The 144,179-nt window shown below is 38.4% G+C and overlaps 2 protein-coding genes across 2 annotated transcripts; both read left to right on the top strand.

Annotated features, from left to right (window-relative positions):
- Window positions 1-66,729: 66,729 nt before the first annotated feature.
- On the top strand, window positions 66,730-124,417 carry LOC123249300 (ectonucleotide pyrophosphatase/phosphodiesterase family member 7-like). Its single transcript, XM_044678295.1, has 7 exons — window positions 66,730-66,979; window positions 95,244-95,389; window positions 101,981-102,607; window positions 108,089-108,326; window positions 109,093-109,228; window positions 123,541-123,875; window positions 124,326-124,417. The coding sequence occupies exons 1-7, from the start codon at window positions 66,730-66,732 to the stop codon at window positions 124,415-124,417; spliced, it is 1,824 nt and encodes a 607-aa protein (XP_044534230.1).
- A 68-nt stretch (window positions 124,418-124,485) lies between these two features.
- Window positions 124,486-135,260, top strand: LOC123231085 (protein-lysine N-methyltransferase EEF2KMT-like). Its single transcript, XM_044657306.1, has 8 exons — window positions 124,486-124,563; window positions 126,950-127,012; window positions 130,165-130,245; window positions 130,650-130,751; window positions 131,407-131,540; window positions 131,636-131,928; window positions 133,470-133,619; window positions 134,982-135,260. The coding sequence occupies exons 1-8, from the start codon at window positions 124,486-124,488 to the stop codon at window positions 135,080-135,082; spliced, it is 1,002 nt and encodes a 333-aa protein (XP_044513241.1). The 3' UTR covers window positions 135,083-135,260.
- The last annotated feature ends 8,919 nt before the right edge of the window (window positions 135,261-144,179 follow it).

Here is a 144,179-nt window from a genome sequence, read left to right as displayed (position 1 = left end):
GCACAGAAATTATCTCCATAAATGCAAATCAGTGACTTCTGCAACTTTTAGTCTTACAGAGTTAGAAACAAGTTCTGAAAAGTGACTTGCCTGTAGTCACCTGAAGAGCCCCTAGAAGAGGCAAGTCTTAAATCCAGATCTTTCTGGCCCCAAGACTACATCCCTTACTTCTGCACTCCACTGCCTTTCGTCAAATACATTATTTTTTAAAACACCCTTATCTTCTTCTTAGTATCAGTTCTAAGACATAAGAGTGGCAAGGGTTAGGGAATTGGGGTTAAATGACCTGCCCAAGGTCAAACATCTAGGAAATGTCTAAGGCCATATTTGAGCCCAGGTCCTCCTGACTCCAGGCTTGGCTCTCTGTCCACTCTGCCACCTAGCTACCCCTCAAATACATTATTTACGTATCTGTCTGTTAATCCCCCAAAAGGCCCTGTGAGGTAGCCGAGTAAGGATTATTATCTCTGTTTAGCAGATGAGAAATCTGAGGATTAAAGAACTGAAGTGACTAACTCAAGGTCACACAGCTTGATAGCAAATTTCTCATACCCAGACAAGTATTCCATCCTCTACAACCACACTACCTCATAACATAGAAGTAACCATGGTCCCTTCACCAAAAAAGGATAGATTTTTTGCCATAAGAATAAACCAGTGGTAGCTAGGTGGCTGAATGGATAGAGAACCAGACCTGGAGATGGGAGAGCCTGTGTTCAAATCTGACCTCAGACACTTCTTAGTTGTATGACTGTGGGCAAGTCCCCTAACTCCCATTGCCTAGTAATTTTTCACTCTTCTGCCTTGGAACCAGTACACAGTATTGATTCTAAGACAGAAGGGAGAAGAGAAAGGAAGGAAGGAAGGAAGGAAGGAAGGAAGGAAGGAAGGAAGGAAGGAAAGAAGGAGAAAAAGAGGGAGGGAGAGAGGAAAAAAGAAAGAAGTGAATCATTTTAAAAATCAACAAAAGAAAAGCTAAAGACATTGAAGAGACACATTCTAAATCTGAATTGGGGAAAAAATCAGATGTGTATATGTGTGTATAGTAGAAGAGAAAAGCAAATGTATATAATGAGTTCACAGATTCAAATATAATGCCCATTTGGGGGTTTTATTTTTGTATGTCCTACTTTATATCTATTTTATTGTTCTGCTTTATTGATATCTAATGAAGCCATAATTTTTAAAAAGTTTTTTTTAATGAAAGAAACAAAAAGGCTCTAATTCCTGTTGTCTTCCTGAGGAAAAACAGTCCTACCCCTAACCACTGGGGCCACTCAGAAACAATCTGCAATTCTCAATAGAGATAGTTTCTTGGAATTGCCATGTTTTCTGCTTTGTCCCAGATATCCAGGCAACAGATGAGATGTTGGTAGCATAACTATCCTTCTATAATATTTTCACAACTGTTACTCTGTATACTCTCTATAAACCCAGTAGTAGTAAGGAAAAGGCTATAACTATAAGTATGTCATATGATGTGTTAGGGGAATGATGGCAGGAAAGAGAAGTAAAGACTATGAGTTCCTAGGAGCTTTTTCCTCTTAAATTACTTAGTCTTGGGTCTCCTTCCCCTTATATTGTTTTTGCTGTAGTGTCTGTTTCTTAAGGTCTACAACAAGAATAGACTATGACCCAATAAGTAAGATGAATTGCTGAATAAAATTCACTTGACTACTCTTCAGGTACTCTTTCTACCAAAGTATAGAATATGGAAACCTAGGGATGGTTGAGTTCCCTTCTGCCCCATTTCCTCTTCCCATGCAGCCCATTTCGCTCAATTAGGCTCTTCATAAAGGAAGAGAAGCCTAATTCCAATGAATACCTCAGAAATCTTGGAGGATGAGCACACAACAGTGGAAAGTGCTATGGCTCTTGAGTCATAAAATGTGAAGATATTGGTTCAAATCCTGTGTCCGATAGTTAAGATCTGTATGTCCTTCAGTCATTTCCCCTCCCTAGACTTCAAATTCTTCATTTGTAAATAAGGGGGTTGGACTAGTTGGTCTCCTTCCCAGTTCTACAACCTGTGATTCTAGGATTTTGCTTCTTTATTCAAAGTCTCATTGAATGAGTTTCACAGAACAGTTTCTTGAAAATTAGCTCCAAGGAGCAGCTGGATCACTAAGTGGATACAGAGCCAGGCCTAGAGATGGGAGGTCCTGGGTTCAAATATCTCCTCAGACACTTCCTAACTGTGTGATCCTGGGCAAGTCACTTAACACCCAATTCCTAGCCCTTACTGCTCTTCTGCCCTAGAACCAATACACAGTATTGATTCTAAGATGGAAGGTAGGGATTTTTTAAAAAAAAAAAGAAGAAAAGAAAATTAGCTCCAGCTGCTGCTACTCCAATAGAATGGCATATCCTGCATTCTAGGACCTTTACTTTCTTCCCTGTATCTTCTTGCCTCAACTTTGCAAAATCCATGCAAATTAAACCTGTCCTACCCAATCAGATCTTGCTTGGGTAATTTTCAGGTAGGATTAGGAAGTATTCAGGTATGAGAGGGGAAAAAAACTAATAGAATTTATCTTTAAGTTAAAATACTATGTCTGAATGAGTTGGTTTCTTTTCTGGGGCTCAGGTTCCCTAGTTCCCTCCCCTAAATTTTTTTTAAAACCCTTACCTTCTATCTTAGAATCAATACTGTAAATTGATTTTAAGACAGAAGAGCAGTAAGGGCTACGTAATGGGGATAAAGTGACTTGCCCAGGATAACACAGCTAGGAAGTATCTGAAGACAGATTTGAATCTAGGACCTCCTGTCTCTAGGTCTATCTCTCAATCCACTGAGCCACCTCGCTGTGCCCCTCCTTGCTCCAATGCAGTCCTGCCCCAGGCTCATCTCCAGTGACTCAGTTCCAGAGTCCACTCCCCAGGCATTAATCCTTAAGTTCAGAAATCTAGGCCTGCCAGCTGGGGACTACAAAACACAGTTTCCTAAAATACTACCTGGAGCTAAAGGAAATACAGATTATGAGACCAGGCAACTCTGGAACAAGACACTTTCCTGCTTCTTTACCACATTTAAAGCTCTCTGTGCCAAGCTGCCTTTTTGGCTCTCATATGTACCCTGCCTAGCCTTTCTCTGTAATCTTGCAGGCTTCTGAGCTTTGATCAACTCCCAACACCTAACCTGTGACTGGTTACTTGGAAAGGATGGTTGGGAGACCATACAAACATAGAGAAACAAGAGATGAACAAGCCAGCTTTCTGACTCAGATTTCCCTGCCTACTGCTCTAGTGAGCAGAGCCTCCCAGCAGAGAGACAGACTGGAGACAATGGGACTATTCCCAGGAGGAATATTGGCACTGCAAATGAACAGAAGCACAGATCTAAGACTTAGCTTTTATACTCTGAGCCAGTCCTGTTGTCTAATTCTGGACACAAGTTTGGGATGACATTTTGTGAAAATAGCATTCTCTCTAACCCATGGAAAGAGAACAAAGGTTTGAATCCTGGACTTAAGAGAAAAAACAGGGCATGAGCCTGAATGTACCACCAACCCAGCTGGTATGGTAGGCAAGGAGAAGAACAATGGATTTCTCCTACCCTGTAATCCCTTCATCACTACTTCAACATCTGCTCTAACTTTAATTAGTTGTGTTCTATTTCTCTGCTTTAATTTTCCCTGAGACCACAAGTACTTCTAAATCAATGGATCCATGATGAATATAAATTACTTTCATAAGCAACAAACAAACAGACCTGGTGGCAAGCTTACAAAGGTGGCATCATGGCAGCATCCTGCTTCTGTCTCCCACTGTGCTTTCCAAATTAATCCAACAAACACACAAGTGCCCACTGTGTAATTAATACTATCCTATGTGCTAGGGAAGATACAAAGTTTAGATGGTATAGTCCCTGCCCTGAAAGAGCTTAAAGTCTGATAGAGACATAGGACAAGTAGCACAAAATAACATGTAACGAATGCATAAGTGAGATGGAAAGTGTTATGTAAGGTCCAAGGAAGGAAAGATCATTCATTAACTGGGAAAATCAAGGAAGGTATCACAGGGAAGATAGAATTGAGATAGTATGATGGCAGAGTGGATAGTGCTAGACTTGGTATTAGAAAGAAAGAGATGGAATGAAATCTAGCTTCTGAAACCTATGAACTATGGGACCAAGACCATTAATTTATATTTCTATGCCTATTTCTGTAAAAACTGAGACAGTGATACATATGTGTTACTCACAGTATTATTTTGAGATTCAAATGTAACCACATGGGTTTTTTAACTTTGCAAATTCAAAAACATTATGTAAATGTTTATTATTATTATAATACAATCTCGCCAGCATGGGCATTCCACTCAATAGCACAAATCATTAAAATGTCTGACTATCCTTTATGACTCTTGCCCATGTCTTCTACAAAATTCACCACAAAGTCCACCTCAGATGCTTTGGGACTTCTTTTCCATCATACAATGTTGAAAAGATATCAAAGAAATACAAGAGATGTCCATTAGTTAAGACTCACTTTGATACATGAACATCTCATTTTTTAATCTGGTCATACATTTTTCTCTCTTCCTTTATGTCTTCTCCCTTCTAATTCCTCTATTGTGTCATTCATGCCTAGCACATGCCTCTCCTTTGCAATTCGAATGACATTTATTTTGAGTCTTTTGGAGACTATAATATTCTATAATTCATAGCCAAACCAAATCACCTGTCTTTAAAAAATGAGGTTTCATTTCAAGGAGAAATGTGAAGTTATTAAAAGATTATCTTTCCCAAAGGAAAATCCAGCCCATTCTCCTGCTCCCACTCAAGTCTAAGCTCAGCTCACATGCTCACCCATTATTAGACATTAGAGAACCATGAGCTATGTCATTGTTTGTAGATAGTCTTAAAAGAGTGATTCTTTGCACCTTCAGCTACTTTTTCCACCATTCTACCACTACCAGTGAAGAAGGAGAAGGGGGCTGTGCAAGAGAGGATCAAACTCCATTTTGTTTCATAGGCTTCCATCACCAGATTTCATGGCCAAGTGAATAACCTGCCACTGATGAACCTCTCCATACTTATCTAGGCTGGACCTCAGAAAGCAGACCCAATCTGTTTTCAAAACAATCCTGAAAGTCTTCCTAGCACCATAAGAAATGATGAGCAAATTAATTTCAAAAAACATAGTAAGACCCATATGAAATTATGAAAAGCAAAATAAATAGAACCTAAAGAACATTATATGCAGCTACAGAATTAATGTTTAAGAATGTCTTGTGAATGTCCTCCTCCAGAGAAAGCACTGATAGATAGAAACATAAGAGATAGTTTATATATACACCTTTTTGTCAAGCAATGCCTCTAGTTTGGAGAAGGGAGAGAAGGTAACACCCAAGAATCCTGATATAACTAACAAACAAATTAATTTTTAAGTTACTTTTTTTTAAACCCTTGTACTTCGGTGTATTGTCTCATAGGTGGAAGAGTGGTAAGGGTGGGCAATGGGGGTCAAGTGACCTGCCCAGGGTCACACAGCTGGGAAGTGGCTGAGGCCAGATTTGAACCTAGGACCTCCTGTTTCTAGGCCTGACTCTCACTCCACTGAGCTACCCAGCTGCCCTCTTAAGTTACTTTTTTAAAAAAGTCTTCCTAGTAATGACAGAATCTGCCAGAATTTGTACTAGGCTGTCATGATCCTTGTGAAACCATGTCATTAATGTTCCATGATGGAGGAGCCTTCCAGGTTAAGATGGCAGCAGAGTAAAAAGCAGCTGCTTAACCTCTCCTAACTGAAATATATCGAACTCCTCAAGGGGACATAAAAACAAATCCAGACGAACAAAGGGACCCCACAACAGGGCTCAGCATTGAAGATACATGGGACCAGGGCATTTCCATGCTTTTATAAAGGGGTGAAACAGCTCTCACTAAAACGCAAGCTGAGCAACCCCCTCCCACCCTCAAACCCCTCCAACACCACCTACAGTGCCAAAGCCAGTGCATAAGAGCTAGAGCAAGTTTGGGGCACCCATTAAGTCACTGACAGCTACCTGGGGTCACCAGGGCCTGTTCCTGAGAGCAGCAAGACTTAAGACCCCAAGAGGCCAAAGAATGCTCGGACTTTGAACACAGACACTGAGTGCAGGCGTGGTTGCAGCTGCAGACACAGATCCCGAGCTCAGGCATGAACCTTGAGTGGAGACCCAGCACAGAGGGGTGCACAACTGTGGAAGCAGCACCTTGAGACTGTTAAAGGAGCTTTGGGCAGAGGAACAAGCAAGGGGACCACCAGGAGGCCTGACCCTGAGAACAACTAGACCTGAGACCTCAGGAGCCCAAAGAGCACAGACAGACCCTGGGCATGAGGATAAAGCTGAGAGAGTGCTGGGCTCACAATGGCAAGCTAGAGACAAGAACCCCAGAAGAGAAAGATCAAGAAGAAATCTTTAAAACTCAACAACTTTTACACAGAAAAAATCCAGACATCAGAGCAAACAGCAGAGGAGAACAAACAAGTAATCATATCCAAACCTTCCCAAAAAGATGAAAACTGGTCACAAGCTATTGAAGAGTTCAAATCTGAGATTATTAAAAAGATGGTACAGAACTGGCAAGAAAATAACAGTTTAAAAGGCAGAATTTCGCAATTAGAAAGTGAGGCTCAGAAATCAAATGAATTGATAAGCAAATTGAAGACCAGAAGTGACCAGCTAGAAGCCTTGAAGAACCAAACAGACCAGATTCAATAGGAAAACCAAAAGATTATAGCCAAAAACCAGTCTCTATAGGCTAGAATTGGGCAATTAGAAAAAGATGCCCCCAAATCAAAAGAATTAATAAGCAAATTGGAGACCAAAATCAAACAGCTGGAAAACAGGATAGACCAAATCAAAAAGGAAAATCAAAAGAATATAGCAGAAAACCAGTCTCTAAAGACAAGAATTGGGCAAGTAGAAGCCAATGATCTCTCAAGACAACAAGAACAAATAAAGCAAAGTCAAAAGACTGATAAAATAGAAGGAAACATGAAATATCTCACTGAGAAACTGACAGATCAAGAAAATGGGTCTAGAAGAGATAATATGAGAATCGTTGGTCTTCCTGAAAAAGCAGAAATTAATAGAAACTTGGACTCCATACTAAAGGAAATTATTCAGCAAAATTGCCCTGAAGTTCTACATGAGGGCAATATAGACATTGAAAGGATACATTGATCGCCCTTTACACTAAACCCTGAAAAGACAACCCCAGGAATACAATAGTCAAATTCAAGAGCTTCCAAGTAAAAGAAAAAATTTTACAAGAAGCCAGAAAGAGACAATTCAGATATCAAGGAGCACCAACCAGGATCACACAGGATCTGGCAGCCTCCACACTACAAGACCACAAGGCTTGGAATATGATATTCAGAAAAGCAAGAGAACTGGGTCTACAACCAAGGATCACCTACCCATCAAAACTGACTATATACTTCCAGGGGAAAGTATGGGCATTCAACAAGATAGAAGATTTCCAAGTATTTGCACAGAAAAGACCAGGACTAAATGGAAAGTTCAATATCCAACCACAAAAACCAAGAGAAACATGAAAAGGTAAATAAGAAACAGAGGGGAAAGAAAGAAAACTCTTATTTTTAAATTTTCCTCTTTAAGGGCTTCAATAAGATCTAATTATTTGTATTCCTATATAGAGAAATGTTATGTGTAATTCTCTGTAGTGAACTCTATTCACTATGATAGTATCCACTATTATAGTAATTAGAAGAATTATTCACACGAGGGGTTGGAGTACTAAATGGTCTAAGATGATAAGGGGGTGGGTGGGAAAGAGGGGGGTGAATAGTTGAGGACACCAAGAGAAACATGAATGAATAAAAAATAGGATATTCTCTTACACACAAAGAGGCCATGGGAAGGGGAGGGAATGAATACTATTATAAGAAGGAGAGGAAAAGAGCATTAAGAGGTAATATTTAAACCTTACTCTCAGTGGAATTAACCCTGAGAGAGAAGAGTAGCTATATCCATTGAGATATAGAACTCTATCTAACCCTACTGAGAAAGTCAGAATGGATAAACCAAGGGGAGCAGAGGAGTAAGGAGGTCAAAAAAGAAAGGGAAGGAGAAGGGAGAGGGAATTCATGAGGACTTAAAAATAAAAATATGGGAACAACAAGGGAGGGGGTAGAAAGGGTAGTAAATCAAGGGAGGGGACAGGGGTTACTAGTTTAAAACAAATCACTGGTTTAAACGGAAATAGCCTAACAAGAAGGGGTAGAACTAAGAGAGGATACCAAAATTTTGGGTAATACACAACTGATAATTATAACTCTGAATATGAATTGGGGAGGTCAAAAAATGGAGGGGAGGAGAAGGGAGAGGGAATTCATTAGGCCTTAAAAATAAAAATAGGGGAATAATAAGGGATGGGGTAGAAAGGGTAGTAAATAAAGGGAGGGGACAAGGGTTAACTGGTTTAAAACAAATCACTGGTTTAAAAGGAAATAGCCTAAGAAGAAGGGGTTATAACTCTGAATGTGAATGGGATGATTGATTATACTAAATTAAAAAGCTTTTGTACAAACAAAAGCAATGCAACCAAAATCAGAAGGGAAACAACAAATTGGGAAAAAATCTTTATAACAAAAACTCTGACAGGGTTCTAATTACTCAAATATACAAGGAGTTAAATCAATTGTATTAAAAAATCAAGCTATTCCCCAATCGATAAATGGGCAAGGGACATGAATAGGCAATTTTCAAACAAAGAAATCAAAACTATCAATAAACACACAAGAAAGTGCTCTAAATCTCTAATGATTAGAGAAATGCAAATCAAAACAATGCTGAGCTATCACCTCACACCTAGCAGATTGGATAAAATGATAGTAAGGGAGAGTAAGGAATGTTGGAGGGGATGTGGCCAAATTGAGACATTAATGCATTGCTGGTGGAGTTGTGAACTGATCCAACCATTCTGGATGGCAATTTGGAACTACGCTCAAAGGGCTATAAAAGATTGCCTGCTCTTTGATCCAGGCATACCATTGTTGGGTTGTATCCCAAAGAGATCATAGATAAACAGACTTGTATGAAAATATTTATAGCCATGATTTTTGTGGTGGCAAAAAAACTGGAAAACGAGGGTATGCCCTTCAATTGGGGAATGGCTGAAGAAACTGTGGAATATGCTGGTAATGGAATATTATTGCGCTAAAGGGAATAATAAACTGGAGGAATTCCATGTGAACTGGAAAGACCTCCAGGAACTGATGCCGAGTGAAAGGAGCAGAGCCAGGAGAACATTGTACACAGAGACCAAAACACTGTGGTAAAATAGAATGTAATGGACTTCTGTACTAGCAGCAATGCCATGATCCATAACAATTCTGAGGGACTTATGGAAAAGAACCCTACCCACATTCAGAGGAAGAACTACAGGAGAGGAAACACAGAAGAAAAGCAACTGCTTGAACACATGGGTTGAGGTGGACATGATTGGGGATGTAGACTCGAAACTACCACACTAATGCAACTATCAACAATTTGGAAATAAGTCTTGATCAATGACACATGTTAAAACCAGGGAAAATGTGCATTGGCTATGGAGGGGGAGGGGTCAGGGGGTGAAGGAGAAAGTAAGAACATGAATCATGTAACCATGATAACTTTTCTAAAAAATAACAATTATTTTTAAAAAATGTTCCATGAAGAGGTATCCAAGTAGAATTTTGTGGGAGATCTGCTCTTAAGAACACAAAACTGGACCAGACTTATAATTTATCAAACTCAGTATTCAAGTTCTAAACAGGGATGGATTGTGGAGTATGAAAGCTCACCCTCAAAAGTTTAAGGATCTTAACTATCTTTTTGCTACCTTATTGATAAACAATAATAATTATTATAACTGGTACTCCTGCCTTGCCATCTTACATTTTTCAATTATTGTTTTTCCATGAAGTGATGATGCCTGCCCAATCTCATTTGTTATTTTCTCATGAGATCATGATGATCTTACCATCTTCCAAGGTGATGATGATTCAGAAAAAGAGGAACTGGAAAGAAAGCGTCTGGGTATCCTAGTACCACTAAGAGTGATTATCCATTCCCCCCTCTAGGGACCTTCCCAAGAATGAGCCTGCAACAGAAAGACATGCTATAATAGAATAAAGAGATATGATGTCTGCATACTTCTAATCTAGGGTTAGTTTCCTCATTTCCTTCCACTTAATTTGGAATGAGACTTCTGATCATTATGAAGACAATGAGGGAAAGTATCCACCACCATTAGATTGATATACTGGATTTCTATGAAGGAAGAATATGGAAATGGTCAGGACTGTGGCCATAAGGATGCTGCTGCAACTGCCACCACTGCTGCTGTGGCCAGAGGAATGAGTGAAATTATCAGAGACCAAAGCTGAAGAAGAGATTCTGATCCTGGAGCAGAAATAGAGATTGAAGCTTTGAGGAAAGAGACTCCCAAGTTTCTAAGTCTGCCAGATGTTGTGAATCCCTTTGGTCTGGTGAACTAGAAGAGACTAAATCTCTCTACAAGCTCCTCTCATTCTTCATTTCTAGTTCCTTATCTTGAGACAGAAGCATACATCCGTTTATCCTCAACTTTTTCCATAAACTGCAGTTGGAGGGGGCTTGGGAATCCCACTGGTTGCTCCCTAAAGTTCTAGAAGAGTAAGAATAAAGAGGCTTAGAAGATGGCTAGACAGATGTCACTATATAGGAGCACTTGATCTATTTCCTATTGTTTTACACTTTGTACAATGAACTAGGTGATCACAGAATGTGAAGTCTGAATTTGTGAATAAGGGAGGTCAAAAAAGGGAACAAGAAGAAATCAAACAGCTGATAAGCTGTGTATAGACTCTTAATTTTGTATTTTTAATATTTTAAATAATATTCTAGTTAAGTAACATTCCATTCTAGTCCCAATCTCTAGATTTGAATTAAAATACGTGGTACCCACATTGAAGTTATGAGTTTGGCAATGAAGGAAGTAAGCTAAGCATTCTGTCAGACAGTAGGGATATTCTGACCTTTTCAAACCCATATTCTTGGGCCAGAGAGAAACTAAGGAAAATGCTAAGCAGTGGCTCAAGCAGAGTGACACCTCAGTTTTTTGCACTCCTTTACTGAATAATTAATACTGTGATACTGTGTCTTCTTGTAGTTTTAAGAAAATCACAACTCAAACCACAATTAAGATTTGACCTGCTCACAGTGCACAAGAGCTGCAGGTAACACATAACAATTTCTTAGTTTCCTACTTATATCAAATGAAATAATACATGTAAATATTTCATAAACAAAGTGCTATATGAATATCTATTATTAGTAGTAACTAAACTTTGATTTATGAACTCTATCAATGGAGATTCATAATAATGGTTCACATTAATAGGGTCACATGGAGTTTATCAACCAATGGAAACTAAGAAATATGAAAATAAGTCTTCTACCTGACAAGAAGGGGGTTGATCAAGTCAAGAAAGGGATCAACTGAAAGACACGCATCTATGCAAACTCTGAGTGAGCCAAATTAAATTCAAGCTTTTTATCTATATCAACCTCCTGTTATTATCTGTCACTTAACTCAAAGTTTGAAGCCAACCCTCATCTGCACCTTCTTTTCAGACCTTGTTGCACAATGCTGGTTTTCTGATGTTAGTCCTTTTTTTCACCTGTGTTGCCACTTCTGGCTCTTTTGTCTCAAAGTATTCATCAGTGTGTCTACATATCTCCTGAAGGCTTATGGTATCACTCTCAAGACTTCCTCTTTGCAGGGCTTTTTTTGCTAGGATTTTCCCACTACCCTGCTCCTACACACGTACACACACCTACACACCACTACAACCATCAACACCAACTTACTACAGAAGAAGATTCCATTGTTACTAGCTCTAATCTTCCTGCCCAAGTACCTGGCCATATGGGTCAAAAATTTACATACCTCATCTCATTTTACCATAAATCCAGTGTGCATAAACATATCTAGACCTTTCTTGAACATATTTGTTTAATCCTTTCCTTCTGCCTTCTATCAACATTTAGTGTCAGATTCTAAGGCAGAAGAGCAATAAGATTTAGGCAATTGGGGTTAAGTGACTTACCCAGGGTCACACAATTAGGAAGTATCTAATGCCAGATTTGAATCTGGGTCCTCCTGACTCAAGGCCTGATACTCTATCCACTGTGCTACCTAGTTGTCCTTCTTGAACCTATTTATGTTCTCAGCCTTGGGGCAAGGAATTTGATCATTCAATTTCATTTCTTTTTTTTCTAATCCTTACCCTCTACCTTAGAATCAATACGGTGTATTGGTTCCAAGACAGAAGAGTGGTAAGGGCTAGGCAATGGGGATCAAGTGACTTGTCCAGGATCACACAGCTAGGTCTTGGCTCTCAATCCACTGAGTCATGTAACTCAATTCAATTTCATTTCAAAAGTCACATTGAGCACCCCTATCATTCTTTGCCAACTTACATTTTCCCACTACCCTGCTTCTACATACACACCTACACACCACCACTACTATCACCACCATCTTATTACAGAAGAAGGTTCTGTTGGTACTAGCTCTAGTCTTCCTCAGACCCTGTTCCAGGTCCTGCCTAATTACTGTGGATATGGGCAAAAAATTTACATACCTTATCTCATTTTATTGTGAATCTAGTATCCATAAACATATCTAGACTTTTCTTGAATATACTTTTTAACCCTTACCTTCTGCCTTAGAATCAGCTATTGTCACCTTCAAGATACTGGGTTAGATAGCATTTCAAGATAGCATTTCAAGATAAGGATGTTGGGAGAGTAATAAAAACAAACAAGACATGATCTCTACCCTCAGAAAGGTTACAATAGACTTAAGAAAGCTTAAAATCTAACAGTAAGTCTACAATACAACCCACTAGACAAAATAATTTTTTCTACTATTTGTTCTAAATTTATCTCTTTAAAGCTTCAAGGGTCACTTGTAAATTCCAATAATCCAGCATTTAGTAAATAGGGTTTTATTTGATCTCTTTTTATGCCCTTCACAGTTTCACAGACTCAATTTGGCCTTTATCTTTCCAGATTGAAAGTGTTTATTTTTGAGCCTGTTCTCAGGTGGCAGACCCTCCATCACCCTGTTGTTGTTTTTTTCCAGTTTCTCTTCCCTACAGCTTCTCCAGCTCAGTTAAATCTTTCTTGGGGGCAGCTGGGTAGCTCAGTGGATTGAGAGCCGGGTCTAGAGACGGGAGGTCCTAGGTTCAAATCCGGCCTCAGACACTTCCCAGCTGTGTGGCCCTGGGCAGGTCACTTGACCCCCATTGCCTACCCTTACCACTCTTCCACCTATAAGTCAATACACAGAAGTTAAGGGTTTAAAAATAAATAAATAAATAAATAAATAAATAAATAAATCTTTCTTAAATTGCAATGATCAAAAATACAGGTAATAATAATATGGCTTGTTGCAAGATAAGGAGTGCCAGATTTTTTTATAAAAGGAAGATAATTTCCTCTATCTGTTTCAAGTACCTATTCTGACTATGCTGAAAATTGTGTTGACTTTTCTAAGCAAAGAAGCACTTTGTGTTGTCTTTAGAAAACACTCCCTCCAACCAATCAAGTTTCCATGTTCTGGCCATACCTATTTCATGGATTAATTCAAGATTCTCCTAGAAGAACTTTCCAAATGCCCTATGCCCCCATATCCAGAGCCTACTCCAAGAAATTCAGAGGCTAGTGGAATGAGGCCAAATTGACTCCAACCCCACAATCCTAGAACCTGCACATAACATATTCTTTCTCCCTATACCTTCCACACCCGACATCAAATCCTTGAACTGTCCTCTTTCTACCTTTCATAGAAAACGTCTTTAATTACACATCCTTTAGAACTCTTATTCCACAATAGATTTTAATCTGATCTATACCAAACAATTAACCTACCTCTAGGATGCTGGAGCCAGAGCTCTATTATATGTGTAATCAGAGTACAAGAAATGCCTCCATGCCTACTGGATATTTGTTGAACCAATTCAAATAACTGAGATTATTAACTTGCTTTTAAATAGTATAAATTAATGTTGGAATTGCAATCAAGATTTCAGGCTAGTCTTGATCATAGTTCTGGATTAATATCAAATTCAGCCTCTGGCACTGAGAAGGCACTTGTCCTCTAAATACCTGTGGTAACTAAGTCCATTCATCTGCATTGATAGAGGGAGTTCCCCTACCAGTATTCCATACTGAAAAAAAAAAGATAGGTCCTCCATATATTGTGTATAATATTACCAAGTCATATCTCAGGCCCTGGCACCCAGTCTGTGATCAATAAAGGATGAGCACTGATCAGGGAAAAGATATCACCACTCTAGGGCTCCTCCAGAAACTGATGATGCAGAGTGGGAAGGAGAAGTGAGGATACACCCACGATCCTATCAAGAAAAAGTATGCTGGCCCTCTGAAAAACAGTAAATCCAGGAAAAGAAGTTAAAGAGAAAATTTGACAAGAGTTTATGAAGTCACACACAGAGCAACAGGAAGACCTAAGCAAGAGGAAGAAAAGGAACTCTTCTTATAAATTACAGTGTGGGATTTTAAACCTAAGTGAAGAAAGAGGGATTTTCTTCTCCCAGTAAAGCAATCTCTCTTCTGGGAGAAACAGCAATGGGAGAGGCAAAGTATATTTTCTCAGTATGTTTCCTTATTCATAGAAACAGCACAGTGCTGAGTATCTCACCTGGTGAAGCCACCCTCCTTCTCTGACTTAATGAATTCATTTGTCAACCGACCAGACTAGACTAGTTTTACTTCACCTAAAAGGTCAGAACACTCAAGGGGGTCAGAGGAGAATTCTAAGAAGGACTGAATTTCAGAACTCTGAACATCTTTTAGGTAATAATAAAAATAATAGTAATATATAACTTAATAAAAAGTAAAATTTTTAAAGGTAAAAATATTAGGAAATAATCTTTTAGGTAAAAATAAAACGTCATGATTACTTATGATGCCCCAAAAGTCTTGGTGCAGTTTTAACCTACTGAAGTTTTGGGGATATGCCATCTAGTACATGAAGGATTGCAAAGGACTTTCCTCCCAATGACCTCCTGGGCAATTGCTATTTTCCCCATTTTATAGATAAAGAAACTGAAGCTCAGAAAGTACAAGTGACACCCCCAAGCTTATTCAGTTTTTTCTGACTCTTTATGACCCCATTTGGAGTTTCCTTGGCAAAGATAATGGCATTTCCTTCTCCAGTTTTTTTTCACAGAAGAGGAAACTGAGGCAAACAAGGTTAAGTGACTGGGTACACAATACCACGCTCCCCTAGCACATGTGCTGCTACCAACAGTTGAAGTCTTTGTCTAGATATCTGGTTTATGTTTAAAGGAAGACCTGTGGGCAGGTAAGAGACACTCAGGAAAACAACCCTTTAATGAGATCAGATGCTAAAAATAATGTGTAAAAGAATAGGATTCAATGCAAAGCTTTATGGGCAAGCAGTGGGGAAGAGGGGGAAAGAGAAAGGGAGACAGTAATTCAGTATACTACTCAGACACACATAATAATGGAGTATCCACATGAAGGTGGAGCTGCGATGGGGAGGACAGAGATACTGGTACATTCAGCTGGCAGGGCATCCTCCAAGGTACCCTTCTGAGAGTGGGATACTTAAAACCTGACTATGGTGGCTACCTAGTGCTGGCCATTTGGCATGTTAGGGTTCGGGGAACTTGGAATTTGAGGGGTCTGGAGATGCAGGAGGAAAATCAAACTAACCATTAGAAATATATTATTTTTAGATACACAACTGCATTAATGCAGGAGACAGGTAGGTGGCTCAGTGGATTGAGAGCCAAGCCTAGGGACAAGAGTCCTGATTTCATATCTTCTTGTCACTTCCTAGCTGTATGACCCTGGGCTAGTCACTTAACCTATTGCCTAGCCCTTACCACTCTTCTGCCTTGGAACCAATACATATATTGATTCAAAATCAGAAGATAAGGGTGTTTTAATGTTATTATTAGTATTTTCCATTTTTAATTGAAATTTGTTTATTTGTTTCATTGAAGTACCCATGTAATTCCCTTCCTCCCTCTCCTCTGCCCATTAGAGAAGGCATCATTTGACAAAAAAATTATATGTATATAAGAAACTATGTCTCCCTTATTTCTATTTATCAGTTCTTCCTCTGGAGATGGACATATACAAGTCATTCTTCAAACAATATTTCTATTGCTGCATATTATGTTCTCTTGGTTCTGCTCATTTCACTCTTTGTAACTTCATGTAGATCTTTCCATTTTTTTAATTAACTCATTCAGCATTTCTTATGGCGCAGTAGTATTCCATCACAATCATATACCACAACTTGTTTAGCCATTCCCCAATTATTGTGCATCTCTTCAATTTCCAGTTCTTTGCTACAACAAGGAGAACTGCTATAAACATTTTAGAATATATTTTTTCTTCTTTCCAGATCACCTAATTACAATTGGTATTACTAATACTATTGGTATTACTGGGTCAAAAGCTATACACAGTTTTAAAGCTCTTCGGGCATACTTCCAGATTGTTCTCCAAAATAAATCTGTTCATAGTTCCACCTTGAGTGTATTAGTGTCCCCATTTTTTCACACCCCCAACATTTGTCATTTTTATTATTTTAGCCAATTTGATAGTGTGAGATGATATCTCAGAGCTGTTCGATTTGCATATCTCTAACCAAAAATGATTTAGAGCATTTTTCATATACATATATATGTATGTATGTGCATATACATATACTTTGACTTCTTCATCTAAAAACTCTCTGTTCATATCTTTTGCCCATTTATTAATTGTGGAATGACTCATATTCTTATAAATTTAACAGAGTTTTCTATAAGCTTTAGATATGAGACCTCTGAGAAACTGTCCATAAAAAATGTTTTCCAATTCTCTGCTTTCCTTCTAATTTTGACTACATTCATTTTATTTGTACAAAATCTTTTTAATTTAATGTATTCAAAATTATCCATATCTTGCAATACTTTCTATCTCTTGTTTATTCATAAATTCTCTTTCTTCTTGATAGGTAATATGTCCCCTCCTTCTAATTTGCTTATGACATCTCCCTTTATGCTTAGTTTTTCTATGTATTTATATTATTTTTATATGCTAGTGTTTTCCCCTGAATAGATTCTATAAGCTACAGCCTCCCTTAAGGGGAAACTGCCATGGTGGTCTCAAGTCCCCTAAAGCTAATCTTATAGCAGATACTTAGCTCAGTGCCACCACCTACACAAAGTCTGTTCTAGTCTTTCTGATTTTTTTTAATGTTCCCCAACCTCCCCCAAATCATTGTATATTTAATTTGCATTTACTTATCTGTGAATATAGTTTCTCCTTCAATAGAATTCAAGATCCTGGAGGGCAGGAATCAGTTTTTTAGGATTTTGTTTTGTTTTGTTGTCTGTCTTTGGATCCCTAGTTGTGTTAGGACCTAACATGGTACCGCTACACATATTTTGGCATCAAGTCCTGTAAATTTGTTGCCATAAGGAGCTCTTAGTGAAAAAACTCCCTCTACTAATGTAGCTAACACACAACTATTGTGAGACATATAGTTTTGGAGAGTTGCTAGGGCACCGAGAGATTAAGAGATTTACCTACAATCAAAAATAGCATATATCAAAAATGGGATTTGAACCAGAGTCTCCATGGCCCTGACTAGATCTCTACCCACTCCATCATTCTGGCTCTTTATTTTCACCTGATAGATACATAATGATATTTGTTGAATAGAATAGAAATTAATTATTTAAACATATGACTATGTAACAGTGACGGAGCATGTACCCTAGCATCTTTCAGTGGATCTCATGAAAAAATTTATTCACAACCAGAGGTATTAAGTTCATTCTAATATATACCCCTCTTCCCTGTGTTGAGGGGTTATGTCAAAGAAAATTGGTCACCAAACAAGAAGTACCTACAACTCAGTAGACTTTAAAGTGAAAGACAACTTCCACTCTTACTAAGAACCAAACTTAATGGATACCAATTTTTTTTTAATCCTTGATCTTTAGAGCAAGAATGTGAGGTATTATGTGTAAAAGAAACTACTTCCCTCCCATGCAACTTCTGAACATACGACTTGTGACTCTTAACAACTCTCTCATGGACTTCCCACAGATGGGGAATGGGATTTCTCTCCTTGCATATGCAAGGCTAGGTCTGGACCCAAGGCTCTGAGTACCTCTCCTGTTTTCTTTCCCTTGAGTATTGGTGATGGGACAGAGAACCCAATAGGGATGCTCTTAGTTTTGCCAGCAACCTAATGAATGCAAGAAGGTGGATCCAGGTGCTAGTTGCCTAGCAGGAGGTAACCTCTGAAACAGCTTCTCAAAGAAGATGACCACAGCCAGGATGATAAGCCTAAGCCAAGCCCTAACTTGCCAGAAAATAGGGATCTTGAGCGAATTGCTTAGACAGTACAGAGCCAAGGAGAAGGCAAAATGCCTGTTCAAAAGTCCCATAAAGGGATTTATGCTCTAATGTTTTAAGCATAATCTTCCTAGGAGAATATCAAGTATAATGTATATACTGTATTATATTAAGTATTTCCCAAAATGTGCTTATGAGTCCTTTTGTGCTTTAAGCATTTCATAATGTGGTAGGGGAATTAAATGATTTTCATATACCTAATATATTGTGTATATTTAGTATCATTCTAGAAGGGGATCCTGTTTATCCCTTTTAAAGGAGACTCTAGACTTTAAGAGTTTTTCTTTGGCGCTCTGGGCTAAAGGTATAATGAACAGGAATATATGAGAAGAGACTGACTCCCCTCTTTGGGACCAGGACCTAGCCTAGGTAGGCTATTCCTTAGAGGGTTTCCATAAGAAAAAGTTAGAGAACCCCAGCATGAGAACTCTCACTTGGTTCCCCCACTTTTAACAACTATAACCATGGCTCCATAAATTGAGCATCAGTAGACAGCAATCCTTTAGCAAGTTTGAAATCTTCTGTTGGTGTATTTTTCTCAGGCATGTCAGTAAACTGTCAAATTTTCCCCAAAGATATTCCTGAGTTAGTATGGACTTAAACAATATTTCTTTTCCAGCCAGCCTGGTACTTCACCTCCAGCTATCTCTGGGAATAAAATCTGACTCCTTCTTAGAAAAATGCCATGTCTGTCCCTTGCACCAGAAGGAGTATTGCTTAACACAAGTCATCATATTTCCCTAAACCTGAGAAAGAAAAATATCTCCCTTTTGCCCTATGACCCACCAAGAAAATAAAACATGGGTCCTTGCCATTCAGAGGAGGTTGGATTGTACTTGGCATTCTCATCTCTGGGGCCATATTGATTGCTTCTAGCCAAAAAAAGAGTTCCATTTCTAATATATGGATACACTGCATCAGATTTATATACTTGAATTTGAAGGAAGCCAAGTAAAGAAGTTATCTATTCTTGTCACACCTGATTAACCTCAGTACACAAATCCTCCAAATCAATAGTTAATTAAAAAAATGTGGCAGCATCTATGTAGTTAGGTTACCTCATCCCTCTGCAACCACCACTCCACCCCACGTGTCATTAAACTGAAAGCTAGGAGAAATGCCTTCTGGTGGCAACCAACAATTGCCCAGAGAAATGGATGAGCATTACAGAAATATATAGGAGAATGGTCCTAATAGCCTGTGGCTTCCTTTAGAATCCACATAGCTTGGTTCATTCATTCATTCATTCAACAAATGTTTTACCAAGTGCCTACTAGATGTGCCAGGGACTTTGTAGACTCTAGAGATATAAAGACCAAAAACAAAATTTAGCCTGCCCACAAAGAGTTTACATTTGGCCTGGGAGAGAGAGAGAGGGTCAGACAGACAGACAGACAGACAGACAGACAGAGAAAGAGAGAGAAAGATAAAGACAGAGAGACAGACAGAGACAGAAAGACAGAGAGGGAGGAACACTGAAAGTAAATACAAAATAGATATTAAGTAATTTCAAAGGATGGAGGTGATTAGTAACTTAGGAAGTAACATTTGAATTAAGCTTTGAAAGGATTTGGTTCATAAAGGTCCCCAACAGTATTTCCCCATTTGTCCATGTTTCCTGGTTCTACTGTAATAATATGTTCAGGGTTTGGGGGAGAGAGGGAGAAGGAGATAGATGAGAGGAAGATGAGCAGAGGAAGAGAAAAGAGAGCAAGAATGGGAGAGATTAAAGAAGATGGAGGAAAGAGGAAAGTGGGGAAATAGAGAGGAAGATGGGGAGTTGGAAAGAAGAGGGAAATGGAGAAGGAAATGGATATAGAGATGGGTAAAGAGGGAGAAGGGAGAGGGGTAAAGAGGGAAAAAAGAGGGAGCAGAGAGGTAAAGGAGAGAGTGAAAGGGAAGAGAAAAAGGAGAATTTAAAAAGACATTAGATTCTTCCAGAACATCCAAATATATCCATACCTTTCCTCCTGTGTTATGGCCAGACTGACAGTCTAGGGGACTATACAACTGAAGTCTGCCCAGAAAATTCATTTACAAGGGCAAATGAGAGATCTCCAGGTGAAAGAACCCCAGTCTGGAGTTAATCAAGGGTGTTAAATAACAAATTCAAGAGAGAATTTTTTTTTTGCAGGGATTCAGTCTATACAGCATTGGAAGGGGAGATCAGGGAGAGAAATAAAGGTGTGACCTAGTGAGAGAATCAAACTAGAATCATTTATAGCACTGGAGTCTAGGACAAATCTGATCATATCACTCCACTACCACTCCCATTCAATAAACTACAATGGCTCCCTATTATCTCCAAAATCAAATTTAAATTTTCTGGCTTTCTAAAATCCTTTATAACATGCATCCCCTCTTACCTTTCTAGTCTTCCTGTAACTTACTCCTCTCCAAATACACTATGATCTAATAACACCGGCTAACTTGCTACTACACACACACACACACACACACACACACACACACACACACACTCCTATCTCCCAATTCTGCATGGTTTCATTGGAATCCTCCGTGTCTAGAATTCTCTCCCTTTTCATCTCCTTCTCCCAGCTCTCCTGACTTTAGATCCAGCTAAAATTCCACCTTCTGCAAGGAACCTTTCTTGGTCCTTGGTCCTTTGTATTAGTGTCTTCCCTCTGAGAGTCTTTCCAGTTTATCCTATCTATATTTAATTGTATATAGTTGTTTGCTTTAGATTGTGAGCTCCTTGAGAGAAGAGACTGGGTCATTTTGTTAGTTCATTTTGTATTTCTTTCTATCCCTAGCACCTAGAACAGTGCCTGGCACATAGCACATGCATGTGTAGGGGCAGGTAAGTGGTTCAGTGGGTAGAGCACCAGGTCTGGAGACAGGAGATCCTGGACTCAAATCTGGCATCAAACATTTTCTAGCTGTGTGACCCTGGGCGAGTTACCCAATTACCTAGACCTTACCACTCTTATGCTTTATTGTCACTCTTATTATGCCAATACTTAGTATCAATTTCAAGGCAGAAAGTAAGAGTTTTTTTAGGAAATAAATACATACAAAAGAATCATATCAAGTCTGTGAAGCAACGGACATAATTCTTATAAACAATAATTTGATGGTGATCCTCTTATTTCATGCCCACTCACTCATGTAGAACTAAATCTCAGCTCATACTGATACCTTGCTTGCGTTTTCAACCAAGTCTTTGATTTTAAAAGGACGGAGTTGGTTATTGCAGGGGGTGGGGGTAGTCTAGACCTATGATTCCAACTATGTAGGGAACTCCTGATATAGAATCTCTCCCCATTCCTGCAGATCAGCACCTCTTGGGCAGCTTATAATCTTAGAAAGTTGCCTGAATTGCTGAGAGATGAAATGACTTACCCAAGGTCACATAGCTGTTGTTTTTCTCAAAGCTGCATTCTCAAAGCTGACCAATGATGTCACAGGGCAATGTCTTGACTTATGAACAAATTAGGTTTAAATGAAGCAGAATTGCACAAAGTCATCAGCCTTAATCTCCCTTCTAGAGTCACTGAAGTCCAGTAGCAAGACCAGTCAGGATGACTGGAAATGGTCCTAGATGATCTTAGCATCTTTGATATCTGATTAAGCTCTAAGAACTCTGAAGTACCCGCTTCATCTTCCTTCATGACCATTGAAAATGTTCTCCTCCCTTCATTCTGCCAGGGATAGTATGTGCTACAGGCTTGACTTGGAAGTCTAATTTTTTTCCATCTTGTATGTAAATGTGGATATATCATGTATTTGTCTTTATTTATTATGTATATATTTTATGTATATTTATTGTGTATATATGTATATATATTTAGATGGATAGATTTATTAAGCAATGCATGATAATAATCCAACAAATCAGAACCAGTCACCTTCCTCAGCTTTGGCACTGGACCCCAGATACAGGGAAGGCTAGATTTTTTTAAACATTAAAAACCATCAAATATTGAAGATTTAATCCTAGACAAGAAGACATTCTTCCTCTCTCTAAGGCAAGCCCTCTATCCACTACACCATGGTGCCTTTCACAACCAGAAAAAAAAATAGCAAAAAAGGATTTGTTTCTTCTGATCTTCAGATTATTGAGTGATATTTTTTCCCTTTGGGTCAATTATCCCTGCAATAAAACGATGCGGTGATATTTTCTTAGCCTCCGCCACCACCCATGAAGGAATGCTGTTAGTGTATCCAGTAGTTCAGCCTTTGCTGAATTCAGTGTTCCACAACACTAAAAGGCAGACAGTCTCTGATTCATCACAAAAGCCAACCTCAGACCTCAAGAAGAGATGACAAAATCCTCCTCCCTTCTCTTGGTATGGAGTTGGGGCCCACATGCACTAAATATTACATATTCAGTGACAGTCAGGTTTGTTTAACTGTTTTTCTTTGTTAAAGAGAAGATTCAGTGACTGAGTAAAGAGAATAGAGGGAAGATATAGAATATGAGTATGGTTATTAAAGCAAAAGGAATCAAGCACCTTTTTTTAAAAAATCAAACAACATGTAATGACATGGAAATAAGTCTCAATCAATGACACATATAAAACCCAGTGGAATTGCTCGTTGGCTACAGGAGAGAGGTAGGGGGAGAGGAGGGAAAGAACATGAATCATCTAACCATGAGAAAATTAACTAATTAATTTTCTGAATTCATTTTATTAATAAATAATTGTATTAATAAGTAATTTTATTAATAAATAAATCTGAATTCATCAAATCAATTAAATTAATTAATTAGCCTTAGCTGCTTTTCTGAATTAATTAATTAATTTAACTTAATTTAAAGAGTAAAATAAAAACAAGAACCCAAAATTTAAAAAAAAATCAAATAATATGAAAAATGTTTTAGGCCAGGAGTGTGACAGAGGAGACCTGCTCTGGGCTAAAAAGAACTTCAAAGGCAATCCTTTCGTTTTTTTGTAAGTGGGGAAGCTGAGATCCATGGAAGATAAGTGACTTGTCCAGGATCACAGGTATTAACAGAGTCAGAATTTGAACTTTATTTTTTTTTTTTGCCAAATCCAGTACTTTTTTCAAACATAGCTCCCTGGAGCCATGTAGGGGTTTCCATCTAAACTGACAGCCCTCCGTTTCTCACAGGTCGAACAGAGGCTACAAGTCATTCTTTTGAATCTTCCCATTTCAGCTCTATGCCTGTCACAAAAATGAAAAGCTAGACTTTGCAAGCTGGGAACAGAGAGTCGCTCTCAGAGAGCTATAAATGTCCCCTGAAGCAAGGCCCACAGATGAGATGGACACAGGCCCAAATCAGAGAGTGCACAGTAGCTAATGGCCAATGAAATGAGAATTTGCAGAACTGAAAGGAAATGAGGGAGGCCAGGCCTTCTGCCCTGCCAAACCCCATAAATGGCAAATGCCATCCATCCGTGTCAATAAACCTAGGTTTTAAAAGCCATGAGTGAATTAGGATTGAGTCCAAAAGCAGTGATGTAATCTAAGCATGTCCAAGAAGAGCCCTCCTCCTCCTTGGCAGAGACTCACTGCTTGTGCAAATCTGAGCACTTGCTGGTGGACTTGGGACCTCACCTCCTCAACAGAACCAAGGGTCACAGAACAGGGCAGCCACCCCAGGAAAGGAGATCAAAAGGAAAAAGAAAAGAAAGCATCTCTGTTCTTTTCTAGGGGAGTGGAAGTTAACCAGGAGGTGAGCCTGCCCATTTTCTCATTCTCCCCAGTGATTACTCCCAGGAGAACATTAAAGATGTTTTGGTTTTGTGTGTTTGTTTGTTTTTAAGTGAACGGCCAGGGAGTTATCAAATAAGGAGGGCTCAGCAACTAGATTAAAAATAAGACTGGAATCCTTTGGGTATATTGTTGGTGGACAGCCCATAAAATTAAGGGCAGAAAAGTGCAAAATAATGATTTATGAAATGAAAGTAAAAGGCCTGACAGTGGAGCCTATCCTATATGTAAAGGTCAAGCCCAAGGAGATTTGGGAAAAATATTCACAGGAATGAAATTTTCCTGAAACCTGATTTTTATGCAAAGGAGGCATAAATCATCCAACATCAGCCATTCAGCAGTCCAAGACTCATAATAATAACAATAAGTATCACTTACATAAAACTTTAAGGTTGACAAAGGGATTTATAAATATTATTTCATTTTATTCTTTACAATAACCCTGAAAGGTAGATGCTATTATCCCCGTTTTCACAAATAAGGAAACTGAGGGAGATACAGGTTAAATGCTTTGTCCAGCGTCATACAAATAGCAAATGTTTGAGTTTCAAATTTGAACTCAGGTCTTCCTGGCTTCTGGTTCAGCACTCTATTCACTATACTGCCTGGCTAAACAATGAACATGATACTGAAAAGGCTGACATTTATGTACAGCATCTCTTCTGGACCTTATAACAACCCTTTTGAGGTACTGTAATTCTGACAGGTTTCATTATCTCCATTTACAGATTATAAAACTGAAGCTAAGAAGAATCAAGTGATTTGCCTGGGATCACACAATTTAGGAAATGTTTGAGGCAGTATTCAAACCCAGGTCTTTCTGATTCTGAGACCAACACAACCATTATCTCTCTCTCTCTCTCTCTCTCTCTCTCTCTCTCTCTCTCTCTCTCTCTCTCTCTCTCTCTCAAAAAAAGGGAAAAAAGACTCAAATTGTGACTTTACCTTCATTTAGAGGCCCTAATAAACAGAGTTTTGCTCTCAAAGGCTGCCACTGTGCAGGACATAGCAGCAATAACATTTGCAGCCAGTCACTCCTTGGTGGGTTGAGCTCTTTTTCAAAATAACCTTACACAGCCATGCAAAGCCAACCCAACTCAGCACCCAGCAGCGCCATAACTCAGCCTGTCAGTATTCCCCTACAAACCCCTACCATAAGCACTTTTAATCAATGCAACAGGAATAAACATTTGCCTCGGAGTGGGAATGTGCTGTGCAGCCTGGAAGTGAGTAATTTGGTACAACTTTGGCTCAAAAAAATCTTTTGGACTGTTTGTAGCTTCAGAAGAAGACTGAGTGGCAGACCTCTCCTCCTGTTTTCAGGTGCCCTCTGTATTCATCCCTTAAGGATAAGTTGCTTCCTCAAAAATTCTTCTATATTCCAAGTGCCACCTATCTAGGGTCTGATTCTGAATTCACTTTGTCAGAGAATCCCAGGTATAAAGCTAGAAGAGATCTCAAAGGCTAAGTAGTTCGACCACCTCATTTTACAGATGAGGAAACTGAGGCCAAAGGGGGTTAAGTGATTTGTCCAACATCACACAGAGAGTAAGTGTGGGATTTGTGTACCCTCCACTTTTCATGGGATTGTAGCTGGTCTCAGAAGCCATCTAGTCCAACCTTATCATTTTATTAATAAGGAAAATGAGGCACAAGAAGTTCAAGGGATCTACTCAATGTCATTAAGTGATAAGCTGCAGGGATGTGATTTGAACCAGGTCTTCTGACTCAAGAGTCAGTGTTCTATTGAACCCCAGTGCCTCTTCTCAACTTCTCAAAGAGTCTCTGCTCTTTAAATGATCCCTAGATATTCCCCAGACAAGATTTTAAGAGCCTATAATATCATGAATATCATGAAGAATGAATACAAGATGGGCAACTAGGTGGCTCAGTGGATAGAAAACCAGGTTTGGAGGCAGGAGGACCTAGATTCAAATCTAGTCTCAGACACTCTAACTATGTGATCTTAGAAAGTCACTTAACCACAACTGCCTAGCCCTTAATGCTCCTCTGCCTTAGAACCAATAACTGGTATAAACTCTAAGACAGAAGACAAGGGTTTTAAAAAATAAACATTTTAAATAAAGAATGAATATAGGATTACACACACTGTGGACTCCAATGAGTATTGTATAAAAAATACTCACAAAAACAGAAAAACAAAAAAAGGAGAAGCACTAGACTTTGCTCCCACAACTAGGAGAAGGAAGAAAAGGCAACAAAATAAATAAATGAATGAATGAATAAATTAATGAATGAATAGATCAAGTGAGATAGTAGAAATGAGCAGAGGCAAGAACAGGAGGATATGTGACATCTGTTTTGCATATGTGAGACCTTCTTGACAAGGAAAAACATATATGGGCTGAAGTCCAAAAGTTCATGCCAAAGAATGACTCCAACACGAGTATCAAAGCAAATAAGAAGCCAGGACATTCCTTAGTTGTTGTTAAGTCATTTTTCAGTTGTGTCTGATGGTTTATGATCCCACTTGGGATTTTCTGGAGTGATTTTCCATTTCGTTCTCCAGCTCACTTTACAGATGAAAAAACTAAGGCAATTAGGGTTATGTGACTTGTCCAAGGGCATAGAACTAGTAAATGTCTGAATCTGAACCCATGAAAATTAGTCTTCCTGACTCTAAGTCCAGTATTATATCCACAGCACCACCTAGTTGCCCATTGGGAATTCCTTAAATGGCTGCCATTCCCCCAATAGCACTCAGTATGAGACATTGAAAAATACTGTGGGCCAGAGTTTAAGAAAATGGAGGGTAAAAAATAGTGTGAGAAAGAAGTAGAGAAGGGAGTCCAAGTATCTCCCTGCCAGCCTTGCAACCTGAGAGGTGTTAGTCAAAGGATGAAAACCTCTTAATCCTCTCTGGGACCATTCATTCCACAGGGTGGCATCCTCTGTTGGCAAGGATACATCCCTCGGCACCAAGGCAATTCGCTCAAGTGTTTCCTTTGTCCATCTACTTTCCTTTATAAAGAGTTGGCGGGAGTGAAGGCATCTGAGTGAATAATGTTAAGGGTTTCGGTTCTGTTTAATTTTTCTATTTGTTTGGTTTTCCATCAATTTATTTTTTCCCCTTTAGCTTCCAATGAAACCACTGGTTGCACATTACCCCGATGCCTGTGGTCAAACTATCAGGAAGGTCTCAATTAAAATCTCTCAGCACCACTCAGAGAGTTGAGACGTTGCACGCTCCAGGGCAATTTTCCACCATGTGTCTACCAAATGAGCCTCCCGGTCCAGGCAGTGTCACTATCAAGTGTGAGAATCCAATTCAATTTCCCATAATAGGTCTCTGCCAGGTACAAGGGCCTAATCCAGTTGCAGTGATTTTCTATTGATTAACAAGCTGGAGACACACGGGTTGCTTTTTGTAGCCCTTCTCTATGTCTGGAGGCTCCCTATGAGTATTTCTTAATAAGTTAAAATGCTCCCAGCTGGCAGAACCAGAAGTGACATTCAACCCCAGAGGAACCAGATTATAGTTCAATCACCTTGATTTCATTTTTAATGGTGACAAGGCATTAATGCTACCAAATAAGCAAATTTGTTTGCATAACCAGATTTTTATAGGCTACTAGAAAAAAAGGTTTTTTACTAAGTGGATGATTTGTACAATGATAGCCTTTAGGTCTCTGATGGAACAGCTCTGATGAGGAAATGTTTCTTTAATTATGTGGAAGGCCAATTACCACATTACAGCCACATTGTTTTGCAGATTGCATATAATTTTGCCATTTCCATAGCTTCAGCACTATAATTCTAGGGAAAATGCAGGCACCAAGCAGACACTCGAGGCACATTACGCAGGAGATGAAGATGTTTTAGCGAATTCAATTTAAGCTACAACATTAAAGTTATTTTGTTGAATAAAACATTACGCAATAATGAGCCTGTGTATGTCAACTCTATCGTGGAGGTAATAATAGCTGCAGAGTGAGATTCCCCTCCCCTTTCTTTTCATGCTCATTAGGATAATAGATAATGCTACAGAGAGAACCTTTCTCTAATATGTACTTCATTTCTGGTTAAGTATATTTCCTGCAGTTGTACTTTAGGAAGAAAAGCATGTTAGGGGGACTAATTTGGGAACCATTCTCAGAAGTGATATTGCTTGATATCCTTCTACGGAGACCTCAGACACCCAATGCCCCAAGCCAGAAAATCACTTCTTTAGAACTCTAATGAGCCAATACCCAATCGGGTCTATGATCTAACATGGGTCGAACATCTCTTCAGTGTTGGTATGGCCTCCAACAATATGGCTGACAATACACCCATGCCTGCTCATCCTATGTGACCACTGTGAATGTCCTCCCCTAAATTCGACATAGGGGGTTCCATCTACCCACCGTGGTAGAGGCAATCTCTGAATCATCTTGACTCCGTAAGGAAAGCATGTGGACTGTTCATTGGTTTATCCATTGGTCTCACAAGTGACCAACTTATCAAAACACTCAAAATTAATCTGTCTTTCTGTACTTAGTAGTAATGAGTGACTTTTGAAGCATTGAAGATTTAATTAGAAAGATGGGAGGAGAGAAAGGAAATAATGGGGGAAAGGCAAAGCTACTATAGAGTAGAAACTTCCTTCGACCTCCAAATCATCCTCTCAGATTAATAATTTCAGCTTTCCATTTTCCCTTTTGACTGTGTCACTCTGGAAAACAATGATACCTAATGGTTTGCTTTTTCCACAACTATTCTTACCAAGATGTGTTCACTGAAGGAGGAATGCCTTCCTACTATATGTTATTCCAGTTGAGAGATTCTTTTCCCTTCAAGGGAAAAGAAGCCAGTTTGAAGCATGTGTGTTACAGAGATGGACCCACACTTGGGTTATATCTTCATGGTACCAAAGCTCCAATTGAAAGCAGAAAGTCATTTAAGACATCTAAATATATGAATTTTGTACATTATATAGAAATAGTAAGAGATTGAAAGGAAAATGTATGATGATGTGAGATGAAGGCGTAAGAGTCAGTGGATAAGACCAGATGCAGGGTCAAAAAGACTTGGGTTCAAGTCTTGCTTCCGACACATACTGGCTATGTGATCCAGGGCAAATCATTTACCTCTTAGTGTAGAAGATGTCCTTCTAAGGACACAATAGTTACACAATAGTTGCTGATCTACATTAATAAAGGGAATTTCCACGTTGGGAATTTTCTATGACAATTAAATCTTGGGTCTCAACACATACCTACACCAACTTAAAAACAAACAAACAAAGATGTGAATGATAAATTATGTATGAGTAATAATACCTATATGTGAAGGTTGGACTACATTGTAGGAGAGAGCTGAGAGGAGAATGGAGGGAGGCAACTGAGTCACTGGCTTCTAATTTCTCCCTGAGTTTTGTCACATATATTAATTCATACAAGTTTATTTAATGCATACCCACCATAAGCCGTACTGTTATAGTGGCCATAACAACTGTAGAAGATAAATCATCCCTACGGGATGTTACGATTTAATTGAGAAGAGAGAATTCACATGTGCAAGTAGGTAGCATAATAGCTAGAGTACAGTCCTGGGAGACAGGAATGCCTAAATTCAAATCCTGCCTCAAATATTTATTTAACTGTGTGTCCCTGGAAAAGCCATTTAACCTGTCTTACCTTCAAATCCCTCATCTGCAAAATGGGGATAAAAGCATTTACTTCACAGGGTTATTAGGAGGCTCAAATAAGAAAATGTATGCAAAGCACTTTATAAACCTTAAAGCTCTGGATAAGTCCTAGCAATTATCATTATTCTTTTTTTTCCAAAATAACATGAGAATGATTACAGAGTTACAGAAGAGTAAATTTAAAAAATGACATACAGTAGTGTTGATTGCTACAGAAACACAGGCATGACCAGGGTACATACAGCAAGGTGTTTATCTGGATGGAGCTATAATAATCTTCACATTTATTCAGTGCTTTAAGGTTTGCAGAGTGCTTTTTACATAAATATATGCATATGTGTATATGCATATGTGTGTACATACATGTGTGCTATTATTGTTCATCACTGTTGGGTCATTTAGAGTCATGTCTGACTCCTTCATAACCTCATTTGGGGTTTTCTTGGCAATGATTCTACAGTGTTTTCCCATTTCCTTCTCCAGCTCATTTTACAGATGAGAAAACTGAGACAAACAGGATTAAGTACTTTCCTCCAAGTCATACAGCTAGTAAACCTCTGAGGCTGGATTTGAACTCAGGCCTCTCTGATCCCAGACCCAGTTCTCTATCCACTGCACCACAGGGCTTGGAATTAAGAATACTCATTTTCCGGGGTTCAATTCTGACCTCAGACATTTAAAAATTGTGTGACCCTGGGCAAGTCATTTAACTTGTTTGTCTCAGTTTCCTCACTTGCAAAATGAGCCGGAAACGATAAATCACTCCAGGATCTTTGCCAAGAAAACTCCAAATGGGATTGCGAAAAGTCAGACATGACAGAAATGACTGATCATAAGCATGTGTGGAAATATATGTATATATGTGTGTATATGACACACATGAACATATGTGTTGTATATTTATATATGAGAAGCATGTATACATCTAAAACAACTAATTTTATTTTATAAAATAATCTTTATTAATATTACATAATACAGTGTGTATAATAATTACAATTTCCGTTTTACAGATAAGGAAACTTTGGTTGGCAGAGGTGAGGTAACTTGTCCAGGACAGCACAGCTCACCCTAAGTCCAGCACTCTGCCCACTGTCCCATACTGCCTATGTGTCCACTCAGATCCACGGTGGGGTAGGCAGGATGTACCTAATGTGTGTGTGTATATAACCTTGACGAAAACATCCTCCATTTCACCTACATTTTACAAACATGATTTAAAGGCAGTATTTGTCCTTAAGTTCCTCTAAAACCTCCAAAGTCGTGACTTACTGTACATTAGTGCTGGCTCAGATTCCATAAATTCAAGCCTGGGATCGTTAGCATTAAGAGAAAAGCACCATTTGTGCATCATGGTCAGGGACTGTACCTTGAGGGAACTTTACAATCGGAAACTGACTCATCCACGATCAGGACGCTGTCTGCATCTCAATCGTGGAGAACCCTCTTTTAAGAACATTCACTGCTTTACTCATTCCTCTGACAACCATTTATTAAATACTTCCTACGTGCAAATGGTCCCTGACTCCACGCAGCAGCATACAATGGAATGGGGAATTGAATGCACGCCGAAGTCGACAGCACCACCCAGATATAACTTTCTTCTCGTGCTCTCCCTTCCCACCTCACTAGATCTTGCGCCTGACATTCCATCGCCCACTTTCGTGCCTTTGCACAAACAGTTCCCCATGCCTGGAATTTGCTACCTCCTCATCTCTCTCTTGGAATCCCTCGTTTCCTTCACATCGCAACTTGGGGGACTCCTTTTCCAGTTCTCCCCTACCAACCCAGTTATTAGCATGGCATTCTTTGAAAATACTTTAGATCATGTACATGGTGTAATGGTGTGTCCCTCTCCCCCCTCCAAGCAGGATGCTAGCTCCTTTGAAGGAAAGATCTATCTTTGTATCCTCAAGTTCTAACGCAGCACTTGGCACATAGTAGGAATTTGATAAAATGTGTTTTCAATCTATAATATGATAAAAGCATAAAACAAGTACAAAGTTCGATTCAAAGTTTAAAGAAAGAAAGATAATTTCTGACTGTTAAGGGGATAAGGGAGGGTGTGGATATGGGCTGGTTTCATGGAGGACATGTTGTTTGAGCAGGTCCTCAAGACATACAGTAGGATTTCAACAGATGAAAATGAGAGTGATAGCATTCCAGGTCTGATGTATCATCGCTATAACCAGGGATATCATATCAAGAACTTTGGGAGGGCAGGGCTTGGGAGATAAGATACACACCATTTCCTATACTTTGGGGTGTATCCAGGGAGTAGCCTGGAGCAGAAACAATAAATAGATTCGATTTTCTCATCTGTAAAATGAAACAAGGAGAATGGGATGGCTTCTAAATTCACTTCTACCATTAAGTGCTATAGGATATGACTTCCTAGTGAAAGATCCCATATTAGGAACTTTCTTTATCCCAGAGGTCTTGTTGAAGCATGACTGTCCTCTTTCTGAGATTTGAGTTAAATCAGGCTCATCCATGAAATTTGTGACCTTTCAGATGATACCCAATCATGGAGGCAGAAGTTAAAAGCTATTTCAAAGCTCAAGAATATAGATCAGGTAAAAATTAAATGTAGGTATCAGTTTCTGAGCTATAATTGAAGAGAGCAAGGCAGATGAGACTAATGTTACTCTCCACAGTAACCATGAAGAGTATGGGGAAGAGAAGAAGCTGAGAAATCGTTGAGTTGTTTAGGTTCTCCTCTAGAGAGCAGTATCCCAGGATTTCTGTATCTGTGATTCCTGGACCAGAGTCCTTCCTGAGCTCAAGCCGATTTAGCTGGAATCGCTAGCATGGGTTGGCTCTGTACAGCTGACAGATCCAGAGCCTTGCTCAAAATGACATTCAATTTGACTTTGAAATGCCTGAGAGGGGAGGTGGAAGAACACTAGCACGTACCAGCCCTTGCAACTGCAGGAGAGCAAGGGACCCGGTCACGGTTCCAAGGCGGAAAAGCCTGCTTGTGGTTGCTCAAAGACCAGAGCACAAACCAGGAGAGCATTAAATACACCTCTCTTTAGATCATACCGTCATGGAAGAACTGAAAACTTAGAGATTCCCAAAGCTAGCTTGGAAGGCAGCTGCACAAAGATCCTGAAGCTTGGACCAGTTGTCCCTTCACCACAGAAATGGAGCCCAACTTTTAACAGTTTTTGTTAAGTTAATAGTAAAGAAAAAGATTGGAAAATAAGCAAACACACACACACACACACACACACACACACACACACAACCCTCAACATAGACAGTTATTTTGGTGACAGGGAAGACCAAAACACAATCTTAGAAGAAAACAACAAAGTCAATACAACTGCATCCAAAACCTCCAAGAAAAATATGAATTGGTCTTAAACCCCAAAAAGAAGTCATGAGGGAGCTCAAAAAGGAATTTTAAGATCAAATAAGAGAAGCAAAAGAAAAATTGGGAAAAGAAAAGTGATACAAGAAAATTATGAAAAAAGAAACAACACCTTGATAAAGGAGACACACACACACACAAAATACGGAAGAAAATAATACCTTTTAAAAATCAGTGAAAGATAGAAAGACAACCTAAGTATGAATGAGGACTATGTGTTAAAACTTAAAACCCTTTGAGAATTGGATTTAGAAGGAGAGACCCTTAGTTCAAATGCCAGATTCCCTAATTACCAACATGAACTTGTATAGATCACTTCACCTCCTTGAACCTCAATTTGCTCAGGTGCAAAATGAAGAGGTTGGTCTAAGTGAGTGATTTCCAAAGTGGGTGCTATCGCCCCCTGGTGGGTGCTGCAGCGATCCAGGGAGGCGGCGATGGCCACAGGTGCATTTATCTTTCCTATTAATTGCTCTTAAAATTTTTTTTAATTAATTTCCAAGGGGCTAAGTAATATTTTTTCTGGAAAGGGGGCAGTAGGCCAAAAAAGTTTGGGAGCCATTAGTCTAAGTGATCTTTAATGTCTCTTACAGTTCTGAAGCTTATGAAGTCAAGATTTACCAGAGCAGATTCACATTATCCTCCTCTTCCTATATCTCAAAGCTCATATTATGTATCTAGAAGTCTCAAATTAATCACTAATAAACCTGATATTTTAAGCTCTGAGGTCTGCCTTTATATGTATCTATAAACTACATGCATTATATTACTAAAGATGTTTCATATACACCAATAACACTTTATAATTTTTATAATACTTTAATCCTTTTTCCATACAAGTCTACATTATATCACTGGGTATATATATATGGAGGAAGGTTACCTAGCAGCTCCAAAAATGACTTCCCAGATTTTCCCTTTTGAATGAGAGAAGTATCATCTCTGATTTGTGTCAGTTTTCCTTTCCTCCTAAGGGTTCCAGGACAGACTGGTAGGGAAGCAATGTGAGGGGATGCAATAGAGTAGAGTGGAAAGAGCCCTGGCTCAGGAGTCAGGGAACCTGGGTCTAAATCACATCTCTGAAGCCTATTGCTTAATGACCTTGGGCAAGTCACTTGCCCTGAGAGTATCCTTTTTGATAAAATGAAAAGATTTTATTTGCTGGCCTCTTTAGGCCCTTAGATCTAAGATCTGTTCAACCGCACTTCCATAAATTTTAGCATTATCATTGGTTAAGGGAGAAGAAAAAGGATGAAAGGAAGATGAGAAAGAGCATAACTCATCAAGTTACTTCTCTCTCTATGCTTTGGAAACTTTTAGAGAACTGCCAACTATACTGGTAAAAGGAGTCCCATCACTGGAGAATTTTCTGTTCCTACTATCTTTAAAATTTTTGGTCTTGTCTCCACTTTATACTCTTAAAAATTGTTGAGTATTCCAAAGAGTTTTGTCTATATTGGTTATATCCACTGATAGTTACCATATTAGAAATGAAAACTGATCATTTTTAATATTTAATTATTAGAATTCATTCACTCATTAGCAAACATATTACATGAGCATAAATAAAATACTTATGAAAATAAACATTCTCAAAAAAATAATAAGAATAGCATTGTTTTCCATATTTTTGCAAAATGCTTTAATGTCTGACTCAATAGAAGACAACTAGATTCTCATATCTGCTCCCAAATTCAATGTGTTGCCACATGTGTTTTGGTTGAAGTAAATAAAGAAAATCCAGCTTCACACTGGATATGTAGTTGGGAAAAGGAGGCATATTTAATAGGCAAACATAAGTATTCTTATGGAAATAGTTTTGACTTCACAAACCCCTTAAAAGAGTCCCAGGGTCCGTTAGGAGTCTGAAGCTACACGTTGAAAACTGCTACTCTACATCAGTAAAAATCACAGTAGCTGTCTAGTCCCTCTCCCTTCAGAGAGACAGGAGCTTTGGGTCTCATGGCCATCCCCAGACCCTAAAAAATATTCCCAAAGACAAGGGTGTCACGCCTCTGAACAGGCAACTATGAAATCATAATATGCTGCATGCAGAAAACAAAGGAGAAAAGTTCCCAAGTCCGTCCATGGAGTGAAATTTCTTAATTTCTGACTTGGTGTAGTGATATAAGAATTATTATTCCCATTTTACAGATGAGGAGAGAGGCTCAGAACTTGCCTTTGACCTCACAGCTAGTAATATATTGTATCCAAGATTAAATCCAAGTGTCTCGACTCCAAGGCCAATGATTTTTCCACTAATAGACTCAAAGTAGGGAGGTAAAGATAGAAATCACGCAAAGGAAAACAAAAACAACTTGTCTTCATGTTTCCCTTTGGCAGGAAACTTGAGGTCTTTATTCATTTTAATTTAATTCAATACCAGGCACTTTGTGAGATGCTCAGAATATGAAGACAAGGAACTCCCTTCCCTAAAAGATCTTACAGTCTTTATTTGTTCACTCATTCCTTTAGTCATTAAGTGCCTGCTAAATGAAAAACACTGGGAAGCACTGGGAAGATATAAAGACAATTCATGCTTCCTGCTCTCCTGGAATCAATGCCACATGACAAGAAACATAAGACATATACAAACATGATGGCACTAGTGACAAATAGAATGAGAACATGAAATAAACTATTCTCTAAATTTCAGATCTATAAATGTAATCCCAGGCCCCAAAGCCCATTGGTATTAGATGCTCTCCTTGTTGATAGAGATCAATGTCTCTTTCCTGTATGAGGGTCAGGGCAGAGTTGGCCAGAAAGTTCAAGTCTTCCTTGAAAGTCCTCAGTCTTCCTAGAGTTTTCTTCAAGTTATTTTGGGCACTGATGGCACTGAAGGCCCTTCTGGATTTGATTTCAAGACATAAGATGGACAATGCCAAAGCAACTGCTGATTGCTAAAGGAAACGACTCTGGGAAGAAGTCAAGAGAGAGTCTTCATCATGGTCCTCTCTCCAGCTTGCTGCACTAGAGACTTTGGGGAGCTTCCCCTTGGGTGAGAATGGGACTCTCTCTCTTTGTTGAGATGAGTTACCTTGCTGTATTGTCTGGTATGTATTCTCCAGTGTATACTTCCTCTGGTTTCTGTATTGCAATTTGGATAAATGGGTTTCTTTGCTAAAAGAAAAAAAAGAGGCAAGATCAAATTTTACTCTGAAGTGAATATATACAAACTTTAGCTGACATATGTGAGGTGGGGGTGGACCAGATGATCTCTTTCTCTTGGCTCTAAGACTCTGCAATACAAGAGAAAATCTATTGACTTCTTCTACAGGGGAAAGCAACAAGTATGGAGACATATAGAAAGGCCCTGTGGATTCAGACAACATAGGAAAAGTTACCCTGCAGAGATTGTTCCAGGATTTCATAGATGACCTTCATGAATCTAATGTCATCAGAGCAATGCAGACATGGAAGCCATTGCTAACAACGTCCAAGTTGAGACAAGGACTCCTGAGCTTCAAGGATCAATATAATCCCTACAGCTCAGCCTCAGCAAGCTCCAGACCTTGTCAAGCAGAGGCCACAGGGGCAAAGCAGGACAACAGTACCACCACTGCTGAGACAAGGAGTAGAAATGGAAGAGTCCTCCTCTCCTTGGAGGGACAGAGGACCAAGGGAATGGACAGCAGGAAAGCCTCATGTAAGAATGCGACCAGGTAATCATCAGAGTAACAGATCATCCTTTAGTTATAATTATGGATTAGATGGCTGTGCTTATGATGGGGGTACGAGCAAAGAGAATGCAGCATTGGTCATAACAAATTTAAAATCATCTGATACAGCTTTGGGAAACTGGAGTGAGGCCAGGGAAGCGGGTCACCCTGAACCCCAAGGACAGTCACACTGACTTCATCATGAATTCCTTATGCATCTAGTCCACTTATATTCATAAGATCTCATGCAGGCTCAGAATATTCATCTCCATCAGTGATGAGAAAGTCCCACATCAATGAGCTTTGGGGTTGGGGTTACATAAATGACACTAAGTACAATTCTCTGTCTATTCAGAGAATGCCACAAATCCCCATAAAGTTACTGTGCCTGTTTCTTTTCAGTCAGGACCTGGGATTTCATTAGGGTAAGGAAACTCCTTTTACATTCTCTTCTTAGAGAGTTGCCTGAGGCACTAAAAGGTTAAGTGACTTGCTCAGAGTCACACACTCAACTATAACCCCCCCTAATATAAGGGAGCAAGTCAATCAATAAACATTTATTAAGTATCCACTTTGTGCTAGGCATCTGCTAAGTGCTGGGAATTCAAAGAAAGGCAAAAGACAGTCCCTACTCTCAAGGAGCTCACAATGTAATGAGAGAGACAATGTGCAAACACTTAGGTATAAACAAGCTATATCCAGGATAAATAGACCATAATTAATAGAGGGAATGCACTAGAATTAAGAGGAATTAGAAAAGGTTTCCTGCGGAAGGCGGGATTTTAATTGGAACTTGAAGAAAACTCGAGAAACTAGAGACAGACAAGGAAGGAGAGCATTCTAGGCATGGTAGACACAGCCAGTGAAAACAATGGGAGTAGGGAGCAGCTAGGTGGTCCAGTGAATAGAGCACCAGAACTAGAGTCAGGAGGAACCCATTTGCCTAGGTCTTGCCCTTCTGTCTTAGAGTTGTTACGAGGAAGGAAGGAAGGAAGGAAGGAAGGAAGGAAGGAAGGAAGGAAAATATGGGGAATCAAGAGATGGACTTGCTCTAAAATAAGCAAGGAGGCCAAATGTTATACATGGGCTAGGGGTAGAGGGTCGCTCGAGTGGAATAAAATATAAGCATCTCCACCACTTATTCTCCTATTCAATACTCAGTCAAGAAGAGTATCAGGACATCCTCCTCCTTATGTAACCCTGCTGAACCCTGACAATGGAGTCTCTGACCTTACTCAGATATCTGCTATATGGGAGATGTTTTTCTGGATGTCTTTGTCTTGCATTCTGTTCCAAGACTACTAGATATCTGACCCTCCAACCCTGTACCTCATCAAATTCCATGCCCTTCCCCCATGTCTATAACACTTAAATCCATCATAAATTTAATTCTGAAGTAAAGCTGTCTAAAGCTACCATTTCTATCCTCCAACAATTCACAAAGTGAATTTCAGATAGATCCCTTCTAAATTCCTGCCCACATACACATTGGAGGTAATGTGAGGATAAGACTACATATGTCTGAGGCTCATGATCCTCAAAAACACTAAGGAGGAGGGGGATCAAGGTGCATGAATATTGAGGAATTATCATATACAACATCTCAGGAGAATCAGAAATTACCTGTAATGCTGTACCCACAGAAATGCAGGCTAATGAAAAACAAATCCTTGCACCCAATGACACAGATGGTAGAGGGAAAAAAACACTCCCATTCATGTCTCCAATCTCCCAAAGAAGCTATTGCCCAATGATAAGTCTTTGTTATTACTCATAAAGGTGGTGTGAAAATTCGATAAGACAAGATATCAAAGTTCTAGTGTTGTTTCAGTGAAATTACTTGCTTGCTGATAATGTGCAGATATGGCAGGTCAAAAAGTATTTCTTTATTGCTTGAGGGTGCTCACTTAGTACCACAGTTCGAAAGCAACTGGCTGAGTCAGCCCATTTGTAACCATTCAACCTTCCACATAATATCATCTCAGTCAATCTGCACTGCAGTGCTGATTTCTGAGATTATCCTCTGGGTAAAAGAGAATTGAGGGGGAAAAAATCACTGTCCCCACAATAACCATACTTAGGTTGGCAATACAGGCAGCAGCAAGGGTCCTAGTCCTCTCCTCAGAAAAGGGAGTCAGCTTCCTTCTAGAGAATCCTGAGCCTTTGGAATTTAGGGTCATGTATCATAACCTCAGAAAATAACTAATACAATCCCCATCTCTTAGAGGTGAGAATAATGATAGGCCATTCAGTGACTTGCCCATTGAGTTGCTTCCCTATGTTTACCCAGCTGGTAAATGTCAAAGGTGGTAGTTAAACCCAGGTCCCCTCAACTCCAGAGCTAGTATCCTTTCCATGATTCCACAATACCACATTGATGGAAGTTACATGGAAGGAATCCACTTTCAGATCAACTCTGGCATGAGAGTATTATTAGCAGATGCCACACTCAACACTCATTTCCACTGGGGAAATTTCCTTTCCAAATATCTTTCCCCCTTTGCTTAAGACCTATCATTTCCTTGGTACGCAGAACTCCAGTAATGAGACTTCCTCTAGCTTTGTAAGCACTCTGCACTTTTAATTCTTTGAGAGTTATCTATGGCACTGAGAGATTGGATGATTCATCCAGGATCACACACAAGACAAGTCTTGAATCCAGGTCTACCCAGCTCTGAGGCTAACCCTTTATCCATTAAGCCACACTGGCTCTCTGCCCTACAGAAGTTTTTAAATACTATTGCTTTCATCCCCATGATGTACACCATGACAAGTAGCTGGGATGTCTAAACATAAACATTTTCTTAGAACAGATAATTAAAAGGTTATAAATTGTGAACCGCAAGTAGAGAGGACTGTGTAGCTATTCAAAATTATGAGAACTGGGAAATGACAAGAAACAGAAGGTGGGACAAGCTATATTCCCTCTTACTTGTATCTCCACAACAACCATCCAAGGTCTTATCAAACAAATGAGATAATATTTGTTTTAAAGAATATACAACAATATTTGATGCACAGTAGGTTCTTAATAAAGGTTTGTTCCCCTCTGCCTCATTTGATGTCCCCCAGGCAATTAAAAACAACAGCTGTGCAGCTATCCACACATACATACACACACACATATACATTTTTGGATTTCACCAAAGCTTCTATGTCCCAATACAAAAGTCAATGACTTTGAAGCTTTCCAGATTCCTCAAATGACACTTAGTCGCCTGCCAAGCAAACCATGTCACCAAAGAGCTGTCAATAAAGAAAAGTAAGGCAGGCACAGTAAGAACTAATGTCCACCAATTAATGAGCTTTCTAAATTGCCTAAGTCAAAACGATCCTAATCATTAATGTGACTCTAAAACTCTTTAATCCCTCCTCCTAAAAAGTCAGAGCAGAAACACTTGACTTCCCAACACTTTGGGTCTGATGAAGGGGAGAAGGGTTCGGTGTTGGAGACAAGAGGCCAGTTGGGGAAGGATAGGACTATATCTGTGATTTTTTTGATGTAGAGAACTCCAAAAGAGGAAAGTCCCTCTGCCAATGTACATGAGATCCCCATCTCCTGGCCTTCAAGTCCCAGCTAAAACCCTACCTTCTACAAGAAAACCTTTCCTGATGTCCTTTCATGTCAGTACCTTCCTTCTCTTGATTATCTTCAATTAATCCCATAGACATCTTGTTTACATATAGTTGTTTACATGTTTTCTTTCATGAGATTGTCAGTTCTTTAAGGGAAGGGGAAGTTTTAGCCTTCTTGCGCATCTCCAGCACATGCCTACAAACAGCAGACATTTAATAAATGTTTGCTGATTGACTGATCCTCAACTTATGGTCTTAGAAAGCTGTTTAGATCCCAGATACGTCAAGTGACTTGTCCAGTTGTTCAGTCAGTATGTGTCAGAGGTCTTCCTGAGTCTCTCTCAACTATACAAAACTTCCTGTCATTAGTTTTATTACTACTAAAAATGATGTTTAGTGTTTTATGCCTCAAAAATGTTTTACATACATTATCTTTAGGGTAACCCTTAAAAAGCTGTATGCTTCATAGGGCAGAACATATTCTTCCTGCTTAGTGTAGAATCAGAGCTGGCTCCCAGATCATTCTCAGGGCCTTGACTTCTCTGGCTATTGGTTATGTCTGCATTTTGAAAGCCATTTTACAAACACAAGAATTATATGAACACACTTACAAAAACACTTTCCACACAAATGAAACTAGATCTAAACAAATGGAAAAACATTGATTGCTCATGGGTAGGACAAGCTAACATAATAAAAATTACAATCTTACCTTAATTAATTTACTTATTCAGTGCCATACCTATCAAACTGCCAAAAAACTATTTTCTAGAACTAGAAAAAATATAAGAAAATTCATAGAACAAAAGATCAAGAATATCAAGGGAATTAATTAAAAAATGTGAACGATGGGGGCCTAGAAGTATCAGATCTTAAAATGAACTATAAAGCAGTGATCATCAAAACAATCTGGTACTGGCTAAGAGATAGAAGGGTGAATCAATGGAATAGACATGGGGCAAATGACCTCAGCAATACAGTGTTACATAAACCCAAAGATGTCAACTTTTGGGATAAGAACCCACTATTTGACAAAAACTGCTGAAATACTGGAAAATAGTATGACAAAAATTAGGTTTAAATTAATATCTCACACCCTATACCAAGATAAGTTCAAAATGGATATGTAATTTAAACATAAAGGGTGATATTATAAGTAAATTAGGTGAACATGGAATAGTATACCTGTCAGATCTATGGGTAAGGAAAGAATTTAAGACCAAACAAGAGGGAGAGAACATTACAAGATGTAAAATAAATAATTTTAATTATAGTAAATTTAAAAGGTTTTGTACAAACAAAATTTAAAGGGTTTTGTACAAACAAAACCAATGTAACCAAGATTAGAAGGGAAGCAACAAACTGGGGAAAATATTTTATAACAAAATTCTATTAAAAAAAGGTCTTATTTCTCAATATATAAAGAACTAAGCCAAATTTATAAAGAAATCAAATCATTCCCCAATTGACAAATGGTCAAGGGATATGAATAGGCAGTTTTCAGATGAAGAAATTAAAACTATAAATAATCATATTTTAAAATGTTCTAAATCCCTCCTGATTAGAGAAATTCGAATCAAAACAAATTTAAGGCACCACTTCACACCTAGCAGAGTGGTCAATATGACAGTAAAGAAAAATAATAAATGTTGGAGAGGATGTAGCAAAATTGGGACCCTGATGCATTGTTGGTAGAGTTGCAAATTAATCCAACCATTATGAAAGGCAATTTGGAATTATGCCCAAAGGGCTTTAAAAGAATGCATATCCTTTAATCCAGCAATACCACTACTGGGTTTGTGTCCCAAAGTTTTTTTTTTAAAAAAAGGAAAGGTTATTTTTGTGCAAAAATATTCATAGCTGTGCTTTTTGTAGTGGCAAAAAATTGGAAAATGAGGGGGTGTCCCTAAATTGAGGAATGGCTGAACAAATTGTGGTATGTGATGGTGATGGAATACTATCATGCTAGAAGGAATGATGAACTGCTTGATTTCTGTAAGAATTGGAAAAAGCTATATGAGCTGATGTGGAGTGAAATAAACAGAACCAAGAGAACAATATACACAGTAACTAAAACATTGTGTAATAATCAAATGTGATTGGATTTGCTACTAAAAGCAATACAATGATCCAGGATAACTCTGAGGGACTTATGAGAAAGAATGCTATCCACATCTAGAGAAAGAATTGTGAGAGTAGAAATCCAGAAGAAAATACATGATTTATCATTTGTTTAGATGGGTATATGATTTGAGCTTCGGCTTTAAAAGATTACTCTATTACAAAAATGAAGAATATGGAAATGGAATTTGAATGATTATGGATATATATTATATAAAACTCAGTGAAATTGCTTGTTAACTCTGGGAGGGTGGGAGGAAAGAGGGGAGGGAAACAACAAGAATCATGTAACCATGGAAAAACATTAAAATATTTTTTAAAAAACAAAGCAAAAAGAGCATAACCAGGAGAACATTGTACACAGTTAACAGCAATAATGTACAATGATCAACTGTGAATGACAATTATTATCAGCAATGCAAGGATACAAGGCAACTCCAAGAGACTCATGATGAAGAGGCTCTCCACCACCATAGAATAAACTGATGGAATCCAAATACAGACTGAGGCATACCATTCTTCACTTTATTTCTACCATGAATTTTTCTCTAATGTGAGCAATATGTATCTTCTTTCATAGCATGATGAACATGGAATTATGTATTACATGAGAGCACATGTACAATCTATATCACATTATCTGCTCTCTTGAGGGGGGGCAGAAGTCAAGGAGAGAAAAATTATTTCATATTGTTAGATCATGGTTAATAAAAATTGTATCTATGTGAAAACTATTTTATATCTTACAACTGTCCCAGCCATAATGCTAAAGGCACGGTCCCTGCCCAGATGAATGTGGGTCAGACAAGTAATAGCCACCACCCCACATCTCAGGTAAAGAAAGAAAGCTTGTGTCTCCTTACAATAATAGGCTATTTAGGGCTAACAACTAAATGGTTCAGAGGATGGAGCACTGGGCTCTGAATCAGGATGTCTCAGCTTCGTGAGTTCGCAACCAGCTTCAGATACTTATTAGCTATATTATCTTGAGCAAATCACTTTACCTGGTTTGCCTCAGTTTCCTCATATGAAAAAATGAGCTGGAGAAGGAAATGACAAACCACTCCAGTATCTTTACCAAGAAAACTCAAAAATGGGATCATGAAGAGTTAGACTCTACTGAAAGTTCAGCTCCTTTTGCTTTTTATTTAATTTTCATCTTTTGGTTTTATATCCAATTTAATTCCAAATTATCCTTCCACTTTCCCGCCCTTTTGCTTTCCTTGAAGCAAAATATTTTAACATGAAAAAGGAAAGGTATGTATTTCAGCAAAGCTAGCCCATATATCACCTAAGTCAGACAGTATATGGGACATTCCATATCCACAGTCCCCTTCCTCTGAAAAGAAGGAAGGGGCTGTTTTTTTTAAAACCCTTAACTTCTGTGTATTGACTCATAGGTGGAAGAGTGGAAAGGGTAGGCAATGGGGGTCAAGTGACTTACCCAGGGTCACACAGCTGGGAAGTGTCTGAGGCTGGGAAGGGGCTGTTTTAGTACCTTCTTCAGGCCCAACACTCACCATTACAATTACATAATGTTGTTTCATTTTCACTGTTGTCAATTTGGAAATAGGTCTGGATCAATGACACATGTTAAAACCAGTGGAAATGCGCATCGGCTGGGGGGGGAAGGGGGAGTTCAGGAGGTGAAGGGGAAAGAAAGTAAGAGCATGAATCATGTAATCATGTTAACTTTTCTAAAAAATAAATATTATTAATTGTTAAAAAAAGCATTTCCACTGTTGTCTTCATTTATAATGATGAGGTCATTGTGCATGTTCTTTTCCTGGTTCTACTCACTTCGCTTTGTATCACTTCATACAAGTCTTCCTATGCCTTCCAGTATTCTTCATCATCCTTATTTCTTACAGCTCAATGCTATCCCATTACACTCTTGTAGCACTGTTTGTTGAGCCGTTCTCCATTTAATAAAATTCCCTCATTTTCTAGGGGAAGAAATTGAGGCTGAGAGTGAGATGAAGTGTTCTGCCCAACATCAGGAATGTAATTAATTGCAGAGACAGCACTATATCTTTGTTCCCCTTTACTCCTAGAACACAAGTCTTCCAATACTACAGCATTTGCTGTTGAATTTATACAGCTTGTCCCTAAATATGTATAAAAACTTGACAGGAATCATGAAGCCTGTTGCCTTTATGGAGACCAGGCAGTATATGAAGAATCATCAAACAGCAATCACTTTTACAGTGAGCAAGTCATCAAGCTAGGGGACTAGCCAGCTTCTAGTATTCCACCATCACACATGAGAGCTTGGCAGAATAGAAGGAATTTTTAAAGACTGATTACACATTCTTTTTCATTGGTGCCTTGTTTGTAGTATTTGTTTGTCCCAATCGGGTGCCAAAGTAGGCGATATAAAAAGATGTATGAATAATGTAAAGGACAGCTCCAGAGTCATCAAAGAGAGTCTCCTTGCCTGTGACGCAGAAACCACAGAGGGCAGAGAGAATAGATTAGAGGGAATGGTTTTAGAAATGCATATCCTCACTCAGTTTTCCTTCATTATAGACTAAAGGCATCAGTGGGTTTAAAGGGGAAAGGACAAGTGCAGTTGTCATAGAGAAATGGAGATGGTCCCCACACAAGAATCAAATGGAAAAGCCTATGCCCAATAATAGGTGACTGATAAGGAAAAAACTTTGGTATATTTATGTAGTAAGGACTAAGCTATATGAGAAATACCAAGAAATGTGGAAACCCTTTGATGAAATAATACAAAGAGCAAAAAAGCAAAATCTGAAGAAAAGAGTATATATTCACTATAACAATTGACGATCATGAAAATGAACAAGAATGAGTGGACAGGGAATCCTGATGAGCTCTTAGGAGAAGTGTCCAAAAATTTGTTATGATGCCCTATGTGTTCAAATCAATTCATTTAAGTAGAAATGGTTACTTTTTGTTTAAAAAAAAAAAGATTTCATTTAAGAGGTCATCTATTCCCAAACATCCCTATTTATCAGATAAGGAAACTGAGTCCCAAAGAGATTAAAGATCAGATGTGTGTTATTTGCCCCCAAATCATACAAAAGCAGAGACAATATTCAAATCAAGTCCTATGATTCAGAGTTCAACTTTCTTCCCATTGCCTCCTTATGTTGATCTTTTAAAAAAACATTAAAAAGCAAGGAGAAAAGAAGAGAAAGAAAGAAGGGGAAAAAGCCAAATTTTATATCAGGCTTGAAGGAGTTTATTGGGCAAAAGAGTCACCATTAAAGGGCAAAAAATCACCATTAAAGGTCCTTCAGTTCTTTTCACCATATTAGTAAGCCCTGTCCATCTCAATTTTGAATGAGTTCCCAGAATTAAAGTTGTTTGACCTTACTTCTTCTTACCTATGTGAGATATGAGGGGGAAGGGTACTTCCAACTAAGGAAGTCTGAAAAGTCTTCCTGAAGGAGATGGTATTGATGTGGACTTTAAAATTTTGGTAAGAATTCAAGAGGGAATCTTCTAAATTCAATTAATAAGCAGCAAAAGGAGTAAGAACTTAATGATACTAAGAAAGCTATTTCAATTCTTTAGAAGTCAATAAGCTTATTCCTTTTTTTAAAAAAGTCTACTCTTGACAGAATGGCCTGAGGGTATGAGTACAAGATTAAAACATGAAAACACAATCTAGAAGCAAATGGAAAGGCAGCAAGATCACAGGTTAAAAATCAATATGAAAACCTTATGATGCCACTGTGACCCAAAGACTGGCAAACTGAGAATTTACTCAAACCTATAGGCAAGAATCTCCACAAGAAAAAGGTCAATACAGGTCATAGGCAGAAGCCTTCAAGCTAAATATGCTGTTCTCAGCCAGAGTTGATGACAAAGGAAAGTGTGGAAGACAGCTCTTAAGATAGCACAAGAACCATCACCACTGTCAGTTTCTGAGACTGAAGTTGTTCAATTATTTCAGTCGTGTTTGACACTTCATGACCCCATTTGGGACTTTCTTGGCAAAGATATTGGAGTGGTTTGCCATTTCCTTTTCTAGTTTCTTTTATAGATGAAGAAACTGAGGCAAATAGGGTGAAGTGACTTGCCCAGGATCATACAGCTAGTATCTGAGGCCAGGTCTGAACTGAAGAAGATAAGTCTTTCTGACTAGCTGCTGCTCTACTGGATGGTAAATTCCTTGTGAGCAAGAGCCATATTTTGTATCTCTCCTCATCACCTAGGACAGAACCCTGTACTTACTCCACACAACTCCAAAGTAATTTTTCCTCCTCCATGAAATCTATGATCCCAACCATACTGGCTTTCTTGCTGCTCCACATACATTATTCTCCAACTCCTGTCTCCATACTTTGGTGCTGGCTGTTCCCCAGACCTGAAATATTGCTTGCCTCCCCCTTTGGGGATCCCTGGTTTCCTTCAACACTAGATTCAAGTAATCCCTCCTATATCAAGTCTTTTCTGATCCCTCAGTTAGTGTCTTCCTTCCCAAAACTTCCATTTTGGATATATTCCATATATATTTATATATGTGCATATTATCTCCTTAGTTAGAATGTAAGCTCTTTGAAGACAGGGATCATCTACATTTTATCTTCATATCTCCTGTTTCAAGTATTTCCACCACTTCCTCCACTTGTTCTCAAACTGCTCCCCTTAAATAAAATATTGTTCCACATAGATGCTTCTGCTCATGCGCCTTTACTCACACTATGCCCTCGAATGCTCTCCCCCCATCTCCTCCTCAACAACTGTTGAATCTCTATTTTCCCTTTAAAATTCAATTGAATCCATTAAGTCATCCCTGAATGCTAGTAGGAATCCCATCTCACCTAAACCCCTCTCCGCTGGAGGCCTCCTAGGGCACAGTTGTCTTCATTCATCTGAGGGGCTAGAAATAGTAAAGCACTTTGTCAAACTTAAATCAATATGTATGTATATATTTGTGTACATACTCACATACATATTTATGTAGGTATATATAGATATACAGTATATCCCAAAAGTCTCAGTGCTGTCTTAAGCTTTAATAGAGCAAGAGTTGGGGGATATCCACTCTCTCATTAGGCGTGCCCTCTTTGAGATCATATATTCATCAAAGGTATAAAGCAATATTTGTTATCATGATTGTTATAAGTTGTCATAGATCACTAAGGGAACAGCCTTAATGGATACTTAACATTTCCTAAAGGAGGGTCACTATCCTTAAACCTTTCTGATTGATGTCACATCCTTCAAAAAGTCTCCCTGCTAAGAAATCAAAAACTGAGGTAGATAAACTCTGGACTCAGTCTAATTTGGCAAGTCATGGGTTAAGAACAGACATTCACCTTATGCCCTTCACCTGGCATTCCAAGCCCTCCACAACTTGGCCTCCGCCCAACTTTGCAGCCTAAATTTCTATTTTTTCCCTGCAAGATTCCTCCACTCCCATCAAACTGGATTATTTGCTGTCTTTTAACCCTATCCAAAAACTTCCCATTTCCACATCTTTGCTTATTGCATTCCCTCAGACTGCAATGCCTTCATTTTCTATCTCTGCCTTTCAAATTTTGACTATCCTCTATCAGCAATGAAAGGATCCAGGACAACTCCAAGGGACTCATAGCAAAAAAAGGTTCTCCACCACCATAGAAGGAACTGATGGAGTCTGAATGAAGACTAAAGCTTACCATTCTTCATTTTATTTCCTCCGTGAATTTTTCTCTAGTATAAGCAATATGTCTTCTTACATAATATGAGGACCGCAGAAACACATACTGTATTATAGCACATGTATGATCTCTATCATATTACCTACTATCTTGGGAAGGGGAGAGAGCTGAGAGGGATGGAGAGAACACAGATAATAAAATGTCAGAAAATGATTATTAAAAATCATTTTGCCATGTAATCTGGAAAAAAATTTTAATGTGGTTAAATTTTGACTATCCTTTAAATCTCAGCTCTAACCTTATCTCTTCTATGAAACTTATCCTGACAACTAAAGGCAGCATTCAATTCAATTCAACAAACCTTCAGTAAGCACAGTGCCCAGCATATAGTAGGTGCTTAATAAATTCTAGCTAACTAATTTTTTATATGCCAGATTCCAGTCACCGGGTTTTAAAAGATTTTTTGAAAGTTGGAAGAGTTTACAATGACCTGGGGCAATGGTATGTTAGTGCTGGCTCACACTGAATTGGAAGAGACAACTGTTAAATTTTCAGTGGGAGTATTTACACCTCAGGAAATCAACAAATGCTATAAATCAGGACTTTTATTATTTGTTGGTTGTCTAGAATTAAGCTAGTGATGGAGAAAATGTCAATAACAGATTGAACTTAAAAGTAAGTCTTGAGGGGGCAGCTGGGTAGCTCAGTGGAGTGAGAGTCAGGCTAGAGACAGGAGGTCCTAGGTTCAAATCCGGCCTCAGATACTTCCCAGCTGTGTGACCCTGGGCAAGTCACTTGACCCCCATTGCCTACCCTTACCAATCTTCCACCTATAAGTCAATACACAGAAGTTAAGGGTTTAAAAAATTTTAAAAACAAAACAAAACAAAAACAAAAAAACAAAAAGTAAGTCTTGAGGGGGCAGCTAGTTGACTCAGTGGATAGAGAGCTAGACCTAGGGTTCAAAGCTGGCCTCAGACACTTCCTAGCTGTGTGACCCAGAGCAAGTCACTTAACACCCCCATTACCTAGCCCTTACCACTCTTCTGTCTTGGAACCAATGCACAGTATTGAATCTAAGAGAGAAGGGAAGGGTGTTTTTTTTAAGTGAGTCCTGTGTATAATTTTTTCCAGAGGTTCAATTGTTAAATATTTACCAGTATTTACCAGTATACAACATGTAGTCCTTTCCTCATCTAAACTCTGAAACACTTATCTGTACCATTGGATGAGTTTTTGCCTTATCTTGCCAGAAAATAGGACTCTACACCGCTTTCTAATTATTTCTGTCCCAGGTTGCCTTCCCTCTAGCCATCAACTCTACCACCCCCTTGGAACTTTGGACCCCATAGTCCTGGAAAACATCCTGGGCTCTATCAGATGATCTTTTGGAACCAGATCTTGCTGCCTCTTCCTAGACAGCTAATACTTTCTTTTAATTTTTTTATTTTTATTCAATTACATGTAAACATTTTAACACTAGTTTCTTTTCATTTTTGAGTTCCAAATTCTTTGTGTCCCTCCACTTTCTCCTACCCTGAGACAGCATGAAATTTTATATTTTATATTTACTCAAATAAAACATATTTCCATATTTATCATGTTGTGAAAGAAAACAGAAACCAAAAAAAAGAAAGTTTTATTTTTAAAATATGCTTTGATCTGCATTCAGACTTCATCACTTCTTTTTATGGAAGTGGATAGTATTTTTCAACATGAGAACTTTGGAATTATCTTAGATCCTAGTATTGCTGACTGTCTTTCACCATTATTGATCATTGTACAATTTTGCGACAATGTTAGCACAAGTTAACACTGTAACTGTACTATTCAGTTTAATGTGTATAATATTCTCCTGGTTCTCACTTTTCTTAGCATCAATTCATGTAAGTCTTTCCAGGTTTTTCTGAAAGCAGCTGATCATCATCTCTTATAGATTTGTATTCCATCACAATCATATAACCCAACTTGTTCAGCCCTTCCCCAATTGATGGACATCCCCTTAATTTCCAATTCTTTGCTATCACAAAAAGAGCTGAAATAAATATTTTGGTACCTGTAGGTCCTTTTTTTTTTCATCCATTTTGGGATACAGACCTAGTAGTGCTATTGTTAGGTAAAAGAGTATGCACAGTTTTATAGCCTTTGGGGCAGAGTTCCAAATTGCTCTCCAAAATGGTTAAATCAGTTCTCAACTCTACCAATAGTGTCAGTGTCACAATTTTCCTACATCCCCATCAATAATTGTCATTTTTGTTTTCTATTATATTAGCCAGTCTGAAAGGGGATATCTCAGTTATTTTAATTTATATTTCTCTAATCAATAGTGACTTAGAACATTTTATATGACTACAGATAGCTTTGATTTCTTCATCTAAAACTACATTTTCATATCTTTTGACCATTTATCGAGTGGAAAATGATTCATAACCTTATAAATTTGACTCAATTCTCTACATGTTTGAGAAATGAGGCCTTTGTAGAGAAAAGTTTTTCCAGTTTTCTGCTTTCCTTCTAATCTTGGCTGCGTCTATTTTGTCTGTTTGAAACCTTTTTAATTTAATGTAATCTAAATTATCCATTTTACTTTTCATAATGCTCTCTATCTCTTGTTTGGTCATAAGTTTTTCCCTTCTCCATTGATCTGACAGGAAAATTATTCCATATTTCTCTAATTTATTTATAGTATCACTCTTTATTTCTAAGTCATATTTTTATCTTATCTTGATATAGGGTGAATGATATTGGTTTATACCTAGATTCTGCCACATTTTACACTTTACAGCTGGCCTTACTTCTCTTCCCAGTTTTCCAACTCCACTTTTTGTCTTATCTTCCCCCATTAGAAGGTAAATTCCTTAAGGGAAGTCACTGTCTTGCTTACTTGTTGTCTGGTACCTAACATCATCCATGGCACAAAGTGAGTGCTTAATAAATGCTTAATCTACAGCTCACTTAGCTTTAATCAATCACACATTTCTTTATACTAGTTACAATCAACTTCGGTTATCCATTATTTGTCATCATTTTCAAGTAAATATATTGATGTCTCTTTAAACATGGTAACTACCTGCTATCTTGCCTTTATCAGCCATATTTTTATACACATAGGTCCTTTTTTTTCATCTCTTTGGGAAACAGGATTAGTAGTGCTATTGCTAAATTAAATAGTATGCATGGTTTTATAGCCTTTGGGGCATAGTTCCACTAATATATGATATAGAGGCAGTTAAGTGGCTCAGTGTATAGAAAGCCAGTCCTAGAGACAGGAGATCCTGGGTTCATATTTGATCTCAGATACTTCCTAGCTATGTGACCCTAAACAAGTCATTTAATCCCATTTGCCTATCCCTTATTGTTCTTCTGCCTTGAAACTGATACTTAGAATTGATTCTAAGATAGAAAGTAAAGATTTTTTTAAAAGAAAAAGCAATACTTAATCCTGGGACTCCCCAGAAAGAGCATCTTGAAGTCTGGGAGCTTACAGAAATCCTGTAAGGAATAATGACATAAAGGTCTACATGAGAATCCTGCTCCCTTACCTTTGCTCCCAAAGCACTGACATCGATTGCTCTCCCTTCTGCTACTAGACGAGGAACTTGGTGAATTCTTTCCTGTGTATCTACCTCATAGATATTACATGTATCTGCCTTGTGTTTACCTTTCACGTGTATACCAATTAGATTGCTTTTGAAACAATCTAATTTATACATTTTTCTGCAAACACTGCAGCACTTAACCCAGAGCTTTGCCACTGCAAATGCTTCTGGACTGAAGTACCATGTTCTCCCGTACCATTGTATCTCCTTCCTCTCCCCTATCTCCTTGCTTACTCTCTTCCCAGGCTTCTGTGAAGAACCCCTAGCAATCTTCTTAGCTCTCCCTGATATCTGTCATTTTTCCCCTTCCTGATTTTCCTTAACCCTAATCTTTCCCTGCCTTGTGCTCCCGCTTCCACCAGCAGTATCATTGATATTTGGTCAGGAAATATGGAAAAAGGAGATGACACGCAAGGAATTGTTTCAAACTCAGTAGGTTTTCTGAATCTGCCTGAACAATGACCCTCAGATCATGTGAACTCTAGAGATTCTGTAGGATACTGATGCAGTCAAGGTCAACACATTACTTCTACCTGACAGAGAAAAGGTCTTCTTTGGTTCAACTTCCCCAAACTATGATACTTTGAAATTTTGCCTAGAAAATTGGAATCATCTAAGCACTCAGCTCAGGGTATTTCCTCTGGCTTCCCCTAATGCCAGAATGCTCCCCTCACCCCTCATCTCTGCCTCCTGGTGGCCCTGACATCCTTCCAGTCCCAGCTAAAATCCCACCTCCTATTGAAAACCTTTCCCAATCACTCATAATTTTAGTGCCTTCTCTCTATTTCTATTTAATCTGCATATTGCTTGTTACATATTATTGTGTGCATGTTGTCTCTCCCTTTAGACAGTAACTGTCTCTTGCTTTACTTTGTGCCCTCAGTGCTATGGCGCATGGCAGAGCTTAATAAATGTTTCCTGGCTAAGCTACATCACATTAACCTGCTTCATATACACTGCAGCCTTCCACTATTAGATAAATAAATAAATAAAAGAAACTCTCCGTATGATGAATAACCAACCCTGTTTGTAGTGACAACCTTCACCTTACTGAAGATGCTTCTTGATGCTAAACTGATCCTTGGCCCCCAAATGCAAAAGCTGATGAAGGACTAAATGTCTTAATGAAGAAGTAAAAGGATAAAAATTTTTAATAAAAAAAAAAGAACAGGGACTCTGCTGAGAGGAAAGCAAACATGTTTATTCGAGAAAGAAAAAGGGGGGAAGGGGACTTTGCTCCAAACCAACTCAAGAAATTATCAAAAAATAATTCATATGCCCCCCTGCCTGAAAAATTCAACTCTTGAGAATTTGCCAAGGTTAATGAGGCCTGTGGTTATCTGCTGAGTAAGTGCTGGTCATGCAAGTTAAAGCTGCCTGGAGGCAGATTCAATTTATAGGTCCAATTTTTCTAAGAGTCAAATGAAAGAAGAAAAAAGAAGAGAAAAATGTTTGCAAAAGAACAGAAATCAAACTGCAGCCTTAACCAAGAAGATGGAAGCCAAGTGGTACAATCTGGGCCAAGAGAATGAAGGGAGCATGAGGATTCTCTTGGTAGACTAACTTCTCTCTTAACTTCTCTCAGGCTCAGTTTCCTCATCTGCAAAATTGAGATAATGGTAAGAAACCACCTCTCAGAATTGTTGTGAGGAGAAAACAATATGTATAAAGTGCTCTACAAAATTGAAAGCACTATTTAAATTTTAGTCCTTTTTATAAAAGAAGCCTTTTCCAAAATATACCTTCCTCTGCTCCAGTCCTCTCTCCCTCCCCCACTAGCCCACATCAGAAATATCTCGTCACTACCTTCCCTAGTACTCAGTTCTCCACTAGTGATCCTGAGGCACAGAGAAGTCAGTATCCCCAAGTGCATAAGGATCTGAGCTGGGAAGGTTTTCTTTTGTGGTTACACAAGAGGCACCCCACTCACTCACATCACACAGATTTACAAATATATACACACTGGAGTGAGGTACTTTAAATAAAATATAGCAATGCCTCTAAATTGTCAAGAGTTGTTCGGCCCATTTTATTTCTTCTTCAGAATCAATACTGCCCATTCTCAGAGCATGCTCCTTGTCTCATTAAGTTTATCAACAACACTCAATGATACTCAGTCTTTTGCAGCTGTTTACTGACTGGATTTCAGTCCATCTTGTCCGTGGCCCATCAAACCTTTGGGCCACGACAGGAGACTATTTTTTATCAGCAAGGCTTTTGGAGATGCCTTGCTTTGGTTTAGTCATGACCAATATTATTCTAAACACATATCTCCCAAGGCTTACTACATCCCCTCCTCCTCTTCACACCCCTTCTCGCTTTTAGGATCAGTACATAAATTGTAAGAATCATTCATAATCCACACTGATGCTTCATCTTACTCTTTTTGTACCACATTTTTGTTGACAGAGACTGGTGTGTTCTCCATCCCTACTGACAGTGATGTATAAACAGCCCTATTTCCACTGAGGCTGAAGGGCTAATGCTGACAGGTATTGAAAACAATTTCAGAGTGCAGGATTGAGCCTCGTTTGGAGAGAACATAAGGAGGGTTTCAAGTCCTAACTGGACCTCTCTAGCACATTATCTGCAACTGCAGTTCTATTAGGGAAAGTCTGTAGAGGTCATTAATGGGGTCTACTGAAAGAGCTTCTGAGAGCACAGCTCCCAACCCACTGATGAAAAGTGACCTGGTTACTCCCCAAGGCTTTGTTGAAAAGGACCCAAAGACCGGCCTCAGAGAATTTTCCCACAGCTGACTTTGGCTTGTGATTTCAGAGAGAAAGAAAGAAAATGATCACCCTAGTGCAAATATTAATAATATGGAAATGGGTCTTGATCAATGACAAATGTAAAACCCAGGGGAATTGCTCATTGGCTATGGGAGGGGGTGGGAAGAGGGGAGGGAAAGAACATGAATCATACCACCATGGAAAAAATATTCTAAATTAATTAAATAAATAAATGAACTTTTAAAAAAGAAAGAAAAAAGATTATATGCCCTAATTAATAGAGAATGTTTTAGCTGGGATAGGTGGATAATTTGGTGCTCAGACATATATATTAGTCAGTCTGTTTAGTTTTTCTGCAGGATAAAGACATTTATTTTGCTTTAAAGAGCCTCGGCAACCTCTGGGCAAATTCAGAAAAAACATTCCTACTTACCAACTATTTTCTCTCCATGTTTTCTTTTACTTTGGGCTTGATTTTACATGTTTCCCAGGAAAATTCTGCATAAATATCTGGGATCCTTCTTCACTCTTCAGGTCTCCCTAGTGCAAATCTTCTTTTCTTTTCTTCTCTTCTTTTATTCTTCTATTCTTTTCCCTAAGAGTGATAACCAGGTAAGCCCAGCCATCTGGTAATAAGGAATCTTAGAGCTGCTGAAAGAGATCTCAGAGAACACTCAGTCCAACCAGCTTAGCTTACAGATGTGGAAACCAGGGACCAGAAAGGATAGTCTCCAAACAAGGCAGGTAGGACAAGGTAAGAGAAACAGAGGGCAAATCATTTTATCTAGGTGAGCCTCAGATCTCTTAAAAAAAAAAGATTCAATTTTTCCACCCTGCCTACCTCATAAATTTGTTGTGTACATCAAACCAAATTCTATAATGCATAACAATTTCTTTATAAAATATAAACTACTACATAAATGGTAGCAGTAATAGTAGTAATGGCATTAAATGTCTAGGAAAACTTAATAGGAAGAAGCTTTTGGCAAAACTATGGTTGTCAGAAAAATTAATTTTTGATGCCTTCTGATCGCCCTTTAGGGATCCTTCTCAGGTAACATCAATAATAGTAATAACAACTCACATTTATATAAAACTTTAAGTTTTGCAAAATATTTTACATATATAACACTTGATCTTCCCAATAATCCTGAGAAATAAAAAGTATTATTATCCTCATTTCACAGATAAGAAAAATGAGGCTGAGAAGTTAAGGAGATTACCCAAATCAGCCAGGCAGCATGTCAGAATTTGAACTCAGGTCTTCCTGATTCCATGCCCACTGCTCTCTATCTACTGTGTCACATAGGATTCAAAATGCTTTTACCAATCCCTCAAATAGATGAATTGCCTATCTACATAGGTTATCCTCCAGTTGTCTAACTACTGGCACTTACTCCAGTACCCTCAAAATGCTTAATACAATAAAAGTACTTCTTTTTATCTTCTAACAAAGCTCCCAATACCTCAATGACCATCTCAGCTAGACATCAGAGGAAAATCTGATTAAAATAATCCATGCTGAAGAAAAATGATCCAGATAGAGGTCTGATGGCTCTGAGTTCACCCTGAAGAACTTTTTTTATTTTTGAGGAGAGTTTTTTTTTTGTTTGGTTGGTTTTATTGTTTTTATTTTGAAATGTGGCTAATGGGGAAATATGTTTTGCATGACTTCATATGTATAATGGGTATTACATTTCTTGCCTTCTCAATGGGTAAGGAAAATATGGAGGGAGAGAATTTGGAACTGAAAATAAAATTTTAATCGATATTAAGATATAAATGATGGGAAATCTTTGTCTGGTCTTCATTTTAAAATTCAATGGTTTATTAGTCCAAATAAACTTCAGATGGGTGGGATTTCAGAGAGTATGACACATGTTCCCTTATTTGGGACAAGGAGACTTTTCTCCAGTCATCTGAAACAAAACAACATAGGGAGCTCCCTATTCTGCTGATACATACAATAACTCGAGTGTACAGTCCAGAGTTGGCTGAACAAAGGGAACTCTGGGTAAGCATATACAACAGTGAGCCTTTCAGATAAAGAGAAAGTGCTAACATTGACTAACCCCCCAAACAGCAGCGTCAGCTGCAAACTTAAAGAGGATACTTAGGCATGTCTTTTTTGCCACATCTACACACAAACACACACACACACACACACACACACACACACACACACACACACACTCAAAGAGCAGTGCTATCAATGCCCTATCATCTTTGAACTCAGAAAATAACAATATATTGCCTAGGTTATATTCATTTGTTTTATGATGTCTATGTATAGAAACGTCATGCAGTTAAATATCAGTCAACAAACAGCAAATTAGGAGATGGCACTTGGACTGATGTTTCCATCCTCAGTCTAATAGTTTATATGCTTACATAACAAAGTAAAATCTTTGTTCGAGCTCAGTTAAATGCCATTTTTGTCTTTATTTATCTAGTAGTGTGTCCATAACAGTAAGAGCAATAGAGTTGAAGTTGGACAGGACACAGGCTCAAAGCAAGTCGCAACTGCTTTGAAGCTCCGTGTGTATCTTTAGTCATAAAATGAGAATAACAATACCTGTAGTACCGACCTCACAGAATTTTCACAGGAGTTAAAGGAAATAATGCATACAGTGTCTTTTGACGGCTTAAAAGTACTGTGCAAATATTAATTATTATTTTGTTCCATAACAATTTTGGAAGATGTAAAATTTGATATGCTGCTAAAGGCTATTAAAGTGACATCATTAGTTTGATATGTCATTCATTCTGTCATCTTAAAACAAAATGGAACACGATAATTTTCAAATGAGCATAGTTTCAATGACTTTTAATGTATTTCAAAGATATCAAGTATATCAGTGAAGTTTACAATAACTATACCATGTAAGTTAATCTACAATTCCCAGAAGCCATTTGTTTAACTGTCCTAATTGTGACTTCTCCATAAAACAAAGGAGTATGATTTTAAAAGCATTAGCTTTGCAAATAAAGGAGTAAACCTACTACCTTGAATGGCAACAACCCCTAATGAAGACAACCACTCTAAGTCAAATAATGAGCCATTATGTTGAAAACAAAAATGCCAAAACAGATACAATCTACTATTTTAGAGATTGTTGATGGAAATTAGCCAAGTCATGGATATCATTATAATCTATTTTGTAACTTTTCATAATAATGTGCTAAAAACTATAAAGAAATAAAGAAAGTTGGTAAACATGGTATCTTTAAAGAATTTCATGTTTTCCAACTGAAAACACCAGAAAAGTGCCAGTTTATTTTCTCCAGTCTAGGCTGCTTCCTTCCACAAGTTATTCCCAAAGTCATTGTCAGTGGATAGGTGATAGCCCTAGCAGAATGAACTCCTCAAATTCTTGAGTCTCTCAGACCATGACCAAAAAGAGGTTCAATTCTTGTTCCAGCCACACATCTCCTTCTCTCATCTGGCACCTACTCTGAAATTCTCCTCTTTCTTCCCCCCCCCCCCCACTTCTTTAGAACAGACACTGAGAAATGGAATCTTCAACATACTTCCTTTTTTGCCTGTCTCTTTCAACTTAAAATGTTTGACTAGGAGGGAAATAGGAAAGCATTAAGTATCTGTTCCCCACCGCTAATTCCATCAAAGATTTCTCATTATTCATGGTTGGCAGTTTAATTTCTTCTTTCTCCTCTCCTGGAACAGCCGTATCCTTAATTATTGACCTTCTCATCTTCCTAACACCACTTTTTCCTGTATTAGCTCTTCTCAAGATCTGTATGCCATATTATCTATATAGTTGCTCACCTGGGAATAGAAAAACTCTCTTGAAGTTTTTTGTCCTCTAATACTTATCTGAAAAATCCTGTGCCTGAGATTTCTAGAGCTAAGGGACTCACCCATACAAAGAGCCTGAGGACAGCTTGAATCTTTGGGTACTGTGGGTATTGAATTCAAACTTGTTAAGTCATGTTTTCAATTACCTTTCCTTCTGGCCTTATGGCAGGGATGCTGGATCAAGGGCAGATTTAAGAACCTCCATGGATAGATACTGGACTAGAAGACAGGACCAATATGGAGAATTCAAAAGAATTGGAAAGCTTTGTGTTTTAAGGAGCATTTGACTCACACCAGTTCCTTGGTACTTGAGATTCAATGTTAGAACAAAATGAGACACTAGGAGATGATTCAAAAGTTAACAAAAAGAGATTTACTTGGCCAATGCAGAAGGATGACCAACAAGGACAGGCACTAAGGACACCATGAGATGATTCATCTGAGCAAAGCCCAATTGACTGAATTGTCCATAGATTTCCCCCAGTCAAGCATCAGAAAGCACCTGAAGCTTCTTATGTCTATTTGTATTTGAGTAACCAAGAAATAATGTCAACAGAATGAGCCACTAGTTCCCTAAACCAACCAATCAGGAGGATGGGCTCAGTGTTTTGTTTTGTTTTTTAACTAGCCTAACTTGCATAATGGTAGGATTTAAGATATTGCTCTAGGGGCAGCTGGGTAGCTCAGTGGATTAAGAGCCAGGCCTAGAGACAGGAGGTCCTGGGTTCAAATCTGACCTCAGCCACTTCCCAGCCATGTGACCCTGGGCAAGTCACTTGACCCCCATTGTCTACCCTTACTACTCTTCTGCCTTGGAGCCAATACGTAGTATTGACTCCAAGACGGAAGGTAAAGGTTTAAAAAAATAAAAATAAATTAAAAAAAAAGATATTGCTCTATCACAACTTGTACGAACTGACAGAGAAAATGTGAGCATAATTAGGAGAACAATGTTCACAATAATATAAAGAAAACTATATTGAAAGATGTGAACTCTGAACAATATAGTAACTTTGACAGTCTAATATGCTAAAGAATGCCTACCTACCCTTTCAGCAGAGGAATAGTGAGTTATAGATACAGAATGATTCGTATATTGCTAAATATAACCAATGTGTTAGGGTTTTTTGTTTACCTGAATTCTTCGTGGCAAAGAAGAATTCTATGCTAGAGGAGATAGACAAGGTACCTCCAAACTAGAGAACTCCATACTAAATAAAATTCTACCTACTGATCATCATAGTTAACACTTATATAGTATGTCTAAATTTTGCAATGTGCTTTATACATTATCTCATCTGATCCTCACTACAACCCCATGAGGTAGGTGTTATTACTATAACCATTTCACAGATGAGAAAACTGAGGTGGAGAGCAACCAAATGACTTGCCCGGGTCATGCTGCTTTCTGAGTGTCTAAAGGTCTTCCTAACTCCAAGACTAGCATATTCTAATCACCACATCATCTAGCTGCCCAATTAGAATTTGACTAGACTAATTAACTATTGGCTAATTGTCAGATGATGACAATGGTATTTTTATGGATCAACAAAGTTCTTTTTTATAAAAGACTTTCCATAAACCAAGCCCTCACAAGTGTCAATGAACTAGTGAGAATTTCTAAGGGAATAAGCCATTGTTGGTATCTTTCTCTAGTTCTAAAAGTGAAAAAGGTGGGCAGGGCATGTTACTACTGCAAGTAGCTCCACTGTTATCCTCTGGGTTAGTATCACCTTAGCAAAGAACCTAATTAGAAAAACCAATTAGATTTGTCTAAGTCATTGGACCTTAGACCAATATTTAACCTGAATCTAGCAAAATAAAACTATGTGAGCAACACCTTTGGTGAGAGGCATATTTGCACCTATTATTTTCAGGCCATTCCCTCTGAGTTATAAACTATCTAGAGCTAAGTCCCAAGCAGAAATCCCCTCACAATGAAGGCAATTTTTTAAACCTTCGAGACCTCTGGAATAAGATGTTCCCTTGAGAATTTTGAGATGCCAAACAAGACACATTCAGCTGAACTTGATTATTCCAGCAGAATTCATGGAGTTTAAATATGGGCGTAGGTATACAGTCAGGAGGTTCATCTGATGCCATTTGGAATATGAACTTGACATTCACCCATGATGGAGAAAGATAGCAGCTGTTGTGACTGACTCCTGATGGTGAATTTCTTTCTTTTTAAAAAAAAAAAAAACCCTTACCTTCCGTCTTAGAATCAATACTGTGTATTGGTTCTAAGGCAGAGGAATGGTAAGGGCTAGGCAATGGTGGTCAAGTGACTTACCCAGGGTCACACAGCTGAGAAGTGTCTGAGGCCAGATTTGAACCCAGGATCTCTCATCTCTGAGCCTGGCTCTCAATCCACTGAGCCACCCAGCTGCCCCATGACGCTAAATTTCAAAAGCACCACACAGCCTTCTTTTTTTAAAAGCCTTACTTTCTGTCTTTAAATCAATAATTTGTATGATTCCAAGGCAGAAGAGCATTAAGGGCTATGCATTGGGGGTGAAGTGACTTGCCTTAAGTCACACAGCTAGGAAATATCTGAGACCAGATTTGAACCCAGGACTTCCTGTCTCTAAGCCTGGTTCTCAATCCATTAAGCCAACTAGCTGCCCCCATAGCTTTCTAATGTTTTTAATCCTTGGGATGGCAACTTTGCCCAAAAAAAGCTCAGACTGGCTGAGGTTCAGAGACATGTAGCACCGGGTTGAGAAAGCAAACTAAGGCTATGGAACACGGGTTCCTCAGTGTCTTGCTAGTAGGAAGAATTGAGCTCACAGCAGGCATTTTTGCTGGAGAATTAGATGGCAAGTTATCCCAGTGTCTTTATCAAGAAAACTCCAAAATGGGGTCATTGAATCAGACACAACTGAAGTGATTGAACAACGCTAACAGACATTTCCACTAGATTGCATATAGAATCAACAACATTACCTGAGATTCTAGAAGGAAACAGAGCACCTATGACAGAGAGTTTCAAGAGAATGCAGTGATAATCTTATATACTCCTGGGCTATGCTTGATGTTTTCCCACAATGAATGATGGGAATGTGTACATTCCTCAACTACTCTTAGGATATTTGGGCTTCCAATGCAGCCCTTCTCTGTAACTTCTGCAAAGCACAGTGAATCTCCATCATTTATATTATTAACATTAGCATTAATAATAATCCTATAATTTTAAAACCTAGAACTAGAGCTAGAAGGGAAATCAGAGGCCACCTGGTCCAATTCCTTTATTTCATAAATGAGGAAACCAAGACCCAGGAAGGTAAGGGATTTATCCAAGGTCATGTAGGTAAGTAAATGAAAGAGGTAAGATTCAAGCACAGGTCCTCTAACTAAAGAGCCAACATTCTTTCCACTGGAACATTTCTGTCTTTTCTTCTGGTTATTCAGGTTTTTTTTTGTTCTATACAACTCTTTGGATCCCATTTGGGTTTTCTTTGCAGAGATACTGGAGCAGTTTATGATTTCCTTCAACAAGTTGTCTTACAGATGAGGAAACTGAATCAAACAGGGTTAAGTGACTTGCCCAGAGTCACACAGCTAATAAGTGTATGAAGCTGGATTTGAACTCAGGAAAATGAGTCTTCCTGACTCCAGACCTGGCACTCTGTCCACTGCTCCATCTAGTTTTTCCGCTATCTTCTTTAACATTTGCTTAAGGTTGCAAAGTGCTTTCTTTGACTTTAAAAACGTACAAAAAAGCTTTCTTCACAAAAACTCTATGCGATAAATAGTACAAGTATTAAACCCATTTTACAGATGAGGAAATTGAGGCTCGTAGAGGAAGATTACCTTGCCCACTGTCACAGCTAATAAGTGATAGAGTTAATATTCAAATCCTTATCTCTTCACTTCAAGACCAGCAAGCTGCCCTTAATGCACTCACATGTAACTGCCATTCTCCAGTCCTATTTCTCTCTGAAGAAACCCAAAATAAGTTACAGAGAGATTACAGAACAAACAAAAATTCTGGAGGGATCTCTTTGTGCATAATAAAACTTTAGATATTTGGCCATAGCTATCATTTCCCCTCTTGCTTGTCTCTTCTCTGCTAGATTCCACAGATTCTTTCAAACAGTTTCTCTGGTTGCCCTTCTCTGGATCCATCCAAGTCATCAAGGGTCACTCTTAAATGTGACATCCTGAATTGACATAAAACTCCAGATATAGTCTGACTAGCAAAAACAACAATAGGAAAATGTTTATTTGGCTAACAAAATAACTAACGAGTCAAGAAGCTCTGGGAATCCCAATCCAAGCAAAAAGATAGTCCCTACCCTCAAGGAGCTTACATTCTAACAGAGGGAGACAGCGCATATAAGGGAGCTGAAAGGAAGGGAAGAGATACATAGATACATGGGGCATGGCAGTGGAGTCCAAAAAAATAAAAGACAGTTGTTCTGGGTTCTTCCTCAAAATAGAGGTTGTAGACATAACTCAGCAAGGGGTATTGGGTCCCCAAAGGCAGACCGAGAAGGCAGCTAAGGCATCTGGAGAATTGAAAATGATTAGTGTGGGCTCTTCCTTAAAATGGAGGTTCCAAAATGAAAAATGGTAAAGTTTCATTTTTTTAACTCTTACCTTTTGTCTTAGTATCAGTTCTAAGATAGAAGAGAGACAAAGGCTAGGCAACTGGGGTTAAGTGACTTTCCCAGAGTCACATAGGTAGGAAATACCTGAGACCAAATTTGAACCCAGGTCCTCTCGACTCCAGACCTGGGCACTCTATCCACTGTCCTGCCTAACTGCCCAATAATAAAGTTTCCAACAATTTATTTAGCCGATAATGCAAACTGGTTACAGCAGGTCCTTTTCTTAGAAGAAGAGAGGGAATACGTAGATAATGGAAATTTCAATGAGAAATGAATATCCATGAGTACAGCCCCTGACTCCAAAGCAGCCCCTGTGTTTAGCCTTATCTGACCTACTCAGGATGGGTATATTCAAAGGTGCTTTGCAACACTCACTCTGGATGACCTTCTGGAAGAAGACGAGTTGCAAGTAACATCCTAAGAGTGGCTCCACATCTCAGGATACTCCTAGAAAATGTGTTATTGTGTCTTTCCATAATAGTAAGTCTTGAAGATTCCAGGAATGGCCACTTTATATAAAGTTTTATAAACTGTGATGCTTCTTTCAAATAGAAAAATTTTCATTTCTGTCTTTGGTAACCTCAGAACCTAACATGGCAGTACAAAGGCAATGTGGTATAGTGGATGGTGGGATGGCCTCAGAGTCAGGAAGACTTGTATTCAAGTCTTATCTTTAAGATATTCCAGCTGTATGACCCTGTACAAGTCACTGCACCTCTCTTCCCCCAAGCAACTCCCTATGACTATAAGGTGCACAACAAGTTGTTCATCTGTATTAGTGGAGGAAGTCTGTTCAATGGGAACACTTCTATAAACATTAAATCATATATCTGGATCAAAATATCAATTCCTTTTACATAGTATATACTTAACGGTTATTAAATTGAAATAGGTATTGTGGAAGGTTACAAGACCAGCAATGGTACTATTCCAATTTGGTAGGAAAGTTGTCATTCCCTCTAAACAATCTCCACTCTTGCTCATGGTATCATTCCTCTCCCACTATTTCCTCTGGGCAATGATTCTCTATAGCCAGTCCCTCAGCTCTTCCCCTAAATCATGGCTTGGTTTTTCTTTCAAGTCTGACTGAAGAAAAAAAAAACAAATAATAGGAAGAATAAGTGGCAAAAACTCACATCCCATACCACCCTGGTTCAGTGTAGCTGCCCCTAGCCAAAGCTGCTATCTATTTGACTAGAAAAGTCTGGGTTTAAGTCTCTCTATTTGTTCTAGGAAGTTGTAAAATTGAATCAATAATTCTCTTGGATACATGGAGCCCCCAGCCCAGAAAACTACTCTAATCAATAAATATTGTCATTATAACAGTTATTTCTCTAATCTCTTCCCAAGGCATCCCATTCCCATAATGCCTCTCTGCTACATTTGAATAACAAAACACTTAGATCATTAAGGCAATGGTTAACCACATTTCTCTTTGAAAACCAACTTTAAAGATAAGATGAAGAGAAAGACAAAAAAAAAATTAATGAAACAGAAGTAAGTTTTGGAAACAGACAAATGTTCTCCCAAGCAGGAAGCAGAAGGGGAAGAGACATGTAGAGTAAGAAACCATAAGCCTTGGGACTGTGTCTCCAAGTGACTCAGATAAAGAGGATTCTCCCAGACAGGCCTTATGGCCCTAGAGCTCTTTGGTCCCTCAGCGTACTCTCCCAGTATTCTGTTTCTCTGCTTGTCAGACCTCAGTCTCTAAATGGCTTCTTCTCTGCAGCTCCTCTTATGCCTATCTCTCACTCCTGGTAATACTCACTGAAGTGCTCCCAGGTCTCCTGCCCTCACTTGCCTTTAGGAGGGGTCTAGTTTGTTGGTCAGAGTCTAGCTCCAGTAAATCGCAGAAACAGGGCAGTTCCCCCAAGAGATCAAATAAGAGAACCCCTGGGGATTTTCCAAGAGTCCTGTAACAACACGAGAAATATAGAAGATATGCTCTGCATTCTAGTTGCCACCTTCCTAATAGGGACTACTCTATGCACACAAATGAAACAACTGAAGAATACTGATTTGTTCTCTCTCTCCTCCCTTCATCTTAGCTGGTTTCCAGCACTTTCTAGAGAGACAGGGACAGGTCACTATAATATGTCCAAGTAAAACTGCAAAGCGAAAACACATACTCATTATTTACTCCTCAAAGACATCATTATTGGTCTTCTGCACTAATGATTTAAAGGAGAAATCAGACAATGCAGGAGGAGAAGGGGTTTGGGGTGATTAGATATTTCTTCTTATTACCAGTAAGGCATAGTGGATGGCATTCCTGACTTGGAGTCAGGAAGACCTGAGTTGAAATCCTACCTCAAATCCTGGACAAGTCACTAAAGGTCTCTCAGCCTCAGTTTCTTCATTTGCAAAATGAGGATAATAAAAAGCACCTGCCTCACAAGGTTGTTGTGAGAATCAAATAAGACATAATATATGTAAAATGCTTCACAAACCTAAAAGCACTATATAAATGTCAGCTATCATTAATATTATAATGTATAAGTAGATTATTTTTATGATATAGTCATTGATGAAAAATGACATGTAAGAAACCAGAACAGGAAAGACACTTGTGAAAAAGGGGACAAAGATCAAATATTTTTTTATCAGCCTTACCCTTATCAACAGTTTTTTGAGTTTAACCTCTCAATTCCCCAAGAAATCCTCTAAGATTATAAATTATCCAGTAGATGCCAACATGGCAATACATGTAAAGGGATTTTCATCATAAGAAGTTCTCATGATCAGTGAAATCATAGGTTAAAACAAAAAAAATCAACTTCAGTCCAAACCCATGAATCATGAATTAGTGATGGAGCTGAAAAAGCTCATCCCACCACATCCCACCATATGCCCTTTCCCTGACTGTCTCTCATGACTGACATACTCTCCACCCTCCAGCCTCACTTCATTTGTTGTGTCTTTTTCAGTCATGTCTCATTCTTTGTGACCCTATTTGGGGTTTTCTTGACTAGTTTGTCATTTCCTTCTTCAGATCATTTCACAGATGAGGAAACCAAGGCAAACAGGGTTAAGTGACTTACCTAGCTAGTCACACAGCCAGGAAGTATCTGAGGCCAGATTTGAATTCATAAAGATGAGTCTTCTGACTCCAGGCATGGCACTCTATGCACTACCTAGTTGCCCAGCCTCACCTCTACCTTTTAGCATTTCTGCCTTCCCATAGTACTGAATACAAGTTTCACCACCTCTAGGAAGCCTTTCCTGATTCCCCCAGTTGTCAAGGTCTTCATCCTCTTCAAATGTCTTTGTAGCTCTGCCAAAGAGAAATAAGTCCTGATGTCCCCTAGTAATTTTTTCTGCCAAAGAGGAAGCCTCTTGGCTAGGGAATATCTCGAGTTACTTTCTCTTAACAGAGCTTGTTATCCAGTTGGTATTCAGGATAAAGCTTTATATTTATTTATCCATGTATATATTGTATCCTTAAGGAAAATATAAGTTCACTAGGGTCAGAGATTATTTCATTTTTTGTTCTTGTATTACTGGTTCCTAACACAGTTCCTTACACAGAGGAGGCACTTAATAAATATTTATTGAATTGAACTAGTGAGATATAAATTAGCAAAGGTTTATGGGATTTTCCTTTGACCTATAGCATAATCATGGAATCATTGATTCTTTTCCTAATGAGAACATTTTTAAATGTTTTGTTATTCCCTGGGTGTTTCTAATTCTAGTACAAAGCTAATACAGCATTATCAGCCTGGACTTTGTTCAACTTCAGATAAAAAACAGGGAAGATGAAAATATTAGTTCCAACGCTATCATTGTGCCTAAGTTCTCAAACCATGGAGGTTCACAGATGCCTTGCCTTCCTGCTTATCCTCCTGAACCATGCCACCTGCCATCCTGTCCCCGGAACAAAAGGAAATTTTAATAAGCTGCTAGTGATTTCCTTCGATGGGTTTCGCTGGAACTATGACCAGGATGTTGACACACCTAATATGGATCGCCTTGTAAGGGAGGGAGTGAAGGCCAAGTATCTCACTCCACCATTTGTCACCATGACATCTCCATCCCATTTTACCACCATCACTGGTAAGTTTTGATCCTTCAGCCCATTTGGGGTTTTTCTTGGCAAAGATTCTGGATTAGCTTGCAATTTCCTTCCTCAGATCATTTTCCAGATGAGGAAACTAAGGCAAAGAGAGTTAAGTGACTTGCTTAGGGTCGCACAACTAGTAAGTGTCTCAGGCCAAATGTGAACTCAAGAAGATAAGTCTTTCTTGACTCCATGCCATGCACTCTACTTACTGTGCCACCTACCTGTCCTCTCCTTCCTGATCCAATTCCCAAAAATCTATAGTGCTAGAGAACTATGGTAGGCTGCTATCTCAGGGGTATTGTTACAGCTTCATTGAGCATTTACCTTGGCAAGTATGAGATGGCATTGCTGATCCTAATGCTCAATTTGTATATGTCACTGTTGTGAGGAGCACATAGAAGAGAGATTGGAGTTCATAGAATCCTAGACTTAGAACAGGGGGGAGTCTTAGTAGCCAGTCCCCTTAATTTGCAGATGAGGAAACTGAGGACAAGAGAAGTTAGGTAAGTTACCCAAAGTCCCATAAGTAGTATCAGAGGTGACAATGGAACTCAAGATCTCTGATTTCTAGACCCAATGCCCTTTCCATGGTAGTATACAAATCCCTTAGATATCTACTGCCCTGCTGCTATTGAAATAGCCTTCGTCTCCACTCATCTGGCTAACACTCTAGTCAAGCCCTTATCGCCTCTCTTCTGGACTATGGTGATAGTCCTCTAACTGCTCTCTGTGCCTCTACTCCCACCTCCTCCAGTGGATCCTTCATGCAACTACCAAGACACAAGATCTGACCCTGTCACTCTCATGCTCAACAGTCTGGAGTGGCTCCTGGTTGTTTCTAGGGTAAAATACAGGTTCCTCAGCCTCAGATTCAAAGGCTTCCTTGAAGCCTTGAAGATATGGCTCCAACTTCCTCTTTCAAATTTCTCTCCGATGACTTCCAGGACTTCATTCACTCTATCCTCTAGCCGAACCAAATTGGTTCTAAACCCATCAATCTCCTGCCTCTATGGAGTCGCACAGTTTATCCTCCATACCTGTAATACATACTCTCTTCCAGTCACCTTCTCTCCTCACCTTTTCTTCAAGGCTCAGTTCAGGCGCCACCACCTCCCAGAAGGATTCCCTTATGCCTCCAGGAATTAACCTGCTCTCTTTGCTCAAATAATACAGTATGTATTCATATGTGTGCAAGTTAGATCACACATGCCCCTATCATCAAAAGGTAAGCTCCTTGAGGGCAGGGATAGCTTTGTTTACATCTTTGTGCCCCTTGCATCTAGCATTAGAGCTAATAACAGCAACCATTAATATAGTGATTACTATGTGCCAGACACTATACCAAGATATTATCTCATTTGATCCCCACAACAATGGGAGGTAAATGCTATTATCATCCCCATTTTACAGATGAGGAAATTGAGGTAAACTTGTCCAGTATCATACAACTGGTAAGTGTCTGAGGCCACTCAGGTCTTTCTGATTCTAGATCCAGCACTTCTCCACCTAGCAGCTAGCATAGTTCCTTATGCTTAACAAAGGTTTGTTAAAGTGAATTGAAGAAATCTTTGGGGAACATGAAGACTCACCCTGAGCCAAAAGAATAGGAGTCGAATCATGCACAATTCAATACAAGGCATTAATAAAGCTAAGGGTGCTGCTTTCATTACACCAGGGATTGCCTACCTCAGGCAAATGTACAGAACTCTAAGCTACTCTTTGAAGAAAAGAAAACAAATAAAAACTTTATCCCTGGATGAGCTATGTGACTGCAAAAATAGACCCAGAGGGCTCAGTAAGGCAATGTTATAAGAAGTCTTCCTCCAGGAATTAGAAAAGAATAACCAAAGGAGAGTTTATTGTCTGAAGAAGTCTGCAAGAACGCCATTTATAAAGCCAAGGAAATATTTGTTGAGTCGGAGTCTTATATAAGTAAAGTTTTCTAGGAAGAAAATGAAGTACTTTTCAGTGTTGCATCAAGTCTTTCAAGTTTTCAGGTGGCTATTTGGGACACCAAAGTAATAACTTACTAAAAAGCCCTTTCATGGAGAGAAAATTAATGCTATTTCCCAAAGGGTTGAACTTAGGCTTGGGTAGAAAATGACACCTGCTGAGAATTTGGATGTCTGGGAGGAAAGAATGTGCTGGGGACCAACATTAAAAAGTAAGCTTGCCTTTTGGTGCCATCCCCTGAAATTTTCCACTGGGAAGAAAAATAGCACATGGCAAAGAAAAATCAAGAATTTGCCCTAGTGGAAAAAAATGCCTGCTGTTCCTCTAACCCCAAACAGCCTTTGGTTTAAATGAAGGGAAGGCCTAAAGAAAAGCAGCAAGCTCTAGAGGATAAAGAATTTGCCTTGGCAGAAAGTCCTGAGGTTCAAGTCCTTTCTCTAAAGTAGTTTAAATGTTTGACCACTGGCAAGTCACTTTGCTTGTCAGTGCCCTCCAGCAGGCTAAGGACTGAAGCTGCTACTGAGGTGCACACCAGTGTTGTGGAAGAAACACATCCCAAGAATGGGAGACTCAAACTCTGTTCAATCCAGAAATAAGAAAAGAATTTTATTGGAAGTGGTTTTTGGTGGTATAATGGCTTAATAACTGGTGGAATTGTCTGGGGGCTAATTAGGTAGCCTTAGGATTGATGAACAAGCCCAGGGGCTAATAGAGTAGTCTCCCTAGAGCTGATGGAATAGCACATCTCCGGGTATGGAGGAGCGACTCCGAATATGGAGTATCAGCTCCGATGTATAGGGACAGCTTCCACTATAGAGTAGCAACTTCCACCATAGAGTGGCAACTTCATGTATGGAGTAGCAGCTTCCACTGTAGAGTGGCAGCTTCATTTATGGAGTAGCAGCTTCCACACTCTGTGGGTCAGGGTTGACATATTTATTAGGGTCTGGAAGCTTGTCATCTCCCATTCCAGAGAAATCTTTACCTTTCCTGAAAACCCTGGAAGGTGGACATGGCCAAATTCAAGTGGAGGGATGTTTGGGGGTTTGATGTCATAGGGAATAAGGAGCATGTGCAAATTTGGGGGGTTCTTCTGGAATGCCAGAGTCCCCAGTGTTCATGTCCTTCGTTCCCCATTGTCCACTTGGTCATCATTTGTCCATGTGAGAGAGTTCTCACTGCCCTTCTAGAATGAGAATATGGGTAGGTGGGATGCGCTATGTTGGAGCACCACTATAGATAATTAATTATGTCTTATATTTCAAATCCAAAGTAAATATAGAACAATATAAGTAATTAGTAAAAACAGATTAGGCACAAAGCTGATGTCCAATATAGAATATTACAAATCCAGTCCACTGAATGGATAAGTGATCAATCTGCAATTCATGCTTGACTGTTGCTAAAACTACAGGTTTGGCAGTTGACGTTTACCTAGTGCTAACTGGTGAGAAATACAAGATTTCAAAGTATGAGGGTCCCATTCCTATTACTACCCTTCACTGCCCACTGTCTGCCCCCCATCACCAGCATGGTCCCCATTTGTGGAGGGAGCTTCCACACTGGGCTCCATGTTGGTGTGAGTTCAGGGAGTTTCTTTGCTTTGAATTCCCCACACTGATAAAATTACAGGTCTTCCCCTCCCTCCACCTCCATTCTCAGATTCCTCCAGGGCTCCAAATCCCACAAGTGGATATTATTAATACATTCCAATAATGAAACTATGGCCATCCCAGCCTTATCAGAATTCACTGCTATTTGTCTTCATGAACAGAACTAAAGCCAACCTCTGTCTGACCCTAATGTGAAAAAGAATAATCTGTAATAGGAAAAATAATGGATAAAAATTGGCACTGTCAGTACCCTAAGACCTAGTCCGATGCCAGAGGATAGGTTTGACACAGACAATGATAAAACTGGCTCTCAGCTCTCAATTACTAATTAACCATTTTCCTTGCAAATACCTTCTGTCAGTTTTAAAGAGAAAAAAAAAGAAAGCTGATAAGGAAGAGAACTTCACCATATTGGTTCACATTTATCAGCATACATGAGATAAACAGCACTAATAAAAGACTTTTTCCAGTACATCAGAAGTCAAGTAGTCTAGCATCCAAATGATCCCTAAACCCCATTCCCCAAATATTCTAGGCTAGAAAATGAGAATGGGGTTAGGTTATCTTCCCAAAGGATAGTGGAGCCTTCTGAACAAGATTCTATACAGCCTTTTCTGTATCCTGGGTCCCTTAGGCAGTCTGGTCAAACCTGTGAGCCCCTTCCCAAAATGATGTTTTTAAATGCATAAAATAAAATGCACAGGATTACAAAGGAAGTCAATGGTTAGTGAAAATAAAGATGACATTTTTCCCATCCACATCCATGGGCCCCCCATGAAATTGACCCCAAGGGTCTGTGAACTCCAAGTTAAGAATTCCTGATCTAGCCAAACTAGGTGCATCTACAAAACCCGCCCTTCCTAAATCTAGTTCAGTTAAGCCGCAGCTGGAATCCAAACCCAGTTAAACACCTGCCAGAGGCCCAGGAATAGTTCAAAGGCTTCAGAGCAGGTCAAACCCAAACCTAAGGAGATAGTTCTCTTCTAACCCAAACCAGCTTTTGCTTTTATAACAACAAAGTTCACAAACCTTGCAGAGATTTAGGTCATAAATGGGCATGCGCCTGTTTTTCAGAACTTTTGTACTTGTTATTTTCTCATTTCAATTTTGCAGTGATCTTGCAGGAGAGGTAAAATAAGACTTTATTGTCTCCACTTACAAATAGGGAAACTGAGGCAGTGAAATGAAATACCTTGTCCACTGCTATGATTAATTAATGATAAGACTAAAGTTCAGGTCTCCTGATTTCTTAGCCAAAGTTCATCCCATTAGAGCAAAGTTTTGCTTTTTTTTTTTAAACACTTACTCTCTTAGTAACAACTTAAGACAGAAGAGTAAGTACTAGGCAATACGATTAAGTAACTTGCCCAGGGTCACATAGCTAGGAAGTGTTTAAAGCCAAATTTGAACCCAGGTCTCCTGGATTCCACTTTATCCATTGTGTCACCTAGCTGTCTCAAGAGCAAATGTTTGTAACCAGGCTTCTTAACAGATTGATAATTATATTTCAATATAACTGACTTTACTTGGAATCCCATGTATTTTATTTTATGCCTTAAAAAACGTTATTCTGAAAAGGGGCTGACAGGCTTCACCAAACTGCCCAAGTGGTCCATGGTATTAAGCAGCCTGAGTCCATTGACTAGAGCGTATTGTCTGAGATGGCAGACTATGTACCCTCCTCCAACATGACAGTTGAGAGGATTTTAACAATGCCTGAAGAAATGAGCTTTAAGCTCAGTGTCAAATTAAAACCCAGCAACCATTTCTTTCTATTCATTGGGAGATGGCTCAGAACCATATCCAAAGAGAGAAAGCTGTTATGCACAACAAATAGCAGGGGCAGCCAGGTGGCTCAGTGGATAGAGCACCAGCCTGGCATCAGGAGGACCTGGGTTCAAATCTGCCCTCAGACATTTCCTAGCCATGTGAGCCTGGACAAGTCATTTAATCCCATTTCCCTTAGCCCTTGCCCTTCTGTCTAAGAACTGCTACTAGGACAGAGAGTAAAGATTCTAAAAAATAAATAAGATAGTATCCTATCATATTCATACACCTTAATGTGAGAAGTAATAAAATGTAATAGGATAGGAGGGGAGGTGTAGTCAGATCTGCAAAATCATTGGAATGAATTATTTCCAGCGAGGAAATTCTCTGCCAACGTAAGTGGGCACCAACATTGAGGAGTGTGTGTGTGTGTATGTATATATAGTATATATGTCACATATTATATATTTAAGAGTTGCCCGGGAGCACTGAGAGGTTATGTAATTCAGTCAGTGACACACAGCCAGTATATGTCAGAAGTAACACTTAAAAACAATCCTTCCCAGCTACAAGGCTGGCTTTTATCCATTACCCTATTTGAAATAAAAATTGGTATTACTACAAAAGAATAACATATTAGATTCTTTTCAGTTGCTAATACCTGAGTGTGATTTGGTTTTTGATGTCCAATTGAAATAATGTCAAAGGGGAAATGAGACTCCTGATGGAGGAAGAAGGCAGGATACTGCTCACAGAGGGCAGTCTGAGCAGGACTCAGCAGCGAAAGAAAGGGGTCATCAGAGGACTCTGGGTAGGTATCCAGAAGTGAGGGAAAGGAGTAGCAGCAGGAGTGAGTGGAGGACATTTAAAAGGGGCTAAAGGTAATGAAAACTAACTTCACCGACTTCACACTTTTAACTGATTATCCCTGCCTTGCCGCCTTCGGTACAAGACTGAGCACAGCATTTATGATCTAAACTTCAGTGGCATGTTACTTGACCCCAAAAAACAGGAACTTGGTCCAATGGATATTTAACATTGACTGCCTATAGTGCCCAAGCCTCCACACAGGGCATACTTACCCAAACCCACCGGCTACCTTAAAGATAGGTCTAGGAAACTTGCCCTCTCTGCAACACTGGTCCCTCTAATCTTCTGGAGAGTTGTCTAAATTCCCCTCAGGTCTCTCTAGAGAGAGAAGCAATTCTCTGTGGGTTAGCAGCCCATTTTCCTAGCTTAATATCTCTCTGTTCTGTCTCTGCCTCCCTCCCTCTCTTTCCTGAAAGGCTGTAGTTACTGCTCCATCACGGGTAATGACAATGAACATTTTTGCAATCTCAGTTTTTATTATAAAGTGATTGAAGAGCAGTAAGGATAAGTTATGCCATTGAAACTAAGGAAATCCTGTCAAGCAAATGGTGTGTGGATAGAAAGTTTTATTGTAGCAGCCTGTATTTTTCTCCCTCAATGAATCAGTCAGAAATAAGAAGCTATCACCTCCCCATTTTGGACAAAAGCTATCAAAAGTATAGCCGATGATATTATAATTTTACCAGTGACAATTTCAGCTCCAACTGAATAGATGAGGTGCCCCAGAGGTGAAAAGGAGAATATTACATAACTAGTCAAGGGCCAAGAGCAATAAAAGTAAGATCCTCTCTATCCAGATTCAGCTTGTTTCAATTTCATATAATTTCAACTTGGTTGGGATGACACATCTGTAGGAAAAAAGTGGCTCCTAGTGGCCAGGTGTTAAGTCATTCCCAATTGCTCTGAGCCTTTCCCAAAACAAGGAAGGACAAAGACTTGGAATGAAGAAGGGTCTGACTCCTCTGATCTTTTCATATTTTTGGTCTGTATCTGTTTCGTATCTCTTTTCCTCTATCTGCTTCTCTTTAGAGAAGTGTTTTCCAGTAACACCATACTAACATATATCATTGGTTTATACAGTTTAGTGTTCTGACTCATATAGTTAGAAGCAGTTTCCCTCCATAATGTCAAGTTTTAAAAGACAGAGAGATCGCCAAAAAGATCAAAGAAAGAAAAAAAGCAGGTATAAATATGTATATAGTTGATCCTCATTGTTTGTAGGTTCTATATTTGCAAATTCATCTACTTGCTCAAATTTATTTGTAACCCCAGAATCAATACTCACAGCACTTCTGTGGTCATTTGTGAATATGCCAAGAGTTACAAAAAATTTGAGTTGCTAGACTTGCACGTTTCCATCAGAGGTCAAACAAAGCCATGCTCTTGCATTCTTATTTCACCTCTTATGTTGTAAACAAATGTCCTTTTAGCAGTCTTTTTAGTGCCACATTTTTTTACATTTCTGACCTTCTTATTAGTGATTTCTTTGCTTAAATGGCTCTCAAGAATATTGCTGAAGTGCTCTCTGGTGGTCCTATGTGCAAGAAGATGTGCCTTATAGAGAAAATGCATGTGTTAGGTTCTTCAGTGATAGTGTTATAGTGCCATTGGTCATGAGTCTAATGTTAATGAATCAACATAGTACATCCAAAAAAAGGAAGAGGAAATTTTCCAATCTGTCTGAGACACTCCAGAAAGTAATAAAGTAACTACTGTGACCAAAGTCTACCAGGAGGCTAACTTTGTGTTACCCCCTAGGAGCAATGGAATTGGCATTCCCTAATCCAGTGTTTACAATAACTTTATAGAACCTAACTACAACAAATGACAAGAATCAACTGTACCAAATATTTATAGCAACTCTTCATATAGTAGCAAAGAGCTGGGGACTGAAAGAGAACCTATCAACAAGGAAATGGCTGAAGAAAGTATAGTATATGAGTGTCATGAAATACAAGTGTACCACAAGAAGTGATGCTGGGCAACCCTGGGCAAGTCACTTAACCCATATTCCTAACCCTTATTGCCCTTCTGCCTTGAAAGCAATACTTAGTATTGATTCTAAGATAGAAGGCAAGGGTTTTTTTAAAAAGAAATGATGAAAGGACAGGTTTTAAGGAAAACTGGGACATTTTGGATGAACTGATACAGAACAAAGTTTATAGAACCAAGAGAACAATTTATTACATAATAACAATATTGCAAATACAAAAAATAAAAACTTTGAAAGACTTTAAAACTTTGATCATCATAATGACCAATCATGCATAGTTGAAGAAAACCAATGGTGAAACATAAGAGATGATGTAGTCAGGATACAAAATAAGTTTAGATAGATAGATAGATAGATAGATAGATAGATAGATAGATAGATAGATAGATAGAAAAATGGATAGATAGAAAAATGGATAGATAGATGGATAGAAAGATATTGGATATGGTCAATACAATGATTTGTTACTACTCTTAACTATCTATTTTTACTACAAAGGTTTTTCCTTTTTTCCTAGGGAGAAGGGAAGAGAAAGGTAGGAAAGAGAAAAAAATAAATGTGTGTTAATTCTTTTTAAAAACAAGAAAAATGGTTAGGGATTCATCCTGAGCATCCTACTGTGATGCTTTGTGATGGCATGGATGTGACTCTGAGTTCTCAAAAGCCATGCCAATAAAGCATAAACTTGGGCAGTTTCAACCATGCTGGAAAAACTCAGAATATGACCGTGACAATAATTGGACTATGCTTTCCAACTACTAGCCTAACTAAACAGAGAAAGACTCCTTACCAAAAGGCCCCTGGGTGATGAGGCAGCATAATACAGCAGAAGGAGCACTGTCCCCAATGTCAAAGGGGCTTAGTTCAAATTTCATGTCTCATTCTTCCTACTTTTGTGACCTTGGGAAAAATTCCTTAAATCATTTGGGCCTCAGTTTCCTCATCTTTAAAATGAAACATTTGGGTTAAAAGTCCCTGAGATCCTTTCCAACTTCATTTCTATGATTCTATGAATTCTTTGGCCATGGCAATCCATGAAACAAAATAGTCCTCAGTCCTGTGTGGCCTCCTTCCATTTCTGTGGGGAAGATGGAAAAGTAATGGGGTGGGGGCAGAGCAGGATGCAGTCAGGGGGTAGTAAGAATCAAACAGTCTTTAGACTATCAAAACTTTTCCCTGCTTGTTATTCGTCAAACTATGAGATCTTTGGCCAAAAACCAGTGAGTGGGTAAACACACTGCTGGAGGAATTGAAGAATATCAGTTTTGACATTCTTACTTTAAATAAAACCAGAAGAGAATATTGATATTAAAAAGATTGGCCATTGTTTCAAAAAGAAGCTCTGAGTCATTCAAGGATCTTTGCATTTTCAGAAAGGCCTTTGCAAGTGTGTTCTCCTGAAACTCCCTCACCTCTGCCTTCTCTGAAATTCACTTCCATGTAGATTGTATATACCTAGTGTGTACAGAGCTGTTTGCATGTCATCTTCCCATTAGAATGTGAGTTTCCTGAGGGCAAGAACTATTTCTGCCTTTGTATCCTCAACATTTAGCAGAATGCCAAGAACATCTGTGATGGTGGTTTTTGTTGTTGAGATTTTCTCATTCATTTCTGATTGCTCGTGACCCCATTTGGGGTTTTCTTGGCAAAGACACTGGAGTGGTTTGCCTCTTCCTTTTCTAGTTCATTTTACAGATGAGGAAACTGAGGCAAACAGGGTGAAGTGACTTGCCCAGGGTCACACATCTAGGAAGTGTCTGAGGCCAGATTTGAACTCAGGAAGATGAGCCTTTGTGACTCCAGACCTGGCACTCTAACTGCCTAAGTGTGCCTAGCACATAGTAGGTAATCAATAAATGCTTCCTGATCCACTGAACTATCAACTGTCCTCCTCGTGTTTAACTCTGGGCCTAACTCAGTTCATTTACAGTGTATGTCAGAGACAACTAGATCTACATACATACATACATACATACGGAATAAACTATATAGGTTGTCCATCTGACTGCAAGGAAACATTTTCTTTTAGCCTAAAGGATGTCATGAGCATCACATGGTCCTTCATTTCACTTCTTTCCATCTTCTCCAAATTCTATAAAATGCAATCAAGTCTATTACAAAATTCCATCCTTCAGCCTATGGTAAACAAGGGAAGGGAAGAAAATAAGCATTTATACAGCACTGCTCTGTGCCAGGCACTGTGCTAAGCCCTTTATAAATACTACCTCATTTGATCCTCACAACAACCCTGTGAGCTAGGTGCTCTCATTATCTCCATTTTACAGCTGAAGAAACTGAGGCAAATAGAAATTAAATTACTTAACTAGGGCCACACAGCTAGGAAATATTTGAGGCTATATTTGGTCTTAGGTCTTGCTGAATTGAGACCTGTCCTCTGTCCATTCTGCCACCCTGCTGCCTTAATAGATGAGTCAGAAAAGTTCCATAGGAGCTAAAAGGACAACAAGCCATAAATGCCACCACATACATCACAGGCAAAAACAAGGGAATCATACTCAGACTATCATCTTGGGTTACATATATGTCATATACATATATGTGTGTATAAAGTTGAAAAATCAAAAATTAAGTGAAGCATTAATTTTAAAATGGGATGGGAAGGGAGGAGGAGGAAGAAGAAGAGAGACAGAGACAGAGACAGAGAGACAAAAATAGAGACAAAAGCAGAGAGAGAGAATGAAGAGAAAATGGAGTCCCCAAAGGAAGGGTAGGAGAGAAAAAGATAAAAATAATTTAAATTAATTATCCTACCAATATGGTCTTAGGAGAAGCTGTTAGAAAACTATCTATACAAAGGTAGTAAAAAAAACTCAATAAGCCAACTACTCCAAAAATAGCTCCTCTATATTAAAAAAAAAATCCCAGGGGAAGCTATATGGCTCAGTGGATTGGAAGCCAGGATTAGACAGGCTATCCTGTGTTCAAATCTTGTCTCAGAAACTTCCTGCCTGTGTGACTGTGGACAAGTCACTTAATCTCCATTGCCTAGCCCTTACTGCTCTTCCACTCTAGAACAGATACACATTATTGATTCTAAGATGAAAGATAAGAGTTTTTTTTTAATTCCTGAAAGATTTCAGAACATGGGCAAATTGAGTAAAGAAAACCACAGTCTGTCAGAAGGAAAGAATCCCTTAAGAACCAACCATTTCTTTGAGGGGAAAAAAATGAACTATAAAAGAAAATAATGAAAAGATTGAGACTAGTAGCTATGAAAAAGTTAAGGAACACATTTTCCAACCTGGAAGAAAGTCTTAACAGCCTCAAGGCTCCGAAGAACTAGCAGATGATGAGCAACTGTCTTCCATCTCCACTGAGGCCAGAACAAGAGGAATAGGGCTAGCATTTGTAACAGGAAGCACTACTTCTATGGGTAAAAATGGGAGTGGGGATTAAAAGGAGAGGACGCTATGAGAGGATTCCATGAAATGAGACAAGAAGCTATTTCCAAAGTTTAGGAAGCACAGTGGAAAAAGGACTGTATTTGAAGTCCAAGGGCTAAGGGCTTAATTCTGCCTATACTACTTATTGTCTCTGAGCCCTAAGGTAAGTTTTAATCTTTGAGCCTCAGTTTCCTCACCCATAAAATGAGGGGCTAGGACTAAATGACCTATAAGATCCCTTCCAGCTCTCAGCCTATGTCAATTCTACTTCTGCATCAGCACCGAGCATATAGATACCAAACAGTAGGTTCTGTGGACCATCGATTAAAAAAAAAAGGGTCATTTCTGATCCACAGATTTGCCCTGGTAAATAAGAGAAAGTAAAGATCAAAGAGGACTAGAAGAAAAGGTGAAATCCAAAACATATAATCTCTATAATAGCTACAAAAGGTGTGTCAAATGTAAATCTGTATATTAGTAAAGTTTAAAAGTTTAAAAAGTTTTAAAAAGTTAAAAATTAGTAAAGTTAAAAATTCTTCTGCTACTGGCTATCAGGCATCATTTGTCTAAGTCCCATGAATAGATTGGAAAAAGAAGTGGGAAGAACACCATTGCCTCCTCTGCTGGGCACTAGCCAAAAGAATAGGGCTTTTTCAAGGACAATGTGATTTACTGGCTGTTATGATTACAAATGATTTCTATATTTTCTACTTTGGGTTTCAGATATGAACAGGAGCAATGAAGAACACTGGATGCCTTAAAATTTTATTTTCTCTGTTCAAAGAAGAGTTACCATTACAGGGTAGTAATACTCCTCTTGGACAAGCACCATTTATGATGGGAAGGGGATGGTGATAAAGTTTGGCTCAGCATGTTGGCACCCCTGGTTTTGGAACTCAACTGTTCGCACCCTTAACTCTGTTCTCAATTTGTGGATTCATGCAGGGAAGCAGTTTGAGTACATGGAATCATGACAAATAATGCTTTAGATAGGTGGCTTCCTAATAGATGCTCTATTCTCTTTGATGCTGTTGCTGATCCTGAATACACTTCCTTTCCATTTGGTTTTGGGTCCTTTGGTGAATTTAAAGAGGTTTGTCGATACTTAGCAAAAAGAAGATGCTGCTTTTGTTGAGGATATATGTTAGACTGATGAAACACTAGCCCATATTTCTCTTAATGATAATGAAGGTATCTTTTCATTTGTAGGTGGGACATTGGTCCAAAGCAATCTTTTATTCAATGAGATCAAATGATAGATATTTAAGGAGATGTGTTTTTTTTTACTTGTTTGGGGGTTTTTCCCCTTTTCTGACTGGCCTAGAATTTCATCAGTATAGGGAACTGTGGGTAAGGAATTTTATCTACCAAAAAAGGTTAACATCTATCTTCACTATAACTTAGCATTTTCTGAGGCACTGATAGGTTAAAAGATTTGCCCAGGGTCACACAGCCAGAATGAACTCAAGTCCTCCTCTTGTCTCCTAAGTCAGCTTTTTATCCACAACACATACTGCATCTCTGGCTGTTATGCTAAAGTAAAACTGTGGAGTAAAGTCCCTTTTAGTTTTAGATCCATTGACATCTGAATATGAAGGAACCAGGAATGGTGGTGGCAGTGATCTTGCCCCCTCAATTAAATTGGCCTCTGAACCTTTACCCCTTCTACTCGTATACATAGATGGTGGTATGGTCCAAGCTTGGACAAGTTCCAACCTCCCAGGGCCTCTGTTACCTCATCTGTAAAATGGAAGGCATTGGAGTAAATGGTCTCCAAGGTCCCTTCTAAAGCTAAATTTAGATCTATGCACAATCTAGAGAAACTTCAGATTAAAAAGAAAACTGGAAAACCCTGAGCCCCCAGAGATGTCTGGTGATTATTAAGCAAGCTGTTTACCTCGTTTATAACAATCTTCAGAAATGAAAATTGGGGAAATATATTGGATAGACACCACAAGCTAAGGTAAAGTCTCTAAATCAATAGGGGAATCGAGGAAGAGAAGGGGTTTGGGGGAAGAGTAGAAACTACTAAGCTTAAAGGGCATTAGCCAACTGGACAAATCTCACTTTTTGTCCTAAAGACCTTGATTCCCAAGGCTGAGAATATCCTGCTAGGGAGAAGAAAAATCCTCAGCTGTGTCTGTGAGGAATTAATACAATGGAGGTTTCTGCTTGGATCTATCATATCACCAAGCAGCATCCTGAGCAAAATAGTGCCTAATCCAACCAACAGATATTATGAGACTAGTGTGCCTAGCTGGAAACAGACCTATCTATTCACCTGGGAGGAGCAGTCCCAATTGGCAAACCACAAGATTAGTATCAACAGAAGAATGTGAAGACTTCCATATCATATCTTTCCCCTCCTGTTCTCTCCTGATGCTGTGTGCATCTCTGGGAGAGTGCATCCAGAGCATATGGGGCAATTGTTTTATAAATACTTTTTATCCTATGCCATTTCATTTAATGTTTTTGCTTTGAACTTTTTGTGTCCTTTGGCTATCAGTAGAAGCTCACAAGCTCTAGTTTTAGAGATGTGGGACTACAAAGTACCTTGAACCTGAGGTACCTATCCATTAGGAATTCCTCCCTGCAAATTGAGGAGACCCTAAGTTACCTTATTAGAAAACTGGCCCATTTGAAATTTAACTATTCCAAGTGGAAGAAACAGTATGAGCAAAGGTTTGTAGAGGCAGGAAAGCACAAGGCATGAGATAATGTTTGCAAAACTGAGTTTAAATCTGGATTCAGACACTTCATAGCTCTCTGACACTGGGCGAATGACTTAACTTCTACTTCTTTCAATTTCCTCTTTTTGGATTCAAAAATCCTCAAGTTCCTCTTCAATTTCCTCCCATTGTAAAATGAAAATAATAATAACACCTTCCCCAAAGGGTTGTTGAAGGAATCAAATGAGGTAGTATTTGTAAAAGATGCTTAGAGGTATTGGCAACACATACTAGGAGCTGTATAAGCATTTATTCTTTCCTTCTAGGAACAGAGTGATAAATCACTTTGGCTAGGCCATAGACTATGTAGGAGAATAGTGGAAGATAAAGTTAGAAAGATATGTTGAGGTCACTTTATGGAGTATCTTGAATGCTGGGCCAAAGAGTCTGAACAATTGGAAGTCCCTGAAGTGTTGTAAATACAGGAATAAGACAAACAGAGCTCCTTTGAGAGAGAGAGAGAGACAGAGAGACAGAGAGAGACACAGAGACAGAGAGACAGAGACAGAGAGAGACAGAGACAGAGAGAGAAGGGTGGTTAACCAATAACATGTTTTTGTTTTTTATTTAAATTTATTTGTTTGTTACATTAAAATACCCAGGTAACTACTCTCCTCCTTCACCTTCCCCCTTTAGAGAAAGCACCATTTGACAAAGAGGTCTCATAATCTGACCATTTTTAGATGAACCAGTTTCTCCAATGGACTTCTTTCCAGTTCCAGTGACACCTCTGCTAATCAAGCATGTTGGCTTGCCTTCCATTTGTGATCCCCTTTGAAATTTCCTTCTTTTTCTACTCTATTTACCCTGCTATTTCTCTGTCCCTCTTTCTGTGCCTCTGTTTCCCAGGAAGTAAGAAAGGAGATCCTAGACAAAAAAATACTAGCATGGAAAAATCCTCATCCCTGATATAGACTAGCAACTAGTCTAATCTACATAAAGGTACAGGGGCACTGAAAGATTAAGTGATTTGCCCATAGCCACATAACTCGTATGTATTAGAAGTAAATCTAAAACTCAGTTCTAATTCTAATTCTAAAACTGGTCCTCTCTCTGCTGAACCAGACTGTCTCTCTTCTATTCTATTAAGGCCACTTGATCATTCCCTACATCTTGTGCCTGTGTAGTTTTTCTCTCCCCGACACCCCAGGGACTTATTACCTTGCAATTATTCCTGAAAAACTATCTCCTATTTCTGATGGAACATTTATCTAATTTTTCAAGGTCACTGAATCCTCTCCTGGATCCAAGCTGTCCAAGATGATGTCATTCATACTTTAATGGGCATCATCCAAGTCATTGATAAAAGCATGTTTTGGGATAAGTAGTCAGATGTTCTTACTGACTCACCTTGAAGGACAAAAAAGCACCCACATCCTTTGCCTAACTGCTGGAGAGATCTGGATCATTCATAGCACCCCAAAAGAATTTCAGCAGTTATTGGCAGCCTTAGTAGTAGTAGTAGTAGTAGTAGTAGTAGTAGTAGTAGTAGTAGTAGTAGTAGTAGTAGTAGTAGTAGTAGTAGTGGTAGTGGTAGTAGTAGTAGTAGTAATGGTGGTGATAGTGGTGGTGGAGTAATAGTAGTGATAGTAATAGTTGTTATTATATCTGTCTGACTCAGCAGTCACTTCATTCCTCATAATCTTAAAGACTTTAGCATTAAATACCTTAATATTAATTTCATTCCAAATCTAATGACTTTGAACAGTACTGGCCCCATCTCTGGGGCTTACTGCCTATGTGACCTTGGGTAAATCATGTGTATTCCCCTTGGCCTTGATTTCTTCATATTTTAAATGGGGATAATGGGGATAGAGAGACCTCTCAGCCCCAAGTCAATGATTCTATTGGCCCATCTTCAAGCATGTGCCATTAGAGTAGTTTGGAACATCAAAACCACAAAATAAAAAGATTTAAGGAAAAAAACAATGGTCATACACAAGTTAAGTCAGCAACTCAGTTGCAGAGTAGGTATTATACAGGATGACACACCCTACCCATGATGAGAGCTAGTGGATTTTACCCACTCTGAAAACTTGGGTTCAATGCAGATTCTTAAAGTACTATTTGACCCTATTGGCTCCTACTGAGAAGCAGCTATGAATGCCAAGAACTAAAACTTCTGTGCATTTGTATTGTTTGGGGGAGACAGGGGTATTATTTTGAGCTCCTATCAACAGCTAGATTTCTACCTGCATTTTGCCATGATTGGCCCTTTATATGGCACTCCATATAGCATACCTTGACAATAGTTTTTTCAAGTCTTCTATTTGTTTCAGTTTCCTCAACTGTAAAATGAGAATAATAATAACACCTACCTCAAAGAGTTGTTGCGAGAATCAAATGAGGTAATATTTGTAAAAGGTGGTTAGTGTGAAGACTTGGAATTTCATTCATTAGGAGTGATCAATCTCATTCCTGTTTAACTTAGGCAATTCCCTATGTTGCCAGATATTAACAAAGGAAATGATCATTTGAAATAAGTGGAAAGTTATTCATTATATTGTCATTGGAACTATTTGTTCTACAAACAATTGTGCCTAAAAACATAGATATCTTTTCCATATTATGGGAGTTAGGGGCATGGTATCCCCACAATCTGAAAAATCCCTATGAGATTTTCTGGCTTTTGCATTCTTTTTGCAAACTTTAACTTATTACTTATTTTAACTTTTAAAAAGAAATGTTTTATATATATATATATACATGGAGCTAAAAGATAAATATTTTCTGCATTTATGAGTTTCTAAATTTTTTCTCTGTCATCTGCTGATGTTCATACATTATCTGAAGCTTCTTGCAAAACTCTCCCAAAATGCCCATTTAATTTCTTATGCCAACCCACAATATAATAGCAAAACAGCAATGGGGAAAGTCATGATGTGGAAGGGATACCTATAGTATAGGCAAGTCCCCTCCCCTTTTTGTTCCTACACTGGAAACTGCTGTCTATTCTAAAATAATCTCCATTAAAATGCTGTTCCTGCTCCCTGCCAGTTGTCATTTTTTAGTTTCTTCTCTTTTCTATCTCTTTTTATCTTCCAGTCATAACCGCCCCATGTTCTATGTACTACAAACTGAAATATGGAATGGTTGGGGGCGGGGGGAGAATGGTCCAGAGTCTGCCCCTCTCGATAAAAAAAAGTAAAAAGTTCCCTCTGACTTGTGTGGAAGTAGAACCAGCAGAGGTAGACTCAGTAAAACTGGAATCAAGAGTCCTCCATGGTACAAGCTGAGATCCTAATGCTATTCAGGGTTCTGTGACAAAAAAAAAAAAGAGTTTCTGAAGCAACACCTCCTCAGGCAAGGAGTGCCCAAAAACAAGAGGTGGGTCATTTTAGCCAAAGGGGTCAGTTATCAGTGTAATTAACAAGGTAATAAACAAGCTGGAGCCAGAAGCAGAAGATGGGTCCAAGATCTGAAAGTGTAGCTCTGCAATGTGACCAAGTTAGGATCCAAGTGGCAAAATGGAATATATGGCCTAAGGTCAGGCAAGAGTCCAAGAAACCAGATGTCCAAGCAGGTTTGAGCTCCTATAAAAAGGCACACTTCCAACTGGACTCATCCAATACAGTAACTTTGCCAGCATCTTTTTGCATCTGCTTGTCCCACCTCTCTTATTCTTCTAAACAAGTTCAGGCCGTGGACAGTTCCCAGTCACTACTAGGTTATCATGAGTAAGGTGGCAGGTTTCTTTACTCAGAAAGAAAGGGATGAGAAGAGAAAGAGACCTTGGCCAATTTAGGAGAATGCTACTTTCTGCATACAGAACTCAACTGTTGATCAAACTTGAGCAGCACAGTGTGGTACATCGCTGAAGCTCATTCAGAAGACGAAGGAACATATGGATAGCCCCAACAAGAAGAATATCAGCAAAGTCACCAAAGTGAATGAGTAAATTAGAAAATATACTTCTTAATGAACTCAAATCTATGTAGACACATAACTGTTAAGGTTCTTGCCTGATCAAGAAAGGCAAGAAATTGCTCTGGTTAGGTCATTTGGGGGATTGAGGGATATAGACAGATAGATAGATAGATAGATAGATAGATAGATAGATAGATAGATAGATAGATAGATAGATAGATAGATAGATATTGGACATGACTTTCATAAGAGCAGTGCTCAAGCTGCAGTGATTCTGGAAGCACAATAACAAAAGTGATGGCTCAAAATCACATAGCACTTCTAATTGCAAAGCAATTTCCTCACAAGGCAATCCTTTTACTCCTCTCTAATTGATTTCCTATCCCATTCCCTACAGCAATTCTTCCAAACCTTTTCTTCCCTCCTCATGTCTCACAAACCACCTTTCCCCTCCCCACTCAGCCAAAGACATCATCTCCTACTCTCCTAACAAAACAGCAGCCATTCACCTGAGCTCCCTCTTCTCCCTGTCTCTGAAGCTCAGCTCTCAATTGCCAGGACTAACTCTGTCTTTAGTTCACAGCTGGCTCTTTTCTGATACAATAGAGGCTCCAATCTCCAAAGCTTTCTGAATATTGCCTCTTTGCAACCATGTCAGCATAATGTGTCTGATCTCTCAATTTTGCCCCAAACTCTCTCTGAATGAAGATGGGGGGAGTGGAGAGTCTCCTTCTGGGCCAGTAGCTCTGTCAGATGCCATGAGTAATGGAAGAGATGATATAGAGAAGATTCTCTCCTTCCCCTCAAGAATTGCATTCTCCTTTGTTACTTAAGGGATTCTTGACCTGGAGTTGGTGAACTTTTTTTAGTATTCTGATAACTATATTTCAGTATAATTGGTCTTCTTTGAAGTCCTTTGCATTTTTAAATACATTGAAAAACATTATTGCAAGAAGAGTCTGTTGGCTTTACCAGTCTGCCAATGGAGTCCCATGGTACACAAAAGATTAAGAACTCCTGGCCTGGGGGTAGCTGGGTAGCTCAGTGGATTGAGAGTCAGGCCTAGAAATGGGAGGTCCTGGATTCAAATCCGGCCTCAGATACTTCCCAGCTGTGTGACCCTGGGCAAGTCACTTGACCACCATTGCCCACCCTTACCACTCTTCCACCAAGGAGTCGATACACAGAAGTTAAGGGTTTAAAAATTTTTTTAAAAAAAAGGACTCCTGGCCTAAGGGACACAGTCCACTGTAGTTTTACTATTACCAATGGCCTTCTTCTGGCTCTTTTTGTCCCATCCCCCATCCTTACACTATTCTTGATTTTTATCAATATCTTCTATCTTTATATCATTTTCATTTCTAAATATATATATACATATATCCTCCCTCTTCCCAGGCAAGCCATCCTTTGTAACAAAAACTTTTAAAGAAAGAGGGGGGAAAGAATTTCAGCAAAACCAACCAACATACAGCCATGTCTGACAATACGTGTGATATCCAATACCCGTGGTCTCCTACCTCTTCAATGAAGGAAGGAATGTGCATATTCTTAATTCTCCTTCAGGGACCAGCACGGTCATTAAATTACAAATTATTTTTCTGTTCCTTAAATTTACATTCTCATAATCATTATATATCTCATTTTCTTGCATGTCCTTGCTTCACTCTGTATCAATTTACATAGATCTTCTGGTGCTTCCCTGAATTTTTTGTATTTGTTGTTTCTTATGACACATTTTCTATCTCACTCGTGTACTGCAAAGGGTTATCCCCCAAATCAATGGGCATCCACTTTATTTCCAGTTTTTTGCTATCATAAAAAGTGCTACTATGAATATTTTGAGATATACAGGAAATTTCTTTCTCTCTCTAGCCTTTTTGAAGTATATGCCTAGAAGGAAATAATTTGCTTTAAATGATGGGCCAGACATTTAATGCATTGCTTTTGGGCATCATTTCACTGCTGAGAAAGTAAAAAGTAATATTAACATCTTATATTTATATGGCATTTAAATTCTAAATTTGCAAACTACTTTACATAATATCACATCATTAGAATGTTACAGCCACTCTGCAAAGGGGGTGCTCGTTTTCTAGATGTGGAAACTGAGGCTCAGAGATGTTCAGTTACTTACCCAAGGTCACAAAGCTAGTGTCAAAAGAGGGAACTGTATTGAGGTCTTCCTGACTCCAAGTCCACCCTATCCTCTGTACTGTAGCGCCATTTCCTGTACAGAAATTACTATGCCACAAGGGGAAAAGGAAGGTCTTTTGGAATTAATACAATAAAGCAGTGGCTCAAGTTATGGATGCTAATCTCAGATCTTCAACCAACTTATTAAGAAGCCTCTCTAAAAATAGCATGTATGCCCTCTGTGTCTCAGGATGACACCCTTGTCCACATAGGAGAAATATAGGAGAGGTAGGATAGTCCAATGGAAATAACTGCACTGAGAGTCAAAATACCAAGATGAGAGTCACAGCTACAACACTTACTTGTTGTATGACCTTAAGTGATTTACGTAAGCCCCCTGGGTCTCCATTCCCTCACCTATCATTTTGGAATGGTCACACTTTCTTGGCTTGCCTCACAGGATGGTTTCAAGGGAAATATTTTGTAAACTACAATGCACTATTGAAACCTGTATGGTTATTATTGTCATCATCATTGCCATCATACAGCTAGAAATCTCATTTTGTATTTCAAAAGAGATTTGGGTAATAATTTTATTGGTTCCAATTGTTTTTGTTCCCTTCTGCTTTTTACTCATACCGAACAATCATAAAAGTAATATCTTGTCTTTCTTAATGCTATTACTCTCAGTGTCTTTTATATATGATCACATTGTGTCATCACGGCAATGCTAGAGAGATGGGGGCTGTAGAGAGAGATGACTTTGGAATCAGGAAAACTTACCTCTGACAAATACTGACTGGGTGGCCCTGGGCAAATGATTTAACATCTCAGTGCTATAGGAAGCTTTCTAAGACTCTTAAGATGAAAAGGTGCTGACCTACATTGATAAAGAGAGATCTGGGGCAGCTAAATGGCTTAGCAGATTAAGAGCCCATCCTAGAGAAGATAGTAGGTCCTGGGTTCAAATCTGACCTCAGACATTTTTTTAGCTGTGTGACCCTGGGCAAGTCACTTAACCATCCTTACCATTCTTCTTCCTTGGAACCAATACATAGCACTGATTCCAAGATAGAAGGTAAGAAAGTCTTTAAAAAGGAAAGAAAAGAAGAGAAAGGAAAAGAAAAGAAAAGAAGAGAAAAGAAAAGAAAAGAAAAGAAAAGAAAAGAAAAGAAAAGAAAAGTTTCTCACAGGAAGATTTCTATACCAGTGAAATCACAAGTCTGGTCCCTATTCTCCTCCAATACTAAGAAATATATAAGGGGCAGCTAGGTAGCACAGTGGGATCGAGTGCAAGGCCTGGAGTCAGGAAGAACTGGATTCAAATCTGGCTTCAGAAGCTTCCTAGTTGTATGACTCTGGGTAAATCATTTAACCTCAATTTTCCAGCCTTCACCCTTATTCTACCTTGGAAATGGGACTTAGTTTCAATTAAAAGGCAGAAGGCAAAAGATTTTTTAAGAAGAGAATTTGGGTGATAATATATGTATAACCCAATAAATTGTTTGTCAACTCCAGGAGTGAGGAGGGAAGAAGGGAGGGAGACAACAAGAATAACGGAAAATTTTAAAAAGAAAAGAAAATTTAAAAGAAAAAATAAATTTAAAATTTTACACCGAGATAGAAGGTAAGGGCTTAAAAAAAAGTATACAAAGCTAGTTTCACAGTCCCTACTTTACCCTTGAGGAAGCTAATACTCACAGAGGTTAAAGTATTAGTCCATCACACCACCTACCTCTCCTATATTTCTTCTATGTGGACAAGGGTGTCATCCTGAGACACAGAGGGCATACGTGCTATATCCACAGCAAATCAGTGGAAATTCCAAGATAAGAGTACAGATCTCTTTAACTACTAAAAGAGAGGTTCTTCACCCTTATTGTTATTACTCGTTATTATAATTGTTACATATAAATTTGGCAAATGTCTGGTGAAACCTCTGCACTCCTCAGAATAACACTTTTAAATGCATATAATAAAATGCATAAGATGACAGAAGAAATCAATTATATTGAAATGCAGTTATCAAAATAATAATAAAATCAGATTCACTGACTTCAGGTTAAGAATTCTAACTCTAAATCCTAGAAATTTTATTCAGTTCATAATCACACTAGAGAATTTGGGAATGTCGATATCCATCTGGAAATGCCTTTCCAGAACTTAAAATTCCCTGAGACCTAGGGTCTCATTGCTTTAAAAAAATCCCCATAATGCCCAGTTGTTTCAACTAGATCATCCTGTTGGTTTCCTCAGACAACATCCTGCACAGTATCCAAAAAAGACTTTTTGACATTTTCAGGATATCATTGGCTGTTCAGTGACAAAGCAAACAAGCACAAGAGAAAGATTTTTTTAATCGTATAAAACTTAACTAAACCCTTAGTATCGAAATGCAAAATGATACAGTTGTACTTTTCTATTCTCTTATCCATTTCTCTCCTTTCCTGTCAACAACCACACAGAAGCTTCCTCTGGGGGGAGAGGCACAGCTGCTCAGGATCATATATGACCTGGCAGGTGTGTGATAGGATTATCTCTGCCTCTGATAATTTCGAGGACTGCCCTGCACTCTCCCCTCTGGAAAAATAGGTCTAAAGGGGGTAGCAACTCAAAATGACTTAAGACCTAGCACCCCAGAGGAAAGTAGGACAATCAAAAGGGATGTCAGTGATTTTCAAGAATCATCCTATTTGCTCCATGAAACCTTCTTTCCTGTTCAGCCTCTGGGTTAATACTCTTGTCACTTAACTGGATTCACATCACAGGGCTTGCCCCAGGCCGTGGGAGGGAGGGATGGAGGGAGAGAGAACCAGAGCTTATGGAGGCTACTAGAATAAGGGATTTTCCTGCTTATTCTCCAAGGAATAAACTGCATAAACACCATGATATAGAAAAGGAAGCCACAATAGCCTCTACATGCATCAACCGAGCAATCTGCCATGTGTCCTAACTACGCAGAGTAGGCAAGATGATTGGGTAAAAATAATAACATATTGTTATGCATCAGGAAACCCAGGAAACCTGGGTTCAAGCTTCAACCAGGCCACTAGTGTGTCTTCTGGACCAGTCACTTCATCCCACTGGGGCTCAGGCTCTTCATCTGAAAAATGAGAGGCAGGGATGGGAATGGATTCATTGATCTCTCAGGTCCCTTCCAGCTCCAAAATTATATGATTCTAGCTGTATTATTCATGCTACAGCTTCTTCCTTCCCACACTGAAAGTCTTAATCAGCATTCCTCACCATCATAAGCCAAACTGTACCTCAGGTCATTTCTGCATAGGTCTTACTGGTTTTTATTCCCCAAATCACAGGATGCTAAAACTAGAAAGAACTTTAAAAACCATCGAGGAGATTCCTCTAGTTTTAAGAATGAAAAAGCTATGACCCTGGTAGGGTAAATGCCTGTCACGCCTGAAGTCAGTTAGTCCAACCCCTTCATCTTGAGGATGAGACTGAGAGGAAGTGAGGAAATGAGGCTGGGAGAGGTTAGATCACTTGGCCATGGTCACATGTGTCATAAGTAGATGAGCTAAGCATCAATCTATCATTCAACAAGCTTTCATTAAGTTCCTACTATGTGCCAGTCACTGTGCTAAGAGCTGGAGATGCAAGAACAAAAATGAAGCTATCCCTGCCTTCAAGAAGCCTGGGAGAAAGAGATGCATCTTTGCAAAAGAGATGATGAGGGGAGAAGCATGACCATGTAGGAGAATCAGGAAAGGCCTCCTGTAGAAGGTGACCCAAACTGAGTCTTAAAGGAAATTAGGGATTCTGAAAGGCAAAGATGAGAACAGAGTACATTCCTGGCATGGAGCACAGCCAACAGAGACGGGAAATGGAGTGCCCTGTGTGAAGAGCAGTAAGAAAGCTGTCTGGACAGACTGTAGAGCATGTGAAGGAACATACTGTGTAATAAGGCTGGAAAGGTAGATTGGGGCCAGGGTATGAAGAGTTTTAAGTAGCAAAAGGGGAATTTATATTTGTTCTTAGAGGTAAAAAGGAATCACTATTGAATACGAAAGTTCCATGGTCAGACATAGCTGACATACAAAGCCCAGGTCTTCTGATTCCAAATTCAGGGCTCTTTCCACTAAATCAAAAGACCAAATCTGAATAGATGTGGCATGGGATCCCAAGGCTCTCCTACCCCTGTTCTACTGGGCTACAACCAAATCATCCAGGTCTGTTCTGTATTCAAAGTCTGATGCTAGTCAGAAAGACAGACAGATAAGAATGAGAATGATGCACTGAGATAGCTGCAGGACCCCTGCCTTCAGACTTTTTACTCCTGAGGCTAAAGAGCTACAGATTTCACACTTTTCAGGCAAAGTCGGTATAGACATTTAATCCCTTGACAAACGAGTAGTCATATAAATATATTTTAGATGAAATAGCCTTCTCTAAACCCTCTCATCATAGTAAATCCTTGTTGGCACTTAACCTCACAGTCTCTATTTGACAGGCATTTAAGATGACAGCAAAATCTGCGCACTTAGAGACTATCTCCCTGTGATTTCTGACCCCATCCTCCTCCCTTCCAAAGTACTCTGCAGTCACTCACCCTGACCAGGTTTATTCACCACTGCTAGAGAATGGGGAAGAGAGCAGGAATCTGGGGCTACTTTCTAAAAAAGCAAGGTGGCAACAAAAGTGTTCTCAATTTGCATCCTCTCTGAATCTTCTTTTGTCTTCTGTGCATTATGAAGAATGTTTTATTTTTGCTTTTTTTTTCCATTTGGCATAGATAACACAATGAATGCATTAACTCATCAATCCTCTGCCCCCCAAATAATAGTTCTCCCTTACAATCAATTGGATGAGATCAAGGTAGAGAAAGAGGTAAAGGAATAGACTTAGATGTAGATATAAATATAGATCAGACATAGATGATATAAATGAAATCAATGTTCATTGATGATTAAGGTCACAATTTTTTCTAAAAGGTAAACATTATTTGTAAAAGAAAGATGTACAGTTCTAGCAGCAACCATTATTTCCGAGTTCTAGGAATTACTTTTGAAATTAGCCATTTGTCTACTTAGTCAAAATGAGGGATGAACTCCTTTGGGAGAGTCTTAAAGGGGCTGATTTAATTAAATATTTATTCAGTAAGGGAACTTTCAATTTAAAGACTCTTTCTACTATCAGAGATAAGTAATTAATATATAAAGAAAGAGAGTTACCCAGGGAATTTTCAGGCTAAGGTATTGGCCCATGGTCACAGAACTAATACGTGCCAGAGGCAGACCTGGAACATTGGCCATCTTTTTAGGTACTATGTCCATTTATTTTTCCATCTTAAAAAAGGGGGGAGAAGATATAGAGATAGTTTATTAAAGATGAAAGAGCCCTTAAAGATCATTTAGTCTAATGGGCATACAGGCCCAGAAAAAGCAAAGTTTCTGCCCATGCTCATAAAGCTAACTGATAATGGAATTGGAAGTCCATACAAGCTGAAAAATAACAACAAAATGAACTGATTTGAAAGACTGAGTTGGGGGTAGGGGAAGGGTGAAGAGTCAGAGGGTTTATCAACACTTATAACTGTATTTATACTAAGAGAACTGCTCCTAAGGTCCAAATTGTTCATCTAGAGAAATTCTTTCAGGGCCTTCTGGTTGAATACCCTGACCTTTGGGTATTTTTTGGTAGGAACAAGGTGACAATATGTAAACTCATCCTTAATGACTAATTTTGCGAATCTGAGTGAATAAAGGAGAAATAGTCAAAGCCAAAATTCTTACATTATTTGCTGTATTAGTCACAGAATTTTAGTAACAATTTAAAAGAAATGCAACATCTATTTTCTAAAACATCCAAAGGAGATATTATTTCATGAATGATGCTTTTTCTTGTTGAAAATGAAATGTAATCTTCTCAACTTTGAAGACCAAGAAGTAAAAACTTTTTTTTCAGTCAGGATTGAAAAAATGACACAGAGCAAGCTTATAAGAAGGCCTGGACAACTCTAATATTCCTTTTTTAATTATTTTTCAAAAAAGTCATGATTTTTTATGGTTGGATTATTGTTTTTTCAAAGAATTAGTCAATCAATAAGCATGTATTATTAAGTGCCTACTATGTGCCGAGCACTGTGCTAGATGATACAAAGACAAAAGTAAAATGGTCTCTGCCCTCAAGAAGCTTATATTCTTTCTGGAAAGAACAAAGTACATATACAGCATATAGAAAATAGCTACAGGATGATTTTTAGGGAAGAACACTAATAGCTAGAGAAGATCAAGAAAGGCTTAAAGTATATCATGGCACTTGAGACGAGTGTTGAAGGAAACTAATGAAGTAGAGGCGAGGTTAGAGTGAATTCAAAGTCTGGAGGACAACCAGAGAGAAAGGAAATTTCAAAGTGCCACATATGAAGAATTGTAAGAAGCCCACTTTGACCAGACCATAGGCAATGTGGCAGGGAATAATATCCAATAAGGCTAAAAAGGTATGATGGGGTCAAGTTCTGAAAGGCTTTAAATGCCAGGGAAGTTTATATTTGCTCTTGTTACTAGGAAACCACTAAAGTTTATCAAGTAGGACCAGCATTTTAGGAAATTGCATTGGGAGCTGTTTAGAGGACAGACTAGAGTAGGAGGGTGGGGGATGTCTTGAGGCAGATAGAGGTCAATAGAGGAAGTTAGATCTTAACTCCTAAATGTCCACAGTGTATCTCTATATTTCACCAGCACCTCAAAATCAACAAGTCACTAATTCCAAAGGTGATGTGGTTAGGAAGATTTATTCTTCAATTTCCTTCTCTGGAAACACAATCTCTCTCCTAGGAAAAGAGACCTGGGAAGGAGAGGAGTCTCATGTTCTAGAAATGACTTTGTTCCTGTCTCTGTCCATCCCCAAACAATACTACCCATACCCATCTTCTGAGATAAAATATAAACTCTGTTTGGCATTTAAAATCCCTCACAGTCTAGCTCCAGCCTATCTTTCCAGACTGATAAAGTCTCCCCTTCATGTACTCTATACTCCTGTCAAATTGACCTACTTATTTCCTATTCCTTGTATGCAACATTTGTCTTCAACTCCCTGCCTCTTCACAGGCTGTCCCACATGCCTGGAATGCTCTTCTTCCTCATCTTCATGTCATGGAAACCTCTACTTCCCTTCAGCTCATATACCATCTCTCTCAAGAAGTCTTTCTGATTTCCCTCTTTGCTAGTGGTTCCTCTCCTAATTACTTTATATTTTATACACACACATATGTATATATGTATGTATATCTTATATTTATTTATCTATGGACATGTGTGTCCTCCCAACAGAATGTATGCCCCTTGAGGGCAAGTACCATCTCACTTTTTTCTTCATAGCCCCAGCCCCTAAAGGTAGTTCGTGTATAAAGTGCTATAAAAAGGCATCTAGTATATGTATGACTAGAGATAAGCAATAGGAAAGACAGAGCGAGTATAGATAGCTCTGCTATCCACAAACTTTTAAGTTCTAAAGAGCAAGGGTTCTTAATCTCTCTGTGAGTCCTGGACTCTTATACCTCTGGATCCCTTTTCTGAATGTTTTCAAATCTGTGAAGGAAATGCTAAATCTCAGATAGAAGTTATTGAAAATAAAGACTAGAGCTTTTCCCTTCAAGTTCACAGACCCCCTTGGAATCTTTCCAGAGAGCCCATGCCATTCTATGAATCCCAGGTTAAGAATTCCTGGCTGAATAGGTAGTTTCCTTTACATTGGGTGGATTTGCCTTTATATCCCCTGGACTTAGTGTCTGGAAACATGACAGGTGCTTAATAAATGTTTGCTAATTGACTAGTAGGCATTAGACAATCAAAAGATCTTTTTAATTCCATACAGCCTCACATTCATGAAATATGGGTTTTCATCCTTCCCCTAAGACCATGTTCTTCTCAGCAGTATCCCAATACTTTCATTCTTTTATTCACTAGGTCGGTGGATTGAAGATCACGGAGTCATTCACAACATGATGTTTAACACAGAGACACTCTGGAAGTTCTCCTTCAAGGACACGCAGAAAAAGTCGGAGTGGTGGGACAATGGTGTGCTGCCCCTCTGGATCACGGCCCAGAGGCAGGTACTGTCCAGATTTCTAGGGGAACTGCCAGAGGCCTCACCTCTTATGTCTATGGCTAAGAGGAAAGGGAATTGGTTGAGGGAGCAGCCAGGTGAGCACAGATTCCCTGTCCATCAATAGTATGGTAACAATATGTCCCTATTCCCTAGGGTCTGGCTCTTCTTTAACCCCTGATCCCATGAATAAGTTCCAGTTTTGAGAAATAGCCTAATGAACCTTGCTCCACATCAATGACCCCACTTCTTTCAGTGGACACAAAGGCAGATTTCAATATGACTAGAGTTTGCCAAAACTAATTTATCTTATACAAATCTAATGGAGGATGTATAAAGATGAATAAGATATGGTTCCTTACCTCAAAGGGCTTCAACTGTGTGTCTCTTATAATGGGGGGTGGGGAAAAGTGATATGTGTGTATAAATATACACACATGTATAATATATATATATGTTATATATCATACACATGTGTATGATATATATGTTATATATTATACACACATGTATAACATATATATCATATATGTTATACATGTGTGTATATTTATATGTGTATATGTGATTATTAGACTTTACCCAGAGCATACTTTATACAGACACACACTCACACGTATATATGTATCTGTACATATGTATATATAAGGAAAGAAAATGTAGGCCCACAAAACATGGAGAAGCTCCACATATAGCGAGGACATTGTCCTTGTGAGTGGCTCAAAAGGATGCAGAATATACATCTCTAGCCTCTTCTCCCTGACTCTCCCCTCTCTTTCTCCAAAGGAGACTTTCATTCCTGATAGGAAGATAAGCAGGCATTCAGGGCCAGTAGTCACTGTGCTCTCCTAAGAAACAGGTGGGTACTAGGCAAATACTGTTCCTTTTAAATAGTATTACTCTAGAGCCATGTTGGTGAACCTATGGTACGTGTGCCAGAGGGGGCTGCTCCCTTCCCCCTCTCCACCACACCAGAGGACATTTTTTCACATCACCTATTCCTCTGCCCAGCAGCCCAAAGGGAGCATTTCCTCCCTTCCCTGTCTGGGGTAAGGGGGCAGCTCACATATAGCATGAAGGTGCAATTGCAGCATTTTGTCTCTTAAAGGTTTTCCCATCATTGATCTAGGGTATATGACTGGATTCCAGCTAACTTAATTATCTATCATTTCTAGAGGGAAGTGGGATCACAGGCTCTATAACCAAGATTTGACTCCTTTCCCACCTAATATCAAATTCTGCAATTAATATATTAAGAAAATAGCAAATAAACCCACTTATCCAAATATTAGCAAAACATAAATCAAAGAAGGTATACATTAGAGAATATATACTAGACAATACAGAGTGAAAGAGCTCTCCCATTGGGAATGAGGTAACAGCTCAGAGAGAGTCCTAAATCTCACCCAAAGGGAAACTTCCTGAAGTCTCAAGACTTCTCACTCCTCTCATATCTTCCTCAAGTTTTCTCCTTAAGCACCCTGAAGTGGAGTTGGCCTCTTCCATCAATTCTCTTCAAGCTAAAAGTCAGGAGTGCCAGAAGCATCTCATCACTTGAAGATTCCTGAAGACTCAAAGCTTGATGAGTCCCCAGAAGGGATTGGCCTTGAATAGTCTCAAAGGAAGACTCAAAGGAGACTGGCTTTGAAAAGTACCAAAGAGGGACTTCAGCTTGAAGAGTGCCCAAAGGAGGATTGCCTGAGAACTGAAGCTTTCCCCTCTCACCAACTCTGTCCTGCCCCTCACATAGGGCAGGGCATTCTTCTTTACCAATAAAGAAAGAGTCTTATGCCATTGGGTTCTGAGACAGGAATCACATATGTGTGTATAGATGTATACATATACATATATATGTGTATACATATACACACACAAATACATAAAGATTTTTTTCCTAATGTAAACACATACTCCAGATTTCACAGGGGAAAGTTCTTGGTTTTCAAGCTAAGAGACTTTTTTACAGCTTCAGAAGAAAAGCTAGGACTCATCCCATGAAGGATAATACCCTAAAGACATTTCAAGTTGTTATTCACCTGTGTTCTGAAAAAAAAGAAATCAGAGCTGGTCAGGCTTTCCTCATACCTAACCCTAAATCTTCTAAAATCTTCCACTTTGTTATCAGTTATAAGATCAGGAATTTAACTATACACAATCCTTTAAGGGATACTGGTAAAGAAAATTCCCTTCTGATCCATCCATTCTGTCTAATGCCTTAGTTCTAAAAAAATATCCACCATGAAATTTTATTCTACAGAGGGCTTTTCACTTTGGTATTTGTTGAACTAAACGTTTGAAACCAACATTTGTGAATACTCAGGGGGGTGGGGTAGTGAACAGAACCTTCCCAAAGATAAATGTTTCCTACCTCATTTTCATGCCATTCCTGTCTGTTAGATTTCCCCCTTTCTTGTACCTTTCCCCTTTATTTCTGAATTTAAAACACAAAAAATGAGAAGCAGGTGGTATCTTCAAATAAATTAGGTTGTAGCTGAAAACACTAGTCCCAACTTTTAAATATGGTATGACAAGCTTTCTGCACATAGTAGCAGGAAAAACAACAAATCAAGAAGCATTCATTAAGACCTACTATGTGCTAGGCACTATGCTAAGTGTTGGGGACAAAACAAAAGGCAAAAAATTGTCCTGTCCTTAAGGAGCTCATAATCTAATGGGGAGGGGGAAACAATATGCAAACAGTTATGTAAAAACAAGATATATGCAGAATAAATCATAGATAACCTAGAGAAAAATCACTAGCATTAAAAGAGATGGGGAAAGCCTTCTTACAGAAATAAGATTTTAATTTAGACTTCAACAAAGAAGGTAAGCCAGGAGGCAGAGAGAAGAGGGAGAAAATTCTAGGAATGAGAGACAGCTGGTTGAAAAAGCACAGAGTTGGAAGACTGTCGTGGACAAAGAAGTCAATGTCCCTAAATTAGTGACAGGCAAACTATTCCCCGCAGGCCAGATCCAGGCTGTAGTTTGCCCATCACTGCCTTAAGCAATTCCCTAATCACTATGCCCCCACATCTAGATGTAGTGATTAGGGAATTGCTTAAGGCAGTGATGGGCAAACTACAGCCTGGATCTGGCCTGCGGGGAATAGTTTGTCCATCACTACCCTAGATCATAAAGAATATACACGGAGGAGAGTAAGGTATAAAAAGACTGGAAAGGTAGAAAGGGTCCAGATGGTGATGGGTTTTAAAAACCAAAGAGAATATTTTTAATTTGATCTCGGATGTACCAGAGAGTCATTGATGTTTACTGAATAAGTGACTGACATGATAAGATGTGAGCTTAAGGAATATATCATTTTAACAGCTAAATGGAGTGTGGAATGGAGCAGGAGAATCTTGAGGTATGAAGACCAATCATCCAGCTCTTCCAATAGTCCAAGGAGGAGGTCCTGCTCCAAGTCAGTAGTAGTATCAGAGGACAGAAGGAGGTATATATGAAAGATGTTACTAAAGTAGAATGAAAACCAGTTTGGAAGTCAAAGAAACCAGCTTCTATTCCTGACTCTACCACTCTACCAAACAGTGGGAACTCAAATAAGCCCCTCTCTGGCTCCATTTTCTCATATATAAAATGAGTTGGTGGAACCAAGTTCTACAGCATGTTCCAGTCCTAGCATTCTTTAATCTTCTCAACTTTTTAAGAGAGACGAATATTTTTCCTTAATTTACTATTCAAATCCTTTGGCCTCTCTATTCTCTTACTCGCATATTATTCCTTCACTGTCATTTGTCTTATTCATGGAATTTGTCTTATTGTCATTTATTTGAAGAGCTCCAGTGTATTTTTTTTCCTCCTGCCCATCACTCATATGCTGAACTGTCTTCCTTTTTTGCTGAATTTGTAAGTGGCTGTGCAGAAAGAGTATCTGGTAGGAGAACAGATTGATGACTTGCCATTCATTTGGCAGGTGAATGTCAAATTGTTGCATCTCGCTCAACTGTCTGTGGACTCTGCTACAGAGCTGGGGCAGAGAGCCAGTTCCTCAGGAGGGAAAGCAAAAACTGCTACAATTAGTGTTAACTCATGGCCATAGGTCAGTCTCCTAAGAACAATGATCCTGCATGTCCCAATTTGGTTTTTGAGAGCATCTCCACATTGTCAGGCAAGTCTCCTCCATGACTGGGCTGACAGTAGTCATTTGCATCATCTCTATTGTCGGGAGACCCATCCCTTTCAGATGAGTTTTGTAGAGTTCGATACAGTAAACTCTAAGATATCTGAAATGTTTTCCCTCAATGAGACTAATGTTGCAGGTGTCTATAAAGATGCATAGTAATCGATGGGCCCTTGGTGGATGAAGTTTAAATAATGATTGAGTCCCCTGATTGCTTTTAGGAGCGGGCATCCCATCATTCACAACACACAAGTGAATCTATGCTCTGGCAAGACCTTACTAATGGTCAGGTACAGAGAATGAGAACATTTCATTTGGAGCAGGCCCAGACTTTAAATGAGGACACAATGAAAAGAATTTGATCAATGGCAGGGATATTTCACAAAGTTCTGAATTCCTGGTCCTCAGAAAAACTCATTCAGCCATGGCTATAAGACTCGGAAACCATAAAGACATAAAGGAATGTTTCACCTGTGTCCAAAAGATTTATACGTAATGTTAATAGGGGAAAAAGGGCAGAAAGGATAAGCTAAGTAACAGAATCACAGCTGATAAGTATCAATAATAGGATGGCATTAGGTTACTACCAAGGGGGGGATTTGAACATGCGTGAAGTCTGACAGCCAGATTTCCATTTCCTAGTACTAATGAAATCTCCAAGAAAATCCCATCCTAACTCAGTGAAGCAGGAAGCAAGAAGAATACCAACAGCCTCAGCCTAGAAGAATGTTCATGCCTACACAATGCATCTCAGTGTTAGCTAAAGCCTTCTCCTTATTGTGAATAATAAAGGCACTAAAAATAATGAGCTGACCTCCACTTAAAAATAAAAAAGTTCTTGGAATCAAACCTTTAGATTTACTGCTGCCCATGCAATTTGAAAAGACTGAAATGAAGCCAACAAATGACCCCAGAAAGAGGGGGTGCTAGATGCAGTGAGTGGAGAAATGGTCTTAGAGTCAAAATAGACCTAAGTTCAAATCCTACTTCAGACACTTATTAACTTAGTAATCCAGAACAAGTTCTATAACTTCTCTTGGCCTCACTTTCACATTATGACAATGTTCTTAAGCTTTACTAAAAAATACAAACATTGAAGATAGTGCCACTGACCCCTGAAAAAGAGAGGTAGACAAAATATAAAGCCAATATAGAATCCTATTAATAATGTGTCCCTATCAGGAGAGAATGCTGGAGATTAGAAGTCAAAATCAACAACACTCATTTTAAAAGAGCAGCACAAAAAGAGGAGGAAGAAAAAAAGGAGAAGGAGGATGAAGAGGAGAAAGGAGAAGGAGGAAGCAGAGGAGGAAGGAAAGAAGAAGGAAAGGAAGAAAATCTAAGAGTAGTTGTCATCATCCAGGGAAAATTCATTTATATCAAGGGTCCTAACATACTATCCGTTAACAGCTATAATATTCTATGTGTATTGCTAATTGGCATGAATAAACTACCTGTTGGGCAGCTTTGGAAATTTAAATAATCATATCAATTCTAACATCAGGAAGTTGCTGTGCTACCAGTACAGGTTGCACAGACTAAAACATTCAAATCTTCAAAAGTAAGAATTTAAGTACCAACCTTCATCATTTTGATTAAAGTGAAAATGAGATATTTTGGAAATAAGATATCTCTCACTAGAAGACAGGAGAATGATTCAATTAATGCAGTGGGTACAAATAGCTTGTAGGCTCTTTCCTTACCTTTCCTCAAAACAGGAAAAGTTTTGGTTGTGAACATTAGGAATAGTTTTCTTTCACTTACTGACCAAATTTTCTAATACACAATTCTATCTTTCCCCAAATTTTCACACTAAAGTAACATTATTATTCCTTTCTTCTTTTCTACACCTGCCCCCTCATCTTTAATCCAATAAGTGCTTTTATTTTGAGAAAATTTTTCCACATTTCAAATCCAAGGTGTTGTAAAAAATGTTACATAAGTCTTGTCCTTCAAGTTGATATTTTTGGAAAGAAGGAAGGGCAGAGAGGGGTCAGCATCCAGCCATACGGTTAATTGATAAATGTAAGGAACTCATGGTATAAGAAACATGCTCCATTGGCACAAATCAGCAACTCTTCTTTTTTTAACCCTTATTTTCTATACTGGTAGTAACTCTTAGGCAGAAGGGCAACAGCTAGGGAAATGAGAGTAGATTAGGCAGAAGACCAACCAAAATCTTGCAGCGTATATGGTATAAATAGCCAAGGGAGACTTAAAGAATAGAAGGACTATAAAATCATATGCCATCATAACTTCTCCAAATGTCCAGTGGAAGGCATCATCCCAAGGGATGTTCCTAATGATGCCCAAGTTTGTTTTAGGAAAATAACATGCTTATATATTAAATGAGTTTATAGTGAGGGGCCAATAACTTATATTTTGCTTTTTTTAATATGACCAAAAAAAATCAACATTCCTATCAAATCATGCTCAAAAACCATCACCTCTGATTTATAGGGAAGAAAAACTGCTTCGTTCCACTTTCCAGGAGGAGGTGCAAACTACAGTGGGGAAGCCGTGCAAAGGTCTCTTTTGGAGTCTTTTACCCATCCTGATGCCAATGAGACTGAGTGGAGGGAAAATATTGATATTGTGATGAACTGGTTCACTAAGGAAAATTTTGATTTTGTAACCCTTTACTATGGAGAACCTGACAATGTTGGACACATGAAAGGCCCTGAGACAGAAAATAGAAGAATTATTATCCAGCAAATTGATAGGACTGTTGGTTACCTAGTAGAAGCCATTGAAAAGAATGGCTTGAAGAACAATCTCAATGTCATCATCACATCAGATCATGGAATGACCACAGTAAAGAAGAATCCTAATGTCACAGAGATCTTGCTGAAAAACTACATTAAATTCAGCGATTTAGTGAAATTTGATATCCTGGACTATGGTGGTTTTGGTATGATTCTTCCCAAGCCAGGGAAAGAGGAAGAAATTTACAATGCATTAAAAAATGCACATCCTCATTTACATGTATATAAGAAAGAAGAGTTTCCAGAACATTTCCATTTTGCAAAACACAGCCGAATTCTACCCATCTTGGTTTATGGTGATCCTGGCTACAACATTAATGGGGTAAGTTCATTCTAAAATATATGGATCTGGGGGCAGGTGTTTAGAGTACCAGGTCTGGAGCTGGAAGATCCTGGGTTCAAATGTGGCTTTAGACACATAGCTGTGTGACTCTGGCTAAGTCACATAACCCCAATTAGCTAGTCCTTATTGCTCTTCTGCCTTAGAATCAATAAAACAGAAGGTAAGAGTTTTTAAATAAATAAATATGAAATATATGATTTGAGTGTAAATTGAACTCAATTCAAAAAAGTGATTAAGGAGATACTATATGCTAGACATAAAGATGAATAAGAATTAGTCCTTGATGCCAAAGAATTTGCCCACTAATGGAGAGAGCAGCCTGGTGTAGAGAGGAGACAATGTGATACAGTGAAAGAAATATCTACATAGAGATGTCCTGTAGGCAGCTGGAGATTTGGGCCTGGAACTCAGTTAAGAGGTAAAGACTGGAGATGCAGGTTTAGAATTGTGCATAGGTGCTGGAGCTAAAGTCACAAGAATTAATGAGATTGCCAAAGGAGAAAATAGAGAACCTAGAAGAGGCTCGGAGACAGAACCTTAGAGAACATCAATTTTCAGATAAAAGATAAGGGGACTTTTGACCTTAAGGTAGGATTTTAAATTAACAAATAACAAGTCTTATGCAATTTTGGCTTATGGACTCATGCAACTAGCTTAAAGGAATCATATTTTCAATTTTCTGTAGGAGTTCAGGAGACTCAATGGCTCTGTCTGCTCTGTCATAAAGTGAGCTCTCTCTTTATACCCCTACCTCTGATTTATAAAACACAGCCACTCTCTTCACTCCTTCACACCGTCTCTCCAAATGCAGATTACCTCTAGACCTCTGATTCTCAAGTTATTATCATTCCTCAGCACCTAACAGAGTGCCTTGTATATAGGAGGCATTTAATAAATGTTCGTTGAACTAAATTGAATTGAAATTTTGCTTGATAGGTCCCTTCAAGAGGACAAAAGTCATTTTTCTCACTAGTTTGTACTAACAAGTGGGAGGAAAAATATCACCAAATAGTAGTATCTGAGGTTTTTTTAAAAACTCTTACCTTCCATCTTAGAATCAATATGGTGTATTGCTTCCAAGGGAGAAAAGTAGTAAGGGCTGGGCAGTTGAGTTTAAGTGATTTGCCCAGAGTTACCCAGCTAGGGAGTGTCTGAGATCAGATTTTAATGCAGGACCTTTCATCTCTAGGAATGGTAGTGTTTTTGATGAGACATGAATATGCTTGGTGAAATCTGGTTTTTACTAAATACAGCATAAAATTTCCTCCAATGATGCAATGATAACTAATTTGTAATGTATTAACTTAAAGAATTACCTGGCTATGAAGTCACAGAACTTGGGTTCCAGTCTTACCTTAGTCACAGAACTTGGGTTCCAGTCTTACCTTAGACACCAATTACCTATGTAACTCTAGGCAAGACCCTTGGCCCTCATTTCTTTCATATTACAAGACAATGGACTTTGAGTCCAAAAGACATGGATTCAAATCCACCCTCAGACACTTACTAGCTCTGTGACGGGACAAGTCACTTAACATTTCTATAAAATTAGGGTGCTGAACAATATAGCTTTCCAGGTTATTTCTAACTCAAAATCTATAATCTTATGATTTGTCAAATATAAGATACATAGATACATAGACAGATACATGGACACATGGATACATGGATGGGTGGGTGGATAGATAGATACATACATACATACATACATAGAAAGATACATAGATAGATACATAGATACATGGATACATGGATGGATGGGGAGAGAGAGATACATGGACACATGGATACATGAATGGGTGGGTGGATAGATAAATAGAAAGATACATAGATAGATACATAGATAGATAGATAGATAGATAGATAGATAGATAGATAGATACATGGATACATAGATATAAATATATAGATAGATACATGGACACATGGATACATGCATGGGTGGGTGGATGGATGGACAGATAGATACATGGATACATGGATGGATGGGTAGAGAGGGAGAGAGATATGGATACATGGACATATGGATACATGAATGGGTGGATGGGTGGATAGATAGATAGATAGATAGATAGATAAAGGTTATGTGAACTCCTTAAGAGCAGAGATGATTTTTATCTTTGTCTTTGTACCCAGTGTCACAGTATCTGACCCACAATAAAAATTTAATAAATGATTATTGATTGAGTGATAGTCACCAAGTCCATATATGTCAGAGGCAGAGTTTGTATCTAAGTCTTTCTTATGCCAAGAGAGGCCTTTTATCCACTGTACCACACAGCTTCTCTTGCTAATTTTCCACACTGCTTCTTTTGCTAATTTATGCCAGAAACAAAAGTATAAACAGAGTTATGTTGAAACAAAAATATGAAATCAAATTTTGATGCTAATGTGTATCATTACATATGTATATGTACATATGTTATGACTATAACTAAACATGATTCTCTGGACCTCCCTTTCCTTATCTATAACATGAAGGGATTGGGCTAAATGGTCTCTAAGGTCCTTCTCTGTCCTTATACCTAAGATTCTAAAATTCAATGATCCTCAGTAATAACAGCTCTTTTTTAATGCGTGCTTTATATTGCAAAGCATGTATTATAGCATCTCATCTGAGCTTCACAAAAACACTAAGGCAGAGGCAGTCTGGTTATCCCCATTTTACAGATAAGGAATGAGACCGAGAGATTATATTATTTTCCCAGGACCACACAGCTAGTAAGTTTCTGAGGTAGGATTCAAATAAAGGTCTTCCTAATACACATCCAGTACACTATTCACTCCCCAGACATCCAACTAACTGCCCTCGCAAAATGTGTTTTGTATTTACCATGTTTCTGAAATGAAGTATATCAAAGATGAGTTTACATTTACCTTCCTTAATGACTCTCCCTTGTGCTACAGAGGATTAGTTCACAGATAACCCAAAGAACTCTTGCCCACTGATCTAGATGTGAAGCTAATACTGAGATTTTTTTTATGACCTAGAGATGCCCATGCACCTGTATGATGATTGGCTATTGCCAGGATTGAGAAGGCTAATGGTGAAGTTGTTGCTTGGTGGTGACGGTGGAAATGTGCCCAGTGTTCAGTGATGCATTCTAGAAAGCACTTTTGAATTCCATAAGTTGTAGTCATCTTAATACTATCCTTGATGATGTTCTGGGTCTGTGAAGCCGTGATATTTATTAGTCATTTAGCTATTTTATAGACCCAGTTAATTATACTTCTAAATAATCACAAGAATTATGTCATCCACTGTTCTCTATAATCATAGAAGGGCATGGTAAATTATTGTTAAATAGTAGAATGATGGGTTTAGAGGTGAAAGGAACACTAAAGGCCATCTAGTCTAACACTCATTTTCAGATGAAAAAAAATGAGACCTGAAGGAGTGAAGTGTCTTTTCCAAGGATATGAACACAGATCTTCTGATTCCAAACCCTGTGTTCTTTCCACTGTACCACAGAGTAAATAAAATTGACAAAGATACTTGATAATAAACTATTCTCAGGAGCAGCTGGGTGGCTCAGTGGATTGAGAGCCAGGCCCAGAGACAGGAGGTCCTGGGTTCAAATCTGATCTCAGAGGGGCAGCTGGGTAGCCCAGTGGATTGAGAGTCAGGCCTAGAGACGGGAGGTCCTAGGTTCAAATCCGGCCTCAGACACTTCCCAGCTGTGTGACCCTGGGCAAGTCACTTGACCCCCATTGCCTACCCTTACCACTCTTCCACCTATAAGTCAATACACAGAAGTTAAGGGTTTAAAATTAAAAAACAAACAAACAAATCTGATCTCAGAAACTTCCTAGCTGTTTGATCCTGGGCAAGTCATTTAACCCCCATTGTCTAGCCCTTACCACTCTTCTGTCTTAGAATAGCATTAAATTCTAAGACAGAAGGTAAGGGTTTTTGAAAAAATAGAGTATTCTGATTCATGTAATTTTCTGGTTAACTAATGATTAGGCTGAAAATCCCTTCTTTTTCTTGATAAAAAAAAAAGTGTTTCTAAATATATATGACTTACTTGCCAACCATATAGGATAAATAATTTTGCCCTTTCTTGAGCACTAAGGATCTCATCTAAATGATGTCAAAACCACTGAAAGCATGAATTTTTATGTAATGGACCATAGATATAAAAGTTAAGAGATTAGGTCAAATCCAATTAAATCTTAAAGACCAATTTATTTTATTGTGATTTTTTTTCTTTTTCTAAATAGTGAAGCACATTTTAAAATTCTACTCAATTGATGGTTTGGGTTAGTAAGGTCCTGGATAGTCAGAGTTCTGCTCTACAGTCCAAGAACCATTCTTGTTTCATTCAAGAAATAGTCTTTAAAATTTCTTTAGGAATAGAGATTACAGAGAATACCTTCTCTTTCAAGCGTTTTTCCAAACAATCAACTTTTTTGGCTTTTATACTGAGATATTGCACTACAAGTTTCTTTTAACAAGAATAACAAGTATTTATTAAATGTTTACTGTGTTCCAGGTACAGTACCAGATACTGGGTAATACAAAGCAAAAAATATAATATAATGGGCCCTTCCCACAAGGAATATGTATTCTATTGGAGGGTAGTAAGGGTCCAAGCAAGAACATTATGTATAAAAATAGTTAATTCAAAATATATACAATTTCCATGGAGAGTATGTTCATCTACACTTTAAAGAGAAATCAACAATCATGGAACCATAGGATAAGAAGAATTCATAAGTTAGAGTAGCAAAGATGTAACTCCATATCGCAAAGAGATTACTGATGCAAAGTAAGAGAAAGTAGATTGTTGGCTTTCTTTAAATTATCAAGACTAGCTCTAAAGCACAGGTTAATTGTGTTTGAGCTGTGTCATACTAGATTTGCTTTTTGTTTTGTTTTTGTATCCCCAATATATAGTACCATGTCTTCCACAGAATAGCCACCAAATAATCTATGGTTTGGTTTGCATAGACCTAGCCTTTCCATTCAAACCAGATTTTTTTGTTACAAAGTAAAGAGCATTTGTTTTCAAAATAGTTAAAAATATATTAATTCTGAGAAGAAATGAACAGTCAGTGTTTCAGTGCTTATGAAAAATTATGATTTAGATTGCTCACTGATGTGCCTAAAAAAGGTGAGGGGAGATGAAATATAATCAACATGAATGACTGTCCGAAGCAGCAATTCTTGCCTCAAACTACAGGAAGCATACATTATTTTCCTAATTCCTCTAGCCTTTTCTTATGGTCGTGTGCTCTTTACTCTCGATCCCAAAATTATAGAAATTTTTGTTTCTGGATCCCAAAAAAAGGGATTGTTTCTCTGGATATCTATGCCACAGAGGAAGAAAGCTGTAGTTTAAGTTTGCAAAGATCTTAATGGTGCTCAAAAGTTTTAAAGTAGTACACAAACACCACAGATTAATGATAATATGCCTCCATTTCATAGAATTATAACCTCTACTGACTCTTTCCCAGCGTTTTATACTATATGTCAACAAAGGGGATCATGGTTTTGATAATGCAGACATGGACATGAAAACCATATTCAGAGCATTTGGGCCAGATTTCAAGAAGAATCATCTGGCAGAGCCTTTTGACAGCATCCACATTTACCCGCTTATGTGCAAACTCCTGGGAGTGACACCAGAACCTCACAATGGATCTCTGACAGTTACAAAGGACATGCTTGTGGACACTTTCAATCAGGAGTCAGGTGAGATACAAAAGCGATAGCCCAGTGAATTTGCAGAAAATCTACTTTTTAAAACAAATAAGCACTATTACGTTTCCTAATGGTTCTCCAGGATGACAGTGGTCCATCATTTGTTAAGTTCATAATCCCTCCATGTTCCATTAGAACTTGAGAGAGTTGTTTTTGTAGGAGACATCTTTAAAAAACAAGAAGTCAAGGAATAATCCTCATCTATGTCCCTGATCTCTAGGGAGTTATAAAGTTAGACTGCTCCATGATTCTCTTCTGGAAAATCCATCTGCCTCCTGACAAATTCATGTGTCCAAAATTTGGTAGTTGCTCACCATAATTAAAGAGCAATTGTTTGAGGTAAAATCAGAAGCTTCATAATTTTGTTCATTACTGAGAAGCAGAGCTCTGTAAATCCCTAACTTAGCCTGACTTCTGAGCAGAGATCTATGGGTGATTTAAAAGAATCAAGCAATAGTCTTTCTACATAAGTAATATCTCTCTTGAATAGACACTACCAGGTTATTTTACACAGGATAGATATTTTCTTCCATTCAAGAGACATGTCCTATAAAAATCCTACCACAATCTGTTGCTTGGGTGATAGCACATAATCAGGAACAAAGAGGGAAATTCCCATTTCTTATAGAGTAGATTTTGCTTAGATTTAGGGTAGAATTCTTTTCAATAATTAATATTAAATAATATAACTGGAGATTACTCTTTCCTGGGGCCCCTGAACAAAGGTTTCACAAACTAAGGAAAAAAAACTTTTCAGATTTGATAACAGGAGATGAAACTCAGAGGACAACTGCTTTGCAAAAAGTTGCTATTGGCTTAAGTGTTGCTACCGGAATTCTGGTCATTGTGTTTGTCTCTGCTGTCGGGTATACTGCTGTTAGTCGAAAAAAGGGGTAAGTAGTCTTTGCACTGTCCATGGTTCATTGTCATTTTCAATACAATTTCATTCAAGGGAGGCATATTTGGTATGATGGAGATGGCAATGGCTCTGTTGTCAAGCGATCTGGGTTCACATCTTGCCACTAATGTGACAAGTCACCTGTGTGACCTTTAAAATCACTTAACCTCCCTGGGCCTTAGGTTCTTCACTTATAAAATAAGGTTTTTGGACTTGATGGCCTCTGATATCTGCCCTAGATTTATTTATATTCCTATGATTACTGTTGAAGATGAGTACTTTGATAATATGCATGGAAAAACTCTTTCCAACAATTAAACCAATACTTAACACTATTCATCAACAAACATTTACTAAATATCTATTCACTTCACATTTTAGAAGTTATGAATGTGTTACCATGTTCCCTTTTAAGCAGTCTTCATCACTGTTGCACCACTGCTGCCTGTGTTGCTATAAATTGTCTAAAAAGTTAGAACTTTACTTAACCTTAAACTCCATTTCAAAATCCACATTTAAAGTAATTTATATTTGAACTATAAAAATTTGCTCTAAGCTGAAACATGACCCTTAAAGGTCTCCAAACCCTAAAGCAACATCTGAGTAAGAAATCAATCAGTCATTTCCCATAGAAACCATTAGCCAAAGGAGAGATAAAGGAAAAGTTCAATTTACTGGTTCAATCTCCATGCCTACGGCATAATTTTGGAAAAAGCAGTCTTTTCATAGTGTTAACTTGCATTGAATTTTTAATGAAATAAAGCCTTGAATATTAATGTTAAATCTTGAGTGCAATACATATGCACCTCATGCCAGATATGGTATAATCATCTCTTCTATATAAATATTACCTTGGATTTGAGAAGTGGGAGGGAAACCAGTGGCCCAGCTTTTACTTTCACCTGAACCCACTGGACCTATGAGGGACCTTTAGAAGTTTTCTTTTATTTCCAATTTTTTTCTATTATTTCAAATTTTACAAAACCAAATATTTCCATATACAAAAAAAGAAGATAGTACACAAATCTATATGTTTAACTTACTTTTCTTCACATCTACATAATAAATCCTGTCCACAAAGGTCCTGTCCCCATCCTCCCTACATCTCAAAGGATATCATCAGGGAAGCCAGCATGATCATATAAATCATCTTACATGTTTTATCTTTCTGTTCACTTTCTGGAGGGAATGTCCATAGTTTATCCTTCCAGTATTAGTTCTGTGGCTGAATATAATGTTCTTCTGGTTCTACTCATCTCACTGTTCATTATCTCATATAGTTCTTTCCATGTGTTGTTTTAAACATCAGTCCATTCATCATTTCTTATGGTATAATAGTATCCCATCACAATTATATAAAATATTTTCAGCCATTCCCCAGTTGATGGGCATCCCCTCCGTTTCTAATTCTTTGCCACCCCAGAATTGCTATATTTTGGAACATACAGGTTCTTACCCAGCAATTGTATTACTAGGTCTAAGGGTAGACACAATTTTATAACTCTGAGTATAATTCCAAATTGCTCTCCAAAATGGTTGAATCAGTTCACAGCTCCACCAACTGCGTATTAGTGTCCCCATTTTTCCACATCCTGCCCCAACAATCATTCAGTCCTTTTGTCATTTTAAACAATCTGGTGGGTGTGAGGTGATATCTCAGAGTTGTTTTTGGTTTGCAGTAGAGATTTAGAGCATTTTTTCATATACCTATATATGGCTTTGATTTTTTTCATCTTAAAATTGTCTCTTCATATGTTTTGCCCATGTATCAATAGGGGATGGATTTATTCTTATAAATTTGACAAAGTTCACTATATATTTTAGATATGAGACCTGAGATGTTGTCTATAAAAATTTTTCCCCAATTTTCTGTTTTCCTTCTAATCTTGGCAAAGTTTATTTGTAGAAAAACTTTTCAATTAAATGTATTCAAAACTATCCATTTTTCATTTCACAATGCTCACCATCTCTTGACTCAAATTCCTCTTATCCATAAATCTGAGTAGTATATTCCCTGTTCTTCAAATTTATTTATGGCATCTCCTTTTATGTCTATCATGTATTCATTCTTATCTTAGTGAATGGTATATTAATCTATGCATAGTTTCTGCCAAACTATTTTCCATTTATCCACGCAATTTTACCAAATTGATTTTATCTCAAAAACTTGGATCTCTGGTTTTTCAAATACTAAATTACTATAATCCTTTACTGCTATATGTTGTCTGTTCCACTGGTTTATCTTTCTATTTCCTAGCCAGTACCAGATAGTTTTGATAATTGCTTTATAATACAATTTAACATCTCTTACTTCTAGATTTCCTTACATTTTTTCAATTAACTCCTTTGATATCCTTGATCTTTTATCCTTCCTAATGAATTTTTTTCCAGCTCAATATTTTGATTAAAGGTATGGAATTTAATAAGTAGATTCATTTGGGTAGAATTGCCATTTTAATTATATTGGCTCTGCCCATCCATGAACAATTAATATTTCTCTAGATCCAACTTTGTGTAAAAAAGTATTTCATAATTATGTTCATGTAGTTCCTGGGTTTGTTTTGGCAAGCATATTCCCACGCATTTTATTCTGTAGTTATTTTTAATGGAGTATCTCTAGTTCTTTCAGGGTTTTGTCAGTAATACATAAAAAATACTGATTTGTGTGGATTAATTTCATAACCTGCTACTTTGCTAAAACAGAGTCAACTTTTTAGTTGAATTTCTGGAATTTTCTATATCATATCATCAGCAAATCATAGTTTATTTCTTTGCCCATTCAGATTTCAGTTTTTTTCTTCTCTTATTGCTATTGCTAGCATTTCTGCTACTCTTAATATTGGTAACAATGGGCATCTTTGTTTCACTCTTGATCTTTTTGAGAAAGCTTTTAGCTTCCCATTACAGATAATCCTTGCTGATAGTTTTAGGTTGGTACTATAAAAAATGAGACGGAGACATTTCTCAGCAAAGATCTAGCCTTATTGTGAGCAGAAAAATAACAGGGCCAGATGTCTTCAGGTTTCCCCTCAGTTCAAAACCTGGGATGTCAAGTTGTAAAATACACACTTTTATAGTTGAATGTGTCCCCAACCCCCTTTCTGAGAAATCCCCAACCCCCACAAGAGATGACCTTCTGGTTCCTGTAACTTCTTACATGAATTGGTTTGATATAAGTACATTATAAAATGGATTCACACACCTAGAATTAACATAGTAACTCACTTGTGATTAATATGACAACATATATACTTAAGATCATAACTCAGGTACTATCCTAGGACAACAATCTGGTTACATACACAGGCTCTTGCCTCAGACTATATTCTTACTACAAATCACAGTTACAATATATCAATCTAAAGAGATTTTTAAGCTAATATAAATGAGCTGCTTAAATTTCCTTCTTACATTCCCCATTTTGGCCTTTCCCAGATAAATCTGAGAGTGGGCTGAATACAATCTCCATGCATAGAGGGCACTCCTCTATGGGTGACACATGAACCAGAGAGGGCATTCCTCTACTGAGGCGCACAGATGACAATTGAAGAGTTAAGTAAACAAAATGAAGAGTCAGAGGTCGTTGGAGATGCTGGCGTTTGGAGATGCTGGTGTGGAAGTATCAGGGACTTCTGGGTGATAGATGCTAGTTTAACATTGGTGATTTAATGTGATGGCAATGTTCTTTTCTTGAGGACTGTCTACAGGAAAGAGTGTCTTTGGCAGTAGCTGCAGAAAACTATCTCGAACAGTTTTAGTCAGTAAGATCAGACTCAAGAGTCCAAATATTCACCTATAGATTCAGTTTTTCTTGGTAGCTCCATGGTCCCAGTTTGGTCATTTTGTAGTGTAGTCGAAGATGGTACAGCTGAAAACAAAGCTACACAAATGATATGCTAGGTAGTCTATTCTGTAATTTCAAGGGAATAGGATCAGTTTTCCTGATATGATTGTACAATGGATAACAGTGAGGGCCTTGGGAAGGATTGTGATGCTCAGGAATCATTTGAGCTGACAGTGACATTTTCCAAACCAGTATTTCAAATGCCCTGGATACAAGTTTTTGAGAACTAATCTGAGGACCCCTTAAAATCTTTTGCTTTAAAGATATAAAAACCGGCCAAGAAGATAATCTGATGTCTCAGATTTAGGTCATTGGATAGGAAATTTCTTCTGCCCCACACTGCCCAGAGTAAATGCCCGAGAGGTATCTTTTTACTTCCCATTTTTGCAGTTTCAGACCTGGCAGATGAATATTTCCTCAAATACACATATACATATACACACACCCTCTCAGAGTGCACATAATTGCACTTTAAGAAGACAGAAAATACTAATCTGGGTATTGACAAAAAGGTCACACAAAAAAAAATCAGACTGGGGGTAAAATGTGACAAGAGCAATATTAAAGAACATTTTAAAAAATAAAACTTGAAATCAGATTTCCCCCTTATGGGGAAAAGAAACTAAAAGGATCCGTTTCCTCATACACAGACAGACACAGAATAGAAACACTATAGGATATGATCTTCACACATACAGAAACAAAGTCAGAAAATGTATAGCAGAGAGCACTCTATGGTGAGGCAGATCTTTATAGAAAAAAAGAGTGCTTCAAAGTATACCACTTGTAAAAGAAGGGACGTGTGGACTCATTGAGTTTGCTATATGAGAAGGAAGAAAGAAGATACAAAATAAGATTCTTACTTAATCTCAGGCAGAAGGTAGGGAGAGGTATAGAAATGACAAATGTGGTTCAGTCTGGCTCAAGGCTGACTTATATTGACAACTCAGTCAGGATGAAGATCTACCTGGGTCTTCCCCAAGTCACTCCCCCAACCATTATTCAGGGAATGATAGGAGCCATCTATGTTTTGCTGATGTCCTGATTGGTGGTCCAATAGCCTCATAACAATCATGCCTGAAAGGAAGAATCTCAGAAGTATTTTGCAATAAAATTCTCTATATTGTCTCAAATAGCAAAGTCTTATTGGTAAAAGGACATAACAGATTCAAACATTATTTTTTTTAGGACACAACTAATATGATTCTAACATCTACACAAAATAGCAACGCAGCTGTCAGAGAGCAAAGTCACCAAATTTCATCTTTTAGGCCAACACGCAAAAAAAAAAAGGAAGTAGCAAAGGTTCCTCAATAAGGGAGACAGAAATCACAGGGCAGCAGCAATTTTCCTGTAGAAAATGGTCAAAAAGTAAAAGCAACTTCCAAAGGAGTTAGATGAAAAGAAATGAAAAATCCAAACAAAGAAATAATATCCCAAACTACTCAAGAATCCAAGAACTCCAAAAGGAGGGGCCTAAGAGGAGTACAGGAGTCCCTAGTTCAACTATCTAAAAAGTTCCAAGAATATTCTCAGAAAAGTGGTGAGGAAACAATTATCAATCTCTCCATTTAAAATAAAGTAACTTATAGAGAGTGGTAAGATGACCAATATTGGGTTTTTAACTTCAAGGCTAGATTGTTCTAATAGGTTTCCCCCCTTCATGGAACAAGTCCTACCACATGAAGAAACTGTATTAACTTTTCATTTAAATATCTTCATGTGATGAAATTCACATCCATTCTCTTTACTAAAATGTTTTTTTAATTTAAAATTTAATTTTTTTTTTAATTTAAAATGTTTTTCTTTAGCTAAAATGTTTGATATAAAAGAGTAGCTTGATGGAGTTCTAGTCAGACTTGTAACAATAGTTTAGGTGAATTTATAACATTGCAGTATACAAAATTATTCAAAAGTCCCTCAAGTTCAAAGATAATTAAAAGAAAAACTTACTACTAATTACATCAGACAAGACACTAAAAGTAAAATAAAAGAGAATTTAAACAAAATTTTGAATATAATGGTATTTTCAAATCTCTAGAATGGAGCTTCACAGACAATAGCATGAACAATTATTTTCTCAATTAAAAGACATGGGGATCATAAGTTTTCAGAATAAAGTTTCTGTTCAAAGATTTAGTTTTTTAAACAGTACCTTGAAACAAGGGGGCGATTTCAGGCTAAACTTTTTAATACTTTTTTTGAAAGTTAACTGACAAGAATTTAACGGGATTGTTTTGGGCATCACTCTGAAAACTCCCTAAAATCTTAATTCACTTTTTCCAAGATTCAATCCATTAATGATGTTTAACAATATTAAAACCCTTTGAGTATTATAGTTATCACAATGTCGATAGATTTTTACATTTCAATTAACCTTTCATCATTAACTTTTAATGACTTGCTTGATTTAAGGTCATTAATGCACATGAGATTCTTGAATCTTATATAACTGACAAGTATCCAAGAACAAGATTTCTCCTCTGTCAACCAGGTGGATTTTAGTACTATCACTGGAATACCAGAGTTCACAAAATCACAGATGTTTCCATAATGCTGTAATATCTGATGGAGAGATATTTTTCAAATACTGAATTATGATTTCCATATTCAGAACCTGTAAATTTTCTACATTTCAAATTTCAATCAAATTTCAAATAGTAAGAGCACAATTTAGAATTGAGATTTATCACTTTCAAAGTTGTTCAGTTCTCCTAGCTTAGAATTATTAACCTTTAATATATACACTCATTTTGAAATAGGCCTAACTTGGAAATGTCCAATTAAATTTATTAAATTTTAAATTTCAATTAAAGCATTTCTCTGTCATATGCTTGGTTTCTAATTAGTTCAATATCTTTCTTTTGTCTCAGTCCCATTTCAATGTGGCCAGCATTCATGGGAAAGGCAATGCATGTATATACAATACATATATACGTATATTTTAACAATAGTAAAAGTTTTATTATTCACAATTTCCTCTCTTCCTCAACTGATCAGACTGAGGGTAGAGGCATGAGCTAAAGTAAAGCTTGAAAACATCTAATATACAGATAGTACAAATAAACAATTAAAATGAAAACAATAGAGAAAAGTAAATTCTAAAGTCTACGTCCCTGATTTTTTCCCTAAGTAAGGCTAATCCTTTGAAGATTATTACTGGTGTTTGGGTGTCCCCAAAGATTCTATTATTCACTATACCCAATTCTTTAATTAGCAAGCTTCTTTAAAAACTTTGTACATATTTTCACTCAAGAGTTTTAACCTTGGGGGCAGCTAGGTGGCCCAGTGGACCGAGAGTCAGGTCTAGAGATGGGAGGTCCTAGGTTCAAATCTGGCCTCAGACACGTCCTGTGTGACCCTGGACAAGTCACTTAACCCCCATTGCCTAGCCCTTACCACTCTTCTGACTTGAAGGTAAAAGTTTTTAAAAAAAGAGTTTTAACCTTTATCATGCCAAGATGAACACCAGTCATGCACCCATGCTTACAGCAATTTCCCAATTGGCTATCAGATAGAATAGACTTTTTTCTTTCTAGCAAATTTACAGCCTACATAACTAGCCTAAGAATTTATTTTGCAAATAAAACCGGAAGAAAGCAAATTTAGTATCTGTAGATTCAGGTGTCTGTGACTGTGGATGATGTGAATCTAACTGACCCTATATAATCAAAAAACATTTAGTATTAGTATAAGTGTTTTTCCTCAGAATGAAAGAGCTCTTGGCCAAAAACCTATGTGTACACACCAAGATACCTAAATTTTTTCAGCATAAAAAGAAAAAGAAAAAAGAAAAATCAACTGTAAAAGCACAAATAGACCTAAAAAATAGGGCAAACGTAAAAACAGACAATACAGCTGTAAAGGGCCTACAAGAAGGAAAAACAGCAGGAGGCTTAACTGAGCCAGGAAGGGGAGAGATTGAAGCAGGAGAGGAGTCCAGATCCAGAATCCCTCAAGGAGGGATCCAAGTGTTCTTGGAGGTTCACATGGGAGAGTCCCAGGCTAGAATCCAGGTTCCAATCCTGATGGGGTGCCGATTATTTAAAAAAGAGGTAGGGAGACCCTACTGGGTAAAGATCTGGCTTTCTTGTGAGCAGAGAAATCTTAGGGTCTCTAGGTTTCCCCCCAGTTCAGTGAGACCTCAAGTTGCAAAATACACACTTTTATAGTTTTGTGTCTGTCCCCAATCCCCTTTCTTTCTAAGAAATCCTCAACTCCCACAAAAGGTCTCAAGTAGTCTGAGATCATTTTAGGTCCTTCTGGTCTCCATAATTTTGGATGGCCTTCTGGTCCCTATAACTTCTTACAAGAATTGATTAAGTGCATTATAAAATGAGTTCACATACCTAGTATTAACATTAACTCACTTGGGATTAATATAACACACACACAATTAGAACTCAGGTTCTATCCTGGACTACATTCTTACTACAAATCACAATTACAAGGTATCCAACTAAAGGAATTTTCAAGCTAATACAACTGGGGGCTGCTTAAATTTCCTTCTTATAATGCTTCATATCATTTTTAATCCATTTATGCCTATGCCTTCCAGTGATTTTAATAGGAATAAGTGCTGTATTTTGTCAAAGGCTTTTTCTACATCTATTGATATATGGATTTTATTACTTTTGTTATTGGTATTATGTTGATAGTTTTCCTTATATTAAACCATCCCTACATTCCTGGTATAAAATCCCATTTGGTCACAATGTAATATCTTGGTGACATATTGTGTGGTCTCCTAACTAGTATTTTGTTTGGGATTTTTATATCCATATTCATTCGTGAGATTGGTCTAATTTTTCTGGTTTTGCTCTTCCTGGTTTAGGTATCAGCACCAAAGTTTCATAAAAAGTGTTTGGTAAAACTTCACTTGTTATTTCAAATAATTTGTTTAATGTTGGAATTAGATGATCCTTAAGTGTTCGGTAGAATTCTCTTGTAAATCCATCTGGTCCTGATGATTTTTACTTAGGAAGTTCATTTATACCTCATTTGATTTTTTTAACAGATTTATTTAGGTATTCTATTTCTTGCTCTGATAGTCTAAGCAGGTTTTCTGTTAGTATTCTATTTCTCTTTCATAGTTATATTTATCATATAACTGAGCGAAATAACTTCTAATTGCTCTAATTTTATCTTCAATGGTAGTATATTCACCCTTTTCATCTTTAATGCTAGTGATTTGGTTTTCTTCTCTTTTATTAGATTAACTGATTATCAATTTTTTTCCATAAAACCAACTCCTAGGTTAATCCAATGGTTTTCTTACGTTCAATCTTATTGATCTCATCTTTTAATATTTCTAATCTGGTGTTTAAATGTTTTTAATTTGTTCTTTTTCTAGTTTTTTTTAATTCCCAATTCATTTAGCTTTTCTATTTTATTAATATAAGCATTGAGAGATATAAAATTTTCCTGATTGTTGCTTTTGCTGTATCTCATAAGTTTTAGCATGTTGTCGCATTATCATTCACTTTAATGAAAGCATTGTTTCAATAACTTTAACTCATTCATTAGGTTATTTCATTATTTAGATTAAGTTATTTTAGTCTCCAATTAATTTTTACTTTGTTTCCATGGTCCCTTGTTAAATACAATTTTTATTGTATTATGGTCTTTAAAGGATGCATTTAAAACTTTTGCTTTTCTACATTTAAGTGTAATCTTTTTGAGCCCTACTATATGGCCAATTTTTGTTAAGGTGCCCTGTAATGCTGAAGAAAATATTCTCTTTTCTGTTCCCAGTCAGTTCTCTCCAGATGTCTATCCAACTTAACTCATCTAATATTCTATTCATTTCTTCAATTCCTTTCTTATTTAATTTTTGGGTAGATTTGTCTTGTTCCAAGAGGGAGAGATTAAAGTCCTACTCTATTATTGTTTTGTTATCTTTCCTTCTAATTCACTTGATTTTCCCTTTTAAATTTGAACGCTATAACATTTGGTGCATATAGATTTAATTTTGGCAATACTTCGTTACCTATGGTACCTTTTAACATTAAGTTTCCCTGTTTATCTCTTTTAATTGTATCTATTTTAGCTTTAACTTTGTCAGAGATTATGAATGCCACTCCTGCTTTCTCTATATCAGTTGAGGTATAATATATTCTGCTCTTATTTTTACTCTAGAAGTGTGTTTCTTATAAACAACATTATCAGGTTTGGATTTTTGGTCCATTCTGCTGTTTTCATTTAATATGGGTAAATTTATCCCTTTCAAATTCAATGTCATAATTACTAGTTATGTATTTACCTCTGTTTTTCCTGCTTGTCTATTTCTTTCATCTATATCCTTCCTCAGACTTATCTTAGAGTTCATCCCTTATCCCCATTTCTTGATATTTACTCCTTTCTGAATATCCCTCCCTTTCCTTGCTCACTTACCCTTATTTCTCTTAATCTATTCTTCCTCCTCTTAGTCCCTCAGTCCCTTGAGGAACTCTCTTTTGCTTGATCCCTCCTTTATCCTATTCATGTCTTTTCCTTATCCCCACCCCTTTCCCTCCTGTCTGTAAGACTTTTACCCTTCTAATTGTATATATTGTTTTCTCTTTATCCCGGATCTGATGAAAGTTTCTAGTACTACCAATCTTCCACCATCACTTCCCCTTTACAATGGCAGTTCCTCCACTTAGAAATTTTCTCTTAAGCACACAAATTCCTCCCTTACTCAGGATGCAGAGTTTAGAGAATAAGGTCTATTACTACTGAGTTACTATATCCTAACACAGATTTCTGTCTTCATATCCAGACTAGAAATCAAAACAGAATACCACCCCATTATTCCCAGTCTCCAGAATTAAGAGAGGCTTGAAGTCCTGTGATATATTCTAACCAAATCAAAAATCCCTTTATAAGCAATCATATATGCTTAAAAACTGTTCTTTTGATACCAAATTCAACATTTGCTGCATATTACATATGTTAAGATCAGAAGCAATATGCTGAAAGCAGAGGGCAAAGGATAGAGGGCCTGTCAGGAAAGCCTCAATTCAAGTTCCATCTATGACACATAATGGTTGTATGTCCATGGGCAAATTAGTATCCCCACTAAGACTACAAGCTCCAGTGGGGTTACTGCTCTACATTCACTATGGAGCTTCCACATTCACCAAAGAATTCCCCACAATGATAAAATTGCTGATCCAGATCTTTCTGCTTCCCTCCCCTAAAAAATGCAAGACATCATGTTAAACACTAGAAATACAAGACAATAATGAGACCATTCCTGCCTTTGAGTCATTTACAACCTACTACCAAGGCATATATATTTTACTGTACACTCTACATGTACATAATAAATTAAAGATAATTTGAGGAGGATAAAAGCACTAACAACTAGGAATCTTCATCCATAGGCTCCCTAGAATCAAATGCAAACTTCTCTGTTTGGCATTTAAAGTCTTTCACAATCTGGCTCCAACATACTTTTCCAATCTATTATATATATATATATATATATATCCTTTTCACAAACCCTTTGGCCCAGTCAAACTGGACTTCTTGCTGTTCCTCACATGCAGCTGCCTTTCACACCTGGCATACACACCCTTACCTCTGCCTCTTAGAATGCTTAGCCTCCTTCAAAGTTCAGCTCAAATGCCACTTCCTCTATGAGGTCTTTCCTGATCCCTTTAGCAGCTAGTGTCTCCTATCTCCCCCTCCAAAAATAACTTTGTATTAGTTTTGTATATGTAATAGGGGTGAGAGCACTGAACCAGAGCACTTGTGGCCCACAGGGAGAAGCCAGTCAAGTCAACAAGCATTTATTAAGCACCTACAATGTGCCAGGAACTATGCTGAGCACTGAGAATACAAAGAAAGGCAAAAAATAATCTTCTGCTCTCAAGAAGTTCACAGTCTAATGCAAACAGCTAGGTAAAAACAAGCTATACCTAAGAGAAATTGGAGCTAAATTCAAGCGAGAAGGAACTAGCATTAAGGAGGTCTGGGAAAGGCTTCTTGAGAGATTTTAGTTGGAGCTTGGAAAAAAACAGGGAATCCAGGAAAGAGACAATAAAGCAGAGTATTTCAAGAGTGGGAAAGAGTGAAAATGCAGTTAGGAAATGAAGAATCTATGCAAGGAACAGCTAGGAGGCCAGGGTCACAGGATTGAAGAGTACTTAGATGTAATGTTTAGGAAAACTAGAAAGGTTGGAAGGTGCTGAGTTATGAATACCAAAGTATTATATATTTGATACTGTAGGTTACCAGAAGCCAGTGTAATTTATTGAAAAGGAAGTGGCATAATCAGACTAGTGTTTTAGGAAGACCAATTTGACAGCTGAATGGAAAATCAATTGGAGTGAGGAAAGATTTGAAGCTGGGAAGCAAATGAATAGGCTATCACAATCATCTAGATGTGAGATGCCTGCATTTGGTTGTGGAAGTGTCACAGAAAGAGAAGAATATACAAAAGACATTATAAATGTATAATGCACAGGATTTGTCATTGATTGGAATAAGGTATCCAGCATGACACCTAGGTGACTGGAAGGATGATAGTACCAAGATCAATACTTTTGATCCCTTTTACATATGTTTCCTATAAATTTAAAAGTACATTTGTCGTCTCTTCCAATAGAATATAAGCTCTCTGAGGATGGAAACTATTTCTTTTTTGTCTTTGAATCCTATTACTTAGCAAGGTGCCTAGCTGCCTAGCATATAGTAGACTCTTAAATATGCTTGACACCAAGTACCAGGACTTCAGTGGATTTCAATAAACATATAGAAATACAATTATGAGTTAAAGGTTTAACTAATCTGACCCTTTTACTTTCCTCCACAGACAAAGAAGTGAAAAGCAAGAAAGCCAGAAAGATTTACCTCTTACACAGTTCTAAAACCCGGTACTTCAAAATGTGCATTTCAGAACCAAGACCCAGTCAAATCCACTTTGCTCTACCTGATGTATTTATTGAAGGATGTTGGATATTTTTTGTTATAAAATAAAATATGTGTATGGGTTGTTAACATAGTGTGAGTATATTAGATAACAACAGTTCAAAATCTTTAAAGAAACAATGCCTAAGAAACAGAAGACGGTCTTGCTAGATAATGTAGTTCCAAACATAAACACCATAAGGAAAAAACAATTGCACTCAGTTACTGTCCCTCAACCATTTTCCTAAGTAAAATTTCATATCTAAGAGTGTTATAGGTCTCAAACTATCTCTTCCATCAATCTTCTACCAGTACATTAATACTTCTTTTAACAAAATAAATGTCTTTTTCATTATTTTCCAATAATTAATAGAATTTTCTTTTGTGACAAAAAAGTATTGAAAACAGTTCCTATTCATATTATTTCTGTTTTCAAGGTACGACATCTCACTTGATCCTCACAAAAATTCCATGTCAAAGAAGCTATAATTATCAAATCCATTTTATAAATGAGGAAACTGAGGCACAGAGATTATGTGACTTGCCCAGGGTCATATAAGTAGTATGAAATACAGGAATCTAGATTTCTCTGATATAAAACCCAGGACTCCATTCTGCCAGGCTGCTTCTCAAGTAAAATTGAGTGAAACAGATCAATAAAACTAGCCATGTTTGACAATGTTGGGTCACACCTTCCTTCTGTGGCCAACCCTTTTCATACTTCACCATCAGGCCTCTGAAAGCTAATGCATTGCTCAGATTTCAGATGCCTTCCAATACTATTTCCCTTTATGATTTTTTGGTCATTGTGCGGTTCTCTTTATTCTACTTATTTTGCTCTGCTCCAGTTCACATATCTTGCTGTTTCTTTGAATTCTTCATATATATCATTTCTTACCAAGAAATCACATTTCATCTTTCAGCCCCCTTCCCCAAACGATGGGAACCCATTTCACTCCAATTTCTTTGCTACCACAAAAGTGCTGTGATACTCCATTATTTCCGGGTTTTGCTTACTTATGTTCTATTAATCAGTGTTTCAATCATTTAACCATTCCCAAGCAGTTCTGATGATCCGCTTTATAATACGGTATTTACTCCTTCATCTCTTATCATTTATATTGTTTTCCTTGAGATTCTTGACACCTTTTATTTCCCCAGATGAATCGTGTTATTTTATCTAACCTTCCCCCATTCAATACTTTCCAGGACTTCCTGCCTTTAAGGCCCAGGACCTTCTTCTAGGACCTCCTCCAGAATCTCGCAACTCCTTACAGACCCCGTTCCCAAGCCACTTTGTGCTTCTTTCTAGCCTTTAAATTGACCTCCAGGTCCTCCCTATTTCTCCCCAGGGCCTGCACCTCCATCAAACCCCCAGGTCCCGCCTCTAAAGCACACTCCGCCCCAACGCCCGCCTCCTCCAGCCTTTCCTTTATTTTGCCAAATCAAAAGTCCGCCCACAGACCCCGCCTCTAAGCCAAATTCTCTATCACTGTCCCCGCCTCTAACGTAAATATCCGCCCCCAAAAGCCCCTCCTCCAAAGCAAATGCCCTGCCCCTTCTCGCAGACCCGCCCACGGGCCCCGCCTCAAAGTAAAATACCCACCTCTAGTTACAGCCTCCAAGCAAGTGCACGACCACAAGCTCCGCCTCCAGAGTCCTCCCCCAAGGCCGTCTATACGGCCCCTCCTCCAAAGTAAAGATCCACCCCCAAGCTCCTCCTCCAAAACAAATCTTTATCACAGACCCCACCCCCTAGGCAAAACGTCCTCCTCCGTCAATGTCTCCAACGCCCGCCTCTCAGATTTCACCGCCCGCCACCAAGACGAGTATCTCCCACTGGCCTCGCCTCCAAAGGGAACGTCGGCCCACAGCCCCGCCTCCAAGAAAGTACTTCAACTAGGTCCCGCCTCAAAGTCAAATACCCTATCACAGGCCTGGCCTCTAAAGCAAATGCCCGCCCCCTCATGCCTGCCTCAGGGAAAAAAAAAAAAAAAAAAAAAAGCTGTCACCCCTTCAAGGGGAAAAAAATTCGCCCCTTAGGCCGCGCCTCCAAGACAAATACTCTATCCCAAGCCCAGCCTCTAAAGAAAATGACCGCCTCCCCAATATTGCCCCTCAAAAAAAAAAAACAAAAAAAAACCGTTCCCCACCGTCCCCCGCCCACCCGTAGATGAAAATGTCCGCCCCATAGGCCCCGCCTCCAAATCAAGTCAAATAATCCTATCAGAGCCCGTCCTCAGAAGCAAATGACCGTCCCCACCAAGCTTCCTCAAAAAAAAAAAAAGTTCCCACCTACGAGGAAAATGTCTGCCCCACAGGCCCCACCTCCAAGTCAAATACCCTATCACAGATCTAGCCTCAAGTAGACGCCTGCCCCCGACGCCAAATATTCGCGCCACAGGCCCCGCCTTCAAAACCAACGCCTATTCCCTGGGCCGTTAAGCTCCTCCCTGGCCTCGAAAGCACTCCTCTGCGTGGCTGCCGCGCGCACCGTAACAATGGTAGAGAGCATGGCTTCCTCGCCTTTAATCGACGGCTTCGAGCGCCGCTTTTTGGCGGCGCGGCCTCTCCCGTCTTTCCCTTGGAGGGTGAGGGATTGCAGGGGTTGGGGGGAGACCTCCGGGGCACCGGGCCGTACTCCTAACACGGAGGACTAGGCCTGGAGTCCCTGGCCGGGCAGAGGTTGGGGGCAGGGACCAGAGTAGGAACGGAGGCCGTCTGTGTTCTGCCCAGTCCCAACGAGGTCCAAGGAGCTAAGAGTGGCATTGGGACCGGTGATACCGGATGCTGGGAAGAAAGGCGCGAGGTGGGACGGGTTGCACCATTCTGCCGCGGGCTCTGACTTGGCACCAGCACGTGAGGAAGGGACTCCCGCCTAGAAGCCAACAAGCAAGTGCTGCAGTTTTCCCCATAGAAATCAAGATTCTGAGGGACCCGAGCCCCTTCCCCTGCCTCCCTGTGCTGCCGATGGACACTTCGGGCAGTCATTCAACAAACCTATATTTAACACTGTCTAGATGCTAGGTACTAACTGACAAGTGCCAGAGTTAAACGGAAAGGCAGAAACATTTCCCTTGCCCACTATGAGCGCCCATTCCATACTAATATGTGAGCTTAGGATAGAGTCAGTACAAACGTGATGAAATCTCAGAAGGCGTGTTGTTGTTATTGTTACATTGCATAGAGCCTCCGTACTGTCCATAAGGTTCACTTGGCAAAGACCCAGGGGTGATTTCTCATTTCCTTCCCGAATGGATTAAGGTAAACACTGGTTAAGTGGCTTGGCTAGTAAGTGTCTGGGGCCGGGTTTGAAATCCAGTCTTCCTGATTCCAAGCCCAGTGATCTATCCACTAAGCTTCTTTGCTGCCTCATCGAAAAAAAGTCCTTACTAAGGGCTTTTTGAATCAATTCCTCAACAACAGTTTAGTATACTGACAGAATAATAAACAGTTTTCCTTGACCTCCCAAAGATCCCCTACTTGATCTGGAATCACAAGACACAAGTTCCAATTCTCAAGCTAGCTGTGTGGCCTTGGGCAAGTCATATAATCTGTTTAAACATCTTAGTTTCTGGGGCAGCTGGGTAGCTCAGTGGATTGAGTCAGGCCTAGAGACAGGAGGTCCTAGGTTCAAATCCTGCCACAGACACTTCCCAGCTGTGTGACCCTGGGCAAGTCACTTGACCCCCATTGCCCACCCTTACCACTCTTCCACCTAGGAGCCAATACACAGAAGTTAGGGGTTTAAAAAAAAAATGAAATGAATGTAAACATATTAGTTTCCTCAGCTTTAAAATGGGGATAATAATTACACATCTCAGTATTGTCCCATGGATAAAATGAGATATTCTTAAGCTCTTCCCAAACCTTAAAGCACTATATAAGTGCTAACTGTCTAACTATTATTATAATTATCCAGTTTTCAGAAGATGTGAACCTTTCATGAGAGTTTTGATAGTGGATTTTTTGTTTTTACCAATCTCAATGCAAAATAAACATTAATTGCCTCTCCTAAGAAGAAAATGTTCACAACTACTTGGGGAGAAGAGGGTATGGGAAAGGCATAAAATGGCCTAACCAAATATGGCAAAATAATACTCCCAAACTCAGAATGGAAGGTAGAAGGGAGGGAGGGCCTTGACTTAAGGATTGAACACCTTTAACACTGCCTTGAAAGCAAATTTATCATTGTGCCAAAGTATTGTGATTATAATTTAAAATGTTTTCATTTAAAATTCCCTTGAAATGGAGTGAGCTCACTGTAGCTATACATTCTGAATATTACAAATTGACTATACCCCGTGAAGTATTTCATTACCCATTCTAGTTATTTATGTTATTTCAGCAACTTCACAATCATAGTAACAATATTATGAATGTTAATCATTCAAAAAATAACATGGAAATTACTATGACCCTAGTTGAGCCTTAAAATATTACTAGGGTACAACCTCTCTGTACTAAATCACCTGTGAGAGGGAGTCAACATCAAGGGAGCCATTTGGGGCTTTTGTGTTTGTAAATACTTGTACTAATCCAGGACATAAACAAGCCTCTTTAAGATAATTTTCTTTGGTTATGCCTAAGTTACCAGTTCATTAATGTGGAAAGATGTTTCCATATTAATTTGTATATTAAATATTTAATATTAATTTGTATCTTCCTCTCCTGTAAAATAAGGAATCTAAACTCTACTATCACTAACATTTCTTCCAGCTCTAAAATTCTGAATGGATTATATAAAAACTAATGATTTGAGGTTGCCTTTTCTGTTTGTTCATTTCCTTTCCTTTTATTCATAGATTATGTCTAATGTATCAAGGTCAAACCTGATTATGGCTTCCATTTCCTCTTGGCCCAGGGTCTCCAGTGAATCATAACATTCTTTAGCAAAATGTACCATTTGCAAGTTTAATGTTCCTCTGAAAATGTCCTTGACATTTTTCTTCATGTTTTTTACTCTCATTTGAATAGAGCCTTGAAGAGAAATTAAAGAATTCATTGGATTCTGAGCTGCTGCTGAATATTTTGAAAAAGGTAAAAATAAAAAAAACCATAGATTTTAATGCCATCTCACTTTTGAGACATATTCAGGCAGACTGAGTCTTTGCAAGGATATGCTGCCACCTGCCATGTCAGCAGCCAGCATTCTGTAGCCTTTAAAAACAGAAACTTCAAAAGAAGTCATTTGTATCATGCTGTATTGGAGTGTCAGCACAATAGACAGCTTTGGATGCTTTGTTTCCATGGAGGAAGCTATCTGAACGTATACAAATACATTTGAGAGGAGGGAATTTAATGCATTTTTTAAAACCATCTGCAACATAAACAAAGATGACAGGTGCTATATATTCTTTAAGCTTTTAATAGCTGGCATAATAGAGTTTTTTAATTTACCTGGCTATTTAGAAAGCAGTGACTACACATGAGTGTAGGAGTACAGTGTTAGATACATTTGACCTTGTAAACTCACACTTAACCTTGTAAACTCTAGACCTATAATCGAATTTGTGTAGGGTTCTCAGTTATAAAAACTCTTCACTTCATGGCAACCTGTCTAGAATTTTTAGTCTTAGAAGACTGCCTAAGCCAAAAAAGTCGTTAAAAAAGAATGGTTTCAGAAAATACTGGAAACACTTGTATGAAGTAATGGAAAGTAAAGAGAGCAGAACTAAGAGGACAATTTATACTCTAAAGATGTTTTAAAAATGAACAGGTTGGAAAGACAACTTTGATTAGTGCAGTAATCAACCATGATTCCAGAGAACCAGTAAAGAAGAATGCTGCTCAGTTCCTGGAAGAATGGTGATGAACTATGTAAAGTGAGACACATATTTATATGTGGCTAATATGATAATTTGTTTCATTTGATTATGCATTTTTGGGGGGGAAGGGAAAAGGAAGGAAAATTATCTTATTAATTGGAAAACAAAAAAGTTGCTTAGGGCACTAAGATTGGGACTTGCCCATGTTCAAAGAGATACTATATGTCTTTTTGAGCCCAAGGTCAGCCCCCTATTCACTATACCATACTGCCTCTAAACCTTATAAATGTGAGGTATAAATTGAAGCTTGTATCATCTAGCATCATCTGCTAGATGATACAAAGCAGTCATCCTACCTTTGCTTAACCTGCAGTTACAGTTTATCTTTGTTTATGTGGTGGAAGTATAAATCACACATAATCTACAGACTTCTTTTTATCTTAGCATTATGTCTTTGTCTTCTATTTGGAGTGAAGATGAAATGAACATTATAAGCTATGTACTGGGTATATAAATAGAAAAATCATGACCTCTGTTCTCAGGGAGCTCCCATTCTGATTGAGGAGAGACTACTCAAAGGGAAAATCACCTACAGGACAGATGGAAAGTCAGACAGAAGCAGATGGCATTCTTAGATTTCATCAAGACCTCAGATGCAGTGGGGGGAGAGATGCTAAGGCCTGGTGGTCTTCTGTCTGGCCAGAAGAAATAGTTGGTCGATGATTCCCATTTCATCCAAGTAAGGTGAGCAGTCAAGCAGCTTAGAGGAATTCTGGGCAGCAGGAAGAAAGGGAGAAGAGGTTCTACAGCAGGGATCGGCAAAGTATGGCTCTCGAGCCATATCTGGCTCTTTTGAGGGCCAGATATGGCTCTTTCTGCAGGAGCCATAAAGTCAATTTATTTTCAGGCTCTGTTACAGGAGCGCGCACTGTGAGCACTGTATGGCTCTCAGGAAATTACATTTTAAAAAATGTGGCGTTTATGGCTCTCACGGCCAAAAAGGTTGCCGACCCCTGGTCTACAGCTAACCTAGTGGTAGGTCCAAAGGGAAGGACAGCATAATACTTTAGCATAACTGCTTTAAAATGTAATATTGTCTAGTGAAGAGAGCAGAACCAGAAAAACAGTGTATACAGTATAAAGATGATATTAGAAAATAAGCATTATTTTATTAGAGATAAGAAGTAGAAAAGCTGACTTGAGGAAGAATTGGAGTTTCAAAAAGAGCTGAGAGAGTGTTAATTTTTTTTTTAACCCTTACCTTCCATCTTGGAGTAATACTTTTGAACCTTTATTTTCTAGGTCATTATCCTTATTTTTGTGTCCACCCATTTTATTTTTACAACAGTAACAGAAATATTGTACAATGATCAACTGTGAAGGACTAAACTCTTATAAGCAAAACAGGGTTTGAAGATAACCCAAGAGACTTGTGATAAAAAAAAAAAAAAATGCTATCCACAGCCAAAGAAGGAATTGTTACAATCAGACTGCAAATCAAAACACACCTTCCTTCACTTTATTTCCTTCATTAGTTTTTTATTGCATGTATGATATATATAGTATATGTGATATATATATGATATATATTGCATATATAATGATGTATATGTATTGTATATTGATACTGATCAGTCAAAGCAAGAGAAATATAGAAATATGTATTGCATGAAAGCATTTATATAGCCTATATCAAATAATTTACCCTGAGGGGGGAAGGGAGGAAGAGAGGGAGTCTATCAAAATGTCAGAAGATAATTGTCAAAAATTGTTTCTATATATAATTGAAAAAAAAAACAAAATTTAACTTAAAAAAGGATGAGGGATGTAACATTGTCTAGAAGTAAAGATAGTAGAAAACAGGATATATCCCAACTGCAATTATATTATATGACCTTTTCTGCCAAACAAGATAGTTCACATACCTGAAGATTGGCTAAACTGCAGATTTGGTTCAAGGTAATCCAGTGGTTCTTTCACTCACTGGCAGCCCTAAGGAAATTTGGACCAAGATAATGTGCTCCTGCCAGAGGGCAGGGTCTTTCTCTGGATATGGAAGCACTTTTCTCAGCATTCCTTTCTCCCCTGAAAGATTTTTTGGAATATTGCTTTTGGATTCAGAGTCAACTTTTTGAGGCATCAGGCATCATGATTATAACCATGTATGTCCACCCTCTATTCCACAATCAATAATCAACAAGAATATTAAACTTCTACTGTGTTGCCTAGTACTTTCCTAAGCACTGGAAATATAACTATAAGGGGAAGACAGGCCCTGCCCTCAAAGAGTTCACATTCTACTTATTTTGGGATCATCCATCTAGTTTTTTATTGTCCCTCTAATTAAGCTTGAGAAACTATGGAGTTATAAAATACTCTAAAGGACTAGTTCCATTAACAACCTATATTTGTTATTTTTCACAGACTGTCCTACATCCACTGTGTGTGAAACATCCTCCATCCGTGAAATATACTCAGTGCTTCCTCTCTGAGCTAATTAAGAAGGTAAAGAACTTACAGCTCTTCTTCACAAATCATATCCTGAACCAAAGCAGTGTGTATTCTGAAGGTGAACATAGTTTCTGGAATCCATCCTGATCTTCCCTGAAAGTGGATTGGATTTTTAGAAGCAAGAAAGCCAAACTTCCTTGTTCATTACTAACAACTAGTCTGCAAGATGATGATTATATATTGGCTAATGTCAGAATCTAATCTCACAAACATACTTTTATCATATGATTGTGTGCTTTGAACATGGAGATTCCCACCACATGGATAAAGCTACCATAGCTGGGTGGATAGGAGCTTGTTAGTTATACCATTCTTTACTTCCTAAACAAGAAATGTTTAATCATTGTCACTTAATCCTTTTGGCTGAGTCCTTGAATACTTGCTCTTTATATCTGCAGCATGAAACTGCTCACACAGAGCCTTTGGATGAGCTATATGATGCATTAGCAGAAATTCTGTCTGCTGAGGAATCCACCCAGTGCCACCGGAGTTATTTGCTGGTAGGAGAGTTTAACTTACTTTGCTAACACTTTGACCTACGAACCAACACCACCTTCTCTACATCATTTCCCTTTATATAAACTGTGTCCAAATTGGAATAACAAGTTAAGGCCAGTAACCATTTCACTTTTTATTTAGATCCTCAGCATTGAGAACAGTGCCTGCCACATAATAAGGAGGCATTTAATAAATACTTTTTAATTATTTGGCAAAAGTATCTTATCTCTAGTGGCACAGATGTTATCTCTTAGGATGCTAATTCAAGAAGGGATCATTAGTCTATGTGATATATATATATATACACATACACACACACGCACACTTCAGAAAAATTAGAAACAACTCATCAGGTTATTTAGTTTATTTACATGAAGAAACATAACAGTTTTATGGCTAAATGTTATACACATATTCTTAACCAATAATCCAAATAGTGTCCTTTGGCTAGATAGAGTACCACAAAGGTAAGAGAATTTTAGTGTTCATCTTAAACTTGTTGAGCTCATAAAATCCGTGATAGCCAGAGGGACATGCCATTTGAAACTCAAGGAGTCAGAGAAGGCTATATATAGGATTTGTGATGATTTGCTGTTCACTTAATATTTAAAGAAGTATTGTTTTTATTTGATTAAAGAAGTTTTCTTTCTCTAATAGCCCTCTGGAAATTCAGTCTCACTCTCTGAAAGTACAGCAATTATTTCTCAGGGAACCACTGGCCTTGTCACCTGGGATGCTGCTCTCTACCTTGCAGAATGGGCCATAGAAAACCCAGCAGCCTTCAGTAACAGGTATCAGATGGGATAGGACCTGAAGCAAACAGAAAAAGTAGATCGATACTTGCAGAAATATTAATTTGCTCCCTTTCTCTTCTTCTCACACCCAGGACTGTCTTGGAGCTAGGAAGTGGAGTTGGTTTTACAGGCCTGGCTATTTGCAAGATGTGCCATCCCAAAGCATATGTCTTCAGCGATTGTCACAGTCAGGTTCTTCAGCAGCTCAAAGGAAATATCCTCTTAAATGGCTTCTTGCTAAAGCCAGATTTCACAGCACCCCTGCAACCTTCAAACAATACACCAGTCTCCCCCAAACCCACTGTGACTGCTGTTCAGCTGGATTGGGACCTAGTTACTACAGAGCAACTCTCTGTCTTCCAGCCAGATGTTGTCATTGCAGCAGGTAATGACCAAGTCAGGTTGGGTTGGAGATGAGAAATATAGCTAGATCTATCTCCCAGGTTAAGGGAGAAGGGGTGCAATAGTGGAAACTGTTAACAGGAAAACATGATTAAATGTTTGAAATTTATTTATAACTCTCAGAGTAAAACAAATACAAGGGATTATTACAATTGTTACCTGTGTATTACTAAACACATAACATCCTCATTTTAGGTTATAGCTATACAACTTCTTTTCATAAATGTATCTATCAGGTGAATGACCTCTGATTTTGTTCAGAAAGGAAATGGACAATGGTTATGACTTGCTCATTGTCACACAGCTAGCCATTCTCAAAGTCAGTACTCAAAACCTAAGTCTTCAACTTATAGCCCAATGCTCTTTCTACTTTATCACCCTGCTTCTTAAATGATTTGCATCCATATTACATCTTCCATTTCTAACGCACTTTACATATATCATTGCTTAGTTAACAAGATTTCAAGACAGCTTCAGGAACAAAGGCCATTTTAAAAACTACTCTTGGACAAAAGCAATGTTGTTTACTGATTATATTATAAGGCCACAATACACTGGCCTCCTGTTATTCTCATCTTTTGTTCACATAGGACTTGCTTAGCATCACTGACCAGAAGTCTTTTAAAGGTCTACTCACCAAATTTAAAATTCTGTGATTCTATTTTATAGTTTGGTATTGATTCTAAATTTCATTGTGGGCCTTTTAGGTATCCTGGGGTGTCAGAATGGCAAAGTCTAGGAAAGGAATAGACATTTCATCTAGTTTTTTAAATTTTTAGTTCTTTTCTCCCAATCAGGAGCTAGTAAGTAAACTGAAAAATCATCAGAAAGTAGAATCATTGGGAGCAGCTGGGTAGCTCAGTGGATTGAGAGTCAGGCCTAGAGACGGTAGGTCCTAGGTTCAAATCTAGCCTCAGACACTTCCCAGTTGTGTGACCCTGGGCAAGTCACTTGACCCCCATTGCCCACCCTTACCACTCTCCCACCTATGAGCCAATACACAGAAGTTAAGGGTTTAAAAAAAAAACAAACAAAAAAGTAGGATCATTAAATTAAAAAGCTAGAGAACTCATCAGACAATACTTTTATTTTTAAATAAGAGAGTCAAAGGTTAACAAGTTGTTCCCAAGGACGGTAAGCAGCAGAGTTGGAATTCAAATATAGATCCTCCTATCCAAAGCTATTGGGCTTTTCATTATACCAGTCTGAGAAGACAGAAATGGTTAAGCCTAACAGGTTTTGCTTCATTAGGCATCTTTGATATTGATCAGTGGGTTACTTTTTCACCACCAAGGGCACAAGCCATTCATTGCCTATAATTTTTTTTGGTAGTACCTTTTAGCAGCTTGAAAATAAACTTTTCACCTAGATTACTCCATTTTAATGAGTAATGAAGCATAAAACATATGTGACTGCTACATTTTCTAAGTTCTAGCCTTGCTTCGTAAGTCAAGAAGGCCCATAACTTCTATTTTTAAGTAATAAACTTAAAGGGAAGTGAATAATCTCAGTTTCTCATTGCAGATGTGCTATATGATCCAGAAATAATCCTCTCCCTCATTGGAGTGCTGCAAAAGCTCTCTGCTTGTCTAGAAGATCAGAGATCTCCAGAGATATATATTGCCTTCACTATACGGAACCCTGACACTTACCAGTTATTCAAAATGGAGCTCAGTAAGTACAGTTATATGGAGGTGAACGTTTATTTAGTCTGGCTGCTTTCCTCAAGGAGATAGATCTAGGCCTGTACTAGATATGTACATGGGCTTTGAGAAAGTAAGGAAAGGACCCCAGAAGAGTGGAGAGAAAAGGAATAAGATGGTTCCAGTGACCTACTAATAGAAATTAGTATTGTTGGCATTTGCTTCTGACAAAAAGAAATCAACTCCCAGAATGATTGTAGCTGGTACTAAAGAAAGGAATGATTCATTGCCTGGTGCCAAGAATCAAACAAGGAAATCTGTATATACTTGAGTTCTGTTTCATTGGTTTCTTATGATTTATCCAACTAAAAAGACTTCCATACTCCACTATTGAATTAAGCTAAGCAGTATTATTTTTTTTTAAATCCCTTAACCATTTCCCTTAATTTCTTTCTTCCCTTAAGCCTTAAAGCTAAATATAAATTTATTATTCTAAAGACCTCTCCCTACCCTTCTAGTGTATCTGATGGTGCAGGTACAATAGCCAAAAAATGACTATTGTTAAGAAAAAGATATTCTACAGCCAACAGCAGGAAGTAACCAACACACTTGTTTGTTTTTTCATTCTTTTCCCACAAATAATTAAGTGTTTCTACTGTCATTGTAGCCATTATTGCATTTCACAAGTATCTTACTAGGAATCAAGTTTAACAAATACTTCTATGTGCTAATACCCTCTTCTCAAGGTAGAAGGCCATAAACAAATTATAAACCTTTAAAGTAGGAGCATAATTAATTAATTTGGGAATGGTTCTTCTTTATTGTGTATGTTAGCATCAGGAAATTAATAGATTATCCCTAACGTCACATTTCTGGGGGCAGCTGGGTAGCTCAGTGGATTGAGAGTCAGGCCTAGAGACGGGAGGTCCTAGGTTCAAATCCGGCCTCAGACACTTCCCAGCTGTGTGACCCTGGGCAAGTCACTTGACCCCCATTGCCCACCCTAACCACTCTTCCACATAGGAGCCACACAGAAGTTAAGGGCTTAAAAATGTAAAAAAATAATAATAATAAAGTCACATTTCTACTCAATCTAAATTCTTTTTTAAATTCTCATCAAAGTACTAATACACAGTATTATACAAATTGCATGCCTTTATGTCATCTTTTTCATTAGGAACAAAAAAAATCCCAAAATTCTCTCTACATGGGTCTGAATCTGATGTTCTAACAGCTTAAGGAAAACGTTAAGTTTTGAACTTGTGTTAATACATAATACGGATGACAAGTACAAAGCACACAGCTGTATTCTGACAGTCTTTCCCTGATGCTTCCCTCTAAATCTATATCTCTGAAATGCCTCTGTGCTAAGACATTTTCTATTTCTTTCTAGGCAGAGTTGGAATTGGATGGCAGAAACTTCCTAGTCACAATCAGAAATTGTTTCCATATGAAAAACATTCAGAGATGGTAATTCTAAGATTATTGGTGTAAATATTTCAAGACTAAAGAAAAGATTAGATTATTATGATGAGAAATTTCTATTTTTGAGATTCCCATATAAAACTTGAATTGTTGGATCAATTATTTCTTTTGTAATAGGATGTTTGTTAATTAAGAGTTGACTAGGAAATAAGGTTGATTGCAATAAATAAATATCAAAATTTGAGAAAGCCAGATTTCCTTAAGCCAAAATAGAATTTTTCAAGAGAGGATCATGGGAAATAAAAATAATTTCTCAGAGGTTCTTGAAAGGGACAGTTAGACCAATGAACTCTCTCACTCTCTCTTGGTCTGTTCTGACTCAAGGAAGGAGGTCCAAGGGTTTTTAGCTCAGAGAGTTGGAAGTTGGAGAAGATCTGATGAATTTTCTACTTGAGAAATATCCAAGTAAGAAGGAAGGAGATTGTGGTGTGTTATGAGGAAGATTACTTAAATTATCATTTAGGAGACTTAACAGGAAGGGCTGGAGAATTCCAAAATGGAATGGGGAAGCAGGAAGTGTGTTCTTGCTGACTGAGAGAGACTCCAAGGTGGTTGGGACAAGTTGTAACTGACCCTGGGAGACCTCAGAGCTAGTGGAGCTGTACCCCAATTACCTGGGATCTTGGAGTGTCGTGAAGGTTGAAGCAGAGGACATCAATCCTGCTAGACAGCACTGAATAGGGAAGTGACCTGTGATCTGGTGGACAGCTTGCAGTCTTCACTCCCTGCCTGGCTACTTTGGGTCATCAATTCTGAAGGAGTTGATTTCTGGCATCCTGTAACATTCCTGGAAGAGTTGTGAGATCCCAAGTTCAAGCCCTCTTCCCCAGGTCCTTAGCCAAGCTGTCAAAGCCTGGCAGAAGTCAGGCTAGCTAGGGATCTTACCCCTTTTGACTCCAGTCCTGGGTTGTTAGCCATAGTTTACCTACCCCCTTCCCAATCCCCTCATATTATAATTAAACTGATTCCCTGTTGTGTTTTAAGTAATGTTATGTCCTCATTGTGTGTATGTATTAATCTGTATTTATTCCAGGCTGGGTGGGGGGGCTGAGTGACAGTTGGTCAGGCTTAATTGTCATTTCAGTCAGTGGTCTTTCCCTTGTAGTTAAACCTGGTTCCCTGGCTTGTAAAGTCTTTCCCATTGTCCCTTCCTGTCTCCTATCCACCCACAGAGCCCATATTTAATATTTAAGGCACCTTCCCTGGCTTTTCCCCATTAGAGTTTGGCACCCCAGATGGCTGGGTAACAGGGAGACAGGAAGTTCTCTCTTGGGCAGACAGAGCTAGACTGGAAATCAGGGGATTCTGAACATTCCGGGGAGGGGTACCAGCCATTGGCTGTGAGCTGAAAGTTCTCAGCCAGTGGTGAGCTACTCAGAACTGCTTACCCTCCACCCCAGGTCATTGATAAAATCTCTGTGTGAAGCCAAAATACTATTGAGGCTGGAATAGTCCCAGAGAAAGGGTTTTTCCCCCATTTTTTTTTTTGCCTCTTGTTATTTGTGTGGTCCTGTTTAATTATTAACTAATATTGTTATATTTGTGTTAGTTATTGTTACTAGTCATTCATTGTGGCTAATAATACCACTGTAATTTTGCATAACTGGTCGGTTTTATCAATGTTTCGGACAATGTTATTAGATTGGATAGATGTTTGATCTTGGGGTTGTGGCAAGGGATATTATCCATTCCCTACTTGTGGTTTAAAATCATACCCAGGTATTGTAGGGGTATATTAGATTTTGGATTTGCCCAACCTGTTCTTCACATTACTATTCTGGATGTGATTTCACACACCCCTGTTATTGTTCTAACTGGATATATCATGTATAAATTACGGTGGATATTTTTGCATGTTAATTATTGTTTTAAAATTGTGGTGACCTGGTGTTTTAGGGATTCAGAGACAAAGCAGATATTGAGAATGATGCAGGTTAAAATGGATAATTTGGAACTTTACATGCAAAATGGTGGTGCTTATGGTCGACCTCCTGGTCCTGATAATAATACGGGCAATGTGACTATACTTTCTCAAGATGGAAATACTGGCAAAAATGTTAAATCCAAATCATCTAAGGCTGAGTTAGAACAACAGGCACTGAATAAGGGTGACAAACCCGTTAATCTTTTTCCTCTTGTGAGAGATGATGGGATTTTCCACGTAAGACAACATACTAGGTTTAGAACAGAGGATGTGGAGAATTTAAAGAGAAAAATTCCCAATTTCCACGATGATGCTGGCAAGTTTGTAAAAATATTTAGGGCATTTATTAAGGCACATGACCTGGACTTTGAGGATTGTTGGTATGTATTGGGAGAGATCTTGTCCAACCACGATAGAAATAAGTTCGTAGAGGAGACCAGGAATACTGAGGGGATGACACCATGGCCAGTAGCCTGGGAGGAACTGGACCTCAATTCAGTTCCAATTTACCAGATGTTGAAACAGGCGAAAATGTCACTGCTTAAAGTCATGGAAAAGAACTCAAGGCACCCTAACTCATGGTCCAAATTTGAAAGAATTAGGCAGACTGCACAGGAGTCCCCAGCAACATTTTTAGACCGTATCATTGAAGCAGCTGAGATGTACCTAGGCATGAATGTAGAGAATACCACTGTGGAACACATTTAAAGAATATTTGTTAGGAATGCTGTTCCCCAGGTTAAGAAGTTTTTTACTGATAACTACCCGGATTGGGAACTTCTGAGACTGGACGAACTAAAGCAGAAGGTCACATATGTTTTTGCACAAGAGAAGGAAAGGGGGAATGACGAGAAAAATACGCTAATTGAGAGCCTCAGAAAACAGCTTAGGGAGGCAAATACTAGAGCAAATGAGAAAGAGATCAGCAATGTCATTGATTTGCTAGTGGTGGCAGAAGAGAGCAAAACTGATAGGATTCTGACTAGCTGTTTTCCTATCTAAACAGCAGGAAAGAAATCCAATCTTTCTCATCATCATAAGTTATATGTTTTAGTTTTAGAGTAGAAAGTTAGAATTTGGTTAGTAGACAGATAGGAAGATAAGTTAGCATTGATTTTTATCAAGGAGAAGTGGGTTCATGTGAACCTTAAGTTGGGGTTTGGGTACATTTAGAAAATTTAGATTTAGGGTAAATATTCTTACTTGTTAACTTTTTCTTTCCCTTTTTCCTAAATTTTAATACTGCCAATAAATTGCTTTTTATATAACCTGGCCTGAGCTGGAATTTTTTCAGACTGCTTGGGAAGCTTTCTTTCACAAGAGTCAAACCAACAACCTGTCCTCTCAGGACACAGGTATTGGAAATACCTATACCAATACCAGTAATCTATAAGGATCAATAATCCTTATAACATTTGGTGAGCCACGTTTTGGAAAATAAAAGAACTTACAAAACAACAAGGGAAATATTAGTTATATTTTCAAAACAAGTCAGATATAGGCAGGCAGTTCTCAGCTGACAGAATTTTCAGGTGACGTTCAACTTCAGCACCAAGGAGAGTTCCAAAGCACATTGAGCCTCTGCCAGAACCAAATTACACAGAGCAGAGTCTGCAGTTATTACTAGTAATTAACAAGATGTGGTTCAAATTGGAATGCCTTAATTTGGGGAATCTTATCCAACTGATTAATAACATGATCCCAGAGAACATCAAGGGAATACCTCTGCCCAACCAGCTGCTGTACCAATCATTGTTTGACATTCTATACTGGTTTTCATTAGTACTATACTAATACTGGCATTGTTTTCAATTAGGATGGGTTTCTCGTGCATCCTAAATATTTTAACATTTTGGAAGAGAAAACAGATCAGGGAATATGAAAGATGTTCAGATGAAATACTTAGATAAATGGACTAGAACAAGAACTGGCACTATTGAAACAACAAATTAATAAGGGCAATAATGTTGGAAACAAAGTAGAACTCACAAAACTTGAGCAGGAAACAGCTGAGCTGGAGAACACTGTGGGTGGGGGGACACTTTTCCCAATGCATGAGGTACCCATGGTAACTAATAAAAGAAACTAGTCATGGTTAAACAAAAGAAAAGTTTGACCCAAATGGATATCGATTCTTTTAAGAGAAATACTCCATCCTTTGATGAAGAACCTGTAGCCACCATCATTAGAAAATTTGAAAAGATAATAAAGCAATATGATCCAACTTACATGGACAAATTTAAACTGAGGACCTGGCTAATATATACTTTAAAGAAAGCAGGCTGATTCATTTTGTTGACAATCTCCTGCTAGCCTCACCATCAGCCAAGGCATGCCAAAGAGACTGCAAGCACCTTGTAATTGAGTTATTTAAAAGGGGACATAAAATCTCTTAAGTCCAAGGTGCAGTGGTGCTTACCCAGGGTGGAATATCTGGGATTTGTTAACAGAAGGGGCCAGGCATATCTCAGAGAAGAGAATAGCATACATACAAAAACTAACAGCATGAAATATCAAAAAGCAATTGAGAGCAATTCTGGGAGTGACAGGATTTTGCAAACAATGGATACCACGTTTTGAGTGAAACCATTTACAGAGCTTACAAAATATTGACAACAGAATACCTGGATGCAATTTCACAACTGAAGGATGCCATTCTCTCAGCACCAACTCTGTGCATACCAGATTACAAAAAGCCATTTATTTTGTATGTCCATGAGAGAAAAGATGTGGCCTCTGGGGGTGCTAACACAGGTTTTTGGTCCAATGCAAAAACCTATTGCATATTATTCTGGACAACTGGATCCAATAGCTGTGGTGGCTCCACCATGCCTGAGAGGTATGGCAGTGTAGAGGAGAATAAGAAACCAGGGCTTTGCAACTTTGCAAATGTAGCAAGAGGCATGGGTTTGCAAAAGGGTCTGGTCACACGCACAGAACTGAAGGGGCAGTTCCAGAATCTGGGAAAGATATAAAATCAAGGACCAAAGAGTGAGGGGTTCATTTTTCCTGTTTGGCCAGAAGAGCAGAGAGTCCACTTCCTGTGGCAGTTTATCTATGCCTGTAGGAGGTGACTTGCCTTTCCTGATACCCAGAGGTCCTGTAGTCCAACTGGTGAGAAGATTCTGGAGATCCTGTCCATCCCTGTCTACAGTTACCATCTCCCACATTGTGAGCTCCTGATTACTAATTCCTGAGAGGTTTCCTGACTGAATTGAGTGAGAGCCAAACCCTGATAAACTCTGTCTTTGGAACAGAGAGCTGCAGCCATCTTGACCTCTAAAGAAGAGGCTAAGAACATCTAGATTCCAACTGTCTACTCTGATGAAATTTTACTGTGACTATCTTTAATCTGAGGACCAATCAGTTCAGACTAGTTAGTTAGTCTGGGTTTTTAGAGAGATCAGAGTAGTGAAAGTGTAGCTTGAAGAACTTGAAGATGGATTCATGAGAAGCCCATAGAAAGGAGGGAGGAATATCTAGATTTTAAGATTAGGAACTCCTTTTACTCTAGTCCTCCATCATTTCTTTAATTTACTATAAGTAAACGACTTTACTGGTTTAAAAGAAAAGTCAGATAATGTTGTGGCCTAAGAGTTGACTCTCAGACCTACTTGGGCTTGGAGAGTGAGTTCCTCTGAACTCTACAACCCTACAACTCTACAAACCCCGTTGAGATATCTTACTTGTTTCAGCAGCAACAGCTCTGTTAGTGACAAAGGTTGCAGACTTAGCTCTGGAGAATCCACTTACTATCATGTCTCCGCATGAAATTGAAGCATAAAACAAGCCTTTTCAGATCAGAGCTGGCTAGACATGAGCTAATACTTTTAGGGAGTGAGAACATCACCCTGAAAAGATGTGGAAATTTAAACCCTGCTACACTGTTACCAGACCTACCAACTTCAACAGCTACATGAGTATGCTAACGTAGTCCAAATAACTGAGGAACCAAGGGACAATCTCTCTGATACACTCCTGGAGAATCCTGACTTTATTCTTTTCATGGATGGATCCTCCTTTATGAGAGATGGGGTACGGTACACAGAAGCAGCAGTGGTAACAGAGTTTGAGACAGTGTGGGCAGCAGCTTTACCATCACATCTGAGTGCCCAGGCTGCAGAGCTCATAGCAGTAAAGTAAACTTGTATCATAGCCAAACACAAGAGTGTTTACACTGATTCTAAAGAGCATTTGGGATCCGTAACAAAGTCAGGAGTCTGTGGTTGCAAAGAGGCTTCTTAACATCCTCTGGAAAAAACAGTTGCCAATGCACAAATTATAAGTGAACTGCTAGCTACTTTACAACTACCAAAGCAGATAGCGATTGTGCACTGCAGAGGCACACACAAAAAACACAGATTCTGTAGCCTGGAGAAATGACAGAGTGGATGTGACTGCTAAATTTGCAGCAACTGGTGGACCTTAACTATGTTTAAATCTAGCCCTGATAACGCCACAAGATCTGGCTACAGCATACAGTGAAAAAGAGGTTCTAAAATGGAAAAAGAATTTCAAGGCAGAGAACAAAAATAGCATCTGGGTGGCTTTGTATGGAAAATCAATACTGCCAAGAGCCTTTTATAACCAGATCTGTCAAAACATCCATAAACAGAGTCATTTTGGGACAAGGGATGGTTGACCCTGTGAAAAAAGTTTGGATAGCCCCTGGGATAAAAACAGTATCTTCTAGGATTAACTCTTCTTAACAGATCTGTCAGCAATATAACCAAAGCATATTCAGACAAAAAGCATTTGAAAGCAGGCCTATAGCTTTCTCTCCCTTTTTAACATATACAGATTGATTATATCACCATGCCAAAGGCTGGGAACTATAGGTACTGCCTGGTAATTGTAGATCAATTAACAAGATAGCCTGAAGCATTTCCTCCACAGCTAATTTTGTTGCCAAGGCATTATTGAGAGAGGTAATGGCAAGGTTTGGATTTCCATCTAAAATTGATTCAGATTGTGGGTCGCACTTTATGGATTCACTTTTGAAGCAGATCTATGCAAATTGAGGAATAACATCTAAATTCCATGTCCTATACCATCCCCATAATTATGGCCAGGTAGAACGCATGAACCGAGAAGTTAAAACTATGGTTGGGAAACTCTGTACAGAAACCCATTTGAAATGGCCAGAGATTTTACCACTCGTATTGTTTTACATCAGAACATGGCCCAGAAGTGATTTACATGTTTCCCCATATAAGATGCTTTTTGGCCATGCCCAACCTATTGGAATAATATTAAGATATGTATTGATAAGTTAGTTTTGTAGATAAGCAATTTGGAATCTGTCTCAAGAGCTGCAGTAGGGCTAGTGTAGAAGATTCTGTGGAATGTTAGAGTGAGAGCTGGGGCCAACTGAAAATTCTTGTCAGTTGCTCTGGATGCTGGGAGAAGGACTAACTGCTTTTCTGCTCTCTGCTCCAAGATTTGGAGTTTGAGGGAAAGAAAGATAAATCCTGGAGTGTCTTGGTGTTTTCCTTTTGCCAATTTGGGATAACACTAGGATATGAACACAGTGATTGTTTACCTGCTACTGGTAATTCATTCATCTCTAAGAAGATAACAGAAGATCCTGTTTTTTTCTCTAGGCTCTGGGTGGAACCCAGAGTCATAGCTGGGCTTAACAAGGCCTCAGTCAACTTGCCCTTGTTGCTTTTATAATTTGGAGACAGAGTTAAGAACTATATACAATTATTTATAAGGAAAATTGGGGGGTTAGTTAGAAATAGGAAGTTTAGTTTAGCCTGGGAAACCAGGACTGAAAAGACTTCATGTGAAGTCAGTTGGGTTTGAGGTTTAAGTTGATCCCCTTAGATTTAGTAATCTTTTTTATATCTTTATATTCTTTTGCAAATGCTAAACTCTTAATAAATAGTTTATTTTTCACACATAGTAGTTTCTAGAGTGTTTCCTTGTGCTAGTCCCAGAGGTAACAGCTCATAGCTAACCAGTTGAGCTTTACGTCACTGCTACAACTGAGGATACCTTTGTAACATCTATCAAAGGTATCTGAACAGTTTCTATCTTAATTTTTACACACCACAAACAAAGACTTTTAGCCCTGTCTATGCCTCCTTGCTGGATGGAGATTTAAGTATTGCACAATACATCTCACAACTGCAGAACAGAATTAAGGAATTGCAAGAGCTGGAAATCCAACTTCAGCCTGGACCAATAGATTTTCCATTGGATGACTTATATCCAGGTGACATCATTTATATTAAAATTTTTACTAGGACTAGTGCCACAGAACCAGTGTGGCTAGGACCTTTTGAGATTCTACTCACAACACCTACAGCTGTAAAGGTTTCAGATAAAGATTTGTGGCTGCATTGCTCTCACGTGAAAAAAAAAAATCATCAGGAGAAGAGGCCAACAATAGTTGAAGAAGGCTGCTGGTGAAGATAGTGAGAAGAGGAAGAGGACACAAAAATCAACAACAGAAAGATCAACAACAACACAATAAGGACAACTGCAACAACAACACATGGACAACAGACTCACTACAAACAAGATTTCTTAAGGACAATGTACTACTTGAGAAAACACATTATAAGAACATTGTTACAATCACAAACACAATCAGGTGGACAAATTTTGTAATATTCTATAAAAGCAACAATCAAAAAGAGAAACTGGCAACATACTATTTGTTATCAGGCTAAAGCAGAATAAAGAGCACAAACTGCAAATGAAGATTCCAAGGGAAAAACATGGTGCAGTTCAATGGTTTGTATGAAGGATAGGTTGTTGTTTTAGGATATTTATGGTAATGAGTAAGTATGACCACTTTAGGAGATAGGCATAGTTATCATAACACACACATCATATCACATAGAAATGTTATAAGTTCTATTATAAATTATTGTAAGAAATAAAATGGATATATATAAAAATATTAGGGTTTTATTGATAACCATATTGATAATTAAAGCCACATGCCTGATAAGAGCTAGTTCAAATGCCACGCCATACCTTCCCACCTGGCTTCTTCAGCAGGAAAGAGAGCGTACCAATCCTATCCTGAGACTTTATGCCTCTGTCTACTTCCTGTCCACCTCATTATGCAAGAGGAATCATGGGAAATGTAGTTTTGAAAGAGTCCTAAATGTCCACGGAAAGTTTAGATCAAGGACCTCAAAATTAGTTCAAGGACTCCCAAATTTC

Source organism: Gracilinanus agilis, chromosome 1 (assembly GCF_016433145.1).
Source record: "Gracilinanus agilis isolate LMUSP501 chromosome 1, AgileGrace, whole genome shotgun sequence".
Lineage (NCBI taxonomy): Eukaryota > Metazoa > Chordata > Mammalia > Didelphimorphia > Didelphidae > Gracilinanus > Gracilinanus agilis.
This window is presented reverse-complemented; position numbering and strand designations above follow the sequence as displayed.

What these genes read in the sequence shown, in the direction of transcription:
- LOC123249300 (XM_044678295.1), top strand. Translation starts at nt 66,730, where the DNA reads ATGGAGGTTCACAGATGCCTTGCCTTCCTGCTTATCCTCCTGAACCAT. An exon ending in GCTGTTAGTCGAAAAAAGGG is followed by an intron (nt 109,229 to 123,540) that starts GTAAGTAGTCTT and finishes CCCTTCTCGCAG; the next exon opens with ACCCGCCCACGGGCCCCGCC. An exon ending in CAAGAAAGTACTTCAACTAG is followed by an intron (nt 123,876 to 124,325) that starts GTCCCGCCTCAA and finishes ACCCTATCACAG; the next exon opens with ATCTAGCCTCAAGTAGACGC.
- LOC123231085 (XM_044657306.1), top strand. Translation starts at nt 124,486, where the DNA reads ATGGCTTCCTCGCCTTTAATCGACGGCTTCGAGCGCCGCTTTTTGGCG. An exon ending in TCCCGTCTTTCCCTTGGAGG is followed by an intron (nt 124,564 to 126,949) that starts GTGAGGGATTGC and finishes TCATTTGAATAG; the next exon opens with AGCCTTGAAGAGAAATTAAA. An exon ending in GCCACCGGAGTTATTTGCTG is followed by an intron (nt 130,752 to 131,406) that starts GTAGGAGAGTTT and finishes TTTCTCTAATAG; the next exon opens with CCCTCTGGAAATTCAGTCTC.